At 39.8% G+C, this 111,777-nt stretch overlaps 5 protein-coding genes across 6 annotated transcripts; 2 read left to right on the top strand and 3 right to left on the bottom strand.

Moving 5' to 3' along the window:
• The first annotated feature begins 969 nt into the window (after positions 1-969).
• Positions 970-16,602, top strand: cmya5 (cardiomyopathy associated 5). The gene is made up of 14 exons (XM_042487987.2): positions 970-1,268; positions 2,118-2,763; positions 2,960-6,163; positions 9,015-9,110; positions 9,456-9,674; positions 9,763-9,785; positions 9,950-10,074; positions 10,184-10,318; positions 11,213-11,359; positions 11,499-11,646; positions 11,886-12,019; positions 12,592-12,709; positions 12,785-12,961; positions 13,048-16,602. Exons 1-14 carry the CDS (start codon positions 1,153-1,155, stop codon positions 13,298-13,300), a joined length of 5,541 nt encoding a protein of 1,846 aa, XP_042343921.2. The 5' UTR covers positions 970-1,152; the 3' UTR covers positions 13,301-16,602.
• mtx3 (metaxin 3) lies at positions 16,138-24,186 on the bottom strand. Of its 2 annotated transcripts, XM_042488573.2 has the most exons (9): positions 23,831-24,186; positions 21,451-21,520; positions 20,882-20,958; positions 20,670-20,762; positions 20,405-20,587; positions 20,224-20,300; positions 19,370-19,527; positions 19,027-19,115; positions 16,138-18,899 (listed from the first exon to the last, which is right to left on the bottom strand). In XM_042488573.2, exons 1-9 carry the CDS (start codon positions 23,942-23,944, stop codon positions 18,804-18,806), a joined length of 957 nt encoding a protein of 318 aa, XP_042344507.2. In that variant the 5' UTR covers positions 23,945-24,186; the 3' UTR covers positions 16,138-18,803. The 2 variants fall into 2 exon arrangements, with proteins under 2 accessions (XP_042344507.2, XP_087932964.1); XM_088076838.1 differs by lacking the exon at positions 19,027-19,115 and having other exon boundaries at positions 23,831-24,174.
• A 1,807-nt stretch (positions 24,187-25,993) lies between these two features.
• thbs4a (thrombospondin 4a) lies at positions 25,994-66,790 on the top strand. The gene is made up of 23 exons (XM_042488571.2): positions 25,994-26,271; positions 27,165-27,362; positions 28,187-28,434; positions 28,600-28,702; positions 28,807-28,898; positions 31,087-31,138; positions 31,243-31,445; positions 31,530-31,667; positions 31,787-31,867; positions 32,857-33,009; positions 33,239-33,343; positions 33,456-33,563; positions 34,025-34,184; positions 35,175-35,293; positions 35,376-35,428; positions 35,509-35,593; positions 37,251-37,347; positions 37,440-37,618; positions 37,845-37,893; positions 38,049-38,245; positions 65,874-66,046; positions 66,141-66,280; positions 66,368-66,790. Exons 1-23 carry the CDS (start codon positions 26,190-26,192, stop codon positions 66,415-66,417), a joined length of 2,865 nt encoding a protein of 954 aa, XP_042344505.2. The 5' UTR covers positions 25,994-26,189; the 3' UTR covers positions 66,418-66,790.
• Positions 66,791-67,146: 356 nt separating this feature from the next.
• On the bottom strand, positions 67,147-94,469 carry serinc5 (serine incorporator 5). The gene is made up of 12 exons (XM_042488572.2): positions 94,277-94,469; positions 81,569-81,736; positions 77,664-77,842; positions 76,071-76,153; positions 75,766-75,859; positions 74,846-75,057; positions 74,474-74,566; positions 73,075-73,201; positions 72,471-72,540; positions 72,223-72,259; positions 70,930-71,074; positions 67,147-68,984 (listed from the first exon to the last, which is right to left on the bottom strand). Exons 1-12 carry the CDS (start codon positions 94,301-94,303, stop codon positions 68,840-68,842), a joined length of 1,380 nt encoding a protein of 459 aa, XP_042344506.1. The 5' UTR covers positions 94,304-94,469; the 3' UTR covers positions 67,147-68,839.
• Positions 94,470-98,000: 3,531 nt separating this feature from the next.
• cdk7 (cyclin-dependent kinase 7) lies at positions 98,001-104,974 on the bottom strand. The gene is made up of 12 exons (XM_042488232.2): positions 104,822-104,974; positions 104,516-104,575; positions 104,392-104,425; positions 104,225-104,292; positions 104,008-104,076; positions 101,698-101,808; positions 101,482-101,600; positions 100,510-100,609; positions 100,324-100,410; positions 100,089-100,238; positions 99,232-99,370; positions 98,001-98,503 (listed from the first exon to the last, which is right to left on the bottom strand). Exons 1-12 carry the CDS (start codon positions 104,885-104,887, stop codon positions 98,475-98,477), a joined length of 1,032 nt encoding a protein of 343 aa, XP_042344166.1. The 5' UTR covers positions 104,888-104,974; the 3' UTR covers positions 98,001-98,474.
• Between the last annotated feature and the right edge of the window lie 6,803 nt (positions 104,975-111,777).

The following is a 111,777-nucleotide window of genomic DNA, read 5'->3' as shown; positions in this document are numbered from 1 at the left end:
ACCAAAAAAAAAACCAACAACCAGCTAATCAGAGCCAAGGACTCTGCTGACACAGCTGTCAATCATGTCAGTGATTCTTGTCAACTGCGCTCAAATTAATTTTACTGCATTGTCTATTTCTCACCTTAAATGTTTTAAGAAGCACATTTTAGTATAATTTAAAATAAGGTTTTCTCTAGCTGGTAGGAAATGCTGAGTTTTTAGCTTGACTTAACAACATGAGGGATGGGTCAAATATTTTCTGATTTTCTAGCTGAATTTTTAAAAAAATATATTTTAGGCGAGAAAATGCGAATGCAATAATAATACCATCCCATAGAGCTGTTCCAATCCCCCTAGTCCGCCTGATATTTTTATAACGTGTAAAACTCTGTTTCCTCAAGATAATGCAGTTTATCCGCCGTCATCAGGAGCTGTGATGTCATGTGGTACGTTATCTGTGCTGTGATTCAAAGGCCTTAAAAAAGATTTTAAAACTAAGGATGACTAATGTGTACTTGCATCTGTTAAAGTTTCCTCTGCAGCCTCATTTGGCAGCTCTTGTGTGGATTTGGTTTTTGTTGCGAGGTTTGACACCTTATCACACCTAGTTTTATCACTTCAAGACTTCAAGTGCCAGCACTGCTAGGGCCTTGATACCTTACGAGATGTATACGCATGTGTGTGCGCGTGGCCCTGTTTAGTGCTGCCACCAGCGGGGGGGGGGGGGCTGGGGGGGTACTGTTTCAGCACATGGCCTATATTTAACTCAGAGAGGGGGATTTTGATCTTAAAGTCACACTGGCTCATTGAGCTGCTAGCCACTGGCACAGACCACACTAATTATGATTTTCCCAAACAACCTTTTTATGATAAGTCTATACAACTACTTTTTGGGTTAAGTACACGCATAACAAACTCAAAGACCCAGTGACACCTATGTTCTCTGGCTGCGCCCCCTCTAGCTCCACTCCCCTCTTTTCATTCCCTACTCAGTCTATTTCTGTCCCTGGCTGAGTCAGATGGACTGCTCCCAACTTAGAATGACACTAACAGGCAGACCGACTCTTTTTCGAAATCAGAGTGTCTGAAAACTTAAAGAGGACTCTAAAATCCACAACAAAACAACAACATTGGGGACTCTAAAGGGAAAAGCAGGAGGATATCACCAATATGGAGGAGTGTGAGAGTCTTGACTCGGAGATGACAGAGCTGCAGGAGTTTCAGAGCGATGCTTCGGAGGCCGTCAGCCAGGACGATGAAGACGAGGTGGAGGAACTGCAGAACAGGTGCTGGATCTCACAGGCTTAATTGTGGTTAAATTTTGCCTTGGTGTTGAGTTGTGTCTTTTCTTCTGGCAGAAATTATGAAATATATTGAATTGAGACAGTGAGAAAACTACTTTTTTCTTTAAAGAGAGAAGTCGTGTCTTATCTGTGCTTGCAGAGCGAAACTGGACAAGGTGTATCCAAATGACACAAAGCAGCGTTCCATTCATTTTATTTCATATATTAAAAGATCATCTGTTCCTCGGCTCACATGAGGATTTTTTCAGTGTGGCACCGAAGGTGTCTCTACTCAAATATTTCATATTATTCACCATCCCATATTTTACATCTCATTTGTCATGTCTTAAAGTGGGCACTCTAGTTTTCCTTGCCATGTCATAAATAGTAGAAGATACTGATATGTTGGATGTATCTGGGAAGGCCAAGCATCTCTTCTCTAATATCACTTGAATGACGCTTTGGGACGTCACCTCGCTGTAACCCTGCAGGGGCCGAGCTGTATTGATAGCAGGAGGGACGGTTCAGAGCACACTTGACGAGTGTTTTTTCAGCTCAGATTGGCAGCCTGGCATCGGACACCTGCTCTAATGCTGGAGATCTACACTTCTCAAGTGCTCATCTTGACAGTAGATCAGCGGGTGTTTTCAGCTTAGATTTGTCCTCAAGTGCAAAACGTGAATTTGTGGTGGTGTCCACACTGAGACATCTCACTCAGCTATGTTTTGATTTGATTCATTGGTTTGTTCTCTACTTGCATTTCATGATTGGTGCCCAAAGGATCTCCTCTTGCAGACTGTTTAGTCATGCCCCGCTTTCCTTCCTCTAACTCAGTATTTCTCTCTCTTCTAGTCTGCGAGAGGTTGTCCAGGACCAGTCTGTGAAGCCCAAATTCCAGTGCCTGATGGTGGATCCGGCATTCTCTATGGTAACTGTTCAGAGCGAGGACAGTGGTATTGTTTGGGAGACGGCCTCTAGCCGTTGTTCTACCCCATGGGCCTCTGAGACCAGCTCTATCTCTGAAGGCTACAGTATGGAGGGCTCTGGAGCCGCAGGAAAGATCACCATAGTCTTTGACGAGGACAAAATAGTCCGCAGGAGGACGAGGTCTGGAGGAAGAAGCAGCAGGCTGGGGGACAGGCTGAGCCGACCTGGCAGTTCGAGATCGGCCTCAGCCCTGGGAGTGGAGAGACTGGAGATGGCAGAGGTCTCTCTGCCCAATGTCAAACAGGAGAAAACCCAAACAGAGCCGGACTTGGAAGAAATCAAGAACAAAGATCAACAGCTGTTTAGTTTGATTTCAGAGGGTTACGAGATTCTCAACATCAGAGTCCCTTCCAAACTTCCCACTGTAGATGAGGAAGAGAGCACAGAGCTGCAGGACAATTTGTCTTATTTGGACCAGACTCCAAAGATCAAGTCCCGAAACCACCATGACTGGATGCTGCAACAGGATCATGTCAAACCAGAAGAGGGGGAAACACTGGATCAAGAAGAGGTACATCACGATTTATGTGATTCATCTGATTGATCTGAATGGTTTTAATAATGAAGTACTTCATTCCCAACTTTTTCTTGCATTGCACTATTTTGGGTTTCATTTGCCTTTTCGCATGATTTTCTCTACTAAAATGCAGCTGCGAAAACTTAATTGTCCTCTGTAAATTCACATGTTGATTGTGCTTTTTCCTCAGCCCTCAAAACAAGACTCTTCTCAGCCCCCAGCGGACACAGAGCTCACTCAGACACCCAATCAGAAAGAAAGCACCGGTGACATAGACTACTTTGAGAAGTTTACCCTGGTTGATGTGGCGGCTCCTGGGGAACAATCTCCTGAGCTGCAGGAGGAGGCAAAACAGCCTGAAGCAAAGCCCCAAGTAGAGGAGCAAAAGCTGGCTAAGGAGACAGCCACAGACAGCCCATCTGCATCAGAGGAATCCTTTGTCTTTGTTACAGATGTAGAGATTGTCGGGGAACACCTGGATGAGGTCTTTTACGGAGAAGGACCTCCTGCTGATGCACTACAGCGGAAAGAAGACGACGAGGGTAGGATGAGAATGAGACGAGAAAGCCAGAGATCCGTAAAGGAGAATGGTTCAGTGTTGTTTGGAAGTGAAGAGACCATCCTCACGCCCATCTATATCTCCTCTGGACCTCCTAAGATCATCGACCCCATCTTGCTGGAGGAGCCCACCGCCATGTCTTTCATGTACTCAGACCTTTATGAGGACGCTGTGGGCGAGAGAAGGAAGAGCATTGGGGAGCAATCGGAGACTGAGAGCATGGCATCTGAGAAGGCTTACAAGAGACGTTTGTCAGATTCAGAGGAGGCAGACGGGTACCTGGAGAAGTTTATTTTGAAGGACGAAACTCCCTCAGTGGAGGTTCAACCAGCTGAGGATGAGAGGGAGAGGAGGATGATTTGGTCGCAAAGTAAGTTTGAAATGACAGGATGTCTTACAAGGGCAGTCCAAGAAGAAGACAAGGACAAGACAGAGGAACCGAAGACACAGGAGGTCAGTGTTGGGCATGGCAGTGAGGATTTACAATCAGCAAAATTTGAAAAGAAAAGAGAAGCTACAAAGACAGAAAAGGAGAAGGAGAAACAGCAACCCTCAGTGGTGACTGAAGCCTCGAAAGAATCAATTCAGGAGTCTAAACCAAAAGAGGATCAGATGGAGGGTCAGGAGGTGAAACATGAGGTAAAGACGGAGCCTCCTGAGAGCAGTGCTGATGAACCACTTCCTATGACTTATCAGATGGACAGTAAATTGGAAAAAACAGAGAAGAGTGAGGAGCATCAGAGGGGAGTGCCAGAAGAAACAGCTAGCATTATTGAATCTGATCAGCCATGTGAGGCACAAACAGCGGTAGAAAAAACAGCTTGGGTGGTTGCAAATGCTGCAGAGGAGAAAGCTGTGATCACACCTGTAAGCCGTGAGGAGCCTCACATCACCACTGAGATAAGTTTGTCTAAGGAGGAAGCTATTGACACTAAGGTGGCGGCTGCTGATGAGAGACTAGAAATTGAGGCCACAGCTGAAGTGAAAGAACCTGAGACTGAACGACAAGAATTGCTCCCCTCTGCTGAAATTGAGACATCTGCTGAAACATCTATGCATGAGGCAAAGGAAGCAGCAGACGTTGTTCCTGAGGATGTGTCGCCTGTTGAGGTCATCACTGATTGCGATGCTGCAGTGCACGCAGTGGTGGAGGTGACTGAAAAAGCAGTGGATGAAAAAGAGATCCAAACTCAAGTTCAGATTGATCTTCAGGAGGTGACAGGTGCTGAGATGACAGATGTTGAAATAGCTTTAGGAGGGGAGGAACATGAAGCTCTGACAGAGGCAGTTGAGAGCCAGTCGCCTGATCTTGTTACTGATCTGGAGTCAGAGGTTAAAGCAGAGATTTTAGGGGAAGCAGCCAAACCTGTGATGCCAGAAAAGGTGGAGACAGATTCAGATAAGAAAAAACATGAAATTCTTGGATCTGAGCAGCGTCAAAAAGAGGAGTCAGTAACTGACAGTGAGCTGATAGCTGAAGACAAAACACCACCAGAGGACACTGGGACTGTTGCTAAGGAGATGGTGGATGTAGGTGACGAGTTAATCCTCCTTGTCCCTAAAGGACAAGCTGTAGAGATGGACATAGAGATCAGTCAGTCCACAGAGGAGACTACAAGTGATACAGTAGCTCTCTCTGAATCTGACACTACCTGTGAACCTCTCACAGCACCAGAGGCCACCACAACATGCCCTGAGACTCTTCAGACACCATGCGAGGAAACAATGACAGAGCTTCAACTAGCAGTTAAACCAGAAGTTGTTCTAAAGGAAGAAGCACTACCCAGAAATGAATTAGACCAAAGGTGCTTTCCACCAGCACCTGTGGAGGAGGCCGAAACACTACCCAGAAATGACTTAATTGATAGTTACTCTCCGCCAGCACCTGTGGAAGAAACATTACCCAAAAATGACTTAGACGATAGGTGCTCTCTGCCAGCACCCGTGGAAGAAACACTACCCAAAAATAACCTAGATGATAGTTATTCTCCTGCAGTATCTGTGGAAGAAACACTACCTAGAGGTGACTTAGACGATAGGTGCTCTCCACCAGCACATGTGGAGCAGGCCGACACAGAGGTGCAGAAGATGGAGTTGGACTTTGAAGAATACGAGGGTGTCTTTTCTTCTCTGAGGAGCTTTACTCCGATGGAGGATTTGTCTGGGCTACACAGACAGGATACCAAACCAGAGGCAGCAGATGTAGAGCAAACAGTAGAGATGCACAAGGTAGAAGAGGCACCTGAGACAATCATTGCTAAAGAGGATGTTAGGCCAGAGGTTGATCAGCTCAAAGACGATGCAGAAGAAAATATAGAGATGCAAAAGGTAGAACAAGCTCCAGAGACGATCATTGTTAAAGAGGACTCTGGTTTAGAGATTGATCTGCACAGGGAGGATGTAATACAAAAAATGGAGCAAGACGAAGCAGTTGAGGAAGCTCCAGAGGTGACTGTGGAGGAGCTTGAATATGAGGTCATATCTAAACAGGATGCAAAAGAGATGCCGAAACCTGAAACACAAAGAGATGCAGAGGAAGCAAAACCTGTGGCTGGTCAGGAGAGAGACGAGAGGATGGAGATGGAGATGGAGGTGGAGATGAAGGAGAAGGAGGAGGAAGTCTTTGATCTGTCACCAGATGAGGAGCTCATTGAGGCCGACTATGACATCATCGATGCAGAGGAGGAGAGTCAGGCCCGACTGGCTGCTGAGCTGCAGGGGATGGACTGGTTCTGTCTCACCTGTGAATGTCTGCTGTCAGAGGACGACTGTGTGTCTGGAGAGCATCAGAGCCACGATGTCACTGCTGTGGACAAAGCCTATGAGGAAATCAAGGTAATTAATGGTGTGCATGGGGATGTGTTTTTCATACATATATATATATTTTTTAAGAGTTTATATTTTCAGAGCTTTTTAACCTCAATGTTATGTTTGGGTCTCTGGAGATCGCTGCCCCTCCTGAATAGCTCATAAAATATACTTAGAATTGCTTTTCACCTTGATGCCGAATCACTAGGCTTGGTCGATATCTGTTTTTCATACCTACAAGTGGCTTAATGAGACAAGACATCATCAAGACATCATCACACCGACTTTACAGCTTCGTCGTGGGAGGGATGTTAATTCATCTGACCATGATGTAGTTTATTTATAGCCTAATTTTAACTTTTGCATTTAGACTTAAAAATCATGAAAGTGGTGCTCATTTGTTAAGATTATCTTGCTAAACAAAAGATGTAGGTGCCACAGACATTTGTTTGCCACAGATCTTATTTTCTGCAATAATCCAAAATCCAATGGAAAAATAGCATTGGTTTTTTTGACAAGGGAAACCGTAACTCTAACCTCTGGGTTGGCCTACAAAAATCCCTGCCGCATTTTATAAATCTTCTCCTCATGAAGGTCAGAACCTTCAGTTTTTGTTAAATCTGTGTGTGATTTTGGATGCTGCAGTTTGTGGTGCTGTTGAATTGTATTATGTTTTACTTACAGTTTACGATATCTTGTCTACACTATTTACATCAATGATTGCAGACTAAATTATAGTAACACCTCTGCGTTCTACATCCTCCAAAATGATCATTAAAAATATATGTTAGTGTAAGACACACAGTACATATACAGGATAAACAGGAAGACTCATTAAAAGTTGTAAATGACTACTATAGTAAAGAATTAATTTATCATATTTAATTATTTCCCATAAATAAACATTTATTTTGAAATAAATAGCTCAGCTAGATTTAATAACTTAATTAATAACGAGTAGACTGTTAGTGAACGTGCACAGCAATAGTAAAATTATATATGAATATTACATGTTGGACATGTATTGAAGGGTGTAGCAAAATGTTAAAAATAGATGTAAACTCCCAGAAGTTTGATCATTTTAGCAGTCTGCCACTGAAACAAAGCAGCAGCAGTTCTCATGTCTGATGGCACACGCTGTAATCAAATGTCAGCTCATCTTCCCATCGTACACTTTACCAGCATTATTACAACACACGGTTATGATCACACACACTTAACTGGCATTAGTTTGGGTCATCAAATAATAAAATGGTCCTAAATTAGTCGGCTATAACTTTACCCTTCGTGCTGCCAGGTTGCATGTCAGGCTGCCGGCAGGTTGCGGCCAAGCGCATTGAATTGTTGTGATGTAATGCTCTGTTTTGATCGGTGGAAAGGTCCAGTGTGACATCATCAAGTGGAGACTGTTATATGATCTGTTCGTTCACACACTGTTCTCCCAGGGTGTCTCTATGGGTCAGGACAGGGTCAACCACCTGCTTTTTAAAATCTGTATCGATGTTCTAGCACTTTATAGCAAGTAAAAAATGTCTGTCTTTGACATGCTGTTTTCCAAACCCATCTGTGCAGGATTTTGCTTTCGAAACTCATTCACGAGGAGAGGCGATGTTCAGTTTTTAGTTGTTTTTCTGTAATCTGTAACACATTAGACAAAGTGGGCAAAGTGACATGCGGTTTGACAAACAATCAGAAACATATCTGGCATCTAAATCACAGGAAAGCTGGAACAAACTGAGAATGATCAAATGTCATTTCCAGATATTTGTGCATGTCTGATGTTGTGTTTATGTGTAACGCTGACAGCTGGACTGTAAATAAGACAAAGATCAAAGCTGTAATGCCAGTCTGACTTCAGCACCGAGAAGTGCAGTCCATTCAAAGACTCTGCAGAGGGAGGAATCGATCCAAGTTTGCAAAACAGTATCCTGTCCAATTCCCGCAGCTAGAATGTGCAGTGCACTCCCACACAGCCTGAGACATAGATGTGTGCAAGTATGCTCGCACATTCTTCCTTACTTACATGCACACACACACACACACACGCACACACACGCACACACACACACACACACACACACACACGCATACACACACGCATACACACACGCATACACACCTGTCTTCTGACTCTTAAGTGGAGGGGCAGCCAGCCTTAAATGTTAGCTGACAGTTTCTGAGTGGTGACAGGGGATTTCCACTGTTCCTCCTCCTAGAAGTTAACCTTAAAGCTGCAGAATGCGACATTTGATCTAATTACCCTCTTCTCCAGGAAAATAACAACAAAAATAAGGATTCATCACCTGTTAACTGCAGCACCACAGATTCATCAGATTGCTCTCATAGAATTTATAGTATATAGTATTTCCACTGTTGGAAAATGTTTTGATAAATGTGAAAACTAATTTTAGTGCATTTTAATGTCATTTCAACAAACTTGTAATAAACATCTTTTTCCTCAAATGGTATGGTCAATACAGGCCATAAAAAATCTTTGAACGTGATGCCAATATATGCGACCTACGCTAACATGAATGTTGACCATTTTAGTTTGTTTTGGTGGCACAAAAGTTACAGTCTTTGTAGAATAAAATTTCCGGTTTTATGATCCCAGCAAAAAACACTATCTGAGGAAACAAAGGGGAGATTTTGCACTAAAAAATTTGTAGCTTTCCACTTGATTTGACTAATTCACACTGCTGAAGCCTCACATAAGCTTTAGCTATAACTTGCAATGCATTTTTTGAGGAGCAGGAATTATCACAACTATTTCAATATACTGTACAAAAATGTGAACCTATCTGTAAATCCCAGGTGATGTCGCAGGCTCTGGGGTATGGACATGATATTTGACCTACAAGTGTGTTTTTATTTTTAGGAGAAGCTGGGTGACTGGATCTCAGAGCTTCAGGGGCGGTCAGAGAACATCGAGGATCTGGTGTCTGAGCTTGAACTGGCCTACAACTCCGTAGAGGTGAAAAGAAAAACTGACTTAACATTTGAAGGGCAACTTCACTCAGTCCAAAAATATTACACAAAATGAACAACTTTCTCCCAAGTGCTAAAACTGAAATTTGTGATGTTTAGGTTAACATTTGCTCACAAATATTGATTAAAATTAAACAGGTCCCGGAAATAAATAATATTGGAATTCTTTGTTTAGAGGGGTATTTTAATACTAAATGGGACAATACCTCTTTTGAATATTTTCCATTAAATCAGTATAACAAGGTCATTAACTGACATGATACACAACGTTTAATTTGTGGATATTTGTACAAATAACGTCTCTGTTTTCCGTCCCTCTCCTGTCGACCAGGACCAGTGTGTGGAGAGCGAGGCGGCGATGCAGGTGCAGAACGAGGAGATGATGGCTCTGGTGATGGAGCAGTACAACAACATGTCTGTCAGCATGGAGGAGGAGAAGAAGGCCAAGCTGGAGCAGCTTTATGACCAGATTGTCTCCTTCCAGGAGAGCATCGACTCTGCCAAGGCCACTCTGGAGACAACAGCCAGAGAGGCCGACACTGACGCACGGGTTAGTCCAGTCGTACCATATTTGGCCGATGATCTGGGTTTTATATGACATATCTGATAAATCCATCTTCAATCTGTTTTCCCACCAGTCACCTGAGGACATTCAAGCAAGGTAATGTGCTTTAAATGTATTGGGTGCTCTAACCAGTTTATACTAAAGTTTTGGTACATAGTGATAACCTTCATAGAATATATAGAAATATTAGAATATTTAGTATTTGACACTGACCTGTGCTCGTACTCTGCTGCTAACTGCTGTGTGTGTTTTTTGGTCAGGCTCAAGGCAGCTCTGGACTCAGCCATGTCACTTGAGCTGGGTCCCAAAGGACTGCTGGTGTTCGAGGACTACGCCAAGGGCAACACTTCCAGCTCTCACCTCGCACAGCGCAAGGGAATCCCTGGTAGGTGGGATTTAAACGTAGTTTTGCAGACACACTTGATGTCTATAAGAAGCATTTTGAATATATGTGACAGTAATGAGTCTTGCATGTCTGCTGGTCTCTACCTCAGTGCCTCAGAAGCCCACGCTGCAGCTTCAGGAGGCGGGCTCTGCCACCAGCACCAGTGTCACGGCTTACTGGAAGGTCAACACTGGGGATATCATAGACTGCTTCCAGGTCTACTGCATGGAGGATCCACAAGGAGGTGAATACTTTCTGGATGGCGTTTTTTTTTAACAATACCTGCTGGAACTTTTAGTTTGATATACAGATGAGTAGTGGATCTTTTCAGAGTTTAATGTCCCTCAACCACAGAGTGTAGGTGGGCGGAGCAGCATCTCTTCTTCTTAGTTAAGTTTAAGTTAAGTTTATTTTATTTGATATGGACATCACAAGTACATTGAGACTGTCCCAGTGGACAGACCAGATGTCAATGCTTAGGTGTGTATAGCACACGTGCTAATTTTCAACACCAGTCCATAGGCGGCTTTTCTAAAAACACAGAGCATTTGATTAAAAATATGGGGTAAAACAAACAGATGTTATGATCGCAGCAGTAATAGTTAGTAATGTTCCTGGTGTGGTAAAGATCAGACAGAGGGTTGGGCTCTTGGTTAAAATTAAGGATTAGGGACAAGATTTGGAAAAGTTCCCGCAAGTATTTTTCTAGGGTGAACACGTCCAGAACGTGTGGATAAGGGAAGCCTCACCTCCTTTACATTTGTCTCAACAGAGATTCACATTTGGGTACATATGAGACAGCTTGGCTTCGGATTTATGAGCTCCGTCCGTAACCTTAGACAGTAACCAGGCTGGTGTTTAAACTGAGAAATGGTGGCTGTAGCTCAAAGTGCTCCTATTTTATTTTATTTTGGGTATATTCATGTACTTTTCTGATAGTAATTAAACTTAATGGACAATTTGAATCAAAAATGTAATTGATTGTTATTTTTTGTTCATTTATGAAAGGTCCCTTTTCACAAATACATATTTTAAAGTGTTTTTACTAAATATCCATTTTGTTGATATAAAAATCTAACGGTGACTTTTTAAGTGACTAAGTACCTTCATACAAACAAAGTGTGTGTATTATCCACAGCTGTGTCAGAGGAGTACCGTGTGACAGTGAAGGAGAGTTACTGTGTCCTGGAGGAGCTGGAGCCAGACAAGACCTACAAGGTTTGGGTGATGGCTGTCAACTACACAGGCTGCTCTCTGCCCAGCGAGAGGCTCTGCTTCAGAACCGGTCAGTCCACTCACTGGAGCTAAACTTGCATTAATACGACAGTTGTTGGTTTTTTACTGCCTTTAGAGTTCCATAAAGACCATCAAAGCCAAAAGTGAATTTCACAACAATTTTAACATCTTGTTCTCTTTTCTGGCAGCTCCGTCAGTGCCTGCGATTGACACAGAGCGCTGTACTGTCCTGTGGGATTCAGCCACACTGCGGTGGAGTTCAGTGAATCAGAGTGCAGAGCTCAGTTACACACTGGAGTACTGCCGCCAGTATGAACTGGAGGGAGAAGGGCTCAAGTGGGTGTTTGTTTTACTAGATAAGTGCACATATAACCGGGTTGGAATGACTAAAAAGTGCAGTAATTTAACTATATAAAGAAAATATGACAATTTTAATTAACCTAAACTAATAATAAACTGCACATGTCTTTGGCATAAAAATCTGAAGACTTTAAACTTCCTACCAAAATTCTACCAAAAATATTAAATACACCAAGGTTTATTCTTTAATTTATGTGTGTGTGACATGCTCGCAGGTCCATCTCAGGTATCAAAGGCTGTGAACAGAGGGTCCTCCTGCAGCCCAGTGAGAATTATCTGTTTTACATCAAAGCTGTGAATGAGTCCGGAGCCAGCGAGCAGAGCGAAGCCGCTCTCATCTCCACCAAAGGTAACAAAACACACACTTTAAACTGTGTTTGTAGTTATGTTTAAGGTGACACGAATACAGAACAGAAGTCATGTAGTTTTTGTTTTTTATATTGTTTTCTCTTTTTTTCATTTACACAAACAATAAGAAACAAACCAAGTACATAACTGCGGAAATAAATGATTCATTTATCATAGTGTGTACTTAACCTGTATAGATGGGGCCAAGGTTTTGAAATACACTTACATAGTGCTGCTCAGTACTATTTGCAAATACGCCATGCTTTAACACATTCTCAAACCTGATCCCAATGCATTCCAGAAATGCATTAAGTATTTGTTCCATAATAAGAAGATTAAATAATCCGAATAACCAAGTTTCTATCTTTTAATAGCCAAAAAGTCTAGGGCCACTAGTTTTTTGTCTCTCCCCTTTTTTTTTGCCTTAGTTGTGCAGCCCAAATTCCAACAAACAAAGAGCAGGACAAGGAGAAGATTTTTATTCATTATGACTAAAATCCAATAAAACATTTCTCTCCAAAAGTAACTAATGTGCAACTGCATAACCATGTTATTTTCTTTTGCTGTCTTCAGGGACGAGGTTCCACCTGCAAAAAGCTTCAGCTCACCCCGCCCTGGAGCTGTCAGTGGACCGGACCACTCTGCATTACTCTCAGGATGCACATGAAAACACACTTTCTTCAGACAAACAGTGAGTTTCAGTCAGCTCAGAAACACTCCTTTACCTTTTAAAGAACATGTGTAAATCAGACCTTGTGTTCTCCAGGTGTCCGTCCATCCTGGGTGACTTGTTGCCGGCTCATGGACATTACTACTGGGAGACCGTTGTGTCAAGAAGCACAGCTTACAGGCTTGGAGTGGCGTGCAGCACAGCCAATAGAAACAGGCCACTGGGAGAAAACAGCCTGTCATGGTGTTTACAGTGTGTCCCGTCACCATCGGGGTAAGAAAAAAGCATTTCCTTTTATCCACTTTGCTCTTTGTCACTATTTTTCTCTAAACCTTTCCTCGCTCTCTTCTGCTGTCCAGCTGCAGGTATCAGCTGCTCCACAATGATGTTCAGTCCAGTGTGTTTGTGGTTGAGATGCCCGAGCGTGTGGGTACTCTCCTGGATTACCAGCTCGGTCGTCTCTCTTTCTATAATGCCCAGAGTGGTCAGTTGTTAGGCTCTTTCTGCCAGCGCTTCACTCAGCCGTGCCACCCGGCTCTGGCGCTGGAGATGCCGGGCAGCCTGGAGCTCAGCATGGTGCTGGAGGTGCCTGAGTTCACCAAGGACAGCTAGCTCTGCTGTCAGCCTCACACCCTGAGGAGTTTACAGTTCATGTTGGACATATATTGATTTGAATAATCTTACCGTATGAGGATTGTAATAATGACCATTACTGCATTACTGAAAAAGCTGCAGATATGTCAGGACATAAAATACATTTATATCCACAGTAAAGGAAACATACTGGATCCCAGTCTTCCAGAGAGGCGTCATTGATAGGTTTGTGTGTTTTAGCAGAGGTGGGATCAAGTCATTGTTTTGCAAATCACAAGTCTCAAGTCTTTGCACTCAAGTTCCAAGTCAAGTTGCAAGTCCTAAACTTTGAGTTTCGAGTCCTAAACAAGTCAAAATTCTCTCTTTACCAAATTTTATGCCGCTTTAACAACAGAGTCATAATATATTACATTTAGAAAAAGAAGCTTTTTTGTATTTGTATTTCTTTGTTAAAACAAGTTTCTTACCAGTGCAACTGAACGTAGTTGCTCTTTCATATAGCACTATTAACCACAACAGAATGAATTTTGTTTGTTTCTGTCCCTTCTTATTGTATTTAATTCGTATCATATTGGAAAAATGTCCATAACTTTCTCTTCCCAAACTGGCTTGGGGGAAAGGTTTCAGCTATTTTCAAGTCAAAAGGCTCAAGTCAAAATGAAGTCACCAGTCATTGTTATTAGAGTCTAAGTCAAATTTTCTGACTGAGGCTCAAATCTGACTCCAGTCAGAGTTGTGATATGAGTCCAAACCTCTGGTTTATAGTGAGACTGAACCTTATCAATACAGTGAAAGTTTTGTTGTTTTTGTTTGTTTTTTTTTTTACAGGAATTTAATTAAAATTTATTTCTTTGTTGACAAAAATTAAATGTCTTGTAAATGTCAAAAAACAGAGGCAGTCTTGAATGATGACAGTGTGAAATACAACTGAATTGAAATTTAATGACTTGAAATGTTTTCACAGGTGAGTGTCTGGTGTTTGTCTTGTCAAGTGAAACGTTGTGGATCATTTCGTAAACTTGACCATAACATATGCTGATGTGATTGTTTTGTATTGTTCTGTAAATTATTGACTCATGTTCAGCTTTCTTTATTGAAACCTTCACTGATAGGTTTTGTGAGGAAAGTACTGCACATTGAAGCCAAACACACTCGGTATCATCACAGACAGAAACAGTACTGAAAGCCCTTTGTTAAAACACGTTTATAGCTCCAAATAACATACTGTGGCACTTTTGAACTATGTTTCATATTGTGAATTTGTGTAAATAACCTTTATAAGCAGATGTGATCAGTTCTATATTTTGTTATGTTCAACTTGTGGCAAGTGGAAATTAATTGTTGTCCTTTCTTTTTCTTGTAAACTGATTTTCATGTCTGAGCTGAATGAACATGTTTATTTTTCTATTTGCACAACTGGACTCTTTAATTTGAGCTCACTATTTTCACTATATCACGTTCACCACTAGAAGGCCTCAGCACACCATTAGCTGTCACTAAAAACCTACAGTTTCTGTAAAAACTATCATGCGCTCGGACTTCCAGATTGCTTTTGATGACTAACAGCTACTGTAGTTTTGGGAGCCATACGCCTCGCTGACACAGAGCCGCATGGCTCTCCAGAGGACATGTCATTTCACAATTATTACTGAGTGTTTTTCCAGGCACACATACTCTTCCCCTTAATTCTGACACCTTTTTTCATTTCTGGGAAAACAGAGAGGAGGGAAGTGAGAGGAGGATGAAGGGCAAACACATGAAGATACCAGGGAACAGCTGCTGGCTTCCAGGTGATCTGTTGGATTGATCAGCTCTTTGAAAAGTGACACCGTTATTTTACTGGAATTGAAAAAACTGAGTAGGGAAGTTGGAACATTTTAAGTGTAGTTGAACTCAGAACGGATTGTTTTGGGGATAAGTTAGGACCCAGTCTCACTGCTGCAGACTGTTTTGTACCTCATCTCAACACCAGAAATCTTTGATACTATTAGATATAATTATCCTTCAAGAAACTCAGAAAAATGAAGAGAATGACTATAGTGTCGTGAAATTGAGTTGCACAAAATTGAAAACAGGCCCAGATGTGTTATTTCTTTCCCCTCACCACACCTATTAGAAAGCCAACCAAAAGAAGCCCCGGACGGAGCCTCTGCCCAACGTGGACCAATGACTTCAACAATATCTGATGTCAAGTATGCATCATCTCCTTTCAGCTTAATTACTCATTTTTTCCATGTCTAAAGCCAAAACCAAACAAAGAGCTTTCTATCCTCCCAACATCTAAACAACCAATCAGACAATTAGGATGGTGGACAAATCTTCTGTAATTATTACTGGAAAAACATGTCATCCCAATAGCACGGCTTGCTGCGTCAGCTTACAGGAAGCATCTATAGGAGGCAAACAGCTCTCATGTAATTTAAATCAGGTACAGTTGACTGTTTATGGACACATTTAGTGAAATTATACTGGACAAAAATTTAAACACAACAATTTTATTTGTGCCCCCCATTTTTCATGTTTAATTTCAAGATCTAAGACTTTTTATGCACTCAAAAAATAGTTTTCTCTCAAGTCTGTTAAACTGTTAGAGAGCACCTTTACCAAAAAAAATCCATCCATCTGTTACAGGTCAGGTGAATGGATTATCTTGGGAAAAGGATTAGAGGTCACAAACATGGATTTGAACAAATTTATGACTAAAGTTTGAGAGAAATAAGTCTTTTGTGTGCATTAAAAGTCTTAAATCTGTAACTTAAACCTTTGAAAAAAGGGGGAAAAAACAAAAGTGTTGTGTTTAAATTCTTGCGCAGCGTAAATTAAGATTTTCCTTTTAAAAAAAGACAAGGATCGTGTTTGAAGTATCATATTTGTATTTCAATAATTTGACGACAGTTGTTTACAACCATCCACAGAGAATGAACAGTAACAGAAACAACAAAGGTCATTTATGGCAATGTATCAAAATGATGAAGGACACTGTTAACATGTTGACAGTTGTACAAAGACACCAGCAGTCATGAAGGCACACTGCACCCATATGATCCTCACAAGCCTGTTTGCTGTCCAACATTTTGTAATTGGCAGCACACAAACACAAACAAATGCTTTTGTTTCAGGATGTGGTGCTTTAAAGGGAATGTAACCATAAAGTGATTCTTTTGGGAAGTTGCAACAAGTATTCAGTATTCATACTTTTAGACCAAGAGAGAGAGAAGTCATGAAAGAAATCACATGGAGGAGACTCAGTCCATCAGTGTATGAGCTGTGAGGATATTTGGGAACATGACGGTTAAAAAACAACACACAGTAAAAATAAAGTTTAAAAAAAAGGCATCTAATGAGACATTCCCAGATGGGACAGACACTTCAACAAGGTGACTGACAAATAGGCACAGCAACTTACAAACACAGCAGAATAATAAAAACAAAATAAATGTTGTACAAGATTGATTGTGGAAAACCATGGCAACAGCTGCAGGTGGATTGTTAATGACACAATATATATTAAAAACTATAACTGAAAGACACACTGGTTTCTGATAGTCCTTTGGAAAAACAAAAACACAAAATTAGTCTCACATATTTTGCATGGAAATGTTACTACAGTGTGTAAGGCCCTTCCATTACCTCTGTGTATCAGACAAAGATTGTGAGGAAGCTGATCAGCCCTATTTGAGGAAACCATGAGTAACTTGCATTGTTTCAAATCACATAAATATTTACATCTATACAAGCAGAGAAGGTGAGAGCAAAGGAAAATAAGTAATTGGATATTCCTATAGTCTTAACCGTATACATACTATACATTACACCAATTCAAATTAGAATTGACAGAATTTTTTTTTACAATTAATATAAAGGAGGGACATGTGCTCAAAGGGTGAGAAAGGATTGGAGATCCGTCTTAAAATAACAGATTCCTAAAGTGGAGTAACACAGTTAAACAAATGTAGGTGCTCTAGTGCAACACAGTTCAAGTGACTGATGCATCTGTGTCTGTAAAGTGGAAATAGACAAGTTTTTTGCTTGCTGATTTCACACTGTTTTGGTGATATAATAATGATTAGACTGGTTGCCTAGTCTCGCTTTCACTATTTAATTGTGTATATCGCTGGCTCTGATTTCGCTGTAGAAGGTTCAATTTACAGCACAAAGGAAGTGCATTAACCACTGTGCAACCAAAGCAGGAAGAGGATAGCACTTTTGTTTTACACAGTAGCTCTCAGGAGCTACTCACAGTTACCAGAGAGTATCAGTGTAATGCAATGCAGTTACAGTCTCTGTAGTAGAAATGGCAAATGGTGGTCAGTGGAACAACTAAAACAAAGGCCTTTACACACCAAGTCTGTATTTTTGTGTGAGTTTTTTAAAATCCATTGTTTGATAGTATTTTATACCCATAGAAACCTTGCAGACTGAGTCTGATGCATTTTAATTTTCCATTTGTTGTGGGAATAGAGGTTCCTCCCTGGTTGGTGCCATGCTTCTATGTGTCTTGCATTTTGCGCATTGGCTACTTAAAGGGGCCTGAGCTGTCTGCCCCCTTGTGTCTCCACACTGTCCCTCTCTCTGTCTGTCTCCGTGCAGACTTCATTCTTTGTTTCATCTTCATCCACCTGAGTGTTGATATCTGTTTCCTGTTGAATGTAGGCTGTAGTAACCGGCTGTAGCCTCCCCTGTTCCTTCCTCTTGTTGTGTATGTATGTATCCCGCAGGTTATGCCACCTTTTATTCACTGCTTGAATGATAATTTTGAATGAAAAATACAGACTTGGTGTCCAAAGGCCTTAACAGAGGAACACAAAAGGCAGTAGGTCCTGTGTTGTGTGTAGTTGTGAGGGTCTGAGGCAAACAGAAAGCGATCCGGTTGTCTTTGAGACAAAAGCACCAACAGTAATTTGAGCTGGAAATGCTAGGGGGAGTTGAGCTGAAATGTTGTCTGTTTTCACTTTAACTAATTTCAATATCCTCATGACACAAGCAAGGTCATTTCCATGTGTTAGCTATGGTGCATTAACTGTAATGTGATGGAAAACAGAAAAAACACAAACGTAAATTACATATATTATTTTTTTACAGAAAAAAATGGGAGAAGAGGTTAAGTGGTCCACTCAGAGGCAAAAAAAAAGTGCCACTTCTTTTCACCGCTGGAGTTTTCATTTCCTTCGGCTTTCCTCTGAACTTTTTCTTTCTCATCAAACGTCACTTCATAGCATTCCATCTTTAACCACATACATGCGCTCAACCTCATTAAATACCCTCATACATGCACTTTTCCTTCTCTTTCAGACCAACATCTTTGATATCTATCATCATTATGTTTCTGTAAAATAGTCTCTTTAATAATTATATAGTCATTCCGTTAATTATTGGGTTATTTTCCGTTCAAGCTATAGTTCAGCTGGATGACTTTTTTTTTAAATTAGAGGATGTCGAGTCAGATTCAGAACTGCACCTTTCATCGACAGGCTGTTCCTCCTCCATTCATAAGGCTGGATCAGGGTTGACGGGTCAGGGGTCAGGCGGGAGTCGAGTTCTTCTCACTGGCCAGACTGGGTTTGGGGTCTGGTCTGTGGGGTTTGTGCTGAGGGCTGCTGCGAAGGTTGTCATCCATCTGCAGTACAGGATGTCCAGTTTAGTTAGAGCACACATGCACGAGCAGCAAATATTATGACAATAATTCACTAGACTAAATGCAACCATGAACCCATGCAAAGAGAATAAAAGGAAAGCAGAAGCACCTTCTCTATCAAGTTGGATTCTTTGTTTACAAGCTGAGTTAGTTTCTGCAGGTTGGCGTCCATTGTTTCCTGAACAGGAGGAGGAGGACCTGGAGACAAATGACGTAAGGGGGACACCCACAGAAGAGGAGGGAGACAGCAGAGAGCCAGTGGAGGAGGAACAGTGTTAGATCAATGAGCACCCGAAAATAGACAGAAGGGAAGCGTGCAGAGAAACAAAGATTTGAGAAGAAGGAAAATGCTGATGGTGTTAGTTGTTTTGTGAGCTGCATCTTTGTGTGCACATTTCATTAAGCTGAAGCCTCGAGAGTGCGAGTATTTCCAGTGTGTGTAGCGTTCTTACAGGAATGGTCCGAGCTGAAGTAGACTGCGAGGATGGTGTCACAGAAGCTCGTGAGGTTATCCAGCTGTCTGAGGTGGCTCTGCAGAGGGCTGCTGGGGAGCCCGGCTTTATATATTGGAGCCAAAAAACCAAACACAAAGGCGTCCAGACTGGTCGGCCTAGTCACACACAGAGACAAGAGATATAGATATAAGACTTTAAAAGTAGTATTATTCATATCATCAGTGTGTTATAAACCCTGAATTGTGATTAAAGGTCCAGTATGTTGGCCATTTTGTTTCTACTGTAGCTCACAAAGGACAAACCAAATAAAAAAAGTTTCTGCAACCTCACCGCTAGATGCCACTAAATCCTTTAATATTTTTGTCTGAATGAAAACTGGAAAGCATTTTTTAATTTCCAAGAATGAAATTCCCTCTGATGTGATTAACATCAACACAACAAGTCATTTTCACTACTTGAAGAGAAATCCCAATCTAAAGATCAAAATGAAGACTATCGCTCAATATGACAATTTTTGGTTATCATGATATTTTTTTCCTACACTATAATAAACAATAATACCACTAGACCACTAGACATATGTGGCGGTGTATAATGATAAGCTGGGACTTTATAAAAAGGTAGAAACAAAATTCCAGACTGTAGGCAGCACGCATCAGAGAGAAAACACCAAAGGTTGGCTTGTTTCTCTCACAGGCTCTCCTTTTTTTTAGACAGTAGCCCACAATTCCTATTTACTATCTACTATTTCCATTACAATTTTTTTTCTCCCAAATTTTAATCTTCTCTGTTTTGTAATAGCTTTGCACATGCGTGTAAGCATATGGTCCTTCATGACATTAAAGACTCACATGTTGCCAAAGAAGTAGTTAGCAGTTCCCAGTCTGTAGGAGAGGAGATTCAGGCACTCTTTCGCATCACTGTAGATCTGAGGCAGACGGTGACAAACATACAGTTTAAGTAAAAGTGAACTTTGCAGACACAGGGGTTAACACAGCATCTGACTGATGAATTAGACACTTTAATATTTACCTTTCCCTCCACCTCAGTGATTCTGTGCAGCGGCGCCTCTCCTTTGGTCAGAAGGATGCGGGAGAGGGCGACGCTGGCATGGCGATTAGGGACAAGAAAGTTAAGAGGGAATGGCGAGCGTGAAGCAAACCATGGCCGTGTCAGATTGGCATAGTTTTCTGCATCCACCCAGAAAGTGTGCAACTGTTGAACATAAAAGCATAATTATAAAAATGAACAGTGCTAACAGATTAATGGAAGGAAAAAGCAGAAGAGACGGTATTACCAGAGCTGGTCGCAGTTTTTCTTCAAGCAGAGCGATGTATGCCATGGTGTCTGCTCCTTGTCTTGCTGTCAGTTCATAGTCTGCATTAAACCTCTAAAAGCAGATTAAAAAAAATCACAAATATTACAGTAAATCTACTAAATCTACAAAATGGGTTTGAGGACATTATAACCAGGTAATGGACAGCAAGCAGCCTTGGTGTTACTTCTTACCTGTTTCCTCAGGAAGTTGAGAATCTGTGTCGGTTCTTGAACTGCAGAGTCTCCACACAGCAGCTCTGGGACTGTTGCTGCAGGTCGAACGACAGGAAAAAGATATTACAGCCAAGACAAAGCTAGTATATGGTGGTGAATTTGCATTAATGTGTAAAAAAGGTCTTGTCATGTACAATGCATTGTGCACCTACATGAATTCACTCTATTTTGGAACCAAATCGGATGCATAAAAACATAAAACCTTAATTTTGTGTCTTTGAAACTTTTCTGGCACATTTTTGGATCCAAAAAAACTTTCATGATTGGGCCGAATAAAGTATTGAAATTGTCATGATATTTTGAGTATGCATCCTGTTGTAGTGTGTTATTTTCAAGAGTATAAAGAAAGTGGATACGGATATATTTTCCAAATGTGTGCAATTATATGCACTGTGTATATTTCACAAATATTCCTACATCGGTCATGGAATTCACCATTGACCACGTGTGTGTATATAAAACAATCCCCATGTGCTGTCTGGACCACAATGTTATGTAATTCTGGTTTATTGGAAGCTGCAGCCCACCTGTTAGAGTTTTCCATGTCCAGTCTATAGGAGAAACTGTAACTTTTGCACCAGAAAACTTGGCGTATGCCTGAAAGAAAACCCAAACTTGAGTCAGAAAAGATAGTAAAAAGAGACATTTATGATTTCAAAGTCTGTCATAGATGTTGGTTTGTACCTTTGATCCAAATGCAAAGTATTTTCAGCTGAATGTCTCAAAAACTGTATAAAGTTCAAATGCAGGACTCACTGTTCCTACTGCTTAAAGTAGATAAAAGACTTTTTAAGACTTTTTTTTAATGCCTCTTAGAATTAAGTTCAAGACCAATTTTCTAATAACCAAAACTGAAGAAGGACAATTTCATTTTGCTTAAAGGTTTATAGTAACATGAGAACAAACATTATTTTTTTTAAATCCTGTGAAAAAGTTAGATTACCTACTTCAAATGTTGAACAAATAACCCTTTTTAGAGTGGAACACATAAAGGACAATGAACATATTATATTATCATAAAATTATCTATTTGTTTCACCAGCAGAAGTGGGAAATATCTGGCATTTCTGGCGTGTTTTCTGAGTGAGTTTGTGTTTGTGTTTGTCAATCTGCATGTGAGATTCCACCAGTTGGATTCCCATCATGAAGAGTTTAATTTTTTTTTTTAATCAAATTATTTAACAAAAAAAACTATCTAATATTTCACACTACATCACAGAAAATGATGATTCATAAAATCCTTATTCCCATGTCTGAGCATTTTTTAAGCTTTTAATAGATTAATTTAAGTCAATTTAATACTAATCAAGGCCTGTTTTTTAGATTAATGAATCCAATGCCCTTTGAGACTTTTTGAAGACTTGCTTTGTCTAATAAATGTTGTCCTTTTTTTTGACACCTCTTTTCCTCACTTATCTCATGTCCTGTACCTCACTTCCTGCTCCCGCCCCCTTCCTCAGCACTGATTGGCTCCTTTCACTCTTTGCTCAGTGCTGATTGACCTGATTGAGTTCACCTGTTCACTCCCTGCTCACACCTTCACTCAGTCGGTCTTGATCGTCACGTGGAGTGGCAGTGCTGGTAAGCTGAGTTTCTTTATCTTTCCTCTTTAGTTTATCCTGTGCATCATTTAACTGAGAACATGTATCCTTATGAAGACAGACACTGTTTAATTTGACTAAACTTTTGTATTTGTTTCTGTCAGAGTCACAATCCACACATGTTTGCTTCCCCTTCATGTTGCAATTTCTTGTGTTGTGGAAAATAAACCTTTTGTTTGGAAAAGTAAAGTTTCAAGGCTGATTCATTCTGACTGATGCCTGTGATAGTGAACCTCCTCTGAACCTCGTCAACACTTTGTATGGTATCAATCATGTAATGCTGCTGAATGCTTGCTTCAAGATGCATCAATTTGGGCTGCAACTAAAAAATATTCTCTCTCAAATATTTTTTTCAAATTAGCCTGTGTTTTTTAGGGTACAAAATGGTAAAATCTTTTTAAAAAATTCTGAAGTGACGTCTTTCATTTTGTCTGACGCCCGAACTTTTTTTTTTTTCTCAATATAAATGATTTAAAGAGATTACTTGGCTTGAAAAATAACTGGAACAGGCTGTCTATAAATGTATCTCTAAAATCAGTGTTGCCTTAACTGCTTTCTGAAACAATTATTTATTCGATTCAATTTCCTTCCAATTTTTTAAAAATAAAAATACATGTTTAATGTCAAGTGTGTAAAAACACCAGGTGTTATGATGGAAATAAGTCTAGGACTATATCCCTGACAAACCGAAAGGATCTTTACAAATATTAGCCAATTAATAATTCAACACAAAATAAATCAAAACGCATCAAAATAAATGCTTTAAAAAGATGACAAACGTGTAGTCTGGTTAAGAAAACTGGTCAAAGTGTCACCTTGTGGCACGGGTTGTAACTGCATGGACTCATTGACAGACAACAACATGAAATGCATGCAGGAACAAAATCAAAGTAACTTTTCTGTCGAGGTTATTACCACCTCGGCCACCGTCGATAGCTAATTATCGCGAGAGAAGTTAATTATGCGCATATTAAATAAACTCTGAGCCTAAACAAGCTGACCTTGAAGGACCACACTTTCTGTTTAAGCCACACTTCTGATTTAATACACGAAGGACAGAGCATGCGGTCAGCTCGGGTATGTTGCAGCTGTGGACACAAAACACTCAGCTGCGAGTTTTATTGTCTTTTCTGCACGAGCGAGCAGCTAGCTTCACGAGCCAACTGCAGCTGTTGAGTTAGCACAGGAAGCTAACCACAGAGGGACACAGACAAGACACGAAGAAACCCGGAGTGGACACATTTCGTCTCAGCAGAAGGGCTGGATACATTGACCGTATTTTTCTACAAGCAGGCGATAACGTTACCAGAACTATGAGGGACTCGGTGTGGACAGAAGGCAAACCCCAGTCTCCTCCCCAGCATCTCAGCTCCATGGCAGCCGCCATGTTTTGGTGTCTGGAAGGAGGCGGGGTCATCATGAAGTACCTGTCAAATCAGCGCGTGCAGAGGTGAAGACATCCAAAGATAAAGATGACTCACTGTATTGTCATGACAAAATAATAATGTGACATAGTGATATGAATATGTTTTAAATAGGACTTTTTTTTTTTTTTTTGGAGAATTCAACCATATGTCACTCAACTATAAGGGACTGTTCTTTATTATGGGAGGAGTGTGGCTGGAGCATGATTTTTAAAAAAAAAATTTTTTTTTTTGGGACCCTCCGTTCAGCTACAGGTATTTTTCCTTGAGTCTGCCCGAGTTTCTGAGGGATGAATGCATGACCCTCCCTCCACTATGAATTTTAATAATATTTTAAATTAACCCTTTTATATAAAGGGTTCATTTTACCATGAAGATGGTATCCTGGAGCTTTAACTTTTTTTTTCTGATGGAAGCATTCTTCACTCATAATGTATCCATGGACTGTCAGAAATTTGATATTTCAACAATAATTTAAGATTTCCAGTTTCCAGATATGATAAATGGTGTAAATTGGGTGATTAAAAAAAATACATACAAAATGCAGCAATTTAAAATTGTATGCCCTCACTTAAGCCAAAAATAAAAAACACAAGTTCCTTTCCAGTGCTTAAATATTTGACATGCTTCCCTTTTTTCTAAGGCTTAGATGGTGCTGTGATGCACTGTTAGTAGGGATGCATGGTAGGCCTACTGGATTTTTTGCAGATATCAAATATGTAGAAATATATAACAACACATTTAGCCTATAACTGATACCTAAATCTTCATATCCACTTTTTTCCCAACCTAATTTCAGCAACATAAAATGTAATGCGTTTTAATGTAATATTTGCTCATTGTGCAAAAAAAATGGAAAATGCTTCAACTTAAGGTTGATGTTTTGTACATGTTCATTTCATCAATAAATTAAAAAAAAAATCTGCTATTGGCAGAAATCAGCATGTCCGATTCCGATATTTCTTTTTAAAGCCAATATCTGCAGATACCAATGACGAGCCAATATTATTGTGCATCCCCAACTTTTAGCTTCTGTGTTGACTGGAACTGACTTTCTTTATATAAGTACTGGAAGTAACCATTTCATTTTTTGATTTTCATGTAAAAATGTCAAATACATGTTATGCTTTTTGTGGAATTTTACTTATTTTCAGCAACAATAGCATGACGTCTGTCCGCTGGCTGACTGTCAGACTGTTTGAAGGCTGCCAGGTGTTTGATCGTAGACCAGACAGCCAGACACAAACGGATGCGCGGAGATAATGCACTGTGGGGATGGTAAATGTCTCTCTCTGGCTTGGCGGCAGAGATGTTGAAATGTGCTTGAGGATTGTAGAGAAAGTTTTAAGACAAGTACCAGACATCTATCATGAAATGTTTCCAGGGTCCAGAGTCTCGCCCTCTTTGTCCTTCCCTCTCCACATTCTCCAACAGCTGGAATTTAGAAAACGGTTGCAGAGGCATGTAGAACAAGTTAGATTCAATTAGATTAAAATTAAAAACATCTGGTTTACTGTTATACAACTAAACTTGCTCACTGGAGATGAGAGCTGAAATCCACATCAATGACACAGGTTCATGATGTTTGTGAAAAACAATGGCCAGCTGGAGTCAAGTTTTCCTACTTTAACACAGAGTCAAAATCCATCAGAGACACTTTTTTAGAGTTGGCTGACTGTTTACAGGCTGATTTAGAGCACTTTTTATATTATTATATTACAAATCCCCCAACGACAATAGACAGAAGGACTAATGAATAACAGCTCTATCTTGACTTTAAATAAAAAGGGTCATAAACACATTAAAAAAACACTCACATTTAGTTCATACAGTGATTCAGTAGTCTGGCTTTTGTAATATACTAGGTAATGCCTTTTGTAAAAAAATGTTTTTAGAATATTTCCAGTAATATTAGGCCACCTCAGCTTTTACAGAAACAGGGACAACATGCATCATTAGTGTAGCAGCAAGGGGACACTCCCACAAACTATTAAAATAGCCCCGACACTGCCACATTCGCAACAGTAGAGTGCAAGGACACTCCCCTCTGCTTTAAAAGCTGTGCCTGTGTCCACAAAGCCATCTCACCTCTGCTGAGATTTTGCTTCAACGTCTGGATTTTTCCATCAGTCTGTGTTAAAGCAGGTGATTCATTTGTGATACTCCTACTGATCCACAAGTGGAAACTTTTTTTTTTCCTGAACAGCTTCTGCTGAGGTGTGTCCCAAGCTGAAGCACTGAATGATGGGTGTGTGGGCCAGAGCAGCGGCTCTGTCTCTGGTGCTGCAACAGCTGGTGCTCACTATCACAGCTCAAGGCATTAGTAAGTACTCTTCAGCATCCATGCCCTTCTGGAAAACTTGTCTGTAGATCAGCACATGTTAGAAACCTCTGTATATCACTGTCAATTATGTCTGTTGCAGTCAGTGTCTTTTCCACTTATATAGTCTTTTGTCTGGTTTTACAACTTCTAATCTGCAGCAAACCCGCAAATAACAAGGACTGATTTGTTTGGCTTCTCTGTGGCTCGTAGATCTTGATTTCCTGGATCCAGTAACAGTCTGACCTAAATACGTAAATCAGTTTTAGATGGTAAAACACTAACTGCCATGTGAGAAAGTGCATGTGCAACACTTTGATTTGCCTGGAATCTACATGCAAATGTTTCCATATAATCACCTGTCACTTTGTATTATTCTTGTATTCACCGAAATGGCTGCGTGGTGTTCTTGTGTGTGTATGCGCGTGAGTGTGAGGCAGTGGGTTACTTTGTTCCAGTGGAAAGAGTTTTTTGTGCTGGTCCCCTCTACAATTTCAGTCTACCACTCTATAAAACACAGCAGGATTCAAGCATGAACGTGGACTTACACACACAGGTACACTGTCACACATAATAAAGTAGCACTGACTCAGCAGTAGCAATCCAGACACTCACACTCCAACACTCAATCATAGCCATTAAGACAAACACTGAGGAAACTCTCCATTATAATGGTGACTAAAAAAGAAACTCTGCACCACTTACAGTGTGCCAGACTGATTGCCTTCATGCTCATACTATCAATCTACGATCCTTGCATATTAACTGACTACTATGCTGCATGTTTGCCTCACTGTCTGTGTTACACCGTGCTATTTCTCTGAACGTTATTCACAGTCACAGTGCAATGTTTCTACAGTTTAATGCAGGTGTTTAACAGTCCTCTCCTGTGTTAGTCTACGACCTGCTGGTGTCTCCAGACTGCCTGCCAGACTTGCTCCAAGGAAGCTTGAAGAACAAAGGGCGAGATGAGGCCTTCCTCCTCTCTTCCTTCAGGCTCCACAACAAGGCTCCCGTCTCTCTGTACAGTGTCATTAACCCCAAAGACAACAGCAAGTACCTGGAGCTCAGCGTGCAGGCCAAACTGAGCAAGGGTGAATTATTAAATTCAAAACAATGTTGACAACTGATTACACTAATTACATCAAAATTTGAGTTTTTCTCCTCTTACCTGTAGTGCTATTTATCAATCTAGATTGTTTTTATACGAGTTAGCGAGTTTTGGAGGTATTGTCCGTAGAGATGCCTTCTCTTGCATATAATTGTAAATAGATGGAGCGGCAGAAGCTATCTTCTTGCTACTGAGCTACACGTGCATCTACTGCCAGCTCACCCAGCACCACTGAGATAACTAATGTTGCAGCTCAGCTGAGGAGGATGCAATAAATGTTTACATTATGGAAACTTTATTGTTCACAAATGTGAAAACTTGTCTTCAATTTCACCATAAAAGACATGCCCTACAAACACAAAAACCTAAAACAAAATTTGCACTGTCATGAGCATAAGCCTCTTGTTTATGAGTAGATGCATGGCAATGTGGTTGGTGGGTGTAGTTTGCTAGAAAGATAATTTCTACATAAAACTGCTTAAAACGAGGTCTGTGGATTATCCATAGTAATGGGGTCAGGATTTCTGGAAAGAGACATTGCTGCTGAGCTTTTGAAATACATATTTTTTGGGCCTCGAGCACCATAAGCCAAATGTCATCTAGTTCCATTGTATTCCAGAGAAGGCAAACATCCCCAACAATATGCGACTCATACCTAAACAATGTAGATACATAAGTAGCAGTACAGGTAGGAGGAATTTCTTTTTTTTCATGGTTGGATTTTGAGGTGAGCTGTTCCTTTAACGTGTGTTCTCTGCCTCTCTGTCCACTCTGTTTTCTTTCCTTATCGGTTCGCTTCCTCTCCAGTGACCGTACGTTACCAGAAGACTGATGGCAGATTTGGCACCACCAGTTTCAACCACGCTTCCCTGGCAGATGGCCGAGATCACCATATAATGCTACACGCCAGTGGTCTACAGGGAGGTCCACCTCGTCTCTACATCTATGTAGACTGCACTCTGATACACACTTTGGAGGATCTGCCGGCTGCTTTCGGGTCTCTCCCCCTTGGCCCCAACAAGGTGGCTCTAAGGACCCTACAGTCCAGTGGACAGGTGAGTTTTCAGCTGAGAGTAATTACACATTTGACTGCAGAGATATGCTGCATAGAAAAGTCCTAACATCACAGTGTAATTATGAATAATTATTTGATAGACACACACCACATGCATTTTATTTTAATCAATTAGTTAAACTCTTGTCTTTTATTTCTTAATAAGGATGAGCTGACAGACCTGAAGCTGGTGATAGAGGACACTATAGACAATGTGGCGACTCTGCAGGACTGCAGCGTGGATCAACGTGAATCTCTGCAGCTGCTGAGTGAGAAGAACAGATTGCATTTGACAAACATGTGGAGTCAATAAACCTGGTAGATGTGTGTTGTGTGTCTAATTCTCTACTTCTGATTTATGAAATTCTGTCAGATATCCAGGGAGGCAGGACAGCAACGGACCAAGACACCATACAGGAGCTGAGGACCATGTTTTCAGAGATGAAGAAGCTGCTCCTCCAGCAGGTAACCTGTACTGTGTCCCGCAGGGTGTTTGCAGGTCCTTAATAAGTTTTAAAATGTCTTTAATAAGATTTTTTTAAATCAACATTAGGCTGATGATTTAATTGCACAAACATTTGATCTAATTTTATTTATCCATCTTGTAATTTCTTCTTGTCAAAATGAGTCAAGCTGTTGTGTGAAAGACCAAATTTCTGAATGTCACAAATCTTAAAACCTACCACAAAACCCACTAATTCATTTGAAACTTAATACTGAACTGCTGACAAAATGTAGATTAATTAAAGTCATTCTAATAACCAGAATCCCTCATAAAGTCTTTCTCTGAATGGGACCATACAATAATCAGTCTTAAATTATCTTGAAAGGGTCTTAAAGTATTAAAATGTAAGTGTTTGATTCCTGTAGACACCCTGGTCCCAGGCTTGTGTGTCTCACATGGATAACTCTTGATTGAAAGGGAAAACCCAAATTTTGAAATTGTTCAGGATGATTTGGAAAATAAATCAAAGTATAATTAAACAGTATTGCAACATACAGTTCCGATAAATAGTCCAATAATTTGATGTTGTCGTTCGACAGCTTTATGGTTGCTTTTAAAACCAGGTTGATACTGAGATGAAATTAAGAGGATAAAATGAAAGAGAGGGTTTTTTAGAGAGCCTTGGTATCAGAAAATGCGGAGAGGTCTATGGTTGTTATGAGGAGTTACCTACTTTTAGAAGTGAAAGAATGTGGGCTGATTCACAACCATTTGGAATTTCCTTTTTCTTCGGGATGAGATTGGTTTTGCAATAAAATCAGCAGTTTGTTATGTAAAGTAAGACTCCAGACTGTGAGGACCTGCTGGAGCTCTCTTGTTTCAAGACTTTATGTAACCTCAGCAGCAGACATCTGAGTGAAAGTGAATTCACCTCAGCAGCAGACATCTGAGTGAAAGTGAATTCACCTCAGCAGCAGACATCTGAGTGAAAGTGAATTCACCTCAGCAGCAGACAGACACGGATGATTTCAGACACTTAAAGCAGAAGATTTGTTAGGAGATGAGGCATCAAACAGGAAGCCTGAGGCAATGAAATGCTTGTTACAAGGTTAAACATCAAGACTTTTTTTTAGCCTTTATTTGCACGGGGAATGCCATTGAGAGCAAGCTCTCTTTTACAAGGATGTTGTGATTCCTCACATATAAAACAACAAAAGCACACTAAAGTATACATCAACAAACATGAGAAATATGGTTGATACTAAAGTGCACACTGTGTGTGCACAAGCTAAAAAAACACACAATAGCCACTGCATACATCAACAATTAATCCCAGAACATCAACACATAGGACAACATCACTCAAGGAAGACACTTGCATTCACTATGCTCAGTCAGCAGAAATTTAAATTGATTAAAAGTGATTAGAGCATCTAATTTCAAGAGCTTCTGCAGGTTGTTCCGCTTGTGTGAGACGTAATATCTAAAAGCCAATTTCCCAATTTCAGCATTTACCTAATGATTTTCTATAAATAGTCTATAGTCTTGGGACCTAGTGCAGCAAGACATTGTTCTATAGTTTAAACACATGAGATATCCAGGTAGTTTATCAAGAAGTGATCTGTAAATAAATAGAGAGAAATGCTGTAATCTTTTTGTTGCCAGTGACCGCCAACCAACTTTCTCATGCAGTATACAATGATGCGTCCGAAAGCCATCACCAATTACAAAACTAAGGGCAGAGTGATAGACTGCATCAAGTGGCTTGAGGGCAGAAGATTGCATATAAATAACATCACCATAATCTAAAACATCAAACGGTTGTTTGAACAATTTGCTTTCTTTAGTTCTGGGTCATACATGCCTTTACAGTTTCTGTAAAAAAAAAAAAAAAAAAGACAGATTTTCCTTTAGTGATTTAGTAAGTTCACTGACATGTTTTTAAAGGACAGCTTGTCGTCTAACCAGAAACCAAGGTATTTATAAGCAGACTTGCTGAACACACTGAGAGAATGCATTATATGAGGAGACAGATTACTGGAGCTCGCCTTAGCAGACACATTTTTATAGCTTTTTCAAAACTTTCAGATTTTAAAGTTATTGAAACATAAAATTATAATTTCTCTAATAATTTTACCTGTGAAGTCCTAACACTACAGCACACAGTTTTTTTCTGAATATCCAATGCTCTGTTTCTCTCTGGTTCAGATTAAGGAGACAACTTTTCTGAGGAATACCATCGCAGAGTGTCTTGTCTGTGGTAAGCAGAAAAAAAAACAATGATCATTTATGCCGAATATAGACACTGCTTACAAAGTGACACTTCAGCGAGGTGCTTCACATCTTTCCATGTGTTTCCCACAGGTCCTGGGGGCACTCCAACCAACCCAGATCCAGCTCCGAGTCCTTGGCAGTTTGTCATGCAGCCTCAGCCTCTGACGCAGTGTCTACCTGGGACCTGTTTCAGACAGAACATGTGCATCCCCACAGAGTCAGGAGGTTTTCAGTGTGCCCCCTGTCCTGATGGATTTACAGGAGACGGGGTGCACTGTGACGATGTAGATGAGGTATGGATCACACATTCCTTCAAGTGTCTCTGCAACCAGTAATAGTACTAGTTATGATTTTTCTCAATTTTTTGTTTGTTTTAGTGCCAGTTTAACCCATGTTACCCTGGTGTCCGGTGTGTGAACACTGCTCCTGGTTTTCGGTGTGAGAAGTGCCCTCTGGGATTCAGTGGACCAGAGTTAAATGGAGTGGGAGTGTCCTATGCCAAGTCACACAAACAGGTACAACAAACAAAATGAATATGCTTAATATAAATCATTAAATTCTCTTTGATTTATCTGTTTCTGTTGGCAGAATATGAATGTTTTTTCTATATAATGGCTTTCATCTACTTTCTCAGGTGTGTGACGATATTGATGAGTGTCTGAGCCCGCCTGAGATAGGAGGTTGCACTCCCAACTCGCACTGCTACAACACTATAGTAAGACCACTGGAACTGCTGTTTTATAAATTTTATTCATTTCGCATCCTTCATAAAAGCAATGAAACACAAATTGCTTTACAATAAGGCAATTATATGCACTGTGGGCCTCATGTGCAGAAAGACAGAATAGACATAGAACAGGCCAACAAGGGAACAAGGACACAAGTGAAAACAAAAAATAAGATGAAAATTGAGTTCAGAAGGCATCATAGTTCAATATCAGCAAAACAATAAATCATAGTCAAAGGATCAAGAAAAATACATTTTAAAAGAATTACAGCAGTATGAAGTGTAAAAGACTAAATTCCAGGTCTGTAAAGAAGTCATAGGTAGTTAAAGTCAAACTAGAGAAATTTAGCTATCTTTTAGCTTCCCTGATATCTATAGGCAGTGTGTTCCATAGCTTTAGGATGTAATTAACCAGTGGCATCGTTGTGTGGGGAAAAGAGAGACTGATTACTCAGGGCCCCAAATGGAGGATGCCTTCAAAAAACTTGGAATTAAAAGTTTGAGTTTGTTTGTAAGTTTTTGTTTTTAATTAATGCCATAACTAAACAAAACATGGCTGAATAAATCTGCAAAGAGAGCGACCATTGTATAAGAAAAGAAAGGAGAAGTTAAGAAGGCAAACTGACTTTGCAAAAAGATTCAAAAAGTGTGCAAGGGAGACATGAGCTATGATAGGAAGGGTGGGGGGCTCACAAAGACTGTGTGCACATAGGGCCCAGAATTTGGTGTGATTAACAAAGACCGCATTTCTCATTTTCTTTCTGCTGTTGCCGAGAGCCTGTAATAAACCATCAGCAGATGATCACAATTTTCTTCACAGCACAAAGTGAATAAGAGAGTTATCAATGTAGCTTTGTCCTTGCCCATTTGGCGCTTTGTATATAAGAGGGGGGACCTTGAAACTAAATGACAGTTTTGTTATTGTCATACTCTTATAGCAGAAAGCTCTATTTTTTTACTCTGTACTTTCTCACCAGGGCTCGTTCCGCTGCGGAGACTGCAAAACTGGTTTCACAGGTGACCAGAGGAGTGGCTGCCATGGTACCAGGCTTTGCCCCAACGGTAAACTCAGTGCCTGTGACGTAAATGGCGAGTGTGTCGTGGAGAGAGACGGCAGCATTAGCTGTGTGGTAAGAGTTTTTGGAAACACTGACGTCATGTTTAGCTGGATATACATCCTCCTGGATCATGAACGTGAATTACTGTTATACTGTTCCTCATTACATCATTTATATAAAATGTCATGACTTGATGTTTCCTTCTTGTCTGTCTGTGTGTGTGTGTGTGTGTGTGTGTGTGTGTGTGTGTGTGTGTGTGTGTGTGTGTGTGTGTGTGTGTGTGTGTGTGTATGTGTATTAGTGTGGTGTTGGCTGGGCAGGTAATGGCTATGTGTGTGGAAAGGACACAGATATTGACGGATACCCTGACGAAAAACTCCCGTGCAGCAACATCAACTGTGAGCAGGTATTAATTTCTGCACCCCCCCGCCCTCTTTAGCATTAATCCACACTAGTATTAAAAACTAATGCTGTGTGTGTGTGTATTTGTGTGTTTGTTTTTGCTCTGTTGTTTCCAGGACAACTGTGTGTTTGTGCCAAACTCTGGCCAAGAGGATGCAGACAGGGATGGGATAGGCGACTCCTGTGATGATGATGCAGACAACGATGGCATTTCTAACTTAGATGTGGGTAACTTTGTTCCACACGACCAGCATACAATGAGCTGTCACACATTTTGGTGCACTCTTACATTTTTATGATTGAGCCATTGCACTATACCAAGTGGTGTCCAAACTCATATTATAGTACCTTTTAAAAGTACCTTTGAAATATCTGTATTGTCAATTTTTCCACTTAATATTTATGTTCTTGAGTGTTGCAGTGTTGCCTTATTTTTATTCCTCTTAATATGTTTAATATATGCACCAAAAATACCACAGCAGATTCCTTGTGGGTGAAAACCTACCTGGCTATAAATCCTTTTCTGATTTTAATTATTTTGGGAATTATGCATGATTAATATTCTTTAAATTAACACTTTAAAGTCTTCTATAGCCCCTGCGGTACTCCAGAGTACCCCTTGGGGTACACTTACGACAACTGAGAAACACTGCACTACAGTACACCCCTATTTTTTTCGTCCTAGGACAACTGCTGGCTCGTTCCTAATGTGGATCAAAGAAACAGCGATAAGGATCTCCTTGGCGACGCCTGTGACAACTGCAGGACAGTTGACAATCCTTCACAGATGGACACTGATCAGGACGGGCTGGGAGATGAGTGTGATGATGATAAGGATGGGGATGGTAGGTGTTTTTATTATTTAACAGTCAAATAATTATTCTAGTTTTGTGATTGCTGGACATCATTGAGTCCCATTTGAGGGTCCATTTTTGTAAATGATCACATTAACTGAAATGTTGGACCGGCATTACTGTGGGCGGTGTAACTGGATCATTACTGCTTTTATTGCATCAATTAGAGTTAATGATTTTAGAAACACATCGTGAAACCAAATGGCTAATAATCACGTTGGACAACTACTGTGTCTGTCAAGGTTATCCAAGCCACAGACTGTCTAGACAACAATTCAATCTTTACAGTCTTGTGTAGTGGAAAGTGTGGACACTTTTGTTGTTTTCACTGCACTGGCAGCACTTTATCTTTTCAAAACATCCTCCTTTTTTGTGTCTGTTTCCAATTCACATCCTCAACCAGTTAGGTCACTGCCCCCGCAGGGAAACAATTCAAGCCTCATTAAAGAAAAACCAAAACATTCAAAACCCCAGGAGAAAACAGTGTTAAATGTTAAAATGTTCCAACTGGAATCATAAGTGTTGTCTCACATACTTCACTTGATTGCCCTTTTAGAGCACCTCTCATTTGTTCCATTGGAAGCACATTTTTTACGTTTTGCCTTTGTGTTTTGCCCGCATGTTCACCTTTATGTGCATGTTTAGACTCTGTTTGTTGACTTATGTTCATTCACTTTTGGATGAGCTCCAACCCCTTGATCATTTGGTTATGTCTTTAAGTCCAAGGCTGGATTTCTAAGCGCTAGGTCATGTCTGTCTCCTCTGTAAAAAAAAAAAAAAAGTGATTTTTCCACGGTAAGCCTCTGCCAGGCATTCAAGGCTACTGGAAACTATTTTACCTTCCTCTTAAACAAACACTGCCATCTGGTGATGCATTTGACAGGCCGTGTCTGGCTGCGTTTTGTCAAGCTTTTTGATTTTCCTGTCAACGCTTTTACACACGACCTAGAAACAAAAGTGCTGAGGTGTTCATGTTCGCAGGTCTGATGAATATTCTCGACAACTGCCAGCAAGTCCCCAACCCAGACCAGAAAGACAGAGACAATGACGGGGTGGGAGATGTCTGTGACAGCTGTCCTGATATGTTTAACCCCAACCAGGTAACAAATCAAACAACAAGCTGACAAAAGATTCAAGATCTGCTGCCATAAGTCCAACGGTGTGTCTTTTGTCTACCTGCAGTCTGACACCGATGGCGACCTTGTGGGCGATACCTGTGATAACAATATAGACAGGTAGAGCCCACTGTCATGACCTGTGGTTTGAATATAAAGTTTTGCCATTTGTTTTACCTACACTACCTTCTCTTTGTCAGTGATGGTGACGGCCACCAGAACACAAACGACAACTGTCCCGAAATCATCAACGCCTCTCAGCTGGACACTGACAAGGATGGAATGGTTTTGATCTTCTGATTCATACTTAACTGAACTGAGTACTTCATCTCCCAAATGATAATTTGTACATCAGTTATCATGGCGCCACAAAACAAAGAATTCTAAAAAGGAGAATGAATTGAGGTCATAGAGGTCGATGTTAAAGAACAGTAAAACTGTATCAAAATATATGTTTAAAAACTCTGTCACAACTTGTGCAGCATAGCCCAAGTCTCATTTGTCTAGTTGTATGCTCAGTACTTCCCAAACAAACAGTCCTTTCTGACAGGGAATTGAACTGAAAGTGAAACTTATCTATGGTCTCTTTAAAGTCAGACTCCACTGATAAAAACTGAAAATTTAATTTCGCTGAATATTGGAGCTGCTGGTCTATCGCTGCCTTGAGTAGTTAGTTTGATCGTGTTGTTTGGCTTTGTCTGTCTGGAAAGTGCTGAGCATATGACTGGATAAATAAGACTTGGATTTTAGTACCCAAGTTGTATTAGAGTTTGTAAACAGATGTTTTGATATAGTTTGGCTGTTGTTTAACCCCTATGACTTCAGCTCATCAAGAACTTTATCTGTTTTTGGACTCTTCTTTAACCATGGAGCAAGTCATTAAAACACTGGTTTTAACAGACAGCACAACATTAGCCTAATCCTGGCTTCTCTCCATTCGCTCCCTGTTCATTTTAGGGGCGTAACAATCCATCGACCGAGTAACGACCATGCATCATAGATGCAAATTGAAAATGTCGATCCATTTTTATCTTCTCTGGCCAAAAGCAAATAAAGGGGTGGCAGTCTCCTCTGTAACCAACTGTGTTAAATGAACATATAATAGCGGGAAATATCCAAAGCAGGCCCCTAAATCGAATCGAAATGGTATCGAGGCAGACTTTGTGATATTGGCAAATGTCGTATGATAGTCCAAAATATCAATATGTTATTGTATCGTGATGAAATCAGTAATTTGCAACTCTAGTTCTTTTCAGAATTAATTTTTTAAGATTTCACAAGTCCCAAACCTACATAACAATAATGTTGACACCTATGTGAGCCAGTTTACAGCCTTAGATTCTCATGTGGGGCCCTTCTGGCAATTCCAAAGTCAAGGCTTAAAACTTAAGGTGACAGTGCCTTTCCCATCAGGGCCCCTTGATCTGACCTCTTCTTATAACCAATTTTTGTAGACTTGCTTTTATTTGATGTTGTCTTTTTATTTCTGTTTTATATTATTTCATTTTATTTGTGCTTTTATTGCTTATGTTGTTGTTGTGTTTGATCTAGTTCTTTGCATTCATTTATACTGACATTCTAACATCCTGCATCTTGCATTATTTGTCCACTGGTTTTTATTTTATATTAACTCTTGCTTGTGTTCAATAGGACTGTTTGGCTTTCCAATGATGTTTTGCTGTCTATGTATCTCATTTCTCGTTTGCTTTGTTTGTTAAAGCACTTTGTAATATCTCTTTTTAAAGGTTCTTCAAATGTATTATTATTAGTAGTAGTTAGCAGTAGTTGTAGTATTATTATTAGTAGTATTACATACAAATGGTCCTTTGGGGGTGAAGTATTTCTTTGATTTATTTGATCATATGTCATTAATTCATCCCATGTTTACTGACTTTTAGATGCATTAACACTTCTCCAAATCTCCTTTTTCAAATTTTGACAGGGAGATGAATGTGATGATGACGATGATAACGACGGCATATTGGACGTTCATGACAACTGCAGACTAGTCCCCAACCCAGATCAAAAAGACACAGATAGTAAGTTTCACTGTTTTGGGTGCATGTACATGCATTTGCACAGTGCGTGTTTGTGCTTCAAGGTCCCCCTGAGCTGTGTCTTCGTATTTCAGTGAACGGTGTTGGAGATGCATGTGAAGGAGATTTTGACAAAGACAATGTTATTGACATAATCGACCACTGCCCGGAGAACGCTGAGATCACCCTGACCGACTTCCGAGCCTATCAGACCGTCGTGCTAGATCCAGAGGGGGACTCTCAGATTGATCCCAACTGGGTTGTCCTCAATCAGGTAAACAGGGGTCAAAGTTCAACCCCCTTTACTTAACTATTACAGCGTATTACAGATTATTTAAAGCCTTTGTATAAAGCTCATCGTTGTTCAGCCCATTGAGTTCTGAATTGTTAGTAAAATTTGATCACCTCTTCTTTTTAACAAGAAAAACTGTGATTAACATATCAAATGAGTCCTATAAGAGTACAGATAAAGTGAAGCTACTTTTCTTCTGTCCTAACAGGGCATGGAGATTGTTCAGACCATGAACTCTGACCCTGGTCTTGCAGTCGGTGAGCGCAGAATACCTTCATACTGTCTGTCTAAATAAGAGAACATGTTCCATCTTTTTTATTAGGTGTGTGTGTGTGTGTGTGTGTGTGTGTGTGTGTGTGTTTTCTTTGTCAGCCTTTACCAACTGTGTTGTATTTCCTCTCCACATCTGCAGGCTACAAAGCATTCAGCGGGGTCGATTTTGAGGGAACATTTCACGTTAACACAGTGACAGATGATGACTACACTGGCTTCATCTTTGGCTACCAGGACTCCTCTTCCTTCTACGTGGTGATGTGGAAACAGACTGAACAAACCTACTGGCAGGCTGCACCCTTCAGAGCTGTCGCCGAGCCAGGAATACAGCTCAAGGTAAGTGGATGCTTTCATATACATCATCACACACAAATGGCAGCCAGCTACTGTACACAGTGCTGGTCTTCATGTCCTGCCCAAGGACAGCTAGACATTTGTATATGGATGTATTATTGACTGGGCCTTCAGGGCACAGGACCAGGGGCCCAAAGCGTCAGTGCCTGCCCGATCTGAACCCAAGTGGTTTTCTGTTATTGTACTTATGTGCAAGTCATGGATTATTTTTAACAAACACCACATTCGAGCATAGGGATTTTCACAAGTTTACTTAGTACCAGAGTTCCCTAGGCCAAAGATCAATGGTCTACTTTGTGAACATATCTTCCGAGCTGCGGCTGTATGTCTTGGACACTCAGGTGAAGAGAGGAGCAAAGCCGTCAGCTGATCACCACCTGGTGGTGAGTTGGATCAGGTGGCGGGGGAGGCGACTGGACAGACCTGGTAAACCCAAACATGTGGTGAGGTTGAACTGGGGACGTCTGGTGTAGGCCCCTGTCCAGGTTTTCAACTCACAACTCCAGAAGATTTTTTCGTGCATCCCTGGGGAAGGTGGGGGAAAGGGAATCGGAGTGGTCTATGTTTAAAACCTCCATCGAGGAGGAGGCTGCTAAAAGTTATGGTCAGAAGGTCGTCGGTGCCTGTCGTGGTGGCATACCAAAAAATGCGGTGGTGGAAACCAGCGTTGATGGAGGTCATCAAGCTGAAGATGAACCCAGGGTAAACCCAGGGGCCTTCTGAAGCAGCAGACAGGAAATGGCCAGCCAGAGGGGCTGCACCTGAGGCAGTTGCCAAAGCAAAGACTCTGATATGGGAGGAGTTTGGAAAGGAAATGGAGAAGGACTTTTGGTCAGACAGACATCTGCGGAAGGGAAAGCAGGGTTTGTCTCAGGCTTTGCTCAGCAGGGGAGAACTGCTGACCCGGACTGGAGATATTATTGAGCAATGCAAGGAACACTTTGAAGAACTCCTGAATGCTAACGTCATGTCCTCTGTGGAGGAGGCAGAGTCTGATGACTTAGGGGAACCCTTGTCGATATCCCTGGCAGAGGTCGCTAAAGTAGTTAAAGAGCTCCTTGGCAGCAAGGCTCCAAGTGTGGATGAGATTTGCCCTGAGATGCTGAAATCTCTGGACATTGTTGGGCTTTCGTGGCTGACACGCCTTTTCAGTTAATGAAAAGCACAGGTGAGAATGTCGGAAAAAAATGTCATATGCAAAAAAAAAAACCCAAACTGCACAGTATGTCATTAAGAATTTTGCTAAAAAAGTCATAATACTGTATAGCATGCCATAAAACATCACAGTATAGTATTTCATAAGAAATTCTCATGAAAAATGAATAATGCAATGTGCCACAAAAAATTTCATGATAGTGTTGTAAAAATTTTTGGAAACAAAACACCCCCCCATGGCATAAAGACTATATAAGAAAATTAATAGCATAGGATGTCATCAAAAATATATGTATTATTTATGTACTATATATGTAGTATAAAATTTCGTCCAAAAATCATCAATCAAAAGAACTCATAGTGCAGTATGTTATGCAAAAATGCATAAACCAGCTATATTATACTGTCATCCAAAATAGCATCAAAAAAGTAATTGTACAGTATGTCGTCAAAATTCATTCAAAATGAATCCAAAATGGCAGAAAATAGTCATAGTGTAGTATGTCGTCCAAAAGAGCATAAAAAAAGATGAGTATAATAGGTCATAAAAAAGTCACAGCTTAGGATGCCATAAAACATGATGTAAAAAAGTAATTGTGTGACGTCTTAAAAAATAAGGTGTATAATGCCAGAAAAAATAAATTATGATATTGGGTTTTTTGTTTAACCTTTTTTTTGTCATTGAAAGAAAGTGTCATAATTGTATAGAGTGCAACTTCAGAGAAAGACATAGTATACTATCCATCCCAAAAAGAATAATATAGTTTTCACAGCAAGCACAGTAAGTCATTTTATCGGTAATTCAGCAAGCTTTTTTACTGCTGATCATGGCTAAAAAAAAACGTGTAGTTTTTCGCCATGTGGTTTTTCAAAGTCCTGTCTCTGCCAAGGAAGCAGCAGCACCCTCTGTTGATAAAAGATGAGAGAGGGAAAAAGAAAAGCTTACAGCACCGGGTATTCCCAGGCGGTCTCCCAGGCAAGTACTAACCCTGCCCGACCCTGCTTAACTATCACATTTTTGACATTCTTTGAACGACATACCATAGTATGACTTTCTCTACATATTTTGAATGAGATACTACTCTTTTGTGCTATTTTGGACAACATAGTATAATATGACTTGTTTTATGCTTTTTTGCACAACATACTTCTCCCAATACAATGACTTACTTTTGCTGTGAAAACTGTATTATCGTCTTGGGGGGATAGTATACTATGTCTTTTTGTAACTTTGCACTCAATTTTGACACTTTCAATGACAAAAAAAGTTAAAAAAAAACAAAACAAAACAGTATTATTACTTTTTTTCTGGCATTATACACCTTGTTTTTTAAGATACCATACAATTACTTTTTTACATCATGTTTTATGGCATAATAAGCTGTGACTTTTTATGACCTATTATACTTGTCTTTTTTATGCTCTTTTGGATGACATACTACACTGACTATTTTCTACCATTTTGGATGACAAAACAATCTATAATTTGTATGCTGTTTGGATGACATACTTAACTAAGACACATCTACGCTATTTTGGACAACATATTGCACAATGACTTTTTCAGGCTATTTTGAACACACTATACTTTTGGACAACATGCGATACTGTGACTATTTCATGCGATTTTTGATGACGTACTACACTATGACTTTTCTAATGGTTTTTTGGACGACATACTATACCATGATTTTTTGCGCTGTTTTAATGACATCTTATGCTATGAATTTTCATATATACTCGTTTCATGCTCTGCTACAGGCTTTTTATTATCAAAAAAATTTCTGACACACTATATCATGATTTTTTTTTTGGCACACCACTATTCATTTTCTTATGAAATACTATACTGTGATGCATTATGATTTTTTATGGCATGCTATATTATGACTTTTTGGCAACATTCTTAATCACATACTGTATAGGTTTTTTTTTTTTTGGAATATGACATTTTCACCTGTGCTTTTCTTTGATGGCGTTTTTTGACATTCTGTACGTATTAGATTACCTCATAAGTGGTTATGGTCTTTTTCATGGGATTTGTATGTAAGGTTCAGATTATGGTAAGCAGTAATCAACAGCTTTGAGAACTCTCAGTGGTGTTTCACTATGAATAAATAACCCCTGTGCGTCCTATTCCATTGCTTATGGCCATACCACCCTGAGAACACCTGCTCTCTTCTCATCTGGAAAGCTAAAAAGGGTCGGGCTGGATCAATACTTGGATGGGAGACTGCTGGGAACACCCAGTGCTGTAAGCTTTTCTCATCTTTCATCAGCAGGGGCTGCTGCTACTACCTTAGTGGAGAGGGGCCTTCAAAAGCAACACTAGTGGACTAACAATCTAATGAATCCTTAGCTGTATTCAACAGTTTTGAAAACTGTCATTGGTGTTTTCACATGTATAAATAGCCCATGTGTGTTGCCCTCAGTTGCTTAAGGCCATGCCGCCCTGAGAATGCCCGATCTTGTCTGATCTTGGAAATTAAGTTTAATGTCCAAAATAGCATCAAAATATCATAATATAGTATGCCATTCAAAGTATGCCAAAAAAATAACACTATTCTATGTCATCCAATATACCACAAACATATAATATTACATGTTAAAAAGGCCAGGACTACTTGGATTCCACCCCTCCCTCTTGGAGTGGTATGCTCCATTCCCTCTCTCTGAGTGGTTCGCTCCACCTCCTCAGGCAGTTCACGGAGACAACGAGAGAGGTTTACAATAGTGATGGGAATTCCGGCTCTTTTTAGTGAGTCGGATCATTTGGCTCAGCTCGCCAAGAAGAGCCGGCTCTTACAGCTCCCAAATGGATCTTCATTTTACCACTTCTGCTTTTTACAATTCAGCCAAATTTAGCGCTGTTTTGACCTTTGAATATGTTTGGTTTGCACATACTTAAATTAACTTAAATTAAAATTAAAAAACTTAAATTAACTTAAATTATTCAATATAATTGCCATTATTAACATTCTTTGCATTGGTGTTGATGTGGAATATTGCTGATTTTGCAGCTGAACATTGCTTTATTGTGTGTGGAATGCTGAACATGCTGTAGTATGACTATGTTAACTATATATTTGATATTTTGAGGACATTATTCTAGTTTTGTGAGTGTCTCACGCTATATTTGATATTTGTTTGTATTTTTTGGCCTGTCATATATTTTTTTGCCATACTATGCCTTATTTTTTGGACATGTATAATCTTTTTAATTTTAATAGTGTCCTCAGTATTTATTGTATTGTTTGCAGCAGCTGTTTTTGCTGTCATATTGATTTTTGCCAGTGCCTGGTCCGGAAAAGACATTTTTGGTCCATGGATTATTGAGTGCATGTGGTTTTGTAGAGTTGCACACTGTTTTGCTGTTTTGAGTGCTGTTGCATATTGCCATGTACTGCTACTCACCTTGTCATTTTTGGACATGCAATACCGTCTTTTTGGCAGTTTTGCATACTTTTGCAGTCTCACGCTATTTTATGCTGAAATTGCTGGCAGTTGTGATTTTGTTACTATGTTCTCCTTTTAGCAGTCGTCTTTTGGAAGATGCATTTTAAAGTCTTATGACGCATATTGCTTGTACGCTATTTTAGGGGTTTGCAGCTGTTTTTGGAACTGTCATATTTTGAGATTTTTGCCATACTGTAGCCTTGCCTTTTCGGTCATTTTTTGGACATGCATTATTAGCGTCTTTTTGGCCGTTTTTGCAACATTCTTTGCACTGGTGTGTCTCAGCACGCTATTTTATGTTGTTTTGAGGTGTTTGCAGCTGTTTTTTGAAACTGTCATATTTTGACATTTTTGCCTTACTATAGCCTTGCCTTTTCGGTCATTTTTGGACATGCATTATTAGCATCTTTTTGGCAGTTTTTGCAACATTCAATGCTATGGCGTGACTAAGCACGCTATTTTATGCTGTTTTGAGGCATTTTTAGCTGTTTTTTGGAACTGTCATATTTTGACATTTTTGCCTTACTATAGCCTTGCCTTTTCGGTCAGTTTTTGGACATGCATTATTAGCGTCTTTGGCAGTTTTGCAACGTTCATGCTACTGGTGTGTCTTGGCAGGCCATTGTTTTATTGCTTGTTTTGAGGTGTTTTGCAGCTGTTTTTGGACACGTCATATTGTGACATATTTTGCCATACCTATAGCCTTGCCTTTTGGTCATTTTTGGACATGCATTATTAGCGTCTTTTAGCTTAGTTTTTGCAACATTCTTTTGCGAGTGGTGTCTTGTACGCTATTTTATGCATTTTTGAGGTGTTTGCAGCTGTTTTTTGGACACATCATATTTTGACATTTTTGCCATACTATAGCCTTGCCTTTTCGGTGATTTTTTGGACATGAATGATTAGCGTCTTTTTGGCAGTTTTTGCAACATTCAATGCTTGGTGTGTCTTAACGCTATTTTATGCTGTTTTGAGGTGTTTGCAGCTGTTTTTGGAACTGTCATATTTGACATTTTGCCATACTATAGCCTTTTTCGGTCATTTTTGGACATGCATTATTAAGCGTCTTTTTGGCAGTTTTGCAACATTCTTTGCATTGGTGTGTCTTGGCAAGCTATTTTATGCTGTTTTTTGAAGTGTTTGCAGCTGTTTTTGGAACTGTCATATTTTTTGACATTTTTTCCATACTATAGCCTTGCCTTTTCGGTCATTTTTTGGACATGCATTATTCTGCAGTTTTTGGCAGTTTTTGCAACATTCTCTGCAGTGGTGTGTCTATACGCTATTTTATGCTGTTTTGAGTGTTTCAGCTGTTTTGGAACTGTCATATTTTGACATTTTTGCATACTATAGCCTTGCCTTTTGGTCATTTTTTGGCGTATTATAGCGTCTTTTTGGCAGTTTTTGCAACATTCTATACCATTGGTGTGTCTTGGCAGGCGCTATTTTATGCTGTTTTGAGGTGTTTGCAGCTGTTTTTGGAACTGTCATATTTTGACATTTTGCCTTACTATAGCCTTGCCTCGGTCATTTTGGACATGCATTATTAGCGTCTTTTGGCGTTTTGCAACATTCTTTGCTATGGTGTGTCACGCTATTTTATGCTGTTTTGAGGTTTTTAGCTGTTTTTTGGAACTGTCATATTTTGAGATTTTGCCATATAGCCTTAGCCTCTTTGGTCATTTTTGGACATACATTATTAGCGTCTTTTGGCCGTTTTGCAACATTCTTTGCAGTGGTGTGTCTCAGCAAGCTATTTTTATGTTTTGAGGCATTTTAGCTGTTTTTGGAACTGTCATATTTTGACATTTTGCCTACTATAGCCTTTCTTTTGGTCATTTTTGGACATGCATTATTAGCGTCTTTTGGCAGTTTTGCAACATGCTTTGCCATTATGGTGTGTCTGTATAACGCTCTATTTTATGCTATTTTGAGGTTTGCAGCTGTTTTTGGAACGTCATATTTTGACATTTTGCCTTACTATAGCCTTGCCTTTTCAGTCATTTTTGGACATGCAATATTAAGCGTCTTTTTTGGCAGTTTGGCAACATTCTATGCTATTGGTGTGTCTTGGCACGCTATTTTATGCTGTTTTGAGGGTGTTTATCAGCTGTTTTTGGAACTGTCATTTTTGATTTTTTTGCCATACTATAGCCTTGCCTTTTTCGGTCATTTTTGGACATGCATTATTAGCATCTTTTTGGCAGTTTTTTTGCAACATTCTTTGCAGTGGTTGTCTTGGCAGGCCATTTTTTTGTGTTTTGAGGCATGTTTAGCTGTTTTTGGAACATGTCATGTTTTGACATTTTCCATACTATAGCCTTGCCTTTTTCGGTCATTTTGGACATGCAGTATTTGCGTCTTTGGCAGTTTTGCAACATTCTATTGGTGTGGGCAGGCCATTTTATACTATTTTGAGGTTTGCAGCTGTTTTGGAACGTCATATTTTGACATTTTTGCCATACTATAGCCTTGCTTTTTCTTCATTTTTGGACATGCATTATTAAGCGTCTTTTGGCAGTTTTGCAACATTCTTTGCATTGGTGTGTCTTCAGGCACGCTATTTTATGCTATTTTGAGCGTTTGCAGCTGTTTTTGGAACTGTCATATTTTGACATTTTGCCATACTATAGCCTTGCCTTTTCGGTCATTTTGGACATGCATTATTAAGCGTCTTTTGGCAGTTTTTGCAACATTCTTTGCATTGGTGTGTCTCAGCACGCTATTTTATGCTATTTTGAGGTGGTTGCAGCTGTTTTTTGGACACGTCATGTTTTGACATATTGTCCATTCTATAGCCTTGCCTTTTCGGTCATTTTTTCGAGACGCAGTATTTCGCTGTAGTTGGGCTTTTTTGCGACATTCTATACTATAGCGTGTTTGGGCAGGCCATTTTATGCTGTTTTGGCGTGTTTGCAGCTGTTTTTTGGAACTGTCATATTTTGACATTTTTGCCATACTATAGCCTTGCCTTTTCGGTCATTTTTTGGACATGCAATATTCGCGTGCAGTTGGCAGTTTTGCAACATTCTTTGCGCTTGGTGTCTTGGCAGCCATTTTATGCTGTTTTGAGGTGTTTGCAGCTGTTTTGGAACTGTCATATTTTGACATTTTTGCCATACTATAGCCTTGCCTCTTTGGTCATTTTTTGGACATGCATTATTAGCGTCTTTTTGGCCATTTTTGCAACATGCTTTGCAGTGGTGTGTCACAGCACGCTATTTTATGTTGTTTTGAGGCACTTTTAGCTGTTTTTTGGAAGTGTCATATTTTGACATTTTTGCCTTACTATAGCCTTGCCTTTTCAGTCATTTTTTGGACATGCATTATTAGCGTCTTTTGGCAGTTTTTGCAACATTCTTCGTATTGGTGTGTCTTGGCACTCTATTTTATGCTATTTTGAGGCGTTTGCAGCTGTTTTTTGGACACGTCATATTTTGACATTTTTTCCATACTATAGCCTTGCCTTTTCGGTCATTTTTTGGACATGCATTATTCTGCAGTTTTTGGCAGTTTTTGCAACATTCTATGCTATGGCGTGTCTTGGCAGGCCATTTTTTTGCTGTTTTGAGGTGTTTTCAACTGTTTTTTGGACATGTCATGTTTTGACATATTGTCCATACTATAGCCTTGCCTTTTCGGTCATTTTTTCGAGACGCAGTATTTCGCTGTAGTTGGGCTTTTTTGCGACATTCTATACTATAGCGTGTTTGGGCAGGCCATTTTAGGCTGTGTTTTGACGCTATTTTATGCTGTTTTACTGCTTTTTGGAACTGTCATATTTTGATCATTTTGCCTTACTATAGCCTTGTTTTTCGGTCATTTTTGGACATGCAATATTAAGCTCTTTTTTAGGCAGTTTTGTATGCTTTTGCAGTGGTGTGTCTCAATAAACGCTATTTTATGTTTTGAGGTGTTTAGCTGTTTTTTGGAACTGTCATATTTTGACATTTTGCCTTACTATAGCCTTAGCCTCTTTCGGTCATTTTTGGACATGCATTATTAGCGTCTTTTGGCAGTTTTTGCAACATTTTATGCTATTGGTGTGTCTTACGCACTCTATTTATGCTATTTTGAGGCATGTTTAGCTGTTTTTTGAACATATTTTGACATTTTTTGCATACTATATGCCTTTTCGGTCATTTTTGGACATGCATTATTGCATCTTTTGGCAGTTTTGCAACATTGCTTTTGCTATGGTGTGTCTCATATTTTATATTGTTTTGAGATGTTTTCAGCTGTTTTGGACACTGTCATATTTGACATTTTGTCCATACTATATGCCTTTTCGGTCATTTTTTGGACATGCAATTATTAAGCATCTTTTGGCAGTTTTCAACATTCTTTGCTATTGGTGTGTCTTGCACGCTATTTTATGCTGTTTTGAGGTGTTTGCAGCTGTTTTTTGGAACTGTCATATTTGATATTTTGCCATACTATAGCCTTGCCTTTTCGGTCATTTTTTGGACATGAATTATTAGCGTCTTTTTGGCAGTTTTTGCAACATTCAATGCTATGGTGTGTCTTGGCACGCTATTTTATGCATTTTTGAGGTGTTTGCAGCTGTTTTTGGACACTATATTTTGACATTTTTGCCTTACTATAGCCTTGCCTTTTGGGTCATTTTGGAAACATGTATTAGCGTCTTTTGGCAGTTTTGCAACATTCTATGCTGCGTGGAGCACCATTTTATACTATTTAGGCATTTTAGCTGTTTTTGGAACTGTCATATTTGACATTTTGCCATACTATAGCCTTGCCTCTTTGGTCAATTTTTGGACATGCATTATTAGCGTCTTTTTGGCAGTTTTTGCAACATGCTTTGCAGTGGTGTGTCTCAGCACGCTATTTTATGTTGTTTTGAGGCACTTTTAGCTGTTTTTAAGAAGTGTCATATTTTGACATTTTTGCCTTACTATAGCCTTGCCTTTCGGTCATTTTTTGGACATGCAATATTAGCGTCTTTTTGGCAGTTTTTGCAACATTTTATGCTATGGTGTGCAGCTATTTTATGCTGTTTTGGTGTTTAGCTGTTTTTGGAACTATCATATTTTGACATTTTTTGCCCTATAGCCTTGCCTTTTCCGGTTCATTTTTGGACATGCATTATTAGCGTCTTTTGGCAGTTTTGCAACATTCTTTTGCAGTGGTGTGTCTCACGCTATTTTATTATGTTTTGAGGCGTTGCAGCTGTTTTTTGGACACGTCATATTTTTGACATTTTTCCATACTATAGCCTTGCCTTTTGGTCATTTTGGACATATATTAAGCGCTTTTTGGCAGTTTTGCAACATTGTATGCATGGTGTGTCAACATGCGCTATTTTATGCTGTTTTGAGGTTTTTAGCTGTTTTTGGAACTGTCATATTTTGACATTTTGCCATACTATAGCCTTGCCTTTTAGGTCATTTTGGACATGACATGCATTATTAGCGTCTTTTTGGCCGTTTTGCAACATTGTATGTACTAGTGGGTGTGTCCTCAGGCAACGCTATTTTATGCTGTTTGAGGCATTTTTAGCTGTTTTTTAAGGAACTGTCATATTTTGACATTTTTGCCATACTATAGCCTTGCCTTTTCGGTCATTTTTGGACATGCATTAATAGCGGCGTCTTTTGGCAGTTTTGCAACATTCTTTGCATTGGTGTGTCTCGTGCAGCTTATTTTATGCTGTTTTGAGCGTGTTTTGGCTGTTTTTGGAACTGTCATATTTTGACATTTTTGCCATTACTATAGCCTTGCCTTTTCGGTCATTTTGGACATGCATTATGCGTCTTTTGGCAGTTTTGCAACATACTTGCAGTGGTGTGTCTTGGCACCGCTATTTTTATGCTATGTTTGAGGCACTGCTGTTTTGGACAGTGTCATATTTTGACATTTTTCCATACTATACTATAGCCTTGCCTTTTCGGTCATTTTTGGACATGCATGTATTAGCGTCTTTTGGGCTTTTTGCAACATTCTATGCTATGGGTGTCTTCAACGCTATTTTATGCTATTTTGAGGTTTTGCAGCTGTTTTTGAACTGTCATATTTTGAGATTTTTTGCATACTATAGCCTTGCCTCTTTGGTCATTTTTTGGACATGCATTATAAGTCTTTTGGCAGTTTTGCAACATTCTTTGCAGTGGTGTGTCTCAGCGCTATTTTATGCTTGTTTTGAGGGCATTTTTAGCTGTTTTTGGAACTGTCATATTTGACTTTTGCCATACTATAGCCTTGCCTTTTCGGTCATTTTTTGGACATGCATTATTAGCGTCTTTTGGCAGTTTTGCAACATTCTTCGTATGGCGTGTGTCTCACGCTATTTTATGCTATTTTGAGGCGTTTAGCTGTTTTTTTGGAACCATCATATTTTTGACATTTTTCCTTACTATAGCCTTGCCTTTTCGGTCATTTTTGGACATGCATTATTAGCATCTTTTTGGCAGCTTTTGCAACATTCTTTGCTATGGTGTGTGTCTGGCAGCCATTTTTATGCTGTTTTTGAGGTGTTTTCAACTGTTTTTGGACATGTCATATTTTGACATATTGCCCTAGCCTTTGCTCGGTCAGGGCTGATTCGCTGTAGTTGACATTGCTATATAAGCGTGTTTGGGCAGGCTTTAGGCTGTTTTGAGTTTGCAGCTGTTTTTGGAACTGTCCTGTACTTTTTGGACATTGTCTGTTGACAGTAAGGCTTGTTTGCGGCATTTGGCACCATTATGCTTTTGAGTAACATTTTTGCAGATGTCAAAGAATTTTGCATAGCCTTGCGCTTTGGTCATTTTTTTGACAATTAAGGCAGCTTATGCAGTGTTGCAAAACTGTAAAATATGACAGTGTCCAATGTCAGCCTCATGCTTTCCATATATAGCGTCAGACACATGCATATTAAATGTTGAGCTGCAACAGATGCATTGGTTGTCTCAACAACGCTATTTATGCTCTTGATGGCAGCTGAAAATATGACAGTGCAAAAATATTAAAACACTAAACAGGGCTATAAGCCTTGACACTTATGCATGTTTTAAAAAGATGCATTGTTGTCCAAATGAAGCAAGGCTTGTGCATGTAAAAATACCTCAAAACAACGCAAACATAAAATAGCGTAAGACACCAGTTGACAAGAATTTTGCAAAACGCCAAAAACATCAACAATAATGCATGTCAAAAATGACCGAAAGGCAAGGCTATAGTAGGCAAAATGTCAAAAATATGACAGTTCCAAAACAGCTAAAAATCAAATAGCATAAAATGCGACAAGACACACCAGTGCAAAGAATGTTGCCTAAAACTGCCAAAGGCTAATAATGCATGTCCAAAAATGACCCGAAAGGCAAGGCTATATTGGCAAAAATGTCAAAATATGACAGTTCAAAAAACAGCTAAAACACCTCAAAACAGCATAAAATGCGTCCAAGACACACCAGTGCAGAATGTTGCCAAACTGCCAGGCGTAATAAATGCATGTCATCATGACCGAAAAGGCAAGGCTATAGTATAGAAAATGTCAAAATATGACAGTTCAAAAGCAGCTAAAATGCCTGAAATCAACAGCATAAAATAGCAAGACACACCTTCAGTGCAAGTGTTGCAAAACTGCCAAAGATGCTAATAATGCATGTCAAAAAATGACGAAAAGGCAAGGCTATAGTAAGGCAAAATGTCAAAATATGACAGTTCAAAAACAATAAAAACGCCCTCAAAATAGCATAAAATAAGCGTGCCAACACACAGTGCAAAGAATGTTATAAGCCAACTGCCAAAAAGAGCGCTAATAATGTGTCCATCAAAATGACCCGAAGGCAAGGCTATAGTAAAGGCAAAAATGTCAAATATGCGTGTCAAAAAGCTACAATACCTCAAAACAGCATAAAATAACGTGCCAAGACACACCAATGCAAAGAATATTTATCTGCCAAAACTGCCAAAAAGACTAATAATGCATGTCAAAAAATGACCGAAAAGGCAAGGCTATAGTGGCAAAAATGTCAAAATACAGTTCAAAAAACAGCTAAACTCAAAACAGCATAAAATAGCGTTGCCAGACACACCAGTACAAAGAATGTTGCAAAACTGCCAAAAAGCTAATAATGTGTCCAAAAAATGACGAAAAGGCAAGGCTATAGTAAGGCAAAATGTCAAAATATGGCGTGTCCAAAAACAGCTGCACACCACCTAAAAACAGCATAAAATAAGCGTGTCCAAGACACACCAATGCAAAGAATGTTGCCAAACTGCCAAAAAGACGCTAATATTGCATGTCCAAAAAATGACCGAAAGGCAAGGCTATAGTAAGGCAAAAATGTCAAAATATGACAGACAGTTCAAAAACAGCTAAAACACCTCCAAAACAGCATAAAATAGCGTGAGACACACCAGTTAAAGAAATGTTGCCAAAACTGCGACGCTAATAATGCATGTCCAAAAATGACCGAAAAGCAAGGCTATAGTAAAGGCAAAAATGTCAAAATATGACAGTTCCAAAAACAGCTGCAAACACCTCAAAACAGCATAAAATAGCGTGCAAGACACACCAGTGCAAAGAATGTTGCCAAAACTGCAAAAAAAGGCGTAATAATGCTCCAAAAATGACCGAAAAGGCAAGGCTATAGTAAGGCAAAATGTCAAATATATGACAGTGTCAAAAAACAGCAAACACCTCAAAACAGCATAAAATAGCGTGCCAAGACACACACCAATGCAAAAGAATGTTGCCAAACTGCCAAAAACGCGCTAATAATGCATGTCCAAAAATGACGAAAAAAGGCAAGGCTATAGTATGGCAAAAATGTCAAATATGACAGTTCAAAAAACAGCTACAAACACCTCAAAACAGCATAAAAATGGCGTGCCAGGGACACGCCAGTGCAAAAGAATGTTGCCAAAACTGCCAAAAGGCTCATGTGCATTATGACGAAACCAGAGACAAAATATAGTACAAAATGTAAACACATATAGCAAAAACATGTAAAATGCCTCAAAACAGCATAAATAGGCGTGCCAAGACACACCAATGCAAAGAATGTTGCCAAACACTGCAAAAAGAGCAATAATGTATGTCCAAAAATGACCGAAAAGGCAAAGGCTAAAATGTCAAATATGACAGTTCAAAAACAGCATTAAAAACACCTCAAAACAGCATAAAATAGCTGTGTACAAGACACACCAGTGCAAAGAATGTTGCCAAAACTGCTAAAAAGGCGCTAATAATGCATGTCCAAAAATGACCGAAAAGGCAAGGCTATAGTAAGCAAAATGTCAAAATATGACAGTTCAAAAAACAACGACTGCAAACACCTCAAACAGCATAAAATAGCGTGCCAGACACACCGCAATTAAAGAATGTTGCCAAAACTGCCAAAAAGAGCGCTAATAATGCATGTCCAAAAATGACCGAAAGGCAAAGGCTATAGTAAAGGCAAAATGTCAAAATATGGCGTGTCAAAAACAGCTACACTTCAAAACAGCATAAAATAGCTTAGAAGACACGCAATGCAAAGAATGTTGCCAAAACTGCCAAAAAAGCGCTAATAATGCATGTCCAAAATGACCGAAAAGGCAAGGCTATAGTAAAGGCAAAAATGTCAAAATATGACAGTTCAAAACAGCTAAAACTGCAAAATAGCATAAAATAGCGTGCCAGACACACCAAGTGCAAGAATATTTGCCAAAACTGCTAAACGACGCTAATAATGCAAAAAATGACCGAAAAGCAAAAGGCTATAGTAAAAGGCAAAAATGTCAAAATATGGCGTGTCAAAAAAACAGCTGCAACCACCTCAAAACAGCCTAAAATAAGCGTGCCAAAGCACACAGTGCAAAGAATGTTGCCAAAACTGCCAAAAAAGGCAGCTAATAATGCATGTCAAAAATGACCGAAAAAGGCAAGGCTATAGTAAGGCAAAAATGTCAAAATATGGACAGTTCAAAAACAGCTAAATGCCTCAAAACAGCATAAAATAAGCGTGCAGACACACCAATAAAGAATGTTTGCCAAAACTGCAAAGGGCAGCTAATAATTTGTCAAAAAATGTCAAAAACGAAAGGGGCAAGGCTATAGTAAAAGGCAAAAATGTCAAAATATGACGTTCCAAAAACAGCTAAAAACACCTCAAAACAGCATAAAATAGCGTGCCAAGACACACCAATGCAAAGAATGTTGCCAAAACTGCCAAAAAGACGCTAATAATGCATGTCCAAAAAATGACCGAAAAGGCAAGGCTATAGTAAGGCAAAAATGTCAAAATATGACAGTTCCAAAAAACAGCTGCAAACACCTCAAAACAGCATAAAATAGCGTGCCAAGACACACCAGTGCAAAGAATGTTGCCAAAACTGCCAAAAAGACGCTAATAATGCATGTCCAAAAAATGACCGAAAAGGCAAGGCTATAGTAAGGCAAAAATGTCAAAATATGACAGTTCCAAAAAACAGCTAAAAACACCTCAAAACAGCATAAAATAGCGTGCCAAGACACACCAGTGCAAAGAATGTTGCCAAAACTGCCAAAAAGACGCTAATAATGCATGTCCAAAAAATGACCGAAAAGGCAAGGCTATAGTAAGGCAAAAATGTCAAAATATGACAGTTCCAAAAAACAGCTAAAAATGCCTCAAAACAACATAAAATAGCATGCCGAGACACACCAGTGCAAAGAATGTTGCCAAAACTGCCAAAAAGACGCTAATAATGCATGTCCAAAAAATGACCGAAAAGGCAAGGCTATAGTAAGGCAAAAATGTCAAAATATGACAGTTCCAAAAAACAGCTGCAAACACCTCAAAACAGCATAAAATAGCGTGCCAAGACACACCAGTGCAAAGAATGTTGCCAAAACTGCCAAAAAGACGCTAATAATGCATGTCCAAAAAATGACCGAAAAGGCAAGGCTATAGTATGGCAAAAATGTCAAAATATGACAGTTCCAAAAAACAGCTAAAAATGCCTCAAAACAGCATAAAATAGCGTGCCAAGACACACCAGTGCAAAGAATGTTGCCAAAACTGCCAAAAAGACGCTAATAATGCATGTCCAAAAAATGACCGAAAAGGCAAGGCTATAGTAAGGCAAAAATGTCAAAATATGACAGTTCCAAAAAACAGCTAAAAACACCTCAAAACAGCATAAAATAGCGTGCCAAGACACACCAGTGCAAAGAATGTTGCCAAAACTGCCAAAAAGACGCTAATAATGCATGTCCAAAAAATGACCGAAAAGGCAAGGCTATAGTAAGGCAAAAATGTCAAAATATGACAGTTCCAAAAAACAGCTGCAAACACCTCAAAACAGCATAAAATAGCGTGCCAAGACACACCAGTGCAAAGAATGTTGCCAAAACTGCCAAAAAGACGCTAATAATGCATGTCCAAAAAATGACCGAAAAGGCAAGGCTATAGTAAGGCAAAAATGTCAAAATATGACAGTTCCAAAAAAATACTAAAAATGCCTCCAAACAACATAAAATAGCTTGCCGAGACACACCAGTGCAAAGAATGTTGCCAAAACTGCCAAAAAGACGCTAATAATGCATGTCCAAAAAATGACCGAAAAGGCAAGGCTATAGTAAGGCAAAAATGTCAAAATATGACAGTTCCAAAAAACAGCTGCAAACACCTCAAAACAGCATAAAATAGCGTGCCAAGACACACCAGTGCAAAGAATGTTGCCAAAACTGCCAAAAAGACGCTAATAATGCATGTCCAAAAAATGACCGAAAAGGCAAGGCTATAGTATGGCAAAAATCTCAAAATATGACAGTTCCAAAAAACAGCTAAAACACCTCAAAACAGCATAAAATAGCGTGCCAAGACACACCATAGCATACAATGTTGCAAAAACTGCCAAAAAGACGCTAATATTGCATGTCCAAAAAATGACCGAAAAGGCAAGGCTATAGTAAGGCAAAAATGTAAAAATATGACAGTTCCAAAAAACAGCTAAAAACGCCTCAAAATAGCATAAAATAGCGTGCCGAGACACACCAGTGCAAAGAATGTTGCCTAAACGGCCAAAAAGACACTAATAATGCATGTCCAAAAAATGACCGAAAAGGCAAGGCTATAGTAAGGCAAAAATGTCAAAATATGACGTGTCCAAAAAACAGCTGCAAACACCTCAAAACAGCATAAAATAGCGTGCCAAGACACACCAGTGCAAAGAATGTTGCCAAAACTGCCAAAAGGACGCTAATAATGCATGTCCAAAAAATGACCAAAAAGGCAAGGCTATAGTAAGGCAAAAATGTAAAAATATGACAGTTCCAAAAAACAGCTAAAAGTGCCTCAAAACAACATAAAATAGCGTGCTGAGACACACCACTGCAAAGCATGTTGCAAAAACGGCCAAAAAGACGCTAATAATGCATGTCCAAAAAATGACCGAAAAGGCAAGGCTATAGTAAGGCAAAAATGTCAAAATATGACAGTTCCAAAAAACAGCTGAAAACACCTCAAAACAGCATAAAATAGCGTGCCAAGACACACCAGTGCAAAGAATGTTGCCAAAACTGCCAAAAAGACGCTAATAATGCATGTCCAAAAAATGACCGAAAAGGCAAGGCTATAGTAAGGCAAAAATGTCAAAATATGACGTGTCCAAAAAACAGCTGCAAACACCTCAAAACAGCATAAAATAGCGTGCCAAGACACACCAGTGCAAAGAATGTTGCCAAAACTGCCAAAAAGACGCTAATAATGCATGTCCAAAAAATGACCAAAAAGGCAAGGCTATAGTAAGGCTAAAAAGTCAAAATATGACAGTTCCAAAAAACAGCTGCAAACACCTCAAAACAGCATAAAATAGCCTGCTAAGACACACCAATGCAAAGAATGTTGCCAAAACTGCTAAAAAGACGCTAATAATGCATGTCCAAAAAATGACCGAAAAGGCAAGGCTATAGTAAGGCAAAAATGTCAAAATATGACAGTTCCAAAAAACAGCTGCAACCACCTCAAAACAGCATAAAATAGCCTGCTAAGACACACCAATGCAAAGAATGTTGCCAAAACTGCTAAAATGACGCTAATAATGCATGTCCAAAAAATGACCGAAAAGGCAAGGCTATAGTATGGCAAAAATGTCAAAATATGACAGTTCCAAAAAACAGCTGCAAACACCTCAAAACAGCATAAAATAGCGTGCCAAGACACACCAGTGCAAAGAATGTTGCCAAAGCTGCCAAACAATGCTAATAATGCATGTCCAAAAAATCACCGAAAAGGCAAGGCTATAGTAAGGCAAAAATGTCAAAATATGACAGTTCCAAAAAACAGCTAAAAACACCTCAAAACAGCATAAAATAGCGTGCCAAGACACACCAGTGCAAAGAATGTTGCCAAAACTGCCAAAAAGACGCTAATAATGCATGTCCAAAAAATGACCGAAAAGGCAAGGCTATAGTATGGCAAAAATGTCAAAATATGACAGTTCCAAAAAACAGCTAAAAATGCCTCAAAACAGAGTAAAATAGCATGCCGAGACACACCAGTGCAAAGAATGTTGCCTAAACGGCCAAAAAGACGCTAATAATGCATGTCCAAAAAATGACCGAAAAGGCAAGGCTATAGTAAGGCAAAAATGTCAAAATATGACAGTTCCAAAAAACAGCTAAAAACGCCTCAAAATAGCATAAAATAGCGTGCCGAGACACACCAGTGCAAAGAATGTTGCCAAAACTGCCAAAAAGACGCTAATAATGCATGTCCAAAAAATGACCGAAAAGGCAAGGCTATAGTAAGGCAAAAATGTCAAAATATGACGTGTCCAAAAAACAGCTGCAAACACCTCAAAACAGCATAAAATAGCGTGCCAAGACACACCAGTGCAAAGAATGTTGCCAAAACTGCCAAAAAGACGCTAATAATGCATGTCCAAAAAATGACCGAAAAGGCAAGGCTATAGTAAGGCAAAAATGTAAAAATATTACAGTTCCAAAAAACAGCTAAAAACGCCTCAAAATAGCATAAAATAGCGTGCCGAGACACACCAGTGCAAAGAATGTTGCCTAAACGGCCAAAAAGACGCTAATAATGCATGTCCAAAAAATGACCGAAAAGGCAAGGCTATAGTAAGGCAAAAATGTCAAAATATGACGTGTCCAAAAAACAGCTGCAAACACCTCAAAACAGCATAAAATAGCGTGCCAAGACACACCAGTGCAAAGAATGTTGCCAAAACTGCCAAAAAGACGCTAATAATGCATGTCCAAAAAATGACCGAAAAGGCAAGGCTATAGTAAGGCAAAAATGTCAAAATATGACAGTTCCAAAAAAATACTAAAAATGCCTCCAAACAACATAAAATAGCTTGCCGAGACACACCAGTGCAAAGAATGTTGCCAAAACTGCCAAAAAGACGCTAATAATGCATGTCCAAAAAATGACCGAAAAGGCAAGGCTATAGTAAGGCAAAAATGTCAAAATATGACGTGTCCAAAAAACAGCTGCAAACACCTCAAAACAGCATAAAATAGCGTGCCAAGACACACCAGTGCAAAGAATGTTGCCAAAACTGCCAAAAAGACGCTAATAATGCATGTCCAATGACCGAAAAGGCAAGGCTATAGTAAGGCAAAAATGTCAAAATATGACGTGTCCAAAAAACAGCTGCAAACACCTCAAAACAGCATAAAATAGCGTGCCAAGACACACCAGTGCAAAGAATGTTGCCAAAACTGCCAAAAAGACGCTAATAATGCATGTCCAAAAAATGACCGAAAAGGCAAGGCTATAGTAAGGCAAAAATGTCAAAATATGACAGTTCCAAAAAACAGCTGCAACCACCTCAAAACAGCATAAAATAGCCTGCTAAGACACACCAATGCAAAGAATGTTGCCAAAACTGCTAAAAAGACGCTAATAATGCATGTCCAAAAAATGACCGAAAAGGCAAGGCTATAGTAAGGCAAAAATGTCAAAATATTACAGTTCCAAAAAACAGCTGCAACCACCTCAAAACAGCATAAAATAGCCTGCTAAGACACACCAATGCAAAGAATGTTGCCAAAACTGCTAAAAAGACGCTAATAATGCATGTCCAAAAAATGACCGAAAAGGCAAGGCTATAGTATGGCAAAAATGTCAAAATATGACAGTTCCAAAAAACAGCTGCAAACACCTCAAAACAGCATAAAATAGCGTGCCAAGACACACCAGTGCAAAGAATGTTGCCAAAGCTGCCAAAAAGATGCTAATAATGCATGTCCAAAAAATGACCGAAAAGGCAAGGCTATAGTAAGGCAAAAATGTCAAAATATGACAGTTCCAAAAAACAGCTAAAAATGCCTCAAAACAACATAAAATAGCTTGCTGAGACACACCACTGCAAAGAATGTTGCAAAAACGGCCAAAAAGACGCTAATAATGCATGTCCAAAAAATGACCGAAAAGGCAAGGCTATAGTATGGCAAAAATGTCAAAATATGACAGTTCCAAAAAACAGCTAAAAACACCTCAAAACAGCATAAAATAGCGTGCCAAGACACACCAGTGCAAAGAATGTTGCCAAAACTGCCAAAAAGACGCTAATAATGCATGTCCAAAAAATGACCGAAAAGGCAAGGCTATAGTAAGGCAAAAATGTAAAAATATGACAGTTCCAAAAAACAGCTAAAAACGCCTCAAAATAGCATAAAATAGCGTGCCGAGACACACCAGTGCAAAGAATGTTGCCTAAACGGCCAAAAAGACGCTAATAATGCATGTCCAAAAAATGACCGAAAAGGCAAGGCTATAGTAAGGCAAAAATGTCAAAATATGACAGTTCCAAAAAACAGCTGCAAACACCTCAAAACAGCATAAAATAGCGTGCCAAGACACACCAATGCAAAGAATGTTGCAAAAACTGCCAAAAAGACGCTAATAATGCATGTCCAAAAAATGACCGAAAAGGCAAGGCTATAGTAAGGCAAAAATGTCAAAATATGACAGTTCCAAAAAACAGCTGCAACCACCTCAAAACAGCATAAAATAGCCTGCTAAGACACACCAATGCAAAGAATGTTGCCAAAACTGCTAAAAAGACGCTAATAATGCATGTCCAAAAAATGACCGAAAAGGCAAGGCTATAGTATGGCAAAAATGTCAAAATATGACAGTTCCAAAAAACAGCTGCAAACACCTCAAAACAGCATAAAATAGCGTGCCAAGACACACCAGTGCAAAGAATGTTGCCAAAGCTGCCAAAAAGATGCTAATAATGCATGTCCAAAAAATCACCGAAAAGGCAAGGCTATAGTAAGGCAAAAATGTCAAAATATGACAGTTCCAAAAAACAGCTAAAAATACCTCAAAACAACATAAAATAGCGTGCCGAGACACACCAGTGCAAAGAATGTTGCCAAAACTGCCAAAAAGACGCTAATAATGCATGTCCAAAAAATGACCGAAAAGGCAAGGCTATAGTATGGCAAAAATGTCAAAATATGACAGTTCCAAAAAACAGCTAAAAACACCTCAAAACAGCATAAAATAGCGTGCCAAGACACACCAGTGCAAAGAATGTTGCCAAAACTGCCAAAAAGACGCTAATAATGCATGTCCAAAAAATGACCGAAAAGGCAAGGCTATAGTAAGGCAAAAATGTCAAAATATGACAGTTCCAAAAAACAGCTAAAAATGCCTCAAAACAGCATAAAATAGCGTGCCAAGACACACCAGTGCAAAGAATGTTGCCAAAACTGCCAAAAAGACGCTAATAATGCATGTCCAAAAAATGACCGAAAAGGCAAGGCTATAGTAAGGCAAAAATGTCAAAATATGACAGTTCCAAAAAACAGCTGCAAACACCTCAAAACAGCATAAAATAGCGTGCTGAGACACACCAATGCAAAGAATGTTGCAAAAACTGCCAAAAAGACGCTAATAATGCATGTCCAAAAAATGACCAAAGAGGCAAGGCTATAGTAAGGCAAAAATGTCAAAATATGACAGTTCCAAAAAACAGCTAAAAATGCCTCAAAACAGCATAAAATAGCTTGCTGAGACACACCAATGCAAAGAATGTTGCAAAAAATGCCAAAAGACGCTAATAATGCATGTCCAAAAAATGACCAAAGAGGCAAGGCTATAGTATGGCAAAAATCTCAAAATATGACAGTTCCAAAAAACAGCTGCAAACACCTCAAAACAGCATAAAATAGCGTGCCAAGACACACCAGTGCAAAGAATGTTGCCAAAACTGCCAAAAAGACGCTAATAATGCATGTCCAAAAAATGACCGAAAAGGCAAGGCTATAGTATGGCAAAAATGTCAAAATATGACAGTTCCAAAAAACAGCTAAAAACACCTCAAAACAGCATAAAATAGCGTGCCAAGACACACCAGTGCAAAGAATGTTGCCAAAACTGCCAAAAAGACGCTAATAATGCATATCCAAAAAATGACCGAAAAGGCAAGGCTATAGTAAGGCAAAAATGTCAAAATATGACAGTCCAAAAACAGCTGAAAACACCTCAAAACAGCATAAAATAGCGTGCCAAGACACACCAGTGCAAAGAATGTTGCCAAAACTGCTAAAAAGACGCTAATAATGCATGTCCAAAAAATGACCGAAAAGGCAAGGCTATAGTAAGGGAAAAATGTCAAAATATGACAGTTCCAAATAACAGCTAAAAATGCCTCAAGACAACATAAAATAGCTTGCTGAGACAAACCAATGCAAAGAATGCTGCAAAAACTGCCAAAAAGACGCTAATAATGCATGTCCAAAAAATGACCGAAAAGGCAAGGCTATAGTATGGCAAAAATGTCAAAATATGACAGTTCCAAAAAACAGCTGCAACCACCTCAAAATAGCATAAAATAGCGTGCCGAAACACACCAGTGCAAAGAATGTTGCCTAAACGGCCAAAAAGACGCTAATGATGCATGTCCAAAAAATGACCGAAAAGGCAAGGCTATAGTAAGGCAAAAAAGTCAAAATATGACAGTTCCAAAAAACAGCTGCAAACACCTCAAAACAGCATAAAATAGCCTGCTAAGACACACCAGTGCAAAGAATGTTGCCAAAACTGCTAAAAAGACGCTAATAATGCATGTCCAAAAAATGACCGAAAAGGCAAGGCTATAGTATGGCAAAAATGTCAAAATATGACGTGTCCAAAAAACAGCTAAAAACACCTCAAAACAGCATAAAATAGCGTGCCAAGACACACCAGTGCAAAGAATGCTGCAAAAACTGCCAAAAAGATGCTAATAATGCATGTCCAAAAAATGACCGAAAAGGCAAGGCTATAGTAAGGCAAAAATGTCAAAATATAACAGTTCCAAAAAACAGCTGCAAACACCTCAAAATAGCATAAAATAGCGTGCCAAGACACACCAGTGCAAAGAATGTTGCCTAAACGGCCAAAAAGACGCTAATAATGCATGTCCAAAAAATGACCGAAAAGGCAAGGCTATAGTAAGGCAAAAATGTCAAAATGTGACAGTTCCAAAAAACAGCTGCAACCACCTCAAAATAGCATAAAATAGCGTGCCAAGACACACCAGTGCAAAGAATGTTGCCAAAACTGCCAAAAAGACGCTAATAATGCATGTCCAAAAAATGACCGAAAAGGCAAGGCTATAGTAAGGCAAAAATGTCAAAATATGACAGTTCCAAAAAACAGCTGCAAACACCTCAAAACAGCATAAAATAGCGTATCAAGACACACCAGTGCAAAGAATGTTGCCAAAACTGCCAAAAAGACGCTAATAATGCATGTCCAAAAAATGACCGAAAAGGCAAGGCTATAGTAAGGCAAAAATGTCAAAATATGACGTGTCCAAAAAACAGCTAAAAATGCCTCCAAACAACATAAAATAGCTTGCCGAGACACACCAATGCAAAGAATGTTGCCAAAACTGCCAAAAAGATGCTAATAATGCATGTCCAAAAAATGACCGAAAAGGCAAGGCTATAGTATGGCAAAAATGTCAAAATATGACGTGTCCAAAAAACAGCTAAAAATGCCTCAAAACAGCATAAAATAGCGTGCCAAGACACACCAGTGCAAAGAATGTTGCCAAAACTGCCAAAAAGACGCTAATAATGCATGTCCAAAAAATGACCGAAAAGGCAAGGCTATAGTAAGGCAAAAATATCACAATATGACGTGTCCAAAAAACAGCTGCAACCACCTCAAAATAGCATAAAATAGCGTGCTGAGACACACCAGTGCAAAGAATGTTGCCTAAACAGCCAAAAAGACGCTAATAATGCATGTCCAAAAATGACCGAAAAGGCAAGGCTATAGTAAGGCAAAAATGTCAAAATATGACAGTTCAAAAAACAGCTAAAAATGCATCAAAACAGCATAAAATAGCGTGCCAAGACACACCAATGCAAAGAATGTTGCAAAAACTGCCAAAAAGACGCTAATAATGCATGTCCAAAAAATGACCGAAAAGGCAAGGCTATAGTATGGCAAAAATGTCAAAATATGACGTGTCCAAAAAACAGCTAAAAATGCCTCCAAACAACATAAAATAGCTTGCCGAGACACACCAATGCAAAGAATGTTGCCAAAACTGCCAAAAAGATGCTAATAATGCATGTCCAAAAAATGACCGAAAAGGCAAGGCTATAGTATGGCAAAAATGTCAAAATGTGACAGTTCCAAAAAACAGCTGCAACCACCTCAAAATAGCATAAAATAGCGTGCCGAAACACACCAGTGCAAAGAATGTTGCCTAAACGGCCAAAAAGACGCTAATAATGCATGTCCAAAAAATGACCGAAAAGGCAAGGCTATAGTAAGGCAAAAATGTCAAAATATGACAGTTCCAAAAAACAGCTGCAAACACCTCAAAATAGCATAAAATAGCGTGCCAAGACACACCAGTGCAAAGAATGTTGCCAAAACTGCCAAAAAGACGCTAATGATGCATGTCCAAAAAATGACCGAAAAGGCAAGGCTATAGTAAGGCAAAAAAGTCAAAATATGACAGTTCCAAAAAACAGCTAAAAACACCTCAAAACAGCATAAAATAGCGTGCCAAGACACACCAGTGCAAAGAATGTTGCCTAAACGGCTAAAAAGACGCTAATAATGCATGTCCAAAAAATGACCGAAAAGGCAAGGCTATAGTAAGGCAAAAATGTCAAAATATGACGTGTCCAAAAAACAGCTGCAAACACCTCAAAACAGCATAAAATAGCGTGCCAAGACACACCAGTGCAAAGAATGTTGCCAAAACTGCCAAAAAGACGCTAATAATGCATGTCCAAAAAATGACCGAAAAGGCAAGGCTATAGTAAGGCAAAAATGTCAAAATATGACGTGTCCAAAAAACAGCTGCAAACACCTCAAAATAGCATAAAATAGCGTGCCAAGACACACCAGTGCAAAGAATGTTGCCTAAACAGCCAAAAAGACGCTAATAATGCATGTCCAAAAATGACCGAAAAGGCAAGGCTATAGTAAGGCAAAAATGTCAAAATATGACAGTTCCGAAAAATAGCTAAAAGTGCCTCAAAACAGCATAAAATAGCGTGCCAAGACACACCAATGCAAAGAATGTTGCCAAAACTGCCAAAAGACGCTAATAATGCATGTCCAAAAATGACCGAAAAGGCAAGGCTATAGTAAGGCAAAAATGTCAAAATATGACAGTTCCAAAAAACAGCTAAAAATGCCTCAAAACAGCATAAAATAGCGTGCTTAGTCACACCATAGCATACAATGTTGCCAAAACTGCCAAAAAGACGCTAATAATGCATGTCCAAAAAATGACCGAAAAGGCAAGGCTATAGTAAGGCAAAAATGTCAAAATATGACAGTTCCAAAAAACAGCTGCAAACACCTCAAAATAGCATAAAATAGCGTGCCAAGACACACCAGTGCAAAGAATGCTGCAAAAACTGCCAAAAAGATGCTAATAATGCATGTCCAAAAAATGACCGAAAAGGCAAGGCTATAGTAAGGCAAAAATGTCAAAATATAACAGTTCCAAAAAACAGCTGCAAACACCTCAAAATAGCATAAAATAGCGTATCAAGACACACCAGCGCAAAGAATGTTGCCTAAACGGCCAAAAAGACGCTAATAATGCATGTCCAAAAAATGACCGAAAAGGCAAGGCTATAGTATGGCAAAAATGTCAAAATATGACAGTTCCAAAAAACAGCTAAAAACGCCTCCAAGCAACATAAAATAGCTTGCCGAGACACACCAATGCAAAGAATGTTGCCAAAACTGCCAAAAAGACGCTAATAATGCATGTCCAAAAAATGACCGAAAAGGCAAGGCTATAGTATGGCAAAAATGTCAAAATATGACAGTTCCAAAAAACAGCTAAAAATGCCTCAAAACAACATAAAATAGCATGCTGAGACACACCATAGCATAGAATGTTGCCAAAACTGCCAAAAAGACGCTAATAATGCTTGTCCAAAAAATGACCGAAAAGGCAAGGCTATAGTAAGGCAAAAATGTCAAAATATGACAATTCCAAAACACAGCTGCAAACACCTCAAAATAGCATAAAATAGCGTGCCAAGACACACCAGTGCAAAGAATGTTGCCTAAACGGCCAAAAAGACGCTAATAATGCATGTCCAAAAATGACCGAAAAGGCAAGGCTATAGTAAGGCAAAAATGTCAAAATATGACAGTTCCAAAAAACAGCTAAAAACGCCTCCAAACAACATAAAATAGCTTGCCGAGACACACCAATGCAAAGAATGTTGCCAAAACTGCTAAAAAGACGCTAATAATGCATGTCCAAAAAATGACCGAAAAGGCAAGGCTATAGTAAGGCAAAAAAGTCAAAATATGACGTGTCCAAAAAACAGCTGCAAACACCTCAAAACAGCATAAAATAGCCTGCTAAGACACACCAATGCAAAGAATGTTGCCTAAACGGTCAAAAAGACGCTAATAATGCATGTCCAAAAATGACCGAAAAGGCAAGGCAAAAATGTCAAAATATGACAGTTCCAAAAAACAGCTAAAAATTCCTCAAAACAGCATAAAATAGCATGCTGAGACACACCAGTGCAAAGAATGTTGCCAAAACTGCCAAAAGGCCCTAATAATGCATGTCCAAAAAATGAAGGAAAAAGCAAGGCTATGGTATGGCAAAAATGTCAAAATATGACAGTTCCAAAAAACAGCTGCAGACACCTCAAAACAGCATAATCTAGCGTTCCACTACACACCATAGCATAGAATGTTGCAAAAACGGCCCAAAACAGCAAAATAATGAATGTTGAAAAAATGACCGAAAAGACAAGGCCAAAAACAGCATAAAATAATCTGCCAAGACACACCATAGCACGGAATGTTGCCTAAAAGGCTAAATATAGCAAAATGATGCATGTCAAAACAATGACAGAAAAGGCAAGGCCATAGTATTGCAAAATGTGAAAATTTGATGTGAACCAAAAACCGTTGAAAACACCTCAAAACAGCTCAAATTAGCCTGCCAAGATGCACCATAGCATAGAATGTTGCAGAAAAGGCAAAAGACACCATAAAAATGCATGTCAAAAATATGACAGAAAAGGCAAGGCTATAGTATGGCTAAAGATTTCCAAATATGACATGTCCCCAAATCAGCTGAACACCACGCAGTGCAGCATCTCGAGAACCATGATAGTAAAGGATGTTGAAAAAACGTGCAATAACATTCTTATATAGCATGTTGGCAAAATTACTGAGAATGTCATACCGTAGTATGTCGAAAAATTTCAGCATTTGACAAGTCCAAAATACAGCCCCAAACCACATAAAATAGCATGTCTACACACGTCATAATAGAGAATGTTGAAAAAAAACGTGCAAAAACATTTGAATATAGTATGTTGAAAAACATACTCTAGTATGTCGAAAAATGTCAAAATATGACACTTCCAAAAAAACAGCTGTCTTTCATTACAAATGTGATAAAATTGTGATTTGTGCATTTGTGCCCAGGAGGTTGATTTGTCATAATCCGTCCATGAACGTGCGAATCCCGTGATTGTCGACGCCCTACGCTCGTGTTTTACTCTCATCAGCATTATCCGTCTCTTTTTCTTCTGTATCACCAGGTTGTGAAGTCAAAGACGGGTCCTGGGGAGTACATGAGGAACTCCCTCTGGCACACAGGAGATACCCCTGACCAGGTCCGTCTCCTGTGGAAGGACCCCAGGAACGTGGGCTGGAAGGACAAGGTCTCCTACCGTTGGTTCCTCCAGCACAGACCGCAGGTTGGATACATCAGGTACAAACACACACACACACACACACACACAAACACTACACAGACCTTCCAACTCATACTGTGTTAACTGACTTTTACTCCATGTGTTTGCCAGGGCCCGCTTCTTTGAGGGTCCAACGCTGGTAGCGGACACACAGGGGATAATTGACACCAGTATGAGAGGTGGGAGACTGGGCGTGTTCTGCTTCTCTCAGGAAAATATAATCTGGTCCAATCTGAAGTACCGATGCAATGGTGAGTGTCTGTAAGTAATGAGCAGTTCAGTCTGCTACATAAACTCGAGTATACCTACCACTTTCTCTTTCTTTCTGTTCCCTTCAGACACGATTCCTGCTGACTACGAGGATCCCAACAACCAGAACACTGAGTGAAGCTCGAGCAGAGGAGCCATCCGTCAACAAAACAGCTTTAGCCTGCCTGAAAACATGGATGAAGGGAGCAGAGCTGCAACAAAGAGGTAGAGGACGTGAGTTAGAGAGAGGAGGATGAATGTTTTGGTAAAATACTTTAATGATAGTATTTCAACAGCCATTTGAGTTTGAGGGTCTTAGGAAAGCATATTGTTGGGCATTTTATACTTTGTAACTGAGCGAAGTGCATTCTTGTATAAATCATCAGCGGGTTCTGTGTATGTCTATGCAATATCTCAAATGCTTCTTTATCGGCATTTTATGAGTACTGTTTAAGATAGAATACTATCTGAATATGTTGCAAGTACAATAAAATCAAGAGCATTTCAAGAAATCCACAGCAGGTTTTCTTTTTACATTAAATCAATCACTTATATTTTCTCTGCATGTTTTTAATAGAAAAAATAAAAAAGGAGTACTCACCAAATAGTCTGAACCATCCAAATCTTGCCCAGCTCTTATCGCTAAACGATGAATCCCACTTGATCATAAATGACCTGTTCTCTTCCCAGAGAAAAAGCAAAACTAAGAAAACACTGGGAGTCCCAGAAATCAATGGATACTGACAAAATAAGAAGTAATTGTCGATGACGAACAGAAGTAAAGGATTATTTGTTTGTAAATGGCTTCCTTGCATGAGGCCAATTGGGTGTTCATCTGTATGACAGAAACATCGTTGGAGACGCTACGTGCCGTTCAATGGATGATTTATTGAAAGATTGAGAACAAACGACTTCAAGGCGCCCACTCCTCTGTATTTCAACATACTACTTGGTCCAAAAATGTTTTTCTGTTGTACTATACAGCCTTCACAGTGGGTCCTGCTATACGTATTTTCTTTATAGACTGATGTCAAAGCTGCAGAGCACCATGTATTTTCTACATTCATACCAACTATTAAAATGCAGAAATATTTCCATAAAAGAAAAGTCACATGACAGAATTGCAGTTACATAAAGCATAAACTTAATGAAACTTCCCACTGATCGCAGAACTCAAGCCAAAATATGCACTTAAATTATAAAATGTTAGTAAAAAAACAGAAGAACATTCTAATTTACTGACAAATGAGAATGACTCCCAATGTTGACAGTGTGAATAAATTGTTTCTTTATAAAATGCAAAAAAAAAACCAACAACAAAAAAACAGGTGAAGGTCTTTGTGTGAATTTAGATTCGGCAGTAAAGTCAACATCCAGTGTTGAATAGCTCACTAATAAAAGCACTCATGCTACCTTATTCTGTCCACCATAATGCGCTGACACATGGAGCAGAGGCAAAAAGCCTTGAGAACTGTACAGAAAACAGCTGATTTAAGTGTCTGAGTGTGCATGCAAATACATAATGTTCTCTTCTCTGATAGTTTGTTTTCTGACATCTACCTTTGGCAAACGTTCCTCATCTGTGTCACGGCAGCTCTTCCAGAGAGGCGGCACTCCACTAACTAACGTCACTCCTATGTAAGGCAGGTTGATTTGAAGAGCACTACCCCGTACAACAACAACAACGATGATTTGGAAACGTTGTACAGATGACATGGATTTTTCCTAAGAAAAGATTTGGCTCAAAGGGAGCGCTGACATTAATAAAATTGGAAACATTATCCTTGTAATCTAAGTGGAAACGTCACAACACTGGGCATAATACCGAAAAGAGCTTGTTCTGTTGCATAGAAAACTTCTACAAAAAGGAGCAATATAACAAAGCACAAACATATACAGCTTAAATGTGAGCCTGAGAGATGAGTTTTTCAACAGAGTCCAGACAAATCTAATTCAATTTACACCACATCCCTTTACAGAATGATTTCTGATTACTGAAGACACGTAAATAAATACAATTTCTCTTGTAAAATCTCTAACCTGAAATAAATTTGTCCCAAAACTTTGCTACAACTTTTATGACTGTACAGAAATGAAATGGCTGGCTGAGGGTAAAAGCGAGACTCCAAGAAAAACTGACACACACACATACACACACAGGAAATACTTGCAAAATGTACTTTCAGGTCTGAAATTATGAAGAAATCTACGGAGGCTGGATGCTTCTCGTGTCTCAAAAATCACCGTGATTCCTTTCTGTAATTTTAAATCTGTAATTATTACAAAACTCCATGAGTAAGTGGTAGTAAAAGATAACAAAATTACCATCAAGGTATTAACAGCTTAACAATGTAAAACAAAGTCAAATTAACACTAGCGTATAAAACAAAATGCAACAGATAGTCCTCCGATTCAAACGCTGAGGGTAGTGTAGGGTTGTGTTTGAAGGGCGGGGTGGGGGGGGCGAAGGGGGTGGTCCCTTGGCTCAGCGTGAGAGCTTCTGCCTGGCCACATCCCAAGAATCAGGAAAGTGGTCTGACACTAGTGTAGTGGTGAGCGTCCTAGGCCTCAAAGCGCTTGGGGCAGACCATGGGAGCAACGAGGGTCCACATGTAGAGGATGAGACAGACCCAACAGGAGACCACCTTGATCCAGAACACTGACCAGCTCCCGTCTAGCAACTTCTCAATCTTGTGGTCGTCAAAACTGTAAAAGGAAGCAACATGTTGATGAAGGCAATGCTATGAGAGTGAACCAAAATAGTAAATATGCAGTGAGCTCAAAATCCACTATAAACAGTCTACCTGTCAAACACAGAAATGAATTCTTTCTTTAACTGTTTTTAAAGCTCTAAATGGGCTAGCACCCTGGCATCTCTCAGAACTTTTACAGATTTTTTGAATGTGCTTGAACACAATCGTCCACTAAGAGGTTTCTTTTCCAAAATAGCTCACACACAAACTTCAACTGAAAATCTTTGGCCAAAATTACACATTTTGTTTTCAAAGTATTCTCACACTCAGATGACATTAAAAACGTGCAACAGGTACTTGAATGCAAAAATCCAATAAAAAGAAAATTAAAAAAAAAAAAAAAAAAACGTGCAACAGAAGTAAATATTTCCATCAGTGAAGACAACTTTCTGTAAAATAAATCCATTCCTTCAATCAATCACACAACAGATAGTAAAATTAACTATACAGCTATTAAAATGAAGCTGTTCAACCTTGAAAGTGTGTGCTTTATGCCTCTGCCATTTGTTGATATTGCACATACTTTCAGTAGCCTTTGTGCTAAAAAGGTGAAGCAAGCATGCACTGCATGAACTGTATCCTTTCCTCTGAAGATGATTTTACTAGAGAAAACAATCCCTGCTGCACTCAAGACCTGCCTTTTTTACACTTACTGAGATACCTTGTAGAAATACTGTCAGAGAACAAAACAAACAAACAAACAAAATATCAACCAATAACTAACGTCACCTAAAGTGCAGTATTGTACTCAAACACAGTTTTCCATGTCATTTCGTTTTGGCTGGAGTGCACCAGACATGCAGGCATGAGCTGCTCTTGTTTGCAGACTTTTCAAACACTGAATTATTGTCTCCTCCTCTGCTTTACTTGCATTTTTCCTCTCTGATTCGTGCTTGCGAATAGTAACACAGAGCTGCATCTTTTGTTGATGGATGAGGGCTGACTGCAACTTGAGGAATTGTCCAAATGAGTTTTACACAGAGAGTCATAATGTTGCAAGTACTCTCTATCAACTGTGAGGAGATGTTTTCACTTTAACTGATAGTTAATCCAAGAGTCCTGGGTCTTTCTATGAGATCAGTGAAAAAATGTATGAAACTAATGAAAAGTGTCAACACTTTTCCAAGGGAAGACTTCTGCTGTGACCAGAAGGTGATGATGAAGCTCAAGTAGATCCCAGTTTCATTTATCGTATTGTTAGCAATCAAAAAATCTGTTCCATGATTGAAGCTTGTGGACAAGAGAGACTGCGATGGCAGATCCAAAGCTTTGGAATAGTTTTGGATTTTTTTTTTAATGGACTTTATCTGATTTTTATGGTTTAATATCTTAGTATTTCATGACCTCTTTGTAATTCCCTGTTTTAGATTTGAGCACATATAATTGAATTTCTTGTTTTTTCCTATTGCCTTCACTGTTGTTAAATGTTGTCAAATCAAGGCGCTATATAAAAAAATCTGATTTGATATGATTTGATAAAGCTTGATAGAGCCGAGGGGAATAATCCCCTGTGGGTTTGTCACTACGGGTTAGGCTTTTCCATTGTCACTTCATCCATAGTTATTATTTTAAAAAATGATTTTAGCCACTTTTAGCCACTCAAATAAGACGAAATTTACAACATGCAACCTTAATCTGGTTCCTTGATTTGGGTAAGGCCACTACAAACATTTTTCTCATGTGATATTTTCACTTGTCATAGCAGGAAAAGAGAACACGTTTTTTTTATGTCAGATTTATAAAGCTGCATGTTTGCCTAATTCTGTTTTCCGAGGATGTTTGCGATTACCCCAGAAATTAAGGAAGGACATTTCTATCGCTTGCTCTGTACAAACTCCTCCCCAGTAACTGGATTTGCACACCCATATATACCAAAGCACATTTAGAGAATCACTTACTGGAACCAGTTGGTGACGGTCATCATGACGTAAAGGGATGCCAGGAAGAAGACGAAATGAAAGTAGGAGTAGCTGTAGATGGTTCCCTCCCTCTCATCGTACACGACGTTCTGGCCTCCACCAGTCTTCTCCTCATCGTAGTCATCTAAAAATCACAGGACGATGCAAACAGAACGCGGGTTAGTGTCACTTTTAATGTGAGAAAATGCCTAAAGACACTTCAGTTGCATTTAGCGGTGTGAACCAGGAGAAAAGATATGTCCCCAAATCTGACACTGTACAAACATATTTATGGACAAACTGACTATGTTTTGCACTTTATATACGCCTCACTGTTAGGTATTTTTGGTTATATATTGCAACTATTAGCTATTTTTTTATATTATGCATCTTACTGTTACCTCTAGTTGCTATATATTGTATTTTATATTCGCTATACATTTCTTTTTCTGCTATGTTATTTTAGTCCTTGTATACTGCACTTTTTGTATCTGCACTCCTAATTCCTATTACAACTGCTGCAAAGAAATTTCCCTTAAGATAAATTAATTTTATCTTATCTTATGTGAGAAAGCCCAGTGTCATTCTGGATTTAGTAATATGAAGTATGTGTTATTCCCAGATAGGGCTAAAACTATCACTTTCATTATTGATTAAACTGCAGACAATTTTCACAATTATCGGTTATTGTAGCTAAGTCTACAAAATGTCAAAAATAAAATACTGAAAAATGCAAGTTTCTGCAGCTCAAAATTATGTTTGAAATGCTTCTTTTGTCCAACTAAGAGCCAAAACCCAAAGTCCTCTTCATTTAATATCATAAATGACAAAAAAGCAACAAATTCTCACATTTAAGAAGATGGAGCCAGCAAATGTTTGACATTTTTACTACGCAAATTATCAAAAGAGCTGGCAATTAATGAATTGCTACTGCAGCTCTACTCTCAAAATAAAACATGTATATTTCTGATTTTTATATCTGCCAACAAACCTATTTTATTTCCAGCAGGGGGCAGTGTCAGCCTACCCACAACTCTACTTCACTGCTGGTCTTGCCTCACTGTGTCATTCTACCCTCCTAGTAACAGTGACATCATCTGTGTTTGCTGACCAATACTTTCTCACCATCCTCAATCTGGCTGAGGAATAGCAATGAGCGTAGCCCCTCTGTGTGCAAACACCACGTCTGGGGACAGACGCATACACACTAAACAGGCTGAAGAGACAGAGAGAGAGAGGAAGGAGGGGAAAAAAAGATGTGGTGGTGAGGAGAAAGGATTTGGCTTTCCTCACCTGTGTCATCTCCAAAACAGAAACAGCAGCGAGCTCTCTGCAGGACAAAGAAAAACATACCGGTTACCACTGAACTGGAGCAGACACACACATTTTGTCTCTTGGGCTTCATTTGTTTAATTTGATAAGGACGTCTAATTGTGAGCGTCTGGTCGGTGGGATTTAGTAAGTCCTGTTAATCTGTTGAACCAGTGTGTCTTTTTCATTAACCCGCACACCCAGTGAGAGCTGAATATTTGTGCGTTTACCTCAGACTCTGGCTCACTGTTCCTGCACACCCGGAGCGCTGCAGAGCTTCGCCTGGTGGTGGACGTCAAACTAGAGGGAGGGTGGAGACAGAGATAGAAAGACAGATGGAGGGAGAGAAAGGTTGTAATTCCATCACTGTGCATTTTTCCGTTAATTTGCAGTTTCAGACTGCTGCAGGGTCTAATTCCCTCCTCTTCAGAGGATGACCACAAGAGACATGATGCCTCCACTTGATGAGAAACACATGTGAACCAACGCAAAAAGCCATAGTTCTCGCCTCTCACACCCTCTGCTCAGCCATAGCCAATCATGTGCTGTCTCTCCAGAGTCACAGCCAATCAAAACTACCCTGTCTCTGTCGCTACAGCCTGCCATCAAATACATCACCTTTATTCCACACTGCTTCTAACACAACTGCTAATAATGGGTTTAGCTTTGAGCCTTCACGAAATCTATTAACAATTTAAATCTAATGATATGATGATGTATGATTTGGAAAAGGACAACCAAGTGAGTGTGTGTGTGTGTGTGTGTGTGTGTGTGTGTGTGTGTGTGTGTGTGTGTGTGTGTGTGTGTGTGTGTGTGTGCATGCCTCTGTCTTACCAAGAGTAAAGGACGCAGCCAAAGAGGATAACCGTTCCAAAAGCCGTGACAATCTTCTTGTCACTCTCAGTCCCAGAGTTGAAGGGAAACACACACACGGTTGTGTTCACACCATTTCTTTCCACAACTAGACAGACAGAGCAGACAGAGATGGATGAGGCGAAAGACGAAGCAGAGGGAGTATTGTAAGGAGTAGGGAGATTGTGAAAGAAGCAGTGAGTGTGTGTGTGTGTGTTTTGGCACAGCAGTATCGAGAGGAGGAGGGGAAGGAGAAATAGAGGCACAGTAAAACATACAGTAAGTACAAAAGCACCGGCAGCCTCAGCAGTAGATAGTGTACTTGAGTGTTACTTTGGAGGCGTGTGCTGATATTAAATATTTATGTTCAGATTATCTTTACAATACTTTCTCAGCGTGGAATATTATCTTGACACCTACTATCAAAAAAGGAGGGCGGTAGGGATGGAAATGTACGTCTGACTTATAAAGTAATTTGTTTTGAGAACACAACTTTCTCTTAAGCTCTCTGTGAAACTTTTTATCATGGAGGTCTTAATGCCTCATCTCAGACAGGCCTTGGTTTATGTTTCTCACTCTTGAGTGTCCCACGATAACTTTTCACAGAGCAGATGAGCAGGATTCCTTATCTGTTATGATAACATTGAACACTTGACTGTCAAATCAGTGTCCTCAACCAGAAAGCAATGGAAATAATGATGTTTTTTTGGTAGGTGTCTAAGCAAGAGGTGCTTCCCTTTTCTTGAAGTGTCTGTTCTATTGTCTCAATTATTTTTGATGGTTTATTTTTACCAAATGACTTACAACCACTATTTATTATTACCTCCACAAAGAAGGTTATGTTTTCTCTTTGGTTTGTTTGAGTGTTTGTTTATCAGCAGGATAAGGAAAAAATACTAGCCGAAATTTCATGAAGTTGTTAGAAGGATGTAGGAAGGGCTACAGGAAGAAAGAATTTAATTTGCAGTAGATCTGAATTACAGGGCGGATGCATGAATGATTTTACTGTTACGTTAACATTATGAGATGCCAGCAAAATGCTCTCCACAGCATCACAGAGCTACTGCATCATCAGTTGTTTTTTTTCTCCACTCCTTTATTCTTTCATTTGTCACCATCTGTGTATTTATATTGATTTTGTTCCTTTTCCTAAGTGGGACAGTGTGTCAATGCAGGAGTTGTAAGAGGAGCAGCTGTGCGAGTGTCAGCCCACTGGTTTGACTTTATCAATCTTTAGTACGGGGCGGTCATGTTTCTCATGGTGTTTGCCGCAGCACTGATAAGCCTAACCTGTGACTCATCATAAAACTACTTGTTGATCCGAGTTGACTGAACGATGGCTGTAATAACTCATTAGAGATGAGTGTCTGTTGGGACTTACTTTCTTTTGGTTTGCTGGAGAAAGCTGAGAAGGTGAGGTACATGACGTACACACTGATGACTCCTGGCTGCAGCAGGCCTGATGTGGGCTGCACTGCAGGGACACAAAAGTGCATAAAGGATTTCATTATTACTGCCAGAAATTCCAAGTTGGTGTTAATGCTTTTAACAAAGTGCTGTACATATTAAAGTCTTGCTCATCATTAATTCTGTCGTTATCATTTTTGAGGTGTCTAAGGTGCGGCTGTTTCTGAATTTTTCTTTGTGATAAACATGGTAGCTTTCTACAAAAGGCACCTAAATGCAAATGCTTGTGCTTTCATTTGTATGGAGAGTCAAATGAGATCATGTGCTGGTGGGGACAGGTTCTCACGTTTCTGTATGCACGGGGAGATGGCCAACAGGGAGACGATGAGACACAGGCTGCCATTGATGCCCAGGAAGATCTTGTTATATAAACAGGCCTCGGGGTCGGTGTAGAACACACCCATGAAGACTAAGGCTCCTACTGCAATACTGAACAGCATCAGAGTCACAAAAGCCAAAGCTGCGTACCACAGACGATTATACGAGAGCCCTGAACTCCTGCAGCGAGAAAGAGAGGCGGGAGAGAGAGGAAGCAGACGGCAGAAAGGGAAAAACACAACATGAACGAGGGTAACGCAAATTGAAGAACAAAAATAATCAAGTAAACAGGGAAAAAAGCCAAAAAAACGAACACATGAGAGATATCCCTAAAGAAAAATTCAAAGAGAGAGAGAGTTATGTTTGGTGAGTTGTTCCTGCACCCCGTGGAGATGAAAAGACAGGTTTATGGTTGCTTAAGTGCTTTCACATCCGTTTTTCTCGGTCTAGAAATTCAAGGTTTTACTACAACACTAAAAGTGGGTTCAAGTGAGCATACCAATGCACACTGAGAGGTTTAACTTTACTACATTGGTTACCAAACCATTAAACAAATTTGAAACAATCTGCTGTGGTATGTGTGTCTGTGTGGGAAAGGAAAGGGAAACAGAGTGCACGCTCCTAAACCATATGCATCCTGTGAATCTGCACAGGGCCGGCCCACTGCCGGGCCCTCCCTCCACCCACAGAAACACAGAGCTTCATTACTTCCTCTTTACAAACTTTTTTCATCCAAATAACCCCACAGCAAAAAAAGGCCCACCCTTTGAGCTTCTCATGATCAAATAAAAAGTACTGCACTGCTCCCATGCTTACAGGGCAGACCCAGGCTCTGAGTTACTGGGACAAAAGACAGACAGGAGCAGAGAGAAGACATGTGTCTCTTACCAGTTTGTGTTCCATCTGTGTGCAAACTCCACCAACAGCATGAGCTGGATCAGCAGGAAAATGAACCCGCCAGCTGCTCCTACATAGCGCCACACTGTGGGATTGAACAGAGGCAGAGATAGGCAAATCGTTTTAGAGATGAGAAGATCTGACAGCAGATATCTGTTTCACTCTCATGCTGTGAGGTCAAAGATGGCAGGGTTACTTCAGCAGCGGAAGACAGTGTATTTGAGTGAGCTTGGGACATACAACAAAAAAATTCAATAACTGTTACTTCCTCTTACTTCAGAGTTTTCTCTGCTTACCTTCCAGAAAGGTTTCCTCTTCTGGGAGGAAGAAGCCTCCAGCGCAGCACGCCACCAGCACAATAAACTTCAGCAACCAGAACCTGACGTTCAAAGCAGTGATAATGAGAAGGGAAACACATGAAAAAAGTGAAACATAAAACGCACAAAAAAAAGGAAACAACATACAAAACAATGACGCCTGACAGAACAGCTTTAGTGTGACTTTGACAATATTCCAATCAGGGTTCCCACATTTTCATGGACAAAATTTCAAACTTTTCCAGGACCTTTCAAGACTTTTTTATATCTCTTCTTTGGCATTTTTTAAACATAGTAGATTCAAAAGTAGATTCGAAATATATTCAAATGTAATTTTAGTTAGCGTGCATACATGTAAGGGACACCGGGAGAAAATGAAGAACATGCTATACATGGTAAAGAAAACGTCACAAATCAACCCATGTTAGCACTATGTTACGTCATCAGATAGAAAACAAATTTGCCGTTAGGCTACAATCAATGAAAAGTTATTCACAGAAGGCTTCTGTAACAATTTCACTAAACACAACAAAATTCCATGAATTTTCCAAATTCCATGACTTCTGCAGGTTTTCCATGAGCATGGGAACCCTGAATAATGCAAAAACTACATACTGTATCAATTAGGAATACATAGTATGAGGAATACAAAAATACTGAGATCTGTAAGATAACACATGCTTATGTTTATGTCATAATTGTGTTCAGAAAAGAGATCACTTGTCATGTTGCAGGACGAGGAACAGACCTAACTTATGACATTAAAGGAACACTCAATTACTCACTAAGAGTTAAGTTAACTTTAGTGAGTAAAACTTTTTCACGTCTTCAAGGTGAACAAAAGAATCAGAAAATTAACTTTTTTTTGATGAATTGAAGACATAGGCGGCCGTGTTTCACAACAGCAAAACTGTACCAAGACATCTGTTTACAAACTTTCATACAACTCATGCAGTATAACCTAAGTCTCATTAATCCAGTCAAGGTTCAGTACATCCTAAACATGTGCATTTTTCCAAAAAGAAGTATTTTTTTAACATAATTCTACAGAAAAATGCTCATGCAACAATGAGTAGTGTGCCTGCTTTGTTTATGCAAAACATTTTTAAATGCTGCAGTTTAAGCAAAAGTGCGTGTGATTGCAAAGTACTAAGAATGTAACCAGATAAATGAAACTTGGATTATACTGCATGAGTTGTGTGAGAGTTTGTAAACGGATGTTTTGATATAGTGTTTGCCATTTTATATGGCTCCCTGTGATTTCAGTTCATCAAGAACTTCTGCCTTTTTTGGATTCTTTGTTCACCATGGGGGCGTGTGGGAAAAAGAAAGTTTTCTTTTCAAATTCAAGGTAAAAGAGAGTGAAAAATGCACACATAATAAACATTTAGGGGTTGAAGTATTCCCTTTATGAAAACATGTAATGTACCGACCTTCAGTCAAGCGTTTGAATTTTCCGTAGCTTTTGCGCTCACAGAAAAGCACTACAAATTTGGGGTTCCAGCTTTTTATATAGTGTTCAATAAAAGACAAGATGAAAGGTGGAAGGAAGGAGGAACTGGGCCTTCTTACCCATTGTGCACAGCCGCCCTGCAGCCGGTGCTGTTGTTGACTCGTATGGTGAAGATAGAGAAGAGGAAGAAGAAGCAGGCCATGCCGAAGCACACCTTGTAGACAGCAGAGTAGCCAACCAGAGTTTTGCAATTCTCCCCTGCATTCATCTGCTGACACAACTCACTGTAGAAGGGGATCTGATTGACAAAATCACAAACACACACTTAGATTAGCTCATTATGGTGCTGAACCCCCCACCTCCCTCCACCTCTGCTCATGTTTGTCTAGTGCGCGGCCTCAGTGAAAAGGCCCGATGGCGTCTATTCTGAACGTCACGCCTCTAAAGGAACAGAAAGAGAGAACAGGCAGCAACAACAACCCCTCTTTCTGTCCGTGAAGCCCTCTTTCATCCCTCGTTCTCTACAGGCTGTTAGAGGGGCCTTACAACTAACTGTCAGTGTACACAAACAAAAGACACAGATGAATAAATTAACTGCCTTTTGTCAGCAAGTCAGAGGGACTGGGAAGAGTGAAAAGCAGAGAGAGCACGAGCAAGAGAGAAAGATTGGGAGATCCATCTTAGTATGAATTTCCAACATTTATTTTGACCTACAGTGAGCTGCATAAAAAAAGTAGATAAGGACTTTGCCGTGGCCTTCAACAGGAAATTGGAAGTGCTTCAGTGGCTCGGTGCCAACAGACGAGACGGCCTTTGCAATGATAACCACAGAACGAGGCTCACATATCTGTTCCCCTCTCTGATGCCCCCTGACTGCAGCGATGTGAATCAAAGTCCAACACACCAGCTGCTTTTCAAACAGAAGTCAATTTTTGAGAGTACTACAGATCTTTACTGTCAGATAATAAATGGTTTGAGTTGGCTTTACAAGTTATTGGCAAAGTATTTTGATCCTCGAGGTTGTACACACGGGTGAGACGCCAGCGGATTGAGTTGTCATCACCTAACTGTGTCGCACAGTCCAGCACCAGATCACAACATAGAGTAAAAAGCCCATTTCAGAGCTTTTGTCTCACGTTGAGGACCATATTAGCATGTCCATGGTGTCGTGATTAAGAGGGAAGGGGGCCGGCTGTTTCAGACAGCTGTAAATCTCTTGAGAAAAGACCAGCACTCTCATACGCACAATGGCTGCTCTCTTAGCCGGGACTTCCCACTGTGCTCAGTGTGCGACTGGCAGTGTGCGTGTATATGTGTATATAGCATGTGTGTGTAGCTCAGCGGGCTTTGCGTGGGGCTATCAGAGGCCATTTTGTGCCTGGATGGGCCTTTAACGGGGTTGTCCTCTCAAAAGGAGACACACAGCGGGGAGTCGTTTATTACTGTACAGCAGACACTGGCAGAGAAAGACAGCAGAAGAAAAACAGCAGAGGAAGATTGGTGGAAAAATATCAGTCTTCAAACAGCGCTCTCATTTGGGGAAGCTTGCAGTCATTGCCATAGTAACACAGTCAGCTGATGGTATTCTTCCTGGTCTTTCAAGTCTAGTGAATGCTGATAGCAACTGAACTGTACATAGTGTATGACACCTCCAGGACACCAGTATTAACTTAGACAAAGAGACTCTTACTCCTGTCTGATCACCCGGATAACTCTATTGTTGTAAGAGCCACATAAGCCCTGCAGGTAAGTTGGAATTTCTCAGAAACAACCACAGAAAGAGTCTCATAATAATCCTACATTATGATGATTCAAAGAGGAAATATGGGGAGAAAAACAACACATGAAAGCTGAGAAGATCAAAAGAGAGAGCAGCAGGCCTCCTGTGTATCTTCTACCAACTTCATGGGTTTGGTGGGCGTTTAAAAACAGAAAGCTAGCAGCCTGAACTCCTGCCTCCTTGACTGTGACCTTACTACTGTGAAGATACACATGGGATCTCCAGATAAGATAGTGGGATGTCTTCTTTGCCTGTAGCAATGACGAGGCAACACTGGTACATCCTCTGAAATTTTATTCTATTTACACCACAGAGCTCAACACAAAAGTCGGCTCACCTGGCAAGAAAACATCAAATTTCAAAATAAATGTGTGCTGAGCGCGTAACCTACAAATATGTTCCTTTTCAGTTCTGTTCCATGTCTGCAGACTGATTTTATGTAGTTAACCTCTGAGAGGGGAAGCCTGGGGAGAGAGTACACTATAGACGTAGCAGGAGGCCAAAAAAAAAGGTCACAGTTTGAAAGTTACTGTAAGCTGGTTTACTACAGCAGGCTCGCTACAGCTACAGCTTTTTAAGACCTTTATAATGCCACTTGAAATGAAATACAGACTTTTACAGAAGCCAATATTTAAGGAAAAAAGCATATAACAACATCAATGACTTAAGATAAGGGGTAATTTATCGTAACATAAAACATGACTCTTTGATGCTGTTAGTGCAAGAGCCATTCAGTGAATTATTATTCTTTTTAAGTTACCCATTATTTTGAGCTTTTGCAACACCAAGTCAGATAAAAAAAAGATTCACAAAAATCCCATCTACAAAATCTGAGCATTTTTAAGACATTTGAAAGATCAATTGAAGATATTTTAATGGCAACCAATGCCTCATTTTTAAATTGATAAACTCAATGCCTTTAAAGAGTTTTGAGGGATCCGTGGGAACCCTGTGCAGCCTCTCAGCTGACCCCCTTTCTTCTGCTCAGTTAACTATTCACAAAACAACAACAGAATTAACAACTAACACATTATTTATACTTACAAAGAGTAGACAATGCAGACATAACTCATTTCTGAGAAAATACGCAGATTTTTTAGTATTGACAATCAGAAAGCAGCTGATATTTAACAAATAGACGTAAGAGTTGTGTCAGTACAAGATACAAACAATCCCTTACGTGTTACTTTACAAAAGCAGCAATAATCAATGTGCCCCGCTCATCTATGCTACGGTTTGTATAAAAAGTATAGACACAGAAATGAAAAAGAGGGGGGGGGGTTGAATGCATGACAGAAACAGGTAATTAGTGAGTATAATTAGGGCAATGTGGACTTCAGCTGACACCTGGATGAACTGAATTATAAATACACTCAACCAAACTGGATTTTTTAAACAACAATATAATTACAATAGTTTGGAACAGGAAAAAGCAGATAGCTGATTAGTCGGCCGATATGTTCAAATGAAAAATACCAGACACACTCACAGCAGAGGGGACCAGCTCTCTCTGGAGCTGTACCCACTGATCAAGCTCCTTGTTGCTCGTTCTCATACAGCCCTCTTCAGCTCCGGTCTGGGGTGTACGTTGTCATGTGACCGGTGGAGGTTGCACAGCCATCGGCCAACTATTGGAGTCTAGTTTCACTGATAGCAGTGGTTTGTAAAATGTCTTATGGGCCAAACCGATAAATGTGTGGACCTCTGTGATACGCTCTCACTCACTGAACCCTGCAAGATTTATCACTTTGCTTGTTTTTGTACAGTATTTTTAAAAATATTAGTTCCGCTTGCACCTCTGATATTGACATGCCTGATTTCAGCTGTAAACATCAGATACATTTAAACTAATCCTGATAAGAACTAAACAACTGATTTTTATTTTGCTACTTTGAACAGAAACTATCCTGGACTGATGTACCCAATAATTTGACTGCACAGAAAATCATGACCTCTGAGTATATCTCATCATACCTTAATACCAGTCTATCATTCATCACTGTACTAAGAAGCACTTATCTGTTAGAGGCTGTTAGGACTCCGAGTTTCAGAACAACTCCACTCACTCTCCATTTAATATGACGCTGTAGTGGAGCACATAATGCGCCTTTTATTCCTCCCTACTTTTATACTTTCAACCACAGACAGTTCAAACTCTGGAATTATATGACATTTTTTTAAAAAAGCGTGCATGCGTGGGTGTTGAGGGAGTTACACTTTGCTGAGTGTGATTTATGTACTCACGTGGTCTCTCAACTCCTGCTCCACAGTGGGGGACATCATGATGACACAGATGACGGTGACCAGCACGAAGTACAGGGCGTACATGATTCGTGTCCCCGTGGACTGTTTGATCTTGGGGCAGCAGTTACAGCAGCACGAGCAGGCCGCTGAGCCGCAGCAGCAGGCCAGCTGCTCGCCCCGAGAACAATGGAGAAAAGAGGGAGAGATGGGGAAAACATTAGCTATCAGTTACACAATTTTCCACACTGTTATAAGCCATCTGATACAGACATAATGTATTTACGGGGCACTTGGATCAGGCAGGACAGGCTGTGTGTGTGTGTTTTGCAACCATCTCTACTAGACACTGCAGTTTGATTTTCTTTAAGATCTTTAAGGCTTGCTTCTTTAAGGCAACAGAGAAAACAAAAATCTCCCAAGATCTCTAAATGCATTTGTTGAAAATTTACTTCTTGCAACTAAAGTTTTGTTGTAGTAAAAAGATGGCAAACGTGAGCAGTGGACAAAAGATGAAAATAGAAATACACCCGAGGCAAGAAAAAAAAAATCACTGTCAGAAATCTGAAAAACCTACCCCCTCTATCCTTAGACCTTCAATTCAGTAAAGGCAACCTCCATAAAAATAGAAGACAAAACCAAAACAGGAAAAGCGGGGAGGAACCTCAGAGGAGAACCAGGAGGGATTATTCTTTCAGGATGAACAGAAATATAATGTTCAGACCATGTGCAAAAATAGCAGTAGAAAAGCAGTACAGTTGTTTGAAACGTTGACGCCAAAACCAAAGACACCTTAAAGCAATGTCTTAATGAGTCTCCTCTTCATGAAACAACATAAAAACCAAAACTTATATTAATACAAATTTAAATTCAATGTTAAAAGACAGGCACTGCTCCAGAGTTATTTTTGGTGCTTACAAAATGCAACACGCATAATCCTATAACAAAAAAACACAACAGACATCTCACCCCCCACATGAGACTGTGGGAGCCTAATGCAGCTTCTTCAGTAACAAACTGGGACAACCACAGTGTAAATAAGGAGTGCTACTGCAGGTCATATAATCAGACAGATTTCAGACTTCTTAATATCACGTATAACATCATGTGACATGTTTCTCTGTCTCACCTACCATTTAAATCATGACGGCTACTCTGCACCATTTACCTCAGGTTATACATATACATATTTATTCACTGCATACATACTATATAATAAACAGAATAGAATAATTTAACTATGATATGATATGATACGATACGATACGATACGATACGATACGATACGATACGATACGATACGATATTATGCTGCTAACACAACATATGTGTATAACAGTTATCCTGTGCAATTATCTGTTATGGGCAGTATCTGCATCTTTTGTATTTTATCTTATTTGTATTTTTGACATGTTTTCATCTTGTTTCATTAAGATTTTTCACTCATCACTTTTTTTCTTTATTTTGTTTCTTTTGAGCTGCTGTAACATGTGAAGTGACTAAAATAAAATTCATCTTATCTTTGCAAATGTGCATGGTTAATCAGTTGATTTAAAAAAAAAAGTTGAAAATGTTGCAGTCATTGTGGTGGAATATAATGCATCTGGTGCCTTCTGGCACAATCCTGAGACAGCTACCACTTGCTGCGGGTCTGAGCAAGAACACACTATTATGGCAACTTAATGGACAGGGAAAAAAGTTGCAGGAGAAGACACCAGCCTGTCTCTTAGCTCATTCATGTTTTCTATCACGAGGAACACCCCCCACTACCCCACCACCTTCACAGAAGCAACTCTTGGTCTGTGTAGACAGCGAAGTCTTGTCCGAAAACACACACACACACACACACACACACACACACAGAGGCTTACTATGTTTCTTCTGACAGGCCCCTCATACAGGGGGGGCAGTCTCATGAAGACAGGCCCTGTGTTCTATTTAGGAAAGAGGAGGTTTTATAATTATACAGTAGCGTCTTTCTGCAGGCACCCCACCCTGCTTTTGTAAACGTCCTACTCATCAGCGCGTAGAATACACACTGCTGTGGTGAGAGGTGAACTTCTGTTGTGGGCTACAGTGGAGGTGTGTCACACTGAAGGGCCACAATAGTGCGCCACAGCTGGACGGCTCACACACACCAATTTCTGTGATGTTCTCCCCTTATGAGATACAAAATAAAATTTGAAAGTGATAAGGAAAAGGTGCTGTGGGCTACATGTCAGGGCTAGCCTTACCACGTTTGAGTATTTTTTTTAGCCGTAGGGGAAAGCTTGTCTCCAGGTGCCATCATTATTAGTATTAGGCGATAGCCTAGAGTGCAAGTTAGGTGTTGTACAGAAAGTACAGTTGAAATCAGCGTCGCTGTGATTTTTGTTTTCCAGTAAGTACTGTCTCTCAGGAATTCCCCATCTGTTTCATAATAAACTATCTGACTAAAGGCTAAAGCTACCTCATCATATAACTAACAGGAGCACCACATGGGTGCCACAAACAGATTTACTTATTTTTTTTAAATATCACAAACAAAATGCTTCCTCTTCTGTGATTGTATTTAGTTCATTTGTGTTCCTGAAATACAATTCTTTTCCCAATGCCCGTAATCTCTATTCATGTCGATAAAAGGTAAAAATATTTCATGTTTTAATGCACTGGGGGCATTTTTTGCCTTCATAAAAGGAATACACCTACAAAATTACCATTTGTGTATTCATTTCTCACCGTGTGAAATTGTGAAGGGAACCTTGATTTTCTCACATACCTCCACAGTAGATGAAGAATCAAAAAATAGGCCAACATTCCTCATGAATTAAAGTAAACAGGGACCACACTAAATGGCAGCAATGAAACATCCTTTTACAAACACTCACACAGCTCGTGCTGTATAATCCTAGTCTCATTACCCCAGGCCTATGTTAAGTACTTCCCAAACACATGCACTTCTGCTAAACTGTGATGAGTGTGGGAGTTTGTAAATGGATATATTGGTATAGTTTTGGTGTAGTTAAACATAGTCCCTCATCACATTGTCAGCAGGGGTGGACAAAAAACAATATAGCATATTACCAAAATATTTGCATGGCAATATTGTATAAATACAGGGAAGCCAAGCATAGATGTTTTCAATTATATAAACTATTAATATTGCAAACGCCAAAAAAAAAATCTGGCACTTTATTAGAACAATAAAATCAATTGCTGTTTCAGTCCGTAAGACACATGTTACAGCAATAAAAATGACTGAATAACTTATAACTTTATCCTAGATAAAAACAGATCTCTTTCCTTAAGTTGTAGATGCTGCAGCGGCCACGGGTTCGATTCCAGTCTCAGCCTCTTTCTCTCTCCCCCTTTTACTCTTCAGCTTTCCTATCGATTAAAAGTATAAAAAGCCCCCCCCCCCCCAAAAAAAAAAAATGTTAAAAAAGAAAAAGTAATAAATGGCAAAATATGTTATTGAAATTTTGCAAAATATATAAAATTGCAACACGACTGTATTGTGACCTAAATTTAGGAACAAAATTTAACATTACCTTATATAAACTTGTTTAAGTTTTCATCTGACCTGAATTAAATTGGTGTCCATGGTCCACTTCATTTGTGTGTGTGTGAGACTTGAACAAAGCAATGAGGGGCATTCTGTTGTTTTCTGACGCTCATCAACTCAAAGTGCGGGTGACTGTGTTCAGGGTCAGCAGATGTTCCTCTCTTACTCTCCCAATGCAAAGTTTTATCTATAAATATGTGACTGTATCTGACTTTCTTGGAAACCACCAGGAAACCCCACATTGTATCTCAAATGTTTTTTTCTCCAGACGCGTTAATACATGATAGCAAGATCAGTTCAATGTGCCTTTCAGTCATAACAGTAATCTCGGCCCTTGTCTGTGAGTGTGTGTCCTAAGCCGGGGCCTGTAATCTGGCCAGGATGTCCTGATGTAGTAAAGCCAGTGTGCAACATCATCTGATGTGTTGCGTTCCGCTCCAGATGCCAGTAATGTGCGGTATGCTGCAGACTCGTGGAACCACACACGCCACATGGTCAGAGGGATCATGCTGCTTCTCAGCCTCCCTGCTTGCTCCGTCCAGACTGGGCCTCCCTGCTGCCAGTTTTCTCTAGATGTAACTTAACTGTCTTTTGCCTGGCGGCGCAAAAGAAAGGCAAACCAACAGGCTTGCCTTTGTGATATGTGCTGAGTGGTGTCAGCTCTCTAGCTCTCTGAACTGATTCCCATGTGAAACAAGCTCAGTTATGTCTCTGCACAGTTCTCTCTAAGAGCTGAGACAAACATCGCTGTGTCTGTTGCTCCTGTTACTGAAGTTAGAAATGAATTAAATCAAGACATTCAACTGGACCTTTAGGATCAGGAATCAACAATTCGGGCCGGTATTGTAAGTAAGGAATCTATCCTTCATCTTAATATCTGGGTTTAAGCCCTTGTGATCTTTCTTGCTGTAGTGTCTGTTCTTAGCCCTTTTTACACACAGATCGCGCTACAGGGCCGCTAAGAGGCCCCTTGTTTATGCTGCATTAGCATTTTTACACAGAAAAACAACAGCACATCGACCTAGTTTGTGATTATATACAAGATGCCAGCATCCTGAAAGCAGAACGGGCGTAACCTATTACATACCACTTTCTGAGCAATAACAATAACATAACATGTCAATAATAATATTTATTGCCCCGTTATATGGCGGCAGATCTTGTCCTCGGCTCAGAGAGACGTTAAGGAGCTCGCAGACCCCATTGCTTTCCCAATTTGCAGACATATTTGGTTTTTCTTCTTCCTTTTTAAATTAGGTGCTAACTTCTGCTTGTTGCTTTTTTAAATCTCGTGTGGTGGGTTGCACACACAACATGCCATGAAAGCGTCACACCCATCCCCTCCATGGTCCCGTCCTGCTGGCTGTCCCTTTTACACGTTGATTCATATTACTACCACCACTGCCAGCTTAAAGGCAAGACAGCTCTGCACCCTCACTTTGCGATCGAACCTTAAATACAGAACTGTGAGGCAGAATAACAGCGCAAATAATATCCACGCTTTGAACAGGCAGTGTAAAGGGGGCTAAAGAAACCCTCCTAACTCCGCAAGTTTATACAAGCGTGAGTAAACAGGTCAACAAACAGGGGTCAGATGTAATTCTGGAATGCAGAAATAAAAACAGCAGAAAAAAACAGGTCAAATGATAACTTCGTCCTACTCGTACTATCAGGTATGGCTTGTGGGCAACAAACACAGAGACTCCATGGATGCCAGATCAAACAGTGAATGAGACCAATTTATTTCCAATCAGAATTCAAGAGTGGTGTATTAATATCCACTTTTGGAAGTTGGCAGTAAATTCATACACACGCACACAATTTACCACAGAAGTTTTAATCAAATCTAATCTAAGAGTGCATACGAAAACGTCGAAAAATAGGCCTCCAAGGCTGCGTGTGCATAATTCTGTGTTAAAGCAGATTTCCAGCCTTGAATCTAAGTTTTATGTATGTGGCCCCTGACTACACACAGCTTAACAGGATAAGCTTTTTTTTTTTTTGTCTCTGCTGCACCCACACGTCTTTTTCAATGGGCGATTAATTAACCACAACAGACAAAGTAAGCGGGAAAAAGCAGGATGATTTATGTCATGAGGGTGTTTAGATTTCATTAGTTAGGGGGTGTTTCACCAGCTGACTGCACACAGTGAGGGGGGCCAAAGAAAACTGCAGCAGAACCGGAGGGAGGGAGGGAGGGGGGAGTCGGGAGAGGGGAACATCTCGGGGAATTCCAACATACACAGATACAAAAAGAGTATCCATGGTAACTAAAGCTGACCCTACCCACTTAATGGGCCATCCACCCCCTGCTCCACTGCCCGCCTGCCCCACCAGCATGTCGACAGGTGGTTGGCGTGTATGCAGTGTACACCCCGACTTCAATATCAACAGCAACCCCCCACTAGATTGTCATGTTGCTCTTGCTAAATGCCTAAAGATCATCCTCAACATTGCACTTTAGCCACTTCCTCAGTTATACCCTTGTCTAGCTTTACAAGACTCAAAACAACTCTCACAACTCTCCACTGAAGGCACCAGGCCTCACTACACTGAGTGTGGGACACTCGAAAGACAAAGACTTGTCTCTTTCTCACTCAGCCTGGAGCTCTGGTTCACTCTCTTCACCTCACTTCCTCCATCCTCCCCCACAATGTTACTTGGAGGCTTATTGTTGTCCTCTGTCAATTTTCTTCTTATTTTCTCCTTTTCACTCCTTTCTTTGTTATCTTCACCTGCCCTTTACCCTAAATCAGTGACCCCCATGCTACCCTCCAGCTGTTCTCAGAGTCAAAAGAAAGACGATATTGCCCAAAGCACACACACAGGACAAGAATTAGCTTCACGTAGAGAGGATGGACGGGACACAGCAGTAAATACCCTCAGGAAATGAAACCAAATGCCACTCAAAGTGAAGAAAGTGTTTGCAGGGATAGATTTGCTCCTGTATGACCTTCGATTGTTAAACAAGGACTCTGACCTACAGCTGGATGCTTAATCAATCCTAAAACCACATCTGTGAGCTGTTTATCAGAGGCTGCATTGATGATAATTATCATGTTTCCTCCCTCCTGTATTCTCTCCCACCTTATTATCCTCAACCCAGCAGTGATGAAAAGAACTGCAGTATTTAGCAAACAGGAAATGGCAAGGGTAGCCTAAATTAAACATAAAGGAGTAAACTGTGGAGCACACAGCCACGCAGACACAACTGCTTACGCAATACAAACAGACCAATCACAAAATAGGTCACGCACTATATCACAGTATGGCACAGCAAAGGGGATTCGGGAGGGGGCAGACAGATACAGAGGCAGTTAGGGTGTCCTCAAGCAGAACAAATATGTCAACAATGCTTCCGCAAGTTGGAAAATTAGGAAATCTGACAACATCCGGATACCCAAAAAGTAGCCCGTGTGGCATTTGTGACAGGAGTATTTGGAACCAGACTGCAGAAACGACCCGTTTCTGTTTTTGACACAGATTCTCCTCCCAAAGTTCATCAGTTCATCAGTTGACTTGAAATGTTGACTTAATGTTATCAGTAGGAGTAGAAAGCAGTTTATATCGCAGCACAAACAGACAGACGTGACTCACGACCTGTGGTGCAGTTTAACTAAGAATATATTTAGTCAAGTGCTGTGTTTATGTACGAATTTGAGGAACTTTTTCTTCACTCGAGTATTTTCTTTTCATGTCACCTTATACTGTTACTCCACTACATTTCAGGGGGAAATATCATACTTTTTACTTCATTACATTTATCTGACAGCTGTAGTAGCTTTAAAAAAATTACGATTTTAGCATAAAGGTTTCTGACGTATAATGTTTTGTTATCAATTAAACTACTCTACAGTTTATACATGCACAGCTGAATTGATTAATTGATTAATCAATCAGCTGATTGACAGAATGTAATTTTAAATGTTTTTATTATTTTGAGTTTTGATGTGTGTTTTTAAATTTTTTTTTAGAATTTGGAGTTTTTGTTGTGTTATTTTTTAAAGAATTTCTAGTGTTTTGGTTTTTAAAAAAAATAATTTTAAGGGTTTTTTGAGGGGTGCGTGGTTTTCTTTCTCCTAAAAAAATACTTTTCTGCATTGCATTCTTTTTCTTTTAATACTTAAAGTACACTTACTAACTTTTACTTAAGTAACATTTTCAAAGCAGGACGTTATATGTAACACAGTATTTTCACAGTGTGGTATTAGTGCTTTCACTTACGTAAAAGATCTGAATACTTGTTCCACCACTGCTCACAAGTGAGACGAGCACTGTCAAAACAACTTGACTGGAAGAATGTGGTATAAATATTTCAAAAACTGCATCCGTGGGAGTGTTAACATCAAGTTGATTCAAACCACCAGTGTGTTTCTTCATTCATCTCATCTAATACATTCGGCTTTATTCCCTGTCCTACTTTCCTTTAGTACATTTCGCCTTACAAAAGAAGAATTTGCTGTTACACTGGCTGCTTTTAAACCGAGGGAACTCCCTGATAGTTATAGCAAAATGATAGCAGCCGTTGAATTAAGTTGACCACGATGAATCATGACAGACCGGCAACTCAGTGGAAACTGTGGACCCCACCCTCTTCTCTCATGTTGCAACAATGCATAGAGTTGAATGCAGCTCAGAGAAACCGGCAGAGAGAGAGAGAAAAAAAAAACTTAAATAAGACACAAAGGACAACCTTTTTCACACACACAAGTGAGGTTGGCGTGAGCTCCAGACCAAGACCTACTGCATTTCCCCTTATGTTGTGACTGACAGCTACGCTATTGTCCATATAGCTAGGCAGCTGTATACACACAGCAAAAATGTATCACTGCTCTGTTTCCTATACACAAAGGGAAGGCTTTGCTTCTCTCTTGGCAAATACAGCCCCTAGCTACAACCAACAGAGAGAAAGTTAAGTCCAATGGACAGAAAAGAAAGACAAAAGAGCCGAGGTACAGTGGAGAGCTGAAAAACAGGGCAGAAATGAAACAATCTCGTGCAGACAAAGGAGTCGTCACAAAAATAACCAAAGGAAACAGACCAAACAAGAACGGGAAGACAGTCAAAATACAAGGCAATATCAGATCAACTGGCGCAGGCTAATCCAACATCACGCGGTGTTTATCAAAAGGTCTTTTTCACTTCCCAAAATGTATTGTTTACTGGTGTGATGCTCCAGTTTCACAGAGCAGCACACAATATCCTTCCTAGCCACAGCCGTACAGTGGGTTCAACTGCTACTAATGGCACCATGCAAAGAGTTGGCTGGCATTTCACACGGTTACATCAGCACCTTCAGCCCTTGCACAAAACTACACAGACAAGGCACGGGAAGATGTGAGAGGGAGGAGGTTGCGGATGACAGTATCGCTGCCGTATGACAGTTCAGAGGGAGAAAAAAGAGATGAAAGATTGCCAATGATGTCCCTGTGGGAAAACAAACTCCTGCTGCTGCTGACCACAGCAAAATTCCTGAAGGGAAGCTGGAAATAGCAGACATGTCTCACATGGACACAGTTGGCCGGTAACTCTAATCGTAGGAATGGCCCCGAAATTTATGTCGGCGGGGATTCCTACAGATGTTCGGTGGCCGTATTCACTGAGGCTACAGTTTTACAAGTCAAGTGATTTTACGCCTCATTTCACGTGTTTTTAGGATCACCTGCCCCTCTGTGAAATTACAGCCTGTGTGGCGTGACCTCGACAACAAACAGTTGGGCGGCAACCTGATGTAACAGCTGTATGAGTGTGGCTGGTGAACATTTAGGGATAGTTTAACAATATTTGTTTATATGTGAAATGGGAATGGGCCGTATCTGTTTTTTTTATACCTTCATACCTTGCTGGAATTTCACTGCCGGCCAGCAAGTTCACTGTTTTCTGCAGGCTCTTGCCATTTTCAGTCTACTCAAATACACTCACGAAATGTCAACAAATGGTAATATTCTTGCACTCATTTCCTTTATTCTCTTCTATCAAAACTTCTGCATTACAGAACCTGTTGTTTTTTTTATTTTGGCACCCATGTTACCAGGTCAGAGCGGCAAGCATAAGCAGCGCTGCTTAATTATAGCACATCTAGATAAAAGGAGCCTCGCTGATTTTTTCCACATGGCGTGTTCGGTTTTCAGCAAAAAATAGAAAATGAAAATAGTCTTTTGATAATTATATTGACTCTATACCTAATTTCACAACAGTTTCGATGTCTTTATCCGTCACAGACATGAGGAAATACAAATATATCTATTTAACTCAACCTTTCCTGTTTCTTTTTTTAAAATTACGTTTCTGTCAACAGAATCTATTCAGTTGTTGGTACAAGGTGTCCTCCTGTGAAACATTTGCAGGACTGTGCTGTTGACAATGCCGCTTGCACGGCTTCATAAATAAATGCAGTATGTGCTTTTAATTGTGGAAATAGAGTAGTTATAACATTAGGCAGCTCTGCAGCAGCGCCGCAACAACAAACACTGCCAATGTGAACTCAAGAATGCAAAACATCCTCAATACAGCTCCTCCAGTATAGAGGGAATTGAAAGATAAAGCTCAGTATTTTTGACAGCATTTAAAAATAACACCATCCAGATTTCTAAATAACCTCGTATACCATAATACTGTGATACAAGCCTAATGGGTAATAACATTGCAGTCAGCTGGAATTCTTCAGAATTGCAGAAATCTTTTTATGAGAAATACATGAAACTTAACCTTTGTCAAAAATCACCAAAGAATAAATAACAACATTGCCTTTAAATCTCAATTCATCAAACGCTTTGGTTATCTTGCACCACCCTGATAAAGGCAAGCCAAAATGTTTGGTGAATAAAGCATGCTGTACTGGAGAAAAGTTGTGCAACAGGTCACAGTGCAAGTTTAGTGCTTGATGTCTTACTCAAGAATACTTTATCAGGATTCGGGAAGGATGCTTGCTGAACCACATTTTCTAGTACCCTCTAGGTCCTCAAGACCCCTGTACCCTGCCAGAGTTGCCTGTGCCATAGCTGTGCTGCTTGAAACACCCACATGGATTCAGTCCTGTCCCACACTCGCAGCCAACGCTCGCAGCGCTTTGGACAAAACTCAACACTGAGCTAAAGCCTACCCCCTATCCCATCACAATATGGCATACATCCCCGATCCCACTGAGAAATTACAAGTGAGCTGCTCCCACTCCATGCCTGCTCCCCTCTCCAAATGTAACCCAAACAACGCCCACCCTCCCTTAATTTCCACCTCCAAGCCAGAGGAAATTAACGGACCACACATCAATTTGGGCTACTCTAAACCTCAAGACGGGGACATATATGCACACTGAAAAAAAAAGCTAATTACAAGTATACATATAAACAGAGATGGCGACAACACTAAATGGAGTGTCTGTCTGTGACAGGGATTAGGACACCACCGACACATAACTGTTTTATTGTTTGCCCTTTATTTTCTCTGTAATCCTCCCCCTGTTTCCATCATCCTGTCTTTGAAAAGAACAGGAAATAGAAGTGAGCTCCCCTTAGATGAGGGATGTGTCTGTGTAATTAAATTCCTGACCAGACCAGCTCAGCAGTGGTAACCCTGTGGTCAAAAACAATCTGCTGGATGAAACAAGACACTCAATGCTGAGAGAAATCCTCTCAAACTTAACATGTAAACCAGAAGCTGCCTGGCTTCTACAAATCTACATTTTTTTTATATTACCCACAGCCATCAAATAATTCAGACACACAAACAATGGAACCACCAGTCTCTTTCATTACTGACTAAACTGCAGAATATTTAGGGTGCCTGCTGTAAAGCATTACATTACAACCAACATCTACTTTATCGTTATTCAAAAATCATCTGAAAAGAACTCTTTTTTGTAATGATTCATAACAGTTCAGTCATTTGACATGCATCTCAAATTGTAAATATATACTTTTTTGTTTTTTAAGTCTGTATACATTTTGTATGATTGCTTAGTCTTAAATGAATCCTTTATACAATCTTTGTTTCATCTTCTTTTTAAATGTATGATTGTTGCTATATAATCAGGGTTGGAAATGTACTTTTTTTGTCCACCTGCCACTGAGTACAGTGGACTCAGAAATCTACCAGCAGCTCAATAAGTTACCATTATTTTTGTGGCTGGTGAGTGAAGCAAATTTAGTAGCCACTTGCATCTTTTACCAGCATTTGGCTGGTGCTAATTTTCAGCCCTGCACAATGTCCAAAATGTTAAAATTCTGTCTTTTCTATATGCATGTGCAAATAAGTTACAAGAACTAAACTTTATATTGCAAGTTTGATTAGATTTCGATTGATTGCGCAGCCCTGATCCATATTGCCAATAGCAGTAATTCTGCAACTTCAAAACTGGCCTATAACATCTCAGAAACAAACAAAAAAAAGTAGGCCTAACCATATTATTTCCACAGGAGGTGTACTAGATAATGTAGATCATTTCACAGTAAATCTGCCTTTTTTTCAGGTAATTCTGCCTCTTTTGTCCATTATCAATTCAGAAACACAAATATGAAGCCATACCATTTCTATAAACTAAAGTTAGCCCGTGTGTGGCTGACAGAAGAAGCTAGAAACCGGATTGGCCTGAAGTTTTGGAGCTGGGGAGCAAGATGTTCCTCAGTGGTTACGAAAGTGCAACTCTGCATTACTGAAACGAAAACAAGAAAACCACAACGAAGACTCATCTCTCGCTACCTGGTTGTGCAGACAAAACAAGTCTGAGCTCTGTAAACCCACAATATTTCCACCCAACACATCTGTAAAGACACTGAGAGATTACTAATAATAGCAGGTACCGCACGTTGGCTACTCGCTGATGTTTAAGCTAGTTGCCTCGTCTCTTTGTCTTCCGGCGGCTGTAACGTTACTACAGTTAAGTTATTCAATCATTTTAGTGAGAGGATTATAACGTATTCTTATTATTAATGAGTTATGATGGCTGACAGGGCTTTTTTGGGGGGGGTCGCCACGACACAAAATAATCGCTTGCTCGCGTTAGCTGACAATGAATAGCTACAGATGTCGATACAAACAGTAAACAAGACCGAAGTCGACGTTACACCAAACGTTAGCTTCATTGTAACGTTTCATTGTACGTGAACGTTTCCAACCGTGAGCCTTTGAACAACAACAAAACAGCAGTAAGTCCGAGTATTGTTCCTCACCTGCGAGACACAACACGGGGTGCACATTTTGCGGGGGGGGACAATAAATAAAATCCGCTCAGGAGAGAGAGGCGAGTTCGCTGATTTCTCTGTCGGTTTCTTGCTTTTTCCACATGAAATCAGCCCCGCCACACAGCAACAACGCGACTGTCCTCCTCAAACTGCTCCGTCCTCCCTCCTCCCTCCTCCTCCCTCCTCCTCCCTGCCGCTGCCGCCGCCGCTGTCTCTCCTCCTCCCCCCCCTCAGTATTCCTCCCTGTCTCTCCTCCCACAGCACATCACCAGCACGAAGCCAAACACAAAGCTGAGCTGCCTCTTCCACAGAGAGCACCAAGAAGTGGTTCAAGCCAGATGACTCAATAAACCACGAAAATCTAAAAAAAAAAAAAATCTGACACACTCTGAGGTTACAGTGTGCTTTCATTCCTGATCAAAGCCTCTCACAACACACACATTCATCGCAATAAACTGCAGAAAGCCTGTACGATCGTTAAAGTATTAAGATAATGCATTTTTAATAGAGATGTTTTACTGGATTATTATGGCAGTTATAAAAAAAAAGGATGAGAAAGGACAAACATGGATGGATTACTAAATGGGCCTACTGGGCCCAAAGTGTCAGGGGCCCCCTCTGGCTTTCACCTGCATAAAGTCACTCAAGTTAATATGTACCGACCAAGAGAAGAGACTGAAAAACGACCACAAAGAGATGCGAAGGGACTGTAAAGACATAAATATAGTTACAAAAAGGGCATAACAAGAGACAAAATCACAGAAAATAAACTCAAAGAAACACAAAACAACCACAAAGAGACACAGAACATCCAAAATAAACACAAAGTGAAATACAAAATAATGTTTAAGTAAAAAACAATCAAAATGTCCTCAGAGACATACAAATTTAACTCGGAAACACAACATGACCCCAAGCTGACACTAAATGACAAAAAAAGCCAACAACAAAGAGACACATATCGATGAAGAAATACACATTACCATTAAGAGACACACATTTACGTCAGAGACACAAAACATCAAAAAAGAGGCACAAAGTTAACCCAAAGAAACACAAAATGACCAATAAATACAAAAAATGACCTAAGAGACAATCAAATTAGAGACACAAAATGACAAATTTACTTTAAAGATACACAAGATGACTACAAAGAGACACAACAAAAAAAGAAGCAAAACCACCACAGAGTCTCCTATGTAGGAGAGGCATATCTGTGTCCAGGAGCCCAATAAATTATAAGCCATTCATCAGTGCAAATGAACCAGGCTGTAACTTTATGGCTTAACAAAGAATATGAAGCATGTTCTGTTTGTAATGTTATGCTACTGTGTCATGCAAATGCAAGTAAACAGCCCACACAGGAAACACCCAAAAATACTGTAATGGTGAGCATTTTTTGAGGGGGGTGAACATAACTTAGTGCAAAGAACTTTGTCTTCTGTCCACAAATCTGCCACAAAAAAGTTCCTATCTTAAAATATAGTTCATCTTTTATAATTATTTGTAAATGAAGAGTATATGCTACTGAAGAGTGTAGTCCTAAAATGTAATACAGTGAGTAATAAAAATATAATTGCCTTAAATCTCACCCAAATCACCTTAAAGAAACACTTAACTCACAAAATGACCATTTGTAAACTAATAAGTCATACCATGTTACCTTGAATTTGTGAAAAAATAAACTTTGGTTTTCTGGCAGGCCTCGGAAATAGACTGATTTATTGATCTACTGGGGACTACAATTAACAACAGCAAACTTTATCGAAACATCTGTTGACTAACAACTCGTACAGTGTAATCTAAGTCTCATTTACCCAGTCTTATGCTTAACACTTCCCAAACAAACGCATTTTCTTTGAAAAACTTGAGCGTTGGAGTCCAGATTTGAAGAGAGCATACAAAAGTTTCAATTTCATTTCAATTTTAGTTCTTTATTTTTTGTGGAAGCATGCAAGAAAAGTTTTCCAAATTCAAGGTAACAGCATGACTAGCTGACTTACAAATAGTCATTTTATGGTTGTAGTACTCCTTAAAGTCCTTAAAGTCAGATTTTTTGTTACATTTGTCTTTACAATAGACTCTACACTGTATTATTCTCACCAAAGTCTTTATCACCCCTCCACAGATCATCCCACATCCTTATCTTGCTGATTCAGACATATGAGCAAGCATGACTTTCTCCCACAAACCAGGCGCTCATGTTCTGTAACAGCATGTGGGCAACGGTGTGTTGGCTCCAACAGTGGCTTTCCTGGCCAGTGAAATGGCCTTTGTATGAGCCCGAGCTGATAAGGCTGCTACTGTAGCTCTCTGTGACTGCGCTGCTATTTGCCAAACCTGTCATCTGACACAGTCACCCAACACACACACACACACACACACACTCACTCAGTCACACAAAGTCATTGTGTCCTCTCAGTGCTGTAATGTGGGCATTTATAAATAGGCACAAACCACAAAGGGCGCCCTTTTTTTGAACTTAGGGGACCATGACCTCAAATCCACAAGTGTCTCTGCTCAGATCCAAAAAGTGGTCATGCTAAACAAGAGGATGATGAACTTATGAATGGAATTTTTTTTTTTTTTGGGTGCACGTAGTCAGACATACCTTAATTTAAGCATGATCTTATTGTGAACACTGACACAGATGTCATTTTAATATTACACAGAAAACACAAATCCGCTCTTGCTTTTGTTAAAGAATAAGAAATAGATCTGATTTAATAATAAGAATGAATTTTTCATGTGACATATTCTCATCTCTTCCTCTTCCTCTGTCTTCTTATCTGATCTGGTTTGACAGATGACCAAAAGGGCAGCAGGGCGCCTGGCGGAGCATCAGGCCTCTGACATGTCAGACTGCGTTGGATCACAGTCATGTTGAAGCGAAAGGACAGTGAGGGGACTACACGACTGGTGACACACTGTAGCATGACAGTGTCAAGCCTAGCGTCACCCTGTCTGCCCTGAAGGAAGGGCTCATGCAACAGAAACACACAGATACACAGCTCTCACCCGCTGACGTGTTAAGTAAATAAACCACAAGTATATTTATCACCACACATATTCAACAGGAGAAAAAAAAGACTGCGTGAATACTTCTAACATGACATCAGTCTGTGTGCTGTGGACTCTAAGGGCGTTTTTGTGTGAACTTGTAAACCGGCAGGAACACTCACAATCATGCCTCGCTACCAGTGAGAACAAATATTCAAGGTAACCCACAGACCTTGTTGTGAGAAGTTTCATGTATAACCTATTTTCTCTCTACCAAACTACACCCAGCAACAGTACCACTGCCCAGGGGGGAAGTGTGCACCTACTGCTAGCTCACCTAGCACCACTGAGGAGGACGCCGGTTACACTGCATGCTGTCACAAACAGCCCCTCGTCAGTGAGTAGATGCCCACTTCCATCTGCGCAGTGATACGGTCAGCAAGTGTAGTTGAGTAGAAAGAAAATAGTTCCTATGTGAATCTGCTCACAATAAAGTCTTTGGATTATCTTGAGTAATCGGGTCATGATTTCTGGGAAAAAAACAGTGCTTTAGAGTATTTTTATGTGTTTTTTTTTGGCACTTTGATCATCACAAGCTGAGTGCCATGTAGAGTCATTATATTGGCGAGAAGGCAGACATCTCCATGGCTGGTATCTCCAACACTCGGCACCTTACACCGAAACAATCGAGACTGATAAAAAGCGCTACAGGTAAGAGGGAAAATGTGTATTTTTGATTCAGGGTAAATTGTCCCTTAAAGAAAATCCCATTTTAACATTTGCACCATTTACATGCATATACATGAAATACATAAGACGTGCTTGTTTGGTTGTTCTTATTTTCAGTCACATAAATATACATATTACAACAGGCTCCCAGAGCTTAGGCATCATTGTTACAATGAAGAAACATCAGAGCAAACGCTATCGACCTCTGTTGTGCATCAGTCGATGAGATGCTACCAACAACAGCACCTCGGATACTAAGAGCTAACTTTAGGCACAATTCTCACTGATGTAACAGCTACAACCTCTAAATAGTCAAGTTTCATCTGAGCCTTTTCCCCCTCCGCTGGTTTTGGATTTTCTTTTTTTTTTCCCATTCCAGTGGACGATCCTGAGCAACGTAGACAGCTGAGCCACGCAATGGTGTGGTTGATCATCTGATTGATCATGTCCAATGTGGTCAAAAAACAAGCTTCTTCTTCATCACAGCTGAAAATAATACAGAGCCACTTGTTACAAAACATAATTATTTACAGAACAGCACAGTCACAAACTGTATGTACACATGTGCGAGTATAACAAGTCTATAATGAGGACTCTGCTTACCGCTTAAGTTTCCATCTCCTGTAAGTATTTGGAAATTCTCTCTATAATATACTGTAGCATAGAGCGCAGCGTATAGTCAACCCAGATATTTTCCAAACCACAGAAGAAGCCGGAAAAAGCTTTGAACCTCCCAGTAACATCAAGGTCCTCCTTCAGTAAAACATACCCTACCACAATCCTCTCAACTGTACACATGTGTGTGTGTGTGTGAGTGTGTGTGTGTTCTACTGTGCTATATTTTGAATTTCTAACTGTAGTTTAATGTGCAGCCAACACCCTCTGAATTGCTAGGTTCAATCAAGCGGTGTTCTAGATTTGTGACCGTGGTGTGTATAACCATGAGAACACAGCATCGGTTCACTGGGCTAAAATTCACATGTTAGATGTGAGTTTGGTCTGAGTGGGATGCTCTAAAATCTCCAGCTTCTTTCAAAATCAGCCTCACATATTTTGTGGCAGACACAGTTTAAACCACAGTTTTAACAATTTTACCATACTTATACTGACCAGCTGTATCTGACTATGGATATATAAAGGTAAAGGTGCTAATTTGTGGATTAGGAGTACATATATATATATATAGCAACTATGAGCAAATATGTGTTGATTACTTGTCTCCAGGCCCTCGATTTTCCTCTTGAGCCCGACTGTTTCCTTCTCCCTCAGAGCCTCAGCTGAACAGTTGGGTCGGGGGAGTTGGTGACCAGGAGTGGGACCGGGTCGATTACTGAAGTACCTCGTCTTTAGAGCCTGGAGGACAACAGTATAAATATGTCATCCTCTGCGGATGGACAGTCAATCCTAAGGCAGACATGTCTACAAGCATCAACTCTGACTGGCTGAAAGTAGGTTTCCTAAGTTAAGAAATGATAACTGCAGCCTCCTGATTTCTCTGCATACCTATGTGTCCCGCAGGTTAGGACAACCTTTCTTTACTGCTTATTGATCAAATAACTGTCTCTCTCTTTCTCTCTCAACACAACGTGAAAGTATATTTACAAATGCAATTTCAGATGACAAATATGAACTTGGTGTGCACTGGCCCTAACTTTTTAAAATGCAAAAAGTTTTAGGAAATTTGTTCCCTGAACATCATGTTGATCATCTGACCATTTTGGAAAAAAGTTTATCAAAGATTTATGACTGTATGATTTTCTTGTAACATTCACTCAGAATCTGCTTTGGAAAATGAAAAAGAAAATGTATCCCTCAAAATAAACACACATTATGATATTAAATATTAATTTTAATAAACATTAAAAGCCAACATACATGAGTAAAAAATAAGTATAAAACACTCAAACACTGTTTTTTAGAAACTAAAATGTTCTCAATTGAAGATGTAAAATAGTATTAGGAGTTTTGGCTAGCTGTAGTCTTCGATTTCTGCACACAATAAACCATAATGCAATTATCCAATAATGTGAACGTAAGAATCACTACTGTGGTGACTGTAGTGGTTCATTACCTGTGTAGCTGTGAGCCTTGTTGAAGGGTTAAAGGTGAAGAAGCCCTGCAGCAGCTCCAGCAAATCGTCTCCAGCTGCACTAAAAATATTTTCCAGAGGTGTGCCGGGAAAAATCTTGAAGGACACATAGTCTGGTAGACTACTCATTCCCTACAGACATATGACAAATAAATGACACGAGGATCTTCGCATGTGAGTAAAAAACAACCATTGGTGATAAAAAACAGATACCAACAGGCCATGTCTCTTCTGTGGGTGTCCCCAGAGCCTCAAAGATCTTAGTCAGCTGGTCAAGATCTGAGTCTCCAGCCAGGAACGGTACCTACAGCAAAGGAAACATACAGAGACATTAGCACAGATACAAAGATAACAGCATCCCCTGTCAATGCAGAAATATCTATTTGAAGTGTTGTTTGTGTACCCGAAGGAGTAACTCTGCCAAGATGCATCCCACTGCCCACATGTCAACACCCACGCCGTACATCCTGGCACCAAACAGGAGCTCAGGTGAGCGGTACCACCTGGATAAAGGATCAACAGACAGACAGAGTGACATTTTAAAACTCTTACACAGGCATAAAGTGCACTGCTCTTCTAGGGGTGGGAACCTCTTGACATTTAACTCATATTCAATGGCTACGATGCGATTATTAAACAATTACCAGTGCATCTTGATACATCAAAATTTGGGATTGCTACACTTTTTTTTGTCTCATTATGTGACTACGTTCTACTTATAATATACAGCGTAATTTTAATTATCCATAATTAAAATATACAGATTACATAATACACAATACCACCATACAAATACACACATTTTTACATCTGTTGTCTTTCACTTTTCTTTTCTTTTTGTATTTGTAATGTAATTGTGAGGAATGTACCACGTGATCTCACAAAATGGGATCATGTCAAGAATAAGGTTTTAAATTTCCAATCATTGACTTTTCTGCATCAGGACAATTTTTCAAGAGAGAATCATGGTGCACCCAAGAGCATAAGATTAAGATTTAACGAGCATTTTGAAGACTTTTGAAAGATAGATTTCAGACATTTTAAGGCCAATTAAGGATTTTTTATTTTTAGATATGTGAAATGCCTTTTAAGACTTTCAAGGATCTGCGGAAACCCACCTTTAACCAAGATATGACCATATTTCCATGGGTCTAACTATTTATGTTCAATAGTAGGTGCTGTCACAGATATCTTAAATAGTCACCAAAGTATCTCCTCATGACAGGTATTTCACTTAATAAAATTAAGCACAAGGATTTATTTATATAAATTGATTTGCTGCTGTAGGACATTTCCAATGAGTGAAATGTAAACAGTAAAGAAACAATAAGTTCTGTATTGTTCATACATTATATATGGACCAAAAAGCACAGACCTGGTAACAACTTGATGCGTGTAGATTCTGTTGGGGCTGCCAAATGCTTTGGCCAAACCAAAATCAGCCAACTTCAGCACTCCGTTGCCATCTAGCAGCAGATTATTGGGCTTCAGATCCTGGACATACAAAGTATGTAAAGTACAAAAAGTGCATTACAGACCGTGTGTGTGAATATCTGCATATCTCTGAGCAGTGGAGTGTTCGTGCTCTCACCCTGTGTAGGACCCAGTGTTGGTGCATGTACTCTAATCCCTGTAGAGTCATGAGGATGTAAGCTTTGATGTTGGCTGGCGTCAGGACGAGGCTCGTGTCTTTGATGATCACCTTAAAAAAACAAAGGCAAAGACAAAAAGGCTTAAGCAAAAGCTGGTTATCTCACAACAAATAATCACCAATGTTTTTACATGTTAAAACCAAATTCCACTTATCAGAGCAGATAAGGGAATTTAAGACAAGTGGGATACATCTCTGCAGAGGTCACACAGCTGCAGCCAAACCAAACAGCACAATACAGATTCAACCACTCACCCTGAATCTCTGTCGTGCCAAAACACCGACTTCAGTATCCCGTTTTATTTTATTGACAAGGATAAAAGCACTGAACATCTGTACTTAATAAGCTTATACCGACAAATTTAACCATGTGGCTTAAAAATAGACTGTCAGCACCGGTAATAAGACAAGCGTCATATTTCATCCTCATGTCTGCCCTGTTTGTCTGCTGCCTGTGAGCCACTAATGGCATCAATTCATTGCGAGAGCCAAGAGCGGAGTGCTATTGATTTTTTTAAAACGTATTTATCTCGTTTTGTATTGTTCTATTAGAGTCTGATGTATTGGTGGCGGGCGCCCATCTGGAGCCTTGTATGCTAAAACAAACCATGAGGAAAAACATAAAAGCCTTGGTGACCTCGCAGAACCACTTAATGGTCAGATGAGAGCACTCACGCGGCGATCTTCGTCATCCTGCCCTTCTCTGTGTGTCATCTGACCTTACACCTCTCAGTCATGATTCATCTATCTGCACATTTTTTGGCCTGCTTGGTCAGCCATAAATTGGAAGCTGAACATAGCAGCAGACAAAATGACTATCCGAGTTGCCACACACCTTAAGTACATATTTGAGTGGAAAAATCACTAATGAAAGCTTTCAAATGCTCCCTCCGCTATCTATATTAGTAGGTAATAAAGACAGAAATTTCCATCTGGCGGCCCACTAATGAAAGCCAACATGTTCTTTTACGACCATGAATACGTGATGTAAAGCTTCATACTAATGTACTTTAATGCACATCTGTACAATATGACGTAATCAAATTCAAGAAATGTTGAATCACTCACTGAGGATGCAGTTTTAGGAACTGGCACAAAACATCATATGCTGCAGTGCTACTGAATTACAAGGTGCTGTTATAAAGAAAATAACAGGCAAACCATCAGAGCTGATCAAAGGCCAACTCTGATTATGTTTTCCTGAAAAAGTGATTTTATCGCTTTACTTAATAGGGGTGAGGTAGTTCAGTTATCTGTTTAACCAACTAAATTATCCGTGTCCATGTCTGTACTAAGAGTCAGCAGGGTTTGGACAGGAAGTGTGTGTGGCTAAACAGGAAGTAGGTGGGAATTAACCAGAAATTATTCTAAACAAGACATTGGTAGAAGTTGATGAGACATTGCTATATGTAAACAAAACAGCCTCAGTATAGAGCAGGCATGTCAAACCGGTCCACAGGGGGGCCGGTGTGGCTGCAGGTTTTGTTTCCAACCAAGTAGCAGCACACTAGACTTGACTCATTTAATCAACTGATCTCCATCTTCAGACAGTTGATTGGTCAAACTGTGTGCTCTTGGTTGGTTGGCACAAAAACCTGCAGCCACACCGACCCCCCTGTGGACCAGTTTGACATGCCTGGTATAGAGCCTATAGTAATTTTTGATCATGAGAGAAGAGAATGACCACAGCAACCCAAATAAGTACTGCCCTTCATCATTACTGACACAATTTAGTCGGATGATACCCGCACGTGTTAAAAGTACGTTAAGGGGCGCCCAGTAGCTCACCTGGTAGTGGGCGCCCCCTGTACAAAGGCTATGTTCTTGCTGCAGCAGCCAACTACAACCTGTGGCCTCTGCTGCACGTCATCCCTTCACTCTGCCCCTTTCATGCTTACTAATCTGTCCCATCTAAAAAAGGCAAAAGCCCCCCCAAAAAAGGACATTATCTGCACTGGATTTCCGTTTCAGGAGAGTACAGGTCTCAGCCCTATTAGTTAAGGTACAATCATTTATGACAATTTAAAGAAATAAAACTGAAGTTGTTTGAGGTATTGAATGTTTCAGGAAACAGCACATTCAGTACTTAAAAGAGAAAGGTGAACTACACAAATGCTTACAATTTAGTAAAATCTAAACTAGATGGGCTGTTGTGTAGGACTGCATATTATTGTATCTTTTTTTTCTCCCTTCCTGAAAAGACAAGACAAACAAAAACAGATTTTTCCAAAAGGTGAGGAACTGTCTCACCTCCAGATCTGTTTCCATGAAATCAAACACCAGGCTGATGTTAGATTTGTGTCCGAAGGCATCCAGCAGCTAGAAAACACACAGCACATGAAATGTTACTTCTCAATTAAATTATTTGACATATATAAAGTAATTTCTTTTAGTCAGCACAAGTAAAACCAGTGAAATAACAATATGAAGATACAACCAAATTCTGAGATAATGAATGTTTACCTACCCCGATAATGTTTGGGTGATGCAGCTCCTGCAGCAGTTTGATCTCTCGAAGGGCAGTCCTATTGATCCCTATTGATAAGGAATTACAGCCATTAACAGATGACAGAGGATTGAATGCACTGCGTGCTACAAACATTAAGTGTGTGCTAAATAGAAGTCAACATTTACCATCTTTAGCCTCAGTTCTGTGGCCAACCTTAATCTGCCAGAAAAAAAGGACAAAAGCTTGGTGTTAACCATCAGCATAGCATACAAATGCTAACAAATGTCCAAATGTAAGCTAAATTTTTACCTTTTTAATGGCAACTATGGTATCAGTCGTCTTGTCCCTAGCTTTGTACACTGTGGCGAACTGGAGAAAAGAAACAGAGAGCATTAAATTTAAAAGCACAGAGTCTTAAAGTACTTTTTTTTCACAATCACTGCTGCTGTGAGCACATCAGCGTGGGCCAGCGAGGCTTTGTTGACATTAGCAACCAGCTAACGCTTGTTAGCTTGCGATCACGCTGTCTCTGCTCTCGAGGCCAGCCACAGCCTGCGAGGGAAAGACCACACACAGATTTAAAGACCGAAATCACTGATGTTTCCTTGTACCTACCTGACCCTCTCCGAGGAAATCCAGCTTCTCGTATCGTTTGTTTCTGGATTTCGCATCAGCCGCCATGATGGCTAACTGTCAATTTCATCAGGAGACACTTCCTGCTTTGTTAAAGGTCCGCAGCTTCTTTTTCCGGGTTAAAGGAGGTTTTAGATTGAACAACACCGCCACCTACCGGGTCAATTTATCCAACACTGAAGACACCACATCAACTTCTACAGCAGCTTTAGTTCATAAAAACAAGCTGCTATGGTCATTTTATTTCATTTTTCAGGTTTACAGTGAAATGTTTCCAAACCAAGTGCAATTCTTTCACAATATTTTTATTGCCTTATTGTATGAGGTGGGAATTTTCATATTACTTTATTACAGTGCCATAGAACTAGAATACTACTACTACACTATGCTATACCTATCATAAATATTAATCATAATAATCATAATCTTTACAATCAAACATCTGGAATATTACATGTATTAGGATTTCTTAAACAATGCAAAAAAACTGTTTAAATCTTTTCTGTCATCAAAATTACTAATATATATGTAAACGCATACATTAGGTTTCACTGAAAATAAAAGAAAAATTGTGCTGTATTGTGATGTGGGCTATTTTATTTATTTGAGGAGAAAGACAATTACTCGTACCTTTGTTTGTATACTACCCTTTGGTTTACCATATTTTTTAAATATATAAATAACCATATGTTTCTACTTAATATAAATAAATTCTACATTTGATAGGGTTTAATTCACCAGCTAATATTACAACAGTTACTAAACTATAGGAATATTCATAATAATAGTGTGATAATATTAATATTATTATTTTTCATACTGCATGTAATTAAATATTTGGTATATTACATTTAGTAGGATTTATTACACAGTTAAAGAAAAAATAAATCTCAGCTCAAATCTCATCGGCTATCAAAATTTCTAACAAATATGAAAACGTTTTAAGCAGGTTTAGCTGAAAATAAAAACTCATGTTGTATTGATTTTGTTGATTTTAGGTTCAAAGAATTACCTTGTACCTTTGTTTTTACCTTTTGTATTACAGTTTATTTTCTAATATAAGTAATTATATCTTTCTGAGACTAACAGTGCAACTACTGCCACCAGCAATAAGAATACCAGTGATACAGCAATATCTTGATGCAATAATACAGCGACACTTTCTCATTCTGCACTTTGTATAATTTGTTAATCAATGACAGAAAAACAAATCCAACTCAGATTTTATCTGTTGTCAAATTCTTGAAACGTTTCCAGTTATGATGCAATATGTAGTATTGTTATGTCCCAGACTGTCTGCCTTTTTTCTTTCTTTCTTTTCTTTTTCCTTTTTTTTTTTTTTAACAGTTAGCAGTTTGACATCGGTCCTTTGGGAGTCTCTTCTGTCAGTTAGGAAGGTTTTGTGATCCATGCACCGCTGAACACATCTCTACATCCCATCTCCATACACAGTAGATACCCTCACATCCCACAGGATTAGGCATGGCTCCTCTCCTTTGACCCTCCCTGCCTCACGCACACGTGCAAAAAAACACACACACACACACACACACACACACACACACACACACACATGCACACTTTCTCTCTTTGACTGACTTTCATTTTCATGTTAAGTTTGACAAGAGGAGTGTGAAGGATCAGCAGGCCTAATACACCCCTCATTCTCCCCTCAGATGCATGCACATTTATATCCTGACAGCTCACAGATGTGACTGACAGGACCGTATGTGCTCATGCAACCATGCAGAGAAGAAGAGAGGAGAAGAGAAGAGAAGAGAAGAGAAGAGAAGAGAAGAGAAGAGAAGAGAAGAGAAGAGAAGAGAAGAGAAGAGAAGAGACGAGAAGAGATGAGACGAGAAGAGACGAGAAGACGAGACGAGACGAGACGAGACAAGATGAGACAAGAGAAGACAAGACAAGACAAGACAAGACACTCAGGCAGCAGTTAAAGTCTTAACTGCATTGTATCATCAACCTTTGCATTGGCGGCCTTAATGTGGAACATAACTGTCCAGTGGCGGACATAACTCAGACCTACTTACATTACTCGCTCTAAAACAAATGTGACATATTGATGTCCTCCTCTAATTCTGATATGATTTGAGGGCATTCTTGTGCTCGTTCCCCTCAGTCTTTCTCTGAGGCTTTTGACGTGGAGAGCAGCAGCTGAGTTATGGAGGCATAAGTGATTCTGGTGGCGTTTATACAGTTTGTCACAGTAAATCTCATGATAGCATGGGTAACATTACGCACAATAACTCACTGTGGTTATATGTCACATTAGCAGATGGGGATGTTGTTGAGCTGATGTGTGTGTGTGTGTGTGTGTGTGTGTGTGTGTGTGTGTGTGTGTGTGTGTGTGTGTGTGTGTGTGTGTGTGTGTACCTTTGTTTGACGGGCAGGAGGAGAGTGGAACCGCAGGGCTGTTTATCAAACTCATAGGAAGTGGGTGTTGTTGAGCGAGGACGTATCGCACCACCACATCCTGCTGCTGGGATGCAGCCTCAGACGGGACAGTGTTCACACCACGTACAGTAAACAACTAATGCAGGCCAGGTGTTCTTTTGGTGTGCATATGTGTGTTTGTGTGTGTGTGTGTGTGTGGGTGGGTGGGTGGTATGTGGCCAGATATTTAAGCACTGCACACTGATTGTAATGCTATAATTAATCTGACATTTGTCTTTAATAGAGTGAAGAGGAGGCTGTCAGCTGGTCCCTTAAGATGTTTTTTACCGTTAGTTTCCTCTTTGCATCACTCTGCCTAACTCACATTCTGTAACACACTTTAACAACTGAAAAATTGATTTCTTTTAGCCCTCACGGCCCACAAACCATGCATATCACGTTAAAATGAAGAAAACATAACATAAAAACCTGTAATGATGGGCAAAGCAGTTATTATCAGTGCACTGAATCACTATTAAAAACATTTGTGCTTGACTGTAGCTCCAACTGCGCCGGGTCCCACTCACTGACTTGAAACACAGGTTAATGTACAGGTCAGCTCTCTCAATAAATCAACAGAAAAAGGAGAACTTAGTTGGATAAATTTGGGCCTTCTGTTCACTAACTGAAAGCAACCTCTGGGACTAAAATATCAGGCAAACATGTAAGTGCCAAAAACTGCAGTTCCTCTACTGGCCACTTGAGGCTGGCTCCAAAACATCCGGAGTAAATCCGCAATGACTCCTAGACGATTTATTTGCAAATTGTGAAATTGCAAAAAGTGTGAAATTTAAGAGGAGAGGCCTTTCTGAGAGAAAACTGTCAAAAGCTTGAACTTTCCTCAAGCTAAATATAAAAGCATTTTAGATATTGTAAATCAGACCTCCTCAACCATCGGTCAATGTTGGGCCATCGGTTAGTGTCTTGTCGCCCTAATTTTGATATTAAACGGCCCTTGTTGGCCCTTAACGGGTTATTTTTTGAAGATTCAGCATGTTGAATTGGTGTCGGAGATGGCGGATCCTGTCATTTAATGAAATCACACAGATTGACAGTTTAGCTCAGTGCACAAGAAGAGAAATGGACGTGAGAAAAGCAAGTAAACCTCTAAAGTCTAGAGGGCATAAGATCAAAAGAAGCTTTTTATGTAAGCAATAAACGGTAATATGATTTTAACCATTTAGGTCCTCAGCAGAAATGGTTTGTATTGATTCTTGTTATCATTCGTTGTTGTACAGTAAATATTCTTTGCTCTTTCAACATCAGGTTGTGTTGTTAATTTGCTAACTGACTTCTTGAATCCATCCTCTTGATCCGCTAGTTTTGGGATGACAGATATAGATTACCGTTGCCTGCCTTTGTGGTACGTTCAAGTGGTACGTTTTGGCCAATACACTATAAGGGACGCGTCCCGATAGCCTTAGTCACCACTAGTTCTTTGATGTTAGTTTGCTGTGTTTGGTAATTATTCTCCATTTGACATTACAGTCATATTATATGCCCTCTATTACTACACCAATACGTCAGAGAGATACAATTTTAAAGGTACTTTGATGCAATGACTGAATGTGTAGGAGAAGAATGATTCAGCTTAATCGCAGCCAAAGTTGTATCATATACCTGCTGTACATCTATGTCTTCATTTTACTCACAGAGTCTCGGGGAAGTGGTAGCGTTCTGTCATCTAGGGAGTTTTCCTCTTGGTTTCTGTTTCTGACTCTCCCACACACACACACACATATACACATACACACACACACACACACACACACACACACACACACATACACACACACACACACGCAGCTGTATCTGACCACATGCACAGTTATAACACAACAGGATGTTGTAGGGTGGATGTTTGAGGTGTGAAGGTTCACATAAGCCGTGACAAACAATATCTGTTTCTGAGAACTAATTATTCATTATTCATGTGTCTAATAGATGCTTCCACTCTTAATCTGTTGCTTGTTTTTTTTCCTCGTTAGTACAGTTTATAGCTAAGCCAGGATTTGAACCCAAATGTATCTTTAACTCCTGACAGTGACTTACTGCAACCACTCACAGTCCAAGACATGATTCACTTTGCCCGTTTCACATTTATTCTTTGCAGATGTCTGTAGCGACAAGACAATAAGAAAGCAGAAGGACAAACAGAAGGACAATCATTATCTTCCTTGCTGCCGTTTGTTTACAACCAACGCAGAGATTCATCAAATTGGTGCTGTCAGTCCTGGGCTGCATTGTTAGATGCCAGAACTGTCAGTTTGAATAAATATTAGGGCAGAATTTTTTCGTTTACTATTGTCTTCCTCTAGCATCTGAGGCATCGGCGTAAACCGAGGCTTGTGGAGGACTTCAAGATGAGCCCACTTGATAGCTCGGCTCATACAGAGACAACATTATGATAATGTCCCTATAAGTAGCAGGGGGATGGGCGCAGTGTCATCTCTTCACATAGACAGAGCCAGCAGGGAGTCCACAGTCAAGTGCATTTAGGGCTGTCTTTGTTGTTGTCTTAGCTCCCATCTGCGTTGTTGTTTTGTTCTGGTCTGCATCTCCGCTCAGACGTCGTTATCGCTCTCATTAGAAGCATCTCTATTTCAGCCCCAAATGGAGAACAAAGTCTTCCAATAACTCTTTCTCTGCCTTTGTTTGTGTGTGTATGTGTGTCTGGCGTTGTATATGGAAGTATGACTGCATGTGCAAACAGCAGGTGGCCACTTTAGTCTTTCAGAGAGACTCTACGCTGTGTGCTGAGCAGTTCTGTTTGAATGAAATGTTGTATGTAGCCTATATGCATGGACTACTGAACAGGCCTACCGGGTACAGCCCCAGGGGCCTAAAGTGTCAGGGGCCCCCTGCCCTACACCTGCAAAAAAGTACTAAGGAAAAGACTCAGAACGAACATACAGACACCAAAACCTGGCAACCCGACCACAAAGAGACACAAAATGACTATAAAGAATCACAAAATACTGCAATAAGATACAAACTAACATAAAAAAAACACAAAACAGCGAAAAGTCACAAAATGACAACAGAAAACAGAAATTCACTTGAAAGAGACGCATTATTACCTCAAGTGACACAAAATAACAAGAGTACACAAAATCATCTAAAAGACACAAATTACCCCCAAGAGAGACAAAATTACCCAAAAGAGATACCTTATTACCTCAATAATATTCAACGTTTTCTTAGACAAAAAAAAGGCCAATAAAAGGTGACAAAACAACTACAAGTAGACACAAAATGACTGCAAAACGACACAAACTGAAAAAAGACAGTTATCTCAAAGAGACACAAAATTACCTCAAAGAGCCACAAAACAACTACAAAAAGACACAATTTAGTCAAAAAATACACAGAATTACCTCAAAGAAAAACAATAATACCTCAAAAAGACACAAAATTACCTCAAAGAGATATAAAACAACCACAAGGAGACACAAAATTATTACAAAGTGACACAAAACGACCAAAGAAGGACACAAATGACTGAAAAGAAACACAAAAACACAAAGAGATTCAAAACCTGCACAAAGTCTTGCTGCTATCTAACATAGGTGGTGGGGCCTTTTGCATTTCTGTACCCAGGGGGCCCACTGTCTCACAATCCATCCATGCCCATACTTTCATGTTTTGCTTTTTTTGTGTGTCATAGTTGATAGTTAACAGCGGAGAAATACAACTGAAGATTACAAATAGGAGTGGGTGAAAAGTGTCCCAGGATGGAATCAATCCCATGATGCCAGTGAATATGTCACACGCAGCTAAGGGCAGCAGGATGTTGGTGTCGTCTTTGGAAGGTAAATGAGGAAGAGGAGGGGGCCATTCTGGTTTATCAGAGTGTATCAAGAGCTGGAGATAGCCCCGGTAGTGTGTTATCCAAGAAGTCATTTACTTCATTAACCCAGCCAGATCACTGAGGCCTCAGTAATCAACCTTGTCACACGTCCCATTAACTTCTCACTCTATCAGCATGGCCCTTGCTCCTTCACACACACACACACACACACACACACACACACACACACACACACACACACACACAGATGCACTTTTGTTACGCACATCTGTATCTGCAACACACAAGTGCATGTTATCACACACGCAACTGCTTGTTCCTTGCGTGCTACCACTGTCTTATTCACAGCCTTTTCTCCTGCACACATACAGACATACACACTCCCTCTCCTTCTCTCTCAGCTAACCCCATTACCTCTGTCAGTCCCAGGGGTCTCTCAGCTCTGATGAACCCTCCGCTGCCCTGTGAGATTAGTGGACTCCCTGAGAAAAGCCCTTCATTGATTGAACGTGAGTCTCTCCTGCTCACAATGTCAGCTCAAGGTTAGCACGTTGCCTCTCTTTCCCGGCAGTCAAGTGCTGTAGCTTTGTTATGAATATCAGTGTGTTATTATTATTAAAGCGCTGCTGACTCCCCTGCTTATTTTATTCATAAAGACAGTTAACCAATTATTGACATT

This window comes from Plectropomus leopardus, chromosome 4 (assembly GCF_026936395.1).
Source record: "Plectropomus leopardus strain MGB_pleo_1.0 chromosome 4, ASM2693639v1, whole genome shotgun sequence".
In the NCBI taxonomy this organism is placed as follows: domain Eukaryota; kingdom Metazoa; phylum Chordata; class Actinopteri; order Perciformes; family Serranidae; genus Plectropomus; species Plectropomus leopardus.
The sequence above is the reverse complement of the archived record's forward strand: the minus strand, read 5'-3'. Positions and strand labels throughout refer to the sequence as shown.

Excerpts from the sequence above, each read along its gene's own strand:
- cmya5 (XM_042487987.2), top strand. The coding sequence starts at position 1,153 with ATGGAGGAGTGTGAGAGTCTTGACTCGGAGATGACAGAGCTGCAGGAG. Across the intron at positions 9,675-9,762 it reads AGGCCGACACTGACGCACGG|TCACCTGAGGACATTCAAGC; the intron begins GTTAGTCCAGTC and ends TTTTCCCACCAG. Across the intron at positions 12,962-13,047 it reads TGTGTCCCGTCACCATCGGG|CTGCAGGTATCAGCTGCTCC; the intron begins GTAAGAAAAAAG and ends TCTGCTGTCCAG.
- mtx3 (XM_042488573.2), bottom strand. The coding sequence starts at position 23,944 with ATGATGACCCCGCCTCCTTCCAGACACCAAAACATGGCGGCTGCCATG. Across the intron at positions 20,301-20,404 it reads TCACTGAGGTGGAGGGAAAG|ATCTACAGTGATGCGAAAGA; the intron begins GTAAATATTAAA and ends CGTCTGCCTCAG. Across the intron at positions 18,900-19,026 it reads AATCCAACTTGATAGAGAAG|ATGGATGACAACCTTCGCAG; the intron begins GTGCTTCTGCTT and ends CCTGTACTGCAG.
- thbs4a (XM_042488571.2), top strand. The coding sequence starts at position 26,190 with ATGATGGGTGTGTGGGCCAGAGCAGCGGCTCTGTCTCTGGTGCTGCAA. Across the intron at positions 31,668-31,786 it reads ATGCCAAGTCACACAAACAG|GTGTGTGACGATATTGATGA; the intron begins GTACAACAAACA and ends CTACTTTCTCAG. Across the intron at positions 37,619-37,844 it reads ACTGGGTTGTCCTCAATCAG|GGCATGGAGATTGTTCAGAC; the intron begins GTAAACAGGGGT and ends CTGTCCTAACAG.
- cdk7 (XM_042488232.2), bottom strand. The coding sequence starts at position 104,887 with ATGGCGGCTGATGCGAAATCCAGAAACAAACGATACGAGAAGCTGGAT. Across the intron at positions 104,576-104,821 it reads ATTTCCTCGGAGAGGGTCAG|TTCGCCACAGTGTACAAAGC; the intron begins GTAGGTACAAGG and ends TCTTTTCTCCAG. Across the intron at positions 101,601-101,697 it reads AACACTGGGTCCTACACAGG|GATCTGAAGCCCAATAATCT; the intron begins GTGAGAGCACGA and ends TTGTATGTCCAG.
- serinc5 (XM_042488572.2), bottom strand. The coding sequence starts at position 94,303 with ATGTGCACCCCGTGTTGTGTCTCGCAG. Across the intron at positions 71,075-72,222 it reads CTGTTTTGGAGATGACACAG|ATGACTACGATGAGGAGAAG; the intron begins GTGAGGAAAGCC and ends TGTGATTTTTAG. Across the intron at positions 68,985-70,929 it reads ACCGTCACCAACTGGTTCCA|TTTTGACGACCACAAGATTG; the intron begins GTAAGTGATTCT and ends TTCCTTTTACAG.